General features: G+C 45.0%; 3 protein-coding genes and 2 long non-coding RNA genes across 9 annotated transcripts in view; 1 reads left to right on the top strand and 4 right to left on the bottom strand.

Annotated features, from left to right (window-relative positions):
• Positions 1 to 930, bottom strand: part of DNLZ (DNL-type zinc finger) — a 10,556-nt gene extending 9,626 nt beyond the window's left edge. The window contains exon 1 of the mRNA XM_080989996.1: positions 509 to 930. Coding sequence (XP_080846122.1) covers positions 509 to 757 — 249 coding nt within the window. The 5' untranslated portion in view covers positions 758 to 930. The remainder of the gene's footprint in view (positions 1 to 508) is intronic.
• A 5,045-nt stretch (positions 931 to 5,975) lies between these two features.
• On the bottom strand, positions 5,976 to 22,378 carry CARD9 (caspase recruitment domain family member 9). 3 transcript variants are annotated; one of them, XM_080989812.1, is made up of 13 exons: positions 22,255 to 22,368; positions 19,016 to 19,259; positions 17,584 to 17,721; positions 17,047 to 17,372; positions 15,470 to 15,649; positions 14,140 to 14,292; positions 13,138 to 13,263; positions 11,566 to 11,757; positions 11,075 to 11,113; positions 9,153 to 9,201; positions 8,449 to 8,498; positions 7,956 to 8,032; positions 5,976 to 6,766 (listed from the first exon to the last, which is right to left on the bottom strand). In XM_080989812.1, the coding sequence occupies exons 2-13, from the start codon at positions 19,200 to 19,202 to the stop codon at positions 6,670 to 6,672; spliced, it is 1,614 nt and encodes a 537-aa protein (XP_080845938.1). In that variant the 5' UTR covers positions 19,203 to 19,259; positions 22,255 to 22,368; the 3' UTR covers positions 5,976 to 6,669. The 3 variants fall into 3 exon arrangements, with proteins under 3 accessions (XP_080845938.1, XP_080845939.1, XP_080845940.1); XM_080989813.1 differs by lacking the exon at positions 13,138 to 13,263 and having other exon boundaries at positions 22,255 to 22,378; XM_080989814.1 differs by lacking the exon at positions 11,566 to 11,757 and having other exon boundaries at positions 22,255 to 22,371.
• Positions 22,379 to 24,343: 1,965 nt separating this feature from the next.
• SNAPC4 (small nuclear RNA activating complex polypeptide 4) lies at positions 24,344 to 56,792 on the bottom strand. Of its 3 annotated transcripts, none has more exons than XM_080989723.1 (24): positions 56,726 to 56,792; positions 54,222 to 54,363; positions 53,196 to 53,236; positions 51,240 to 51,407; positions 49,867 to 49,992; positions 48,211 to 48,289; positions 46,345 to 46,426; positions 45,354 to 45,458; positions 44,295 to 44,367; positions 43,961 to 44,125; positions 42,787 to 42,934; positions 42,167 to 42,273; positions 41,054 to 41,148; positions 40,781 to 40,875; positions 37,899 to 37,984; positions 35,918 to 36,349; positions 34,115 to 34,207; positions 32,746 to 32,974; positions 31,834 to 31,904; positions 30,233 to 30,340; positions 28,881 to 28,905; positions 26,203 to 27,797; positions 25,726 to 25,850; positions 24,344 to 24,842 (listed from the first exon to the last, which is right to left on the bottom strand). In XM_080989723.1, exons 2-23 carry the CDS (start codon positions 54,352 to 54,354, stop codon positions 25,758 to 25,760), a joined length of 4,149 nt encoding a protein of 1,382 aa, XP_080845849.1. In that variant the 5' UTR covers positions 54,355 to 54,363; positions 56,726 to 56,792; the 3' UTR covers positions 24,344 to 24,842; positions 25,726 to 25,757. The 3 variants fall into 3 exon arrangements, with proteins under 3 accessions (XP_080845849.1, XP_080845848.1, XP_080845847.1); XM_080989722.1 differs by lacking the exon at positions 56,726 to 56,792 and adding an exon at positions 56,225 to 56,566 and having other exon boundaries at positions 54,222 to 54,366; XM_080989721.1 differs by lacking the exon at positions 56,726 to 56,792 and adding an exon at positions 56,225 to 56,566.
• Positions 56,793 to 68,497: 11,705 nt separating this feature from the next.
• On the top strand, positions 68,498 to 77,971 carry LOC308468488. The gene is made up of 2 exons (XR_013981693.1): positions 68,498 to 69,043; positions 75,149 to 77,971. It is a non-coding gene; the product is annotated as an uncharacterized lncRNA (long non-coding RNA).
• An 856-nt stretch (positions 77,972 to 78,827) lies between these two features.
• Positions 78,828 to 85,225, bottom strand: LOC308468487. Its single transcript, XR_013981692.1, has 2 exons — positions 84,579 to 85,225; positions 78,828 to 79,633 (listed from the first exon to the last, which is right to left on the bottom strand). It is a non-coding gene; the product is annotated as an uncharacterized lncRNA (long non-coding RNA).
• Positions 85,226 to 106,298: the final 21,073 nt, after the last annotated feature.

Genomic DNA, 106,298 nt, shown 5'->3' with positions numbered 1-106,298 from the left:
GCTGTGTATACATTTTATCAAATAAATAAAATTAACATTCCTGCTTTGTTACCCCAGGCTCTCTCTCTTAACTATATGACCCTCTGGGCAGAGAAATCTTTCCCTGCTTTCCTTTCTACTCTTCTCCACCAGAGGACGCCCTCCTAAGTGCGACTTGGACTACTACTCCCATCAGCCTCATCACACAGGACTTGCTTGCTGGGACTGATGGACGTTGTAGTCCAAAGCGAATCTAGGCTGCTTCCTTCGTTTTGGGGAAGAGGCTTCTCTTTCGCCCGCTGCTCCAAGAGCCCCTGCGCCCCTCAGCCCTCTTAATCGGGTTTTAATTAAGATTCCCATCACTATGAAGCGCGGTAAAGAAAGGCCCGGCCAATTTTCCAGGAGCAAAGATGGCCGCTACGCCGTCGCCTCCCACACTGCGTTTCCATCCCTCGCAGCAGGTCCCAATCCGGCCTTTTCTCTTGCCTCACCAATCATTTCAAACATATAAGCACACAAACTCACGGACCTTACACGTGTACACGAGCCTGTACCCCGACGCGGCCTTCAAGGCCTGAGTGGCCTCCTCTTCCTGGCGCGCTCCACCGCTCAGGCTGCGCTGCTGGAGAGCCGTGGCGAAAAAAGAGGGCGGCGGTGGAGGGAAAGGGGCCGTTCGCCAAAGACCCCGACCGAGCTCCCGCGTTGTTCCGCGCCTGAGGCGCCCCGTGAGAGCGCCAAGGCGCCGCAAAAGCCCTGAACAAGCCGCCGTGGTCGCCATCTAAGCCCCGGGCAGCAAAAAAAAAAAAAAAAAAAAAAGATCACTAGGCAGCCGCGATCGCCATTTAAACTCCGGGCAGGAAAAGGCGGGAGGGAGTTTCCGGGCTTTTTACCTCAGAGCTCCTTTGAGAGGATTTTTAAAACCATGCTTAAACCACTGGCCCACCCGTATTGGCCACACGGGCTGAAAGCTGCAATAGCTGTCTTGGATTTCGGACTCCGGGGCCTTCCCCAGCCCTAGGTAGAGATGCTATTGCGGAATAAAGCAAGATTCTAGTCTTCATCGTTCTGAACAAAGGGCTCAGTTAAATAGGATCCACCTTTGAGCAAGTCAGACCGTTGATCTACCTAGCTCAGTATTGTCTACTCTGACTGGCAGCATCTCTTCAGGGTTTAAGATAAGGCTATTTTCCAGTTTTACTTGGAGATGCTGCCATACCCATCCACCCAAAATATAGCAAGAGCCTAGTCCTCACAGTTCTGTTCTGTTAAGGGCTGCAAAAAAGTAGGTACATAGGGACGGCCTTAGAGTGAGTCATACCCTTGGTTCAGCATTGCCTGTACTGACTGGCAAGGGCTGAACCTGGGACCTTCACTACTGCTAAGCTGTGGCACTTCATGAAAGAACAAACCAAGGATCTAGTCCTCATAGTGAATAAAGGGCTGAATTAAACATCAGCATAAGAAAATGCCTTCTACCTAGTCAGAATACTGGCCCCTCTAGTTTAATATTGCCCACACTGGTGATGATGATTTATTAAATGTATATGCTGCCCTATACCTGCAGGTATAGGCAGGAGCTGTCCAGGGTTTCAGGCAGAGGATTTATTCCCAGCTCCACCTGGTGATGCTGCTGGGGATTGAACCTGAGGGCCTTCTATGTGCAAAGCAGGTGCTCTCCCACTGAGCTACAGCTACAACCTCTTTTCCATTAAAAAAAAATGGTTCATTTGATTAGTGGGTGGCAGGGTACCGCCCTCTGCCTTGCTACAAAGCAGAAAATACAGAATTGCAGAGTTGGAAGGTACCCCAGAGGTTCATCTAGAGTCCAACCCCATGCAACACTCCAGTTCAGGCTCCTTTGAGTGCAAAGCTGCTTTTCTCCATGGTTCCCGCAACAAGAGCTCTCTCCCTCCTCTGAATTGGGGTCTCTTGTAAATCTGGGGCTCATACATATGAGTGCTGGTGTGCAGAGTAACGCCAAATCCTATACTTCTTGGTGGCCAAAGGAGCAAGTTGCTCGCCATAGGAGCCAACTCCTAGGGGCTGAGGACCGGGTCTGTGGCCTGCCCAAAAAAATATTTGAAGGGGCTAACCCCCCCCCCCAAGTTGATGGGCATTGCCATTCAAATGGTGTCCATGCAGCACATCATGTGTGCTCCCCCCAAAAAATTATTTTATTCAAGTTGGCACCCCTGTTGCTCACCATGCTGTCTGATTTTGAAATGAGCATAGGGATTTTGAAATAATGAGCATAGGGATTTTGAAATGAGCATAGGGATTTTGAAATGAGCATAGGGATTTCTACCTTTCTTGGTTTTGGCAGAGTTGCCCCATCAATAGGTGTGGTCATGCTCAGAATATAGGATATCTGTGGGCACACCAAGGATTAAGGCTTTCTGGGAGATGATTTATAATGAATTAAAAACGGTATTTAAATATACCTTCTTGAAGAAACCAGAGGCCTTTCTCCTGGGCATAGTCTGCCAATCGGTGTTAAAAAAGGATAGAACTTTCTTTATGTATGCTACAACAGCAGCAAGAATACTTATCACAAAGTATTGGAAGACACAAGAGTTACCCACACTGGAGGAATGGCAGATGAAAATGATGGACTACATGGAATTGGCGGAAATGACTGGCAGAATCCGTGACCAGGGAGAAGAGTCGGTGGAAGAAGATTGGAAGAAATTCAAAGATTATTTACAGAAACATTGCAAAATTAATGAATGTTAGAGTGATGTTGGATTGAAGTTAAGTGGCTTCTAGCTGTACAGGTTTTAAAGTTATAAATATATTAAGATTAGGGATTAGGATTAAAAAGGTTAAAAGAATGGAAAAATTGGTTTTAAATAGGTAAAAATTTAATGTCATAATATATTAAGATTAAGGATTGGGATTAAAAAGGAGGGAAAGAAATTGCTGGACTAACAAATTGAATTGGAATACAAAAGAGGGAGGTATGAGGAAGTCCGGGAAACAAGTAAATGTAAAAGAAGTCATGAAAAGACGGAATTGTTTTTAACTGTTTTTTCTTCTTTTTTATCTTTTTGTATTTTGTATTTTGTATTCTGTATTTTTCTTTTTTCTTCTTAAATTTTTCTTGTCTATTAATGTGACTTTATTTTTTTCTGAAATTTTAATAAATATTAATTAAAAAAAAAAAAGATATCTGTGGGCACAAACAAACCCTTGACCTTTCATCCCATGAAGCTGAACCTTGGAAGATTCAGAGCAGATTTTTAAAATAACCAGCCTTGTATAACCAAATGCTTAAGTCTACTTTGTGCATGAAGGAATTAATGCCATAGAATAAGCTGTCCTGCCAGGCTTAGCAAGGTCACTAGAGAGCCCTATCACTTGGTTGTAGCTCTGGAAATGGAGCTTATTCTTTTGGATTGCTATTGAGGACACTGAAGTGGCCAGCTAAGGTCATTAAGTTACAAAGAAACTTATCTGACAGTTCAGCAGCCTCCTGTATTAAATTCCAACTCTCACCATGCACGGAACCCAAAGAATTGGAAGGGGCCTCAGGGCTTCATCTAGACTGCCCCCTCAAACCCACAGTTTCATACTCGAAGCCACAATCCATATTTATACAGACAATAAGTAGAGTTTAACTGACAGTTTCCAAAGTCAAACAGAAAGGAAATGTTAAGTTCATTTTATTGTACTTATTTGACAAGATTGATCTGTATATCACTTAAAAAACCAAATTCTTCTGAATGGTTTGTGTATGGGAAGTTCCTTTACCTATAGGCAAGCTCCACGTACTATACTGATGTTATTAATTTGAACCTTTTCCAATGTAATCCTTCTGCATTGTCCTTCCTAGGGTGACTTTCAAAGAGTGACAATTATCCAAAGCAGTGAACTCAGCACAATTGAATGACAGCCATGAACCAACAGTACAGCAGGGCTAAAGCAGAAGAATGTGGCAAGCTTTGGTAGGGATTAGATTTAACCATATTTTACTATGATTGCTCCTGCCTTGGGCTATCTCTCCTGAAGGTTGTGATGCCTGGGTGAGCCTTCTGGTGCACAGTCCCTTTTGTGGTGTGCTGTCACCAAGTGTAGGCCCAACAATGCTGTCAGGCCATCATCATTTTCAGGTGAGTTTCAGGGTTTTTTACAAACTGTATTGAAAAATGTTAAAGCAATTACCAAGTCTTCCAGGACAAATGCATGTCCAGATGTTTGTTTTTTTAAAAAATAATCATTTTAAAAATTAATCTTTATTATATTTTATTTTTATTTTTTTTAATCATATTTATTAAAATTTCCAATAATAACAGAATAAAGAAGATAGAAAAGATAAAGAAAAAAAAGAAAGAAAAGAGACCAATTTTAAACCCTTATTTTCATAACCTTCTTTCTGGGACTCCCTCCTTCCCCTCCCGACTGTATTCCCCTTTCCCTACGTTGGTTCCACAAGTTCTCATTCCCAATTTAACCTAATATGTTATGCCTAATAGCCAATTTAAATTACAATCTTAACATCACTCCTCACCTTTAACAAAATAGAACAAAGATTTTTTTCCCCAAAATCTACCCCGTTTCCTTCCACGAATTCCCCCTTTTCTTTTTTTTTCCAAAACTTGTTAAATCAAAATACCAAAGTTATATATAAAAAAAAATTTAAAAGATAGAAAATAGAAGAAGGTTCCAGAAGTTGATTACATAGCCTTTGGATTCTAGAATTCCCCCTCCCTTCCCCGGTTTAGATTCCCTATGTCCATCAGTCTGTATGTTGTCGGCCTGGAGGTCTCAAGTCCACAGCCAAACTTTCTCAATTCATCTTGCCGGTTTTCTTTAAATTTACTTGTTTTGATAATGTTTAATTTCAAAAGTCCAGTCTAATCGAGGCCTTTAATTTCCCTTGATCATTGTTACTCCTCCCATTGTTCTTGCCGTGGCGTAGTTGGTCCTTTACTCTTTTGTTTCTTACTTTCTCAGGTTTCTGTCTTGTTCAGCTGCAAAACCATTCTTATTCTGAAATCTAGTATCTCTACAGAGGTTTGTTATTCAGGAGCTTACTTAAATAGAAAGATTCTATTGTGTTGTCACCTCTGTAGACAAAACAAATATTTCAGTTTTGCTACTTTCCCAGGAGCTAAGACCAGTAGTACACATCCCAGAGTAGTTTTCCATATACGCCGCTTGTAATGTCCCAAAGCCCCTCTAGAGGGATTGCAATAACTTTGTGTCCTCTCATCCAAAAGTCAAATTGTTGTTTCTTTTTCCACCCGACATTTTGTATCCATATTTATATCCAATTGTATCAAAATTAACCAGCAAAATACTTGTAGCAAAGTCCTCTTTATATTCTCAAGATTTGACAGCTACTTTGACAGCTGTCAAACTCTCCATCTCTCTCCGCCAGGTTCTCTGAATCGCCCCGGTTCCCGGGGGGGGGTTGCCTTTTCCCTCTCACCCTCGACTCTCCTCCAGCACAATTCTTGTAATGATTCCATCGTGGAATTTGGTATTTTTAGTCAGCAATAAACTTCTGAATTGATCTTGGTTTCTCAGTCCTTGTTTTAGCATGTTTACAATCAGGGAGGGGACTGACTTCCTTTTTAGATCCCCCCCGCTCGTGCCGAATCCGAAAAAAAAAAATCCTTTTTTTTTTTCCTCCTTTTGTACCCGGTTACCCAATTACTCACGGGTTTTTGTTAAATGTCCGAATTTCAAATGGAAGAAGCCAGCGCTCTCCGACGAATGGCATGCGGCTGCACTCGGCAGGGGAAGCGATAGACTCAAAGTACCACGCCACTCCCAGGCACCCGATCCGTAGCCTTTAAAAAGGCTCCTTCACGAGTCGGGAGGGCGCTGACGGTACCAGCCGAGTCGCCATGTCCACGGGCCCCGTGCCCGTGGTTTTTAAGGGTCCCCGCGTCGCCGGCGCGGTAGGACCCAGCCCCTGCCGAGCCGACTCCCTCCGGAGCTCGGAGGGAGTCCGCCATTCGGCGATGGCGCCAACCCAGAAGTGCTAATCTTTATTATATTTTAAAGCATGCACAGATGTTGTCTTGAATGCAGTAATTCACATGGCATTCAAGCAGACTTGTAAAATCTCTTACATTACAGGTTAAGTTCTCATCTAGAACATTTAGATAATTTCTCCATACTGGCTGCTGTGGGAAGGGATAATTTCTCCGTACTGGCAGAAGGGAAATCGCTGTACTGTTGTTAATAAAAGATTTAAATCAAGACCATACAAACCCATCTTCCTTTTTAATTCCTCTTATGACCCTCTGATGGTGAGTTGTGTTCCATAAGTGCTATATTCCACACATCTTGGGTCCAACTTTCTGTGGTGGGGTTTCAGTTATGTACCAGCAAATTCAGATGATGCAAATGAAAGCTGATTTGGAGCTCTTGCAGATCACACCCACTTCCCCCAAAAGACTGGACTTTTTGCTACAAGGAAAATGTAGTGTGTGGAAAGTGTGAGATGATCATTCTTGGCTTTGACACAACATCTAACCTCCCCACAAACAAATCAAAGTGAAAGCTCACTAAAGAGCCAGTGTCTAATCTTCCTACAAGTGAATCAGGTTAACAGCTTATAAAAAGTCACCTATAAATGCCCTGTGTCCCTTGGGAACTAGAAACCTTGTTGTTGACTGGGTTGTGTCCAAGACAGGCCCTCCAGGATCCACAATTTCTTTTTCTGCAGAGGACACACCCTCAGGAGCCTTCAGTGTCTGTGTTGTCACTGCCTGACGTGTTCTCCCAGTCCACGGTGTAGTACTTGCCCTTCTGGGCTCTCCTCAGGGCCCTCTTTCTGCAAAGTTAAGGTCCAAACTGGTTTAAAGTGTGGGGGATGGGGACTTGTTGCGCCTCAGATGTTGCTGAACTACAGTTCCCATCATCTCTGTGATGGCTGATGGGAGTTGGAACCCAACAAACCCTGAAGGGGGTGTGGTGTTCTAATCCACCTTTGGAGGCAGGAGTGCCCACAGTCCTTCAGTCTAAGGAAGGTGCTGGACTCACCTTAGTTGGAGGTTTTAAAGCAGAGGTTGGATAGCCATCTGCTAGGGATGCTTTAGTTGCAATTCCTGCATTGCATTGGGTTAGATTAAATGGTCCTGAGGTCCCTTCCAGCTCTATAGTTCTATTATTCCAGAACACCAGGGGAGCTGGGCTGAAGCTGGATCAAGTCACTTGCCCTTCTAGTCCAGCATCCTTTCCTCACAGTGGCCAACTGGTGCTTCAATGAGAAGCCTGGAAATAGGATCTAAGTGCAGCAACGTCTGGGATTCCCATGAATTTGGGGGTATTTAGAAGCATTACTGTCTCCATCAGTTGAGGTCAATAACCATTGGTAGCCTTATTCTCCATGAATTCATAGAAGCATAGAGTTGGAAGGGACCCCAAGGATCATATAGCCTAAGCCCCTGCAATTATAAATAGAAGTCCATAATTAATCACAGCAGCCTGATTATTACTAACCATTCCCAGAGGTTGGTGGTCACCTCTCATTTCTCACAAGTCTGCCAAATAGATTGAGGAAGACCAAAGAATAAGACTATCCATGGCAACGAGCCACAATTACTATGCTTTGCCTCCACTACTGGAGGCAGCAATGCCTCTGAATCCCAGTTGCTGGAAAACACAGGGCAGGGGGAGAGAATGCTCTTGTGAACACATCTGAAGGTCACCCTGTTTAGGGAAGTTTTTAATGTTTGATGTTTTATCGTGTTTTTAATATTCTGTTGGGAGCCACACAGAGTGCCTGGGGCAACCCACTCAGATGGGTAGCATACAAATAAAATCATCATCAACATCATCATCATCACCATCAAATCCTGCTTGCATGTTTCCTGTTGGGGCATCTGGTCAGCCATTGTGAGGACAGGATGCTGGATTAAATAGCCTGATTCACAGTCAGGCTCTTCTCCTTCCTGCACTTTGTAGCAGCAACATGGGGATGGGTCTGCATTAGGCAAGCATATGAGGCATGTGTGCTTTACCTCCGGTAATGCTCAAAACTGTCCTTCATTCGCCGGCGCCCCTTCTCTGCCACATCCCCATCGAGTGGACTGCTTTCCTGGAAACGCAAAGCAGAATTGGGGCCTGATTAATTTCAGTCATGCTACTCTGCTAATTTGCATGGAAGGCTCCTCCACAGCTAGAGCTGAACTCAAGGTAGGCTACAGTGAGGAGCATCAGGAAAGGTGATCTGTGTTAGATCCATGCCCAGAATTTGGCATCTTGGAATCCCTGATGGGTGTGCAGGTGGTAAATGCCTGGACCCCTGGAATTTTATATTGCTGTGGAGACTGGAGTGGCGTGTAATAGTGTCACTAAGGAAAATTAACAGCAATAATTTAAGACTTTTGAAAAGCTAAAACAGCAATAGTCTCAAAACAGATTAAAACTCACACAGTATATATTGTATGTGTAATTCTGTAAACAGCCTTATGTGGTATATAAATGTATTATATAAATAAAGATATAAAATACCCCTGGGGATGGAAGAAGCTGGATTTTGCTGAATTCCTGGTTGGACGATTCTGCAGAGAGATAGAGAAAGAGAGAGAGAAGGAAAAGGGTTAATTTTATTGACCAACTATTACCTACTGTTTAGAATTTAAGGCCTAGTGTACCAACGTGCATCCAGGGATTTCTGATGCAAGATAGGCATATGTAAAGCCATTGCATTGCCCACTTGTGAATATTAAGATCCTGGCTGCTAAACAGACCAGAGACTCATCCAGCCCAGCCTCTTTTACCCAGTAAACAACCAGATGCCCACCTCAAGCAAGACAGGAGTGTAGGAACAATGCAGTCATAAGAACAGAAGAAAAGCCTTGCTGGATCAGACCAAAGGGGATTCTTCTAGTCCAGCTTCCTGTTCTCACAGTGGCCAAGCAGATGCCCATTGTGGGAACCCAAGCAGAACCCTAGTGCAAAAGCAATTCTCCCCTCTTGTGGTTTCCAGCACCTGGTATTTAGAAGCATTGCTATGTGTCTCCAACTGTGGCAGAGATGGCTACAGAAAGAGGTATCCTTGGTTAAAACTGTCTGTTGAGTTGCAAATGCAGGCTGCTGGCACTGTAGGCCCAAATTATTTTTGCAAGCCCTGGCTGAGAAGCATTTCTGAAGTGGGATACCAGAAGCAACCTAAGCAGTAGAGAGCAAGACCAGCAGCCCCTGGAAGAACTTGCCTTTGTTTGCACCTTTGATGTCTTCATCTGGGTTTCCATGGGAAGGAAGCTTCATGCAAGGAATGGAGAAAGAGAGTTAACATAAGAGCCTGCTGGATCAGGTCACTGGCCCATCTAGCCCAGCATCCTGATGTCACAGTGGCCAATGAGATGCCAAAAAGAAACCAGCAACTAGGATTTGAGTAGAAGAGCTCTCTCCTCCTGTGGTTTTCAGCAATTGCTATTCAGAAGCATTACTGCCTCCAACCATGAAAGGCAAAGTACAGCCCTCTCCTCCATGAATTTGCACAATCCTCTTTTAAAGCCGTCCAAATTGGTGGCCATCCTTGCCTCCTGGGGAAGCGAGTTCCACAGTTTAACTAAGAGGGACTTTATTTTATCTGTCCTGAATCTTCCAATATTCAGCTTCTTTGGATGTCCCTGTGTTCTCTAAACTAAAAAGTCCTGAATGCTTCAACCTTTCTTGATAGACAAGTCATTCAATCCCTTGATTATTTTGGTTGTCATTCTGTGAACCTTTTCCAATTCTACAAAATCCTTTTCAAGAATGGGAAATAAGAGCCTCTGTTTGCAAATGATCAATACTGATTTATTCTTTACCCATGAAGGAAAACAGAAAACAAAAGCAATCAGAATCAGGCACATTTTCACAGAACTTCAGCACAAGGACCCCCAGCTAATCAGTGACATACATACAGAAAAAAATCCCTTGAAGAAGTCCTCGCTATTAATAATCCCATTGCAGCTCAGGACAACATTTTTTTGCCCAACAGCAACAAAACTGTAACCTTCAGAAGACTCTGACTGCTGGAGGAGGCCAAAGGGGGCCTATCTAATCCAGCATAATGGTCTCACATTGCCAAACAGACATCCCAAAGATGATGATGATAATAATAATAATAATAATAATAATAATTTATTTATGCCCCGCCCATCTGGCTGGGTTTCCCCAGCCACTCTGGGCGGCTTCCAACCGAATATTAAAAGCAATACAGCGTCAGACATTAAAAACTTCCCTAAACAGGGCCACCTTCAGTTGTCTTTTAAAAGTAAAATAGTTGTTTATTGCAACTATTCTAGGATATACTGACTGTCCATGGAAGCTCCATTTAGGAATCAGAGGAATCTAATACTACAACTGGCTCAGGCCAAAGGGGACTCCAGCCTTCTGTCCTCAAAGTGGCCAACCAGTAGCCCATTATGGAAAACCCCCAAGCAAGACACAAGTACAATAGCAACTCTCCCTCTTGTGATTCCCAGCAACTGGTATTCAGAACTAGATTTCCCCTGGGCACTTAAGTTCTGTGCTTACAAAAGACTTCCATGAGAAGGGCCCTGCAGCTGGATCACGGCAAAGGGGGCTCCATCTAGTCCAGTATTCTGTTCTCACAGTGGTCGGCCACGTGCCTCGTTAAGGGGGCTCCTAGTCTGGATTTTGTTGACAGAAAAGGGAACGAGCTTACCCTGTCTTTTGAATTTGGCACCACGTCCTCCACTTGATGTCAGGTGATGGACAAGTGGGCATAATTTCATTTATTGGTTTATATTTATTGATTGATAAAAAATATATACAGCTATTCAGAAAAAATGTACAGCATTTATACATAAAACCATGCATAAAATAGGTTAAAATCATAAAATAGGTTAAAATCAGAAAAAAGATGTATTCTTCATTCCCTGCATAAGCCTGATGGAATGCAAAAGTTTTCAGCAGGCGTTGGAAAGTTGAAACAGAAGGCATCTGCCCAAACCATTTTGTTGGCCAAATATTTAGGCTTGGTGGGCTGGATGTTTTCCACCTAAGTCAGTTAAAGGTTATATGCTAACCGAACCCCTGACCCTGACCCTCAGCCCCAAATGAAGCAGACAAATGACATCAGAACAGCAGAGGCACTGAGCCAAGAACGTTGATCACAACTCACTTCTTGGGAGCTCCTGGAGGATTCTTCGAAATCTGAAGTCTGGAATTGCAAGATCATTGTAAAAAGTTAGGAAGTGGAAAGAATTAAACTACACACATGTGTGCACATTTCCAGAGAAACTACAGCATGAACAAGTGTGACGCATCCCATTTGGCTGCCACACCACCAGCACCACTGCCACACCACTCACTTCCGCCAGCACTGCCACTGCACTACCCACTGCACTGTCTAGTGGCACTGGCATAGGCACCTCCTTAAGAAAAGCCTGTTGGATCAGGCCAGTGGGAGTACCTATTCCAGCATCCTGTCTTCACAGTAGCCAACCAGATGCCCATTATGGGAAAACTGCAAGCAGGATTTGAGCACAAGAACACTTTCTCCTCCACCTGCGGTTTCTAGCAACTGGTAAATTCAGAAGCATTTCTGCCTCCTCTTAACATGGTGGAAGGGAACAGGCCAACCAGAGGCAGCACCTGGAAGAGTTAGCCTACCAGTGCCGAAGGGTCGAGGTGCAACCTCTTCAACTTGGCTTCAGTGCTGAGCAGCTGCCCCTCTTTCTGGAAGAGCTGCAGCTGCAGCTCATCGCATCTTTCGCCCAGCTCCCGAATCTGCTTCCGGTAGAGATCCTTGTCCATCAGGCTCTTGGAGAACTGCTTGTGGAATCCCTCTTGGTTCAGGAGGGCCTAGCAAGGGGTGGGTGGGTGGGGAGAAGATTATGATTATAATTTTTTTTTATTGTTATGAGTTAGGAATGTGACTGCTCTGAACTCTCTCCATCTAAACCCAGGTTGTATATATGTATAAAAAAACTATATATCATAAAAACACCACAGTCTCCACTGTGCCTCACTGGCCAAAAGGAAAAGCAGACCCTGGTAAATGCACCTGGAACCCCTGAAATCTCATACCACTCAGAGATTGGGGTGGCATGAAACATTATTATTACGCCCTTCCTCAAAAAGGAGACCAGCTGAGTGAAAAATGCAGTAAAATATTCTTTCATTAATTTTTATTAACATTATTTTAATTGATTACCGTATTTTTCGCCCCATAGGATGCACTTTTTCCCCTCCAAAAATGAAGGGGAAATGTGTGTGTGTCCTGTGGGGCGAATGCAGGCTTTCGCTGAAGCCTGGAGAGTGAGGGGGGTCGGTGCGCACTGACTCCTCTCGCTCTCCAGGCTTTGCGCAGATCTCTGCAAGCCGTGGGAGCCCGCGCCGGGCTCCTGCGGCTTGCAGAGAGTTGCCTGCATGCCGAAGGCTGGGCACGCTGAGCTCAGCACGCCCAGACTTCGCGCGGCTCTCCGCAAGGCGCAGGAGCCCGGCACTGGGCTCCAGCGGCTTGCGGAGAGTTGCTTGGATGTCGAAGGCTGGGCACGCTGAGCTCAGCGCGCCCAGCCTTCACGCGGCTCTCCGCAAGGCGCGGGAGCCCAGCGCTGGGCTCCCGCAGCTTGCGGAGAGTTGCTTGGATGTCGAAGGCTCTTCATGCGGCTCTCCGCAAGGCGCAGGAGCCCAGCGCCGGGCTCCCATGGCTTGCGGAGTGTTGCCTGTTCTGGGGTCGGGGGAAGCTCGGGCTTCCCCCGCCCCAGCCCCGCGCTTGGGGGGGGGAAATAAAATTTTCCCCTTTATTTCCCCCCCAAAAAACTAGGTGCTCCTTATGGGACGGTGCGTCCTATAGGGCAAAAAATACGGTACCTGTCCTTACGCCTAAGGTCCCAAGGCGGGTTACAACCATCCAAAATACATCAAAAACAATGTTAAAAGACTTACAATTACTATTGTTCATTTGGGGGCAGAATACCAGTTGCTGGAAGCCACAGCAGGGGAGAGGGCTTTGTGCTTAGGTCCTACTTCTAGGGTTCCCTTTGGGGCATCTGGCTGGCACTGTGAGGACAGGAGGCTGAGATAGGTGAGCCCCTTTGGCCTGATCTAGCAGGCTCTGCTTACGTTCTTATGGAACCTCTAGGCCCAGAGGCAGTGTATAGTGATTCCTAGCTTCTTACGGGTACTTGGCCATTTTTTGAGTGGGGAGGTGCAAGGGGACATTGCCCTGGCAGCCCCTACCTGATCTCTTTCAGAAGCCACCTCCTCCATCTGTTTCAGGATGACCTCAATGCGGTCCTGGTATATCTGGGCATCATTTTGCAGGGATGCACACTTCAGATCCAGCATCTCCTTCTCTCCCACAAGCTGCCAACACAAGCACAGAAGGCATTGGAAGGCCAGCAATAGAGATTTCTCTTGTGCCACAGAGGTTGGATGGCAACCTGTCTTGGAGTCTTCAGTTGGAATCCCTGCATTGCAAAGGGTAGGACTAGATGACCCTGTGAAGTCCCTCTCAACTCTACAACTTTATGAATTTGCACACACACACCAGAATAATATGTGGATTGCGACATTAAATATCATTTGCCATTTGCACTTCCCCATATTCTGGAGCATTACTGGGGGTGGGGGAATGCACCAGAATGTGTTTTGAAATGCATATTTCAGGATAAAATCTGTCCATATATGTATTTAAATGCTGTTATTTATATGATGGAAATTGGTAAGAAGATATATTAAGTATATTTAATCCTCTGGCACCCCACATGTGTGGGTTAACATCAAAGGAAAATGGATGCAAGCCTATATTCCAAAGCATGGGGCAAGCATAGACTTTCTGATAGGAGAAAGCCCCCTAGCAGAATTTAATTCTCAGGCAGGCTAGTGAAGCATAGGAATGGGCTATTAAACCTCATTTATACAGTTCAGCATCATGAAGCAGCTGACCCCCTTTTATCCCTCCTGCAATGAAATAAATGCTTTACTTACTTATCTGAGGACACAGCCATGCATTATACTATGCAGCAACAATAAGAAATGCATGTAAAAATATTTTTGGGTAGAAATGCAGCAAGATAGCTTCTGACACATGTCTGAAGCTGCTACATTAAAGATGGCGTTCATGCAAATGTGGAACAGGTATTATGTGGCACCTGTAGTATCAAATCATGTGCTTCCTCATTCCTCTCCCCACACACATACCCCACACCCCCAGAAAGGGGCCCCCAGCCAGCCACCTACTTTATCCCACTTGTCCTCTGTCCGCCGCAGCATCTGGCGCAGGTCATAGATGGTGTTGACCAGCTTCTGGTGTTCCCCCAGCATCTGTGTTCGCTCTGCCTGCAGGGCCTGAATGGAGATGTCCTCCTCCTCAGAACCACCTGTCTTGGTGACCTTGGAGCAGAAAGAGAAAAATACGTGTGAGGCCCATCTTTCTCAGTAACAGAGTATTTGCCTGGCATGGAGAAGATGCCTAAATAGACTATGTGTGTGGCAGCTTTCTATATTTCTAATTCAGCCCTTTATTATGAATTGTGAGGACTAGAATCTTATTTTTTTAAGGGAAGGAACTGTAGCTCAGTGGAAGAGCATCTGCCTTGCATGCCGAATGTCGCAGGCTCAATACCCAGTGACATCCCTAAGCAGAGCTTGGAATATTCCTTACCTGAAACCCTGAAAAACTGCTGCCAGTCAATTTCCACAAATGTTCTGATGTAATATAAGGCAGCACCCCATGTTCCTGTTCAAGTCACTCCTTTATTATGAACCATGAGGACTGGAATCGTATCTCCTTGGCTGGAACCCTGGGGAACCCCTGCTGCCAGTCAGTGTCAACAATACTGAGCTAGATGGTCCAAAGGCACCATCAGAATAAGGCAGTTTCCTCCAAGTTGACTGCACCCTTTCCTGACCCTGTCTTGGTAACCTAGGGATGTGGGCAAACTGACTGCTGCAACTAGTTCTAGGTGGGGCTGCCCTTGAAGACTAGAGAAAGTTTTACCTCCCTTGTTAGAGGAGTATATGCCTCTGAATAACAGTTCCTGGGGATCCCATGTGGGGAGAGCAGTGCTGCTGTGCTCAGGTCCTGCTTGTAGGCTTCCATTGAGGTATTTTGGTGCCCACCTTCAAGACAGGATGCTGGGCTATGATGGTCTGGTGCAGCTGCTAGGTTCTTCTTAAGTTGGCCTGTTTTGATAGCAGAACCTTCATGCTCAGGAACACTCTACCTCTGAATACTGGATGATGGGGAACAACAGCCAGAAAGTTGCTGTTTCACTCAGCACCTGCTTGGGGGCTTCCCATTGGGGCATCTGGATGGCCCCTGTGAGGACTGGATGTTGGACTGGATGGGCGTCATTGGCCTGATCTGGCAGGGCTCTGCTTATGTTATTATAGAACCTCCAGATTCCCAGGTTCTCGGGGACATTTGGCCACTGTTAGAGCAGGACGATGGGCTATGATGAGCCCTCCTTGGTCTGATCTAGCCACCGCTGGGCTCTCCCTCCCTTTTCAAATGTCATTTTCATTCATTCATTCATTCATTTACCTACCTACCTGGCACTGTGCCTACCTGCAGGGTGCTCTCCAGCTCCTTGTTCTTAGCCAGGAGCAGTTCCTTCTCCCGCTGTATCTCCCACACCACCTCGTGGCTGGGACGCTGTTCAATGGCGTGCTTAAGCTTGAGGGTGTGCTTCCTCTCCAAGCGGCAGTCATCCTCTGCCTTCATCAGGCTGTGCCTCAGACAGTCAATCTGAGCAGAGGGAAGCAAAGCCCATGGAAGCAAAGACGAAAAGGAATAATAGAATTGTGGGGCTGGAATGGACCACCAAGAGTCATCTAGTCCAGCCTCCTGCCATACAGAAATCCTGGCTAAAGAATCCCAGACAGATGGTGGAATTGAGATGTTTTGGGAGTGGAATGAAACCTTGGATACAGAGATGTAAAGACATCCCTAGCTGGCAGTGATAGAGCTGAGAGGGAAAGGACTCTTGTGTACAACTTGGAGTAAATTCTGAGGGAAAAGCTATCAAACCTCTGGTTTTTTTATTGGGAAAAGAATGGAAGGGTCATTTTAAAATCATTATGGAAAACCCCAGCAAATATAACAGGAAATGAGAACGGAAGGTACAGAACTGGGTACGAATTAATGAATACCTAGCAAGGGAAGAACTACGGAATGCTATTTTAATATATGAACACAGCAGAGAGACTCTTGTGTGAACAAAGATGGAAAGACTTATTGTTTAATATGGAGGAATTGTTATTGAGGTTATTGGAGACAAAGTTGATATGTTTGAGTAGAGAAAAACCATTGACACTTATTAACAACAAAAATTAGAGAGCACCTTTTGGACTTTGCGTAAAAAGGAAAATAAATTAATTTGAGACATTTCAGTCAGAAGATTGGGAAAATATTGCTCAACAGAAAGTAGATCAGTTGGATGTCATTCTAGAGTGGATTTTTGAATAAATTCTTTTACATAACTGACAGAAAATTGGAAGTCCTTTTCAGTTTTCTTCTTCTTTTTCTTTCTTTCCTTTTTTCTACTTTTTTTTGTTTTCTTTGGTGTCCTCTGCTTTGAGCCGTTTTGGGGGTCCAAAGATTGCACACACATGTAGGTAATGGATGGTGAGAGGTAGGGAAGGGAAGACCTCCCAGAATAAGAGACTGGGAGCAGAAAGGAAAGCTCCCAGGTGAGTGCTGGGAGGTTTCGCCACTTTCTGTGTGAGGCAAGGGTTAAGAACTACTTTTGAAAGAGGACCCTGTGTTTCATTTTCTCTTTCTCTTTTTCTGTTTTTATTTCATTTATTTTATCTTTTTTATTATGAAAAAAATCTTTAATAAAATCTTATTTTGGAAAAAGCATGAATCCTGAACAGATGGCCATCTGATCTCTGTTTTAAAACTTCCCATCAAAGGCGAGTTGGCCACCTTTTGAGGTCACAGAATCATAGAACTGTCGAATTAGGAGGGACTCCTAAGGGTCACATAGCCTGGAAGAATCCCTGCAGATGCCCATTGATGCATTTCTTCTCCATCACCCCGAGCCACGTTTCAAGAACCAATCCTTTTCTCCCTGCTCTGCTTTAACTACTCCACCCTACTCCCACTCCTCAGCTGCCACAGATCGTAAGATGGTTACCAACCTCCAGTTGCAGGTCCCGGTTCTTCATGAGTGCCACATTCTTCTCCTCACTCTGCCGAGCATAGCGCATGGCCAGCTCGTAGTTCTCATCCTTGCAGCACTTGAGCTCCCGGCTCAGGCTGTCACGCTCCTCCTTCATCTTGTGGGCCCGCTCCTGGTGCTTGCGCAGGACGCTGTCCCGCACCCTCATCTCCCTGATGACATCCTCCTTGGCCCGGAGCAGGACACCCGTCTCCTGGAGCTTCCGCCGCTCCTCACGCACAACATTCTGGAGCTTGGAGATCTCGCTCATCAGCAGCTCTGTCAGGCTGGACTCCCCAGCCGTGTCTGTGGGGAGGAAATAGAATTGTAGAGTTGGAAAAGGCAGTCAAGGGTCATCTAGCCCAACCCTCTGCAAATCATGAGTAGCATTCAATCAACTCCATACTCTCAGCATGTCATTTTGGGGTTGCCAGGTTCAGCATCTCTCACTTATTAGGGGTCATGGATAGGCAAGGGAAGGGTGTTTAAACCCACCAGCAAAATTTACTATACTCACCTATAATCATTGAGAAAACCCGGGTGGGCTCGTTGCCTGTGATTTTCTTGTAGAGCTGAGGATAGTAGAGCTCCAGGCTCTCAAGAAAGGCCACGAAGCCCTTCTGACCTGTCCGCTGAAGAATATCAAGGAGTACCCCTGAAAAAAACACAGAAGAAAAGGGTATTTAGCCTAAGGTATCAGAAACTAGGTTAGAGGATGTGTGGGAGATACACAGTCAAATCTAACAATGCCTATTCTAGCTAGTTCACATGTGAATGAGTTAAGACCATGGGGCTATATTGGTGATAGGCAGACTCAGACCATAGAAATGTAATTGGTACATTTTCCCTCCTCTCCTGGGAGAGAAGAAGCAAAAAGTATTTGCTGCTCCTTCTCCCCCCGCCCCTTCAACCAGCCATAAAGGGGGATGTACCTCCACTTGCTCCAGCATCAGGCACATGCCTGAAGCTGTTTCTGCTGTAAACACAAGTATTTTACCTGCATGTACTTTTAATGCTGTTGCTACTAACAGCAAATGCTTAACTGCTAGTAAACTATATGTTTTAAGCTTAGTTTTCAATCTGTAACCTGTTTCTTTGATAAACAGGGTAACAAAGGGGAGATCAGCCTAATGACTAATTCCTGTGCTTTCAATTAAACTGCCTAAAATGAGATTTAAACCCTGCTCTGCCCTGCACTTTTAAACGTAAGCAGTAAACTGATCCCTTTGTCTGTTAATCCACACATGCGGGGGATAGAATACAGTATAGTAAAGTATATTCCCTCACCTACCTAATAAAATAAATCAGGATTGCTGTGAGTATCTCAGAACCCAAAAAAATTTCCTGACACTGGCCTGGTTTACTCATTTATTTATTTCATAAAATTTATACAGCACTTGTTGTAAAAACAATCAGACCTCAAAACAGTTTTCAAAAAGATAAAACAAGAAAATCAATAAAAATTTAAAACATACAAAAATATACTAAAATGGATTAAAAATTACACCCACTTTCTAAACATCTAGACCGACTCGTCTAAAAAAATGTTTTTAGCAAAAACAGAAATGAGTACAAAAAAGGTGCCTGCCTGGTATCAATAGGCAGGGAGTTGCAAAGTGCAGATGCTGCCACAGTAAATGACTGAGTTCTTACAAATGTGGAACAGGTAGTGCCAATTCTGCCGATCTGAGTGGTCAAGTGGGCACATGTGGGGTAAGGTGATCTTGAAGGTAAACTAGTCCCAAGTGGAATAAGCCTGGTCAGATCATGGTACGAGGGGCAGATCTGCACCATACCATTAAAGCACATGGCTTTCCCCAAAGAATCCAGGAAACAGTAGTCTAACAGCACTGAAAATAGTAGCTCTGTTTAAGGGGGAAACTACTGTGATATTTTTTTGTGGGAAGCTATGTGCAAGGCTAGTGGTGAGTGAGCTATTGAAAATTTACCTGCTTTCCTTTTCCTGATCACAAGGCTGGGGTCGTTAAGGATCTGTTCCTCATCATCGTGGTTGATGACTTTGCACTGGCGGAGGTAAGGGGTTATCCTGGATGGGTCAACCACTGAAATCAGCTTTACACGGTAGTTCTCCAGGTTATTCCAGCAGCTTTCATTGTCATCATCCGGCTCAGACATGGCAGAGGGCAAAATAAGGAGTGCCTTCTGCTCTTCAAAAAGTGCTGGAGATGTGCCCTGGAAGGTCAGCGAAATAAGGTTTCCATTCTGTACTTGTCACAAACGGTTCCATTTCTGTTCTGCTGCAATTCAGCTTCTGCTAAATCTACATGTAGTTTTTCACTATCTATTATGGCCAAAACTAACATATTGTTACAGTATACGCCACCCCAATTTCTGAGCAGTGTTGAGACTCCAAGGGTTCCAGGCACTCACCCAGGGTTCAGTTTCGTTGGAATGAAGGTCAGCAGAGACCAGAGGTGCCAAGTTCCATTTGGGGGTCCATTCGTCACAGTTTTGGAGCAAGCACGGAGCAAGCAGTGTCTCCAGCTTCCAATCTGCTTCCAGCTCAGTTCATAGACACCTGTCTGGCTCTTGTTCTCCTGCCTAGCAGCTATAGTAATATTTGGTATGTTTGTGGGTTTTATGCCAGTGTCACTTGAGTAGGTTCTCTATTTATTTTATATGTATAATGTCTCACATCAAATGTAAAAAAGGACTATATGACTTGAAAAAAGACAATGCACATTTTTGTGGACCATGAAAATCTTTAATAAAATTATTATTATTATTATTATTATTATTATTATTATTATTATTATATTATTATTATTATTATTATTATTATTATTATTATTATTATTTAAAAGCAAAACAAACACACAACTCCTAAAACAGAGAGAGGGCTTCCCTCTGCAGAGTGGGACACCCTCAGCCTGGCCCTTTTCTGCTTCAGCTTCCTTACCTGCAGATCAGGAACAACCATAAGATGTGTCACCCACACCCTGGTTTAGATTTGAGTGTTTGGAGAAAACAGCAGACAGAGAAAGAGCAAGCAGGAAACTTCCCCTAATTGCTTCTGACCTCAAAGGTGGCCTTATGACACAAAGAACATCCTTCTCCCTCTCCTGACTCAATATTTCTAAATCTGGCAATTTTAGCTTTTCCCACTTTCAGGTGTTTTCCTGACTTCCATTCTTCACATTTCCAGTTTGTTTTATTTTAAGTTTCTGTGAGAATTCACCAGCGTTTTAGTGCTGGAAGATTCAGGGGAGAAGAAAAGAAGGACTTCTTCATTCAGAGCATAAACTCTGGAACTCACTTGAAGGGCTTTAAAATAGAATTGAACAAATTCATGGAGGATGAGAAGGCTATCAAAGAACTACAAAATTGTAGAGTTGGAAGGACCTGAGGGTCATCTAGTCCAAATCTGTGCTGATGGCTACTAGCCGAAATGACTAAGCTCTGCCTCCACTGTCAGCGGCAGAAATGCCTCTGAATACCAGTTGCTGGAAGCTACAGGAAGGGAGAGTTGCTCTTGTACCCAGGTCCTGCTTGCCAGTTTCATTTTGGAGCATCTGGTTGGCCACTGTAAAGGCAGGGTGTTAGGCTACATAGGCCATTGGCCTGATCCAGCAGGCTCTTCCTATGTTCTTAGTGCAACTTTCTCTTAATATGCACATGCTTTGCAGGCAATTTGGCCTACCACACAAACATATTTGCAAAGCAATTTCCCCAAATATGACACATTTCTGTGCATCATTCTGTTTTTATGCATACTTATATGCATTTTTATGCACACTTTATCTTGATCTCTACCTTTTTGTATCTATTACTTGTCTGGTGAACTGCATTTCACGCTTCAGACAAGTGCTTTTTTTAATTGTTTCAGAATCAAATCCCCCATCCTCAGACCCCTACTCAGAATTCGCCACTACCCACCCCTTCCCATTATTAACTGAGCATTTCTAGGGTGAAATCTATTAAACTGTTCCATAAGGAAAAAAGCAAACAGAGATCACTTTTAGAGTTTGGTATCCCTGCTATGGTGATGAATGTAGAGGAAGATTCTTCTATTTTTTATTGTCATATTTAATGTCTATTGATGCAACACAAGAAGCTGCCTTATACTGAATCATACTCTCTAGTTTTTCAGGCGGAGGAGTCTTTCCCAGCTTGACCTGGATTGAGCCTAGGACTTTCTGCATGCAAAGCAGGTGTTCTGCCAGTGAGCTGTGGCTGCTTCTTTTAACACACAGTAAAATATTGGTCCTCATGGTTCTGAACAAAAGGCTAAATTAAATAGGAACATAGGAAGCCGCCTTACACAGACTGAATTGGTTCATCTATTTTAGTCCATCTGCACTGACTGGCATGCGTCTCTTGTTCTACATGCAAAGCAGGTGCTTTCCCACCTGAGTTGCAGTCTTTCCCCTAAAACCAACTTAAGATTCTAGTCCTCAGTTTTGAATAAAACAGGAATATAGGAAGCTACCACACTCAGAATTAGGCTCAGCCAGCTCTGTGCTTTCAACACTGGCTGACAGCAGCTCTCCATGGTTTCAATTAAGGAGTGTTTCCCAGCCCTACATTAAGATCCCATTGGGACTTTTTGCATGCAAAGCCAGTGCTTCACCACTGAGCTACAGCCTCCCTGCCTTCCAAATTTAATAAACAAGCCTTGCCAGCAACCCGAAGCCAAATTCAAAATACTACTCAAAAAGCAACACAATGCATACCCTCCAACATTTCTCTGATGAAAATAGGCACGTATTATTATTATTACTACTACTATTATTACTATTATTATTCATACCCCACCCATCTGACTGGATTGCCCCAGCCACTCTGGGTGGCTTTCAACATATATAAAAACATAATGAAACATTAAACATTTAAAAACTTCCCAATACAGGGCTGCCTTCAGATGCAGAAGGCTCCAAGTTCAATCCCCAGCAGCCTCTCCAAGTAGGGCTGGGAATGTGTCCTGCCTGAAACCCTGGAGAGCCACTGCCAATCAGTGTAGGCAACAAAGGTCTGACTCAGAACAAGGCAGCTTCCTATGTTCCTATATTCCCACACACCTGTCCTAATAGAAATCTCAGGAAGCCTTTGGCTACTAGCCATGTCCTCTCCTTTCCCCAGGCCAGCTCCACTCCAAAAAGATGTGTGAGAGAGGTTGTGGTTCCCCTTTTCCCTTTTCCCATGCTCAAAGCAATGAACTTCCACTCACCTCCTGAACAGAGGCTCCCCAAAAAACCCCTGGGAGTGGCCCAGCAGCCCCTCTGCCACGCTGAGACTCTTGTCTTGGGTAAAGGAAAGAAGGCCAGCTGGCAAGCAAGGCAGGGCACAAAAGGGGAACTGGCCAAGGCAGCAAGAAACAGAACACCCACCCACCCCTGGGGAAGAGGAAGTTGCAGGCCAGGACAGTGTGGGAATCAGAATTGCATTTCCGTGCTATCTGGAGACAAACCCGTGGCCTGGTGAGTTTCCAGTGTTTGTCTTGCATGTCTGTCAAAAGCTGTTGCAATGCAGGGGTTGAACTAGTTGTCCCTCTGTACAATTCAAAGTGTCCAGATTTGAGTGCAAACCATCTCAGCACACACATCATACATTTAACACACATGGCTAACCCCCCCCCCCTCAAGGATCCCGGGAATGAATAGTTTAAGGATGCTGGGAACTGTAGCTCTGGGGCAGGGGGTAAAGTATAGTTCCCAAGATTCTTGGATGAAGCTGCAGGGTTTCAATATAGTGCTACACGCCACCCCAATCTTTAAGTGGTGTGAGATTTCAGGAGTTCCAGGAGCTTTCCCAGGGTTCCTACAGAAATCAGGAACAGCCTTCCCCCCACCCCCCACCCCACATACTAATAAGAATATGTTGTGGATAGGATCTATGTTATCTTATGGTTGCTTTAAATATGCACACAATTTTTTCAGGGCAGAGGTAATTATAACATAACTATATAATAATTTCTTGTGTTGTATTATACATTAATATTATATATTTTAATATATTATTATAATAGTATATAATATCATCAAATTGTAGGGTTGGAAGGCTCATCTAGACCAAATTCCTGCAATGCAGGAGTCCCTGACAGGTGGCCATCCAAACTCAGTTTAAAAACCTCTTAGGAAGGAGAGTCCACCACCTTCCGAGGGAGTCAATTCCACTGTCAAATAGCTCTTACCAACAAAATGTTTTTCCTGATATTTAGTCAGAATCTCTTTTTGCTACTTGAAGCCCTCGGTTCAGGTCCTACCCTCCAGAGCAGGAGAAAACAAGCGTGCTCCATCTTCCATGGGACAGCCCTTGAGATATTTGAAAATGGTTATCGTATCTCCTCTCAATCTCTCTTATCCAGACTAAACATACCAACTGCCTCAACCATTCCTCATAAGGCTTTGTTTCCAGACCCTTTATCATCTTGGTCACCCTCCTCTGCCCGTTTCAGCTTCTCAATAACCTTCTTAAACTGGGGTGCCCAGAACTAGATAAATACCATATATTATAATATGTAAACTTTTACATTATTAAAGTATGTATTATATAATGTTCAGGCCCAGGAGTAGAGCTCTTGCCTGGGCTTCCTCCTCTACTTCCCTCTGCACATGTTCTCAGTTCAGCCTCACTGGCTTCTTGCCAGCCAGTGGAATTTGGATCATAAATCATTTTCAGATTTGGGGTCTGGCCAACAAGATGAGCTTTCGGTAGGTTTCAGAAACAATTATCATAGCTTAGTGGGCAGAGCAGCTGCTTTGCATGCCTAAGGTCCCAGGTTCAACCACCAACGGGATCTAGGTAGGATTAGTGAAGACTACTTCTCTGAAACTGCCAGTCATTGCAAAAAAACCCAAAACAACCCTGTGCTAAATGGACTCTGCAAGGCAGTTTCCTACGTAATCACTTTAAACAGCTCTTTATTCAGAACCATGAGGATTAGCATCTTAGCTTTTTCTGGAGGGATTGCCCCTTAACTCACAGGAAAGCTCTGTGGGCAGAGCAGCTCCTTTGCATGCAGAAGGCCCCAGGTTCAACCCCCAGGGGCAGCTCCAGTTCTAGAAGGTAGAGAATCACACCCTCCCCCCCCCAAAAAAACAACCCTAGACAGCCACTGAGAATCCGGGTAGAGGTTTTTTCTTTAGAAAAAAGGAGTAAGAACTTTTTGCACAAAGCATACAAACCTTCCTCGCTCCCCTCTTCTGTGGTCCAAATATCACAGAATCATAGAATTGTAGAGTTTTAAAGGTCCCCCAAAGGGTCATCTAGTCCAACCCCCTTCAATGCAGAAACCACAGCTAAATAATCACTGGAAGATTTATTTTTTATTTATTTTTAGTTCATAGAATTTATTGCTTGATTGTAAAAACAAAACAAAACAAAAAACCTCAAAGCAGTTTACAGGAAAACAACAAAATCAATTAAACATGTACAACAGTACAAATATACAAAACAAAACAAAATCCTCTGGTCTGGTATTTTTAAAGGGCATAACAATAGAGAACTATTTAAACCCCCACCACAGCCATCAAGAAATCTTATGACGTTGGGCTTTATGGCTAATACATCTGTGGCTACCCAAAACAAAGGGGGCTGCTCTCCCACAGTGAATGAAAACTCCATTAATCAGTTGGAAAAGGGAAATATACAGGATAGTTCATTCTCTCCCACACAGAGGACCACAGACACAAAATTATTACAAATAAGTGTAAGTCACTGTGTAAACCAAAAGAGTTCCAAACTGGCGTGCTGAAGTATTGCTAGTGGTAGGGCTGAGGTAGACCACCCTCTCTGTCTCTGAGGTGTTGGAGATGCCTAAACAAAAAGCAGAGACAAAGATTCACACTTGGAATTACGCTAGAAGAAAGGGTGATGGGAAGGGTCAAAGCACTTGTTACTGATGGAGAAACACTGGGAAGGGACATAGCTCAGTGGCCGGAGCAGTGGTACCCAAAGTGGGCAATAACACCCCCCTGGAGAGCAGGGTGCTGCTAAGAGGCAAGGGGAAGGCAGAGGGCACCAGAGCTGATGATTTAAGACTCCTGCTAAGTGACTTTAAATCAGGCAATGGGAAACTTCATCCAGCTTTAAGAATTTACTGAACAGTGAATTTGTTCCTAAGTGTGGTATCTAAGACTCCTAAGTGACTCTCGGACTTGAAAAGCTGGTATCACTGGATCAAGTTCATCAGTTTTGCTGAAGGTCTGATTTGATTCTGAATAAATGTACAATTAATTGTGACTGTTTTGAATCATGTAATTGTAGAATTAGAAGGGACCAAGGTCATTAGTCCAACCCCTGCAATGCAGGAATTGCAGCTAAACACCCCTGACAAATGGCCATCCCAACTTTATCTTCCTTAGTGGGTTGTGCAAACCATTATTCCAAATAATGCTTTTTACAAGGTAGGGGCGCTGGAGATGAGTTGATGGAAAGCAGAAGGCAGGAACCACTGGGTTAGAGCACCTGCTTTGCATGCAGAAGGTCCCAGGCTAAACCCCACCGGTAGTGTTTCCAGACAGGAAATGGGGAGAAAGACCCCTAGGCATGAAACCCTGAACTGCCAGAGCTGCCTGTCAGTACAGACCACACTGAGCTAGATAAACGCTAAATACGTTCCAGTGTGCTGGCTTCACTCTTTTGTAAGTACATGCTTTCTGGGTGGAAGTGAAAAAACTCAGCCAAAAAGAGAAGGTACCTTGATCCAAGGAGCTACTGAGCTGATTCCTCTCACCGCTGCCTTTGCTTTTTCTCTAGCCGGGAGCTTCTCCGAATCCCAGAGGAACTGAGCTGGTCCAACTCTGCACTGCCCATGCCTGCCTCCTGCAAGAGAGAAAGAGAGAGAGGTGCATGAGATAATAATATAATTCTATTAAAATTCTTAATGTGGTGGATGGGCTTGATGAAGTGACACTAATTTCCAAATTCCTGATTTAAAATCACTTAGCAGGAGTCTTAAATCACCACCTCCAACACCCCACCACCACCTCCTTTCCTTTTAGCATCTCCCACCCCAAAGTAATCTCACTAACTCCCAGGAGATAGTGCTACTCACTTTGGAAACCACTGATATAAAGCCTTGAATCCTAGAACTGTATGGTTGAAAGGGACCCCATGGATCATCTAGTCCAACCCCCCGCCTCAAGGATAAATTGTTTAAAATAAATAGGCTTACCTCCTGCTCCTCCGCTGCCTCCCAGGGCTCACCCGCTGCTGCTCCACAGGATCCTGCCCCAGTCTCACCACCTTCTTCTTCTTCTTCCTCGGACAGTGACAGTGACGCACATGAGTCTTCCTCCTGGCTGCTTTTGCCCCACTCATTGCCTGATAGGGTTGTCGTCACCCTGGAAGGAGCCAGTGCTGCAAGGGCAGCTGGGAAGGTGAAGGCGGCCAGGAAGCGGCTTCTCAGGAGCTGGTAGGCAGGGTTGTCCTGGAGGTTCTGCTGCACCATTGCCCGAAGCTGGGTGTTGCGATCTGGCTGGCCAGGCCCCTCCACCTCCTCTCCGGAGGCCACGAGAGAAACCACGCTGTGCTCCAGGGCCCCTTTGTTCAGCAGCAGCCTGGAGAGGGCTTTCAAGCTACACAGGAAAGCAGGCATGTAAGGCAGGCTAGGCTGCAGCATTGCTGGCCCTCCTTTGGCCCACTCCTTCGTCACCGCCGCTTCTTTGAGAGAGATGAAGCTGTAGTCAGGGGTGATCTTGTCCTGTTGCAGCGGGGCAGGGTGGGGTTGAACTACTGGGTCCTGGACGATTCCCAGGGTGGCAGGGTGGGAGCTGTCTCCGGAGACCTGGTTCTGGAGGGGTGCCGGCTTCACGTGAACAGGACAGGGCTGGGCATTGCCCAATGAAATGTCAGGCAAAGGGGGTGCCGTGGAGCACAAGGTGGCAGGCAGGAGAGGAGGCGACAGGCCACTCTGCTGAAAGCCCCTGTGGTTCTGTGGGCTGTCACAAGTGGCCACCGGGTGTGGCTTCTGTGGCACAAAGGCCGCTGGAGCCATGCCTGCAGCATTTGGAACCATGAGAGCAGAAGATGCCTTGGCCACTTGGCCCAGGTTTTTGGGTGGTTCTTTTGTGGGTGGCAGTTGGTTTCCCTGGTTGGGAATGCTGACAATGGTCATGGGGACAAGGCCCTGCGTGGTCAAGACCCAGGTGATGGGAAGGACCTGCTGCCCGGGGACTGCGCTGGCCCCAGGCTGGGAGACCACTCCTGGTGACGCCAGTGCTATAGGCACTGTGTTGGCTGGGCTCTGCTGCGAAACAACATGAGGCAGGCACAGAGCCCCCTGGATACCAGCAGGATTCAGAGAGGTGGGCAAATGGGTAGCTTGCCCTGCCGGTGCTGGGTGCGCCAAAGGTGCGGCAGTGCTTGTGCCGGTTGCAGCCTCCCTGCTGTCTTGATTGCCATTCCCAGGGGGATCCTCTCCCCTCCCTGTTTCCGGAGATTTCACTTGACTTCCCAGCGATGGGACTGAGCGCACTGGAGGGAGTGCTGGCAATGGTGACCCCCTGGTGTATGGCAGCTGGCTTGCCACCTGGGCACCGGCTGGAACCATTGGCTGCTGAATGATTACCGAGGGGTGCAAGAGAAGCTGTGGGACCTTCCGCTGCCTCTTCTCCCGCAGCAGTTCAGAGACAGTCTTGGGCTTGGAGATTGGGCAACACGGGGAAAGGGCCCTCTTCGAGGAAGCAGGAACCAGCCCCTCTTTGGCCTTCAGGGGGATGAGCTTCTTGCTTGGGTTTTGGACGGCCACCTGGACATTCCTGGACTGGGCTGGGCAAAGACAGAAGAATGTAAATCCAGCATCCTGTTCTCGCAGTGGCCAAATGCCCTAAAAACCTTGGGATCAAGGTAGCCTGCCTCTGGGCCTGGAGGCTCCATAAGAAGCTATGGAGAGCCTGGCTGCTGGATTAGGCCAAAGGGGGCACATATAGTCCAGCATCCTCTCCTCACAGGAGCAGGTGTCATGGACCGGAAATTGGCTTCACCCGCTGAGCAGCAGCCTGAAGAGGCAGGAGGCAAAGTGACTTCACCTGCTGCTGAACAGCCTTCTTGTTCCTGATGTGAACCAGCAGGCTCCAGCTTTCTTAAGCAGGATTTCCAGCCTCAGTCAGTTACTGGAAACAACATTTGTTGTCCCGGACAGACCTTGCTGCTTCTTGCTTTTCGTGACCTTGGACTCTCGCCTTTCTTGAACCCTGGACTATGTGAACTGAGATACTCCTGACCTTAGGACTAGACTGAACCTTGCATACGGACTCTGCCTCTAGGCAAATATCCCCCTGAGACTTGGCTGGTTGGCTGGCCTCTCCCGCTACTAAGCTCTGCCATGGCTGGGCCACACGGGACTATGGCAGCAACCAGGTGCCTCAACAGAAAGTCCACAAGCAGGACCAGAGCGCAACAGCAACTCTCCAGTTTTTGTTTGCCAGTCTAGGACCTGGGAGGCCCAAGTTAAAATCTCCCACATGGGCATGAAGTTCACTGGGTGTGACCTTGGGTCACAGTCACTGCCTCTCAGCCTAGCCTAACTCACAGGGTTATTGTGAGGGGGGTTAAATGGGATGAGAACTCTGCACACACCACCTTGAGCTTTTTGGAGGAAAGGTGGAATACAAATGAAATTCACAAAAGAGCAGCAAGGATGCTTCCGACGGCCGTGTTTTCCATGTGGAAAAAATGGCAGCCACTTTCTTCTCCCCTGATCAGGAAACAGGTTAATGGGCCACTCCAGGCCAGGCCAAAGCAAGGGGTTTGCAAAAGAGGAGATGGGCAGCTCTTCCTAACCCGAAACACCATTGTGTAGACTGGCTGGACTGTCGAGACTAGTTTGGAACAACAGAAAAGGACAAATACCTTTTGGATCTTGCGCAGAGGGGGCCTGCAAAAGAAGGGAACAATTAGTTGCTTTGGGTTGCAGGCGGCTTTGGCCCATGTCTACCTCCTTTCCAAGAATTTCTCCTGCCCAGTTACCAGTGAAATGGGTCTAGGGGCACTCCAGATGCTGGCCACTGAGGATGGAAGTTGGGAGTCCATCATCCTCAGCAAACAGAATGACCAATGGTCAGGGATGATGGGAGCTGTAGTGGTACTGATTTAAATAGGAAGGAGGCAGCTGTCTTATACCAAGTCAGATCCATTGCTCCATCCAGTTCAGTATTGTCTACACTGACTGGCAGGCAAGACTCTCTAGGATTTCAGGCCAGGGTCTCTTCCAGCCCTACCTGGAACTGCCATTGGGGAGCTTCGGCATGTGAAGCAGGTGAACCACCCACAGGTCTATGTATCTAAGCCATGACAGAGCTTCAAGCAATCAACCCAAAGTCTAGTTGATCTGGAAAACTCATGATATTAGCCGCCATGAAGAGTGCGGCAGTCCCTGCTCGACAACCCCCAAGCTGATTCCAGCAATCAATGTTGTTCAAACGTCCTACAAATCATAAAACTGTAGAGTTGGGACCACAAAGATTCATCCAGCACAACTCCCTGCAATGCAAGAATCACAGCTCAATAATCCCTGACCGATGGTCACCCAACCTCTGCTTTAAAACCTCCAGTGAAGCATACAGACACAGCAGAGCTTGGAAAAGGAGATGTGGCAGAGATCACATAAAGCTGCCCTTGGGTTTGGTTTGGAAGCTCCAGTTGATAAAAGAATGCTGTGGCCAGATGGCTGGTGAGAAGTTCTGGTCGAGAACAAGGGACCCCCTTGTTAAAACGGCTGCACCAGCTGCCCATTTCCCATTGAACCAGGTCCTTGTATTAATTTATAAAGCTCTGATCAGTTTAGGTCCTTTATACCTCACGGATTGCCTTAACCCTTATAATATCACAGCTTGATCTCTGAGATCATCTACAGGAGCATCGTCAGTCATTCCCTGAGTTGGTGAGGCTTACTTGACAGCAGCAACAACAAAGTGAAACTTGAGTGCCATTGGCCCAGTCCTGTGCAACTCTCTGCAACTAGAGATTCAGAAGGCACCTTCTGTGCCAGCTTTTAAATGCCTGCTGAAAACTTCACTATTCCTCCAGGCTTATGCAGGCAATTAGGAAGACATTCTTCCACACTGGTTAGGTGAGGTCTGTTTTTAACTTTTCAAAGCGTTTTTTTCTTGTGTGGTTTAATATCTGTTTGTTTGCTGTAAACAAACACTTTGATAGTTTTTTTTAATGGCACAAATATTTTTATGATTAAATAGAAATCATACCTGCTCAGTCTTCTCTGCCTCCCCAATGGCAGACTTCAGCAGCTCCCTCTGCCGCGTCTTCCTCCTGTGGATGACTTTCATGCAGCCATGGATGTCAATCTGGAGCAGCTGCAAGAGTCCCACAGGCAGAGTCAGACTAAGCAGAGAAAAGGCAGGCTCAAAAGAAAGCAAATAATCCAATGCAGCTTACGCTTGGTGATGGCAAGAACGTAAAAGCCCTGCAGCCAAGGGGACCCATCTAGTCCAGCAACCTGTTCTCACAGTGGTGAACCAGATTCCTCAATGGGAAGAAGCCCACAAGCAGGAACTGAGCATAACAGCAGCAATTCTCCCCACTCGTCATTCCCAGCAGCTGGCATTCAGAGACATGACCTGCCTTGAACACTGGAGTCAGTATATATAAAACCTAAGAAGAGTCTGGCTGTGAGATTAGGCCAAGGGTGATCTATCTGGTCCAGAACCGTCCTAAAAACTTAGGAATCAAAATAGACTGCCTCTGGACAGTCAGCGCATGGCTGCTGGATCAGCACAATTTAGTCCAGCATCCTATCCTCACAGGGGCCACCCAAAATATATTAAAATAATAATAATTGTCCAGTAGCACCTTAGAGACCAACTAAGTTTGTTCTGGGTATAAGCTTTTGTGTGCATGCACACTTCTTCAGATACACTGAAACAGAAGTCACCAGACCCTTATATATAGTGGGAGGGTGGGGTGGGGTTTTTCTCAGAAGGGTAGTAGGAGATGGGTGAGTGACTCAATGGGTAGGATAAACCTGTGACTGTTAATGATTGCAGTGAATCCTACAAGAAAAAGCAAGGGATAGTATGCAGATGATTAGCATATGTAATGAGACAGGAATCCAATACCCATTGAGTCAATGCATCTACTACCCTTCTGAGAAAAACCCCACCCTGCCCTCCCACTATATATGTTTGGTGACTTCTCTTTCACTGTATCTGAAGAAGTGTGCATGCACATGAAAACTTATACCCAGAACAAACTTAGTTGGTTGCTAGGGTGCTACTGGACATTTTTTTTTACTTTTTTAATATATTTTGACTGCATCAGACCAACACGGCTACCTACCTGAATCAGGGGCCGCCCAGACACCTCAAAGGGAAGCCCCCAAGCAGGACCCAAGGACAACAGCAATGCTCCCCACCTGCAATTCCCATAAAGTGGAATTCAGAAACATTTACTGCCTCCAGCAGTGGAGGTAATTCATTGTCATTGTGGCTAGTAGCCACTGTGAAGCAAATAGACTAAGGTTGAGCACCATCCAAGTTGGTAGAAATGACTACATCTTGTGGTGCAATGGGTTAGTGCACCTGCCTGTTAAACCAGAAGGCTGGTAAGTTCAAGCCCACCCAGGGTTGCACTGGGCAGGATTACTGCAATGCAGGGGGTTAAACTAGATGACCCTCCAGCCAACTCTACAATTCTATGATTCTAACTGTGCCCTGTCATTCCATAGTGGTCTTTCCTCTGAAGATTTCTAGAAAACACATCAAGGAGCCTTAGCTGATTACCAGACTCTCCACTAAACTAATTCTGGTGATACACACATCATTCCCACAGAACTCCCCCCCACACACACCTGGATGAAGAGGGTGAAGAGGGGTGTGCTTGTGAGGCAGGCAGCCTGCAGCCGCTTGGAGATTAATTCCACTGGAAAGAAAGAAAAAAGTGAGAGTCCATCAACAGGACCAGAACCTTGAGCCAAAAAGAAAAAGCACTTTGTATATTCTCCTCCTCTCTTCATGCCATGCTTCTCATTGCTCAAACTGAAATATTATGTCTGTAGGGATAAAAAAAAATTAAGAACATAAGAGCTTGCTGCACCTGGCCAGTGGCCCATCTAGTCCAGCCTGTTGTTCTCACAATGGCCACCCACACCGCCCTATGGGAAGTCCACAAGCAGGAGTTGAGCACAGGAGCCCTCCCCCCTCCTGTGGCTTCAAGCAACTGATATTCAAAGGCCCACTGTTCTGTCAGTGGAGGCAAAGAATAGCAACCCTGGCTAGTAGCCATCGAAAGCCCTCTCCCCCAAGAATCTGTCCAATCCTCCTTTAAAGCCATCCAGGTTGCCTCATCTGGGAGTAAACTCCACAGTTTAACTCTGCACTGCATGAAGAAGGACTTTATCTGTCTTCAATCTTCAAACATTCAGCTTCATTGGATGTCTGAGTGCTAGCACTGTGAGAGGGTGAATAACTTTTCTCTCTCCACTTTCTCCATGCTGTGCATCACTTTATAAACTTCTATCATGTTGCCTTGTATATACCTTTTCTCTTAAAAAAAACAACATCCAAATTATAGGGGAGTCACTCTGTCCCCTTGATCTGAAATGTTTTGCTATGTGCGTGAAGTTAAGCTTTCCCAAGAAAGGGCTTAACCATCATGTATTCAACATTCACTTGTGCACACACACACACACACACACACACACACACACTTCAGTCAAATACAGAAGAAGAAGAATCTGCTCAGAAGTTGCTGGTGGTCGGACCTTTAGACCTATGAGCAGCTTCTGTCTTGAGGCGCTGGGCCCAGTCCTGGACCAGGCTCCCAGCCCAGGGAATCACGGCCACCATCAGCCGTCGGAAAAGGGTGGTCTTCAACATCCCATCCTTCTGTCCCTTCTGGGGCTGGCCTCCTTCTCTGCTGGCTGGTGCCAAGGATTTTGCAAGACATGTTTGGGATGTGAAGGCAAAACGCTTCTTCCTGTTGATTTCTTGCTGTGGAAAGAGAGAGATAGAGAGGAGTAAATCCTGTCCTCTGCCCGAAGGATACTCAGGTCCACTAGGGCCACAACGGCTCATTTCTAGAGAGACCTGAAAGGAGCCAACACTTTTCAGCATTCAAAAGTTTGGGAAGTGGCTTTACTATAAAAGCTGATCAACAAACTACGCACTTCCAGGTCACCAAGTAAAAAGGATAAATTTGCAGAGAGGGGTCTGGTGTGATTACATATGCCAATAAGGAAAAACATGGACAGAAGTATGTTCAGTTTTCTAATTTTATTGTACCAGCCTGATGTGTGTTCCTCTTGCTGTTGCTTGCCCAATGAGGTGTTTTCTTTAAGCTGCTTTAATTGTAAATATTAAAAAGAAAAGAAAAGAGGGAGGCAGAACCATGTATGCCATTTTGAGTTCCTCAGGGAGAAACAGTAGGTTATAAATTTAACAAATAAACTCTGGAATACAGTATGTTTAAAACTGTTGAAAGCCGCCTTGAAAGCAAGAGGGTATCTTGGTAGAAAGAGAATGAAACAGACTCATCCAACTAAGCAGGCCTCATTAAAAGCCATTTGAACGTATTTTTAGAAACAACAACAGCAACACATTCACATGGGGGAAGGTACGAAGTCCACTGCCCCATCATGCTGGCTTAACTCTGACGCCCAACAGCCAATCTGAACTGAATGCCTCTAAATATCATCAGGCATATTGGCAAGAAAAGTGTGGGGATCTACCTATCTAATCTACTGTATTTATATCCCAACTTTTCCCCCAAGGAGCTCAAGGTGGCATACATGGTTCTGTCCTCCTCCTCCACAACAACTCTGTGAGGCAGGTTAGGCTGAAAGGCAGTGACTGTGACCCAGTCAGTGTCACAGCAGAGTGGAATTTGAACCTGGGTCTCTCCCAGGTCCTAGTCCTCTTTTAATCCCCACAACAACCTTGAGAGGTAGGTTGAGAGGCAATGACTGTGACCCAAGGTCACCTTGTGAGCTTCATGGCTGAATGGGGAGATTTGAACCCTTGTCCCTAGTCTGACACTCTAACCACTTCACTACACTGTCTCTCAAGGGAAGTTCCTTATCCTAAACGTAAGAGAGCCAGGAGGAGCTTCTGAACCATGGGAGGGAGACTTACGTTTCTCCGCTGCAACTCATAGCTGTTTCTCCTCAACACACATTTCACATAAGCCAAAGACACCCTCCAGGAGTCCTTCATCCTCCTGGGATTCTGCAAAGAAAACAGGAAGGAGAAACACCCATCAGCCAAACACAGATCCCAATCTATTTTCATTTAAGAGAAAGAAAGTCACAGGCAGAAAATCTTTATATTTTCAAAAGAATTGATGTTGGTTCAGGGACACGGGTGGCGCTGTGGGTAAAACCTCAGCGCCTAGGACTTGCCGATCACATGGTCGGCGGTTCGAATCCCCGCGGCGGGGTGCGCTCCCGTCGTTCGGTCCCAGCGCCTGCCAACCTAGCAGTTCGAAAGCACCCCCGGGTGCAAGTAGATAAATAGGGACCGCTTACCAGCGGGAAGGTAAATGGCGTTCCGTGTGCTGCGCTGGCTCGCCAGATGCAGCTTGTCACGCTGGCCACGTGACCCGGAAGTGTCTGCGGACAGCGCTGGCTCCCGGCCTATAGAGTGAGATGAGCGCACAACCCTAGAGTCTGGCAAGACTGCCCGTACGGGCAGGGGTACCTTTACCTTTATGATGTTGGTAGCTCAAATTGTCATTACAACTCAACAGAAAATAGCCCAAAATCTTACACGGGGTTCTTGGTACCACTCACTCTGGAATACAGTTATAACAGAGAATATAATAATACATAATTGGATATTTTAATGAGGACTAGAACCTCCAGGCACCTTTTATAGATATGGAATTCCTTTATGACCCTCATAACACTTAGCAATGCACCCTCTAAGCCACTGCAATCTGCCAAATCCAATAGCAGAACTCTTGGTAAAGGCAGAATTCTGTGGCTCTTTTCTCTTACAAGTCCCTTCACTGATTTCCTAGTATTGATAAAGAGTGACTCTCCATGAAGAAAAATCTTTTCATGAAAATCTGAGTGACAGCAGAGGCCTGTCACCTGACCTGCATTGGGAGCAAGGCAATATGGGAACTGGAGGGGCCACCTTCCCACTACAGGGTAAGTGCAGCTCAGAATCTGCATATTCCTACCTAGTGGAGTGAGTGGGAGGGACAAGATCCCCTCCTCTCTGTAGGAAAATAATAACATGAGCACAAAAACTGATCTTGTGGGCCTGGAAGAAATGGAGAAATGGACCAGCTGCAGAAAGCTTTTCCCTGCCTGATAGCAGAAAGGTCATTGGGATTTGCCACAGGAATGGAAGCCAGCTCATTTACAGGTCTGGGTTTGATTCCATACAGGACGAGGTACTGGAAAGAAGTTTCTCCCTCTGCCTTTTCTTGAGCAATGAACAGATGCAGAAGGAACTTTGCTTCATATACATACAAAGCTGGTCATTTCCCTTTAACATGAAGTAAGTTTCTAAACCTCGTGGCTCTGAGGAACAAAGGAAGCTGCTTTCTACGGAGTCAAACCCTGGAGTCTCTCTGGCTCAGCACTGTCTCTAAACTGACTAGCAGCGGCTCTCCAGGGTTACAGGCAGGGAGCATTCTCTAAGCACTGAAGTGCATCCCTTCCCCTCAGCATAAAGACTATAACAATCCTCAAGGTTCTGACGGAATATGTCCACCGAGATCAGTTTTTTCAACACTGACAAGCAGCAATTGCTCTCCAGGGCTTCAGGCAGGGGTTTCCCCCAGCCCTACCATTGGGTACTGAACACAAAGCAGACACCTACCAGATACAGCCTTTCCCCTAAAACTAAAGTAAGATCTTGGTTCTGAAGAAACAGAAACCTGGGCCAGATGCTCTGCCTCTGAGCCAGGGCCCCTTCCCCACGTACCTTGCTGCCTTCCTCCACCAAGCTCTCCTTTGCTTCAATCAGGGCAGGGGGCAAATCACTGGGAGGAGCAATGGCAGGGGGACAAGCCTCTGCCTTCTGGGGCTGTTCTTCCTCCTTCCCCGCCTTCAGGACCCTGGGGAACATCCCATGCTTCTGGTCTACATTGAAGCCCTTGGACAGCAGCGTGACAGAGGCCAGGTTCTCTGATGATATGCCCTTCCTGGTAGGTACCCAGAGGTCAATGCTGGGCACCTCCCAGTGCCCACCAGCCATGGCCTTGTGGGTCCTGGCTGCCTCCTCCTCCACACTCTCCTCCTCTTCCTCCTCCAGGGACAGCTCTAGGTCAGAATCTTCGCTGCTGGACAAGCAGAGGCTGGGCTGCCGGGGCTTTCGGTGGGTGAAGCCCTCCTGCTTCGGCTTCCGCCTCCTCTTCTGGAAACAAGAGACAGAAAAAAGAGCAACCTCAGATTAATCGCAAGAACAGCTGCAATGGCCAGTTCACATTTCAAGAGGCGTTGGTGGCATAGTGGTTAGAGCGACTGTTTCCACAGAGGGCAATGAGATACCATAGGGGGGAGCTAAGAGGCAAGGAGGTGTAGGGGGGCCCTGGAGGTGGAAATAATAGGTATCAGACTTTAAAAGCTGGCGCCCCTGGATCAAATTCATCAATTTTGCTGGAATAATTAAACAAGATGGGTTCAATCTGATTTTGAATAAACATGCAAACAACTGTGAAGGTTTTGATCTTATTGGGCGATTATCTTTCTTAATTGGCCGTGCAGCACACATGGCACACACAGCTTTAGATAAATTCATGGAGTAGAGTAGAGTCCCTCATACAGAGCACGGTTAACTAAACTCCAACAGGAGACAGTGATGGCTATGCTCTGCCGCTATGGTAATGCTTCTGAATACCATATTTTATTATTTCAGGGAAGGGCTAAAGCTCAGTGGTAGAGCATTTTATGTGCGGTAAGCCATCCAGAGTGGCTAAGAAAACCCAGCCAGATGGGTGGGGAATAAATATTTTTTTAAAAAATATATTTTTTAATCTCCTTTGCATGCAAAAGGTCCCAGGAAGGATTTCTATGACTGGAATCCTGGGGAGCCCCTGCTGCCAGTCAGCGTCAACAATACTGAGCTAGATGGTCCAAAGGCACCATCAAAATAAGGCAGTTTCCTCCAAGCTGACTGCACCCTTTCCCCACCCTGCCTTGGTAACCTAGGGATGTGGGTGAACAAACTGCTGAAATGAGCTCTATTGAAAACTGCAGAGAAAGTTTTACCTCCCTTGTTAGAGGAGTAAATGCCTCTGAATAACAGTTCCTGGGGATCCCATGTGGGGAGAGCAGTGCTGCTGTGCTCAGGTCCTGCTTGTGGGCTCCCATTGGGATATTTGGGTGGCCACCTTCAAGACAAGATGATGGGCTCTGATGGGCCCCCTTTGGCCTTATCCAGCAGCCAAGCTTTTCTTAAGGTGGCCTGTCATGACAGCAGAACCTTCATGCTCACGGACACTATACTGTGGTACCTTGGGTTACATACGCTTCAGGTTACATACGCTTCAGGTTACAGACTCTGCTAACCCTGAAATAGTACCTCGGGTTAAGAACTTTGCTTCAGGATGAGAACATAAATCGTGCTCAGGCGGCGCAGCAGCAGCGGGAGGCCCCATTAGCTAAAGTGGTGCTTCAGGTTAAGAACAGTTTCAGGTTAAGAACTGACCTCCGGAACGAATTAAGTACTTAACCCGAGGTACCACTGTACCTCTGAATACTGGACAATGGGAAACAACAGTCAGAGAGTTGCTATTTCACTCAGGTTCTGCTTGAGGGTTTCCCATTGGGGCATCTGGCTGGCCCCTGTGAGGACTGGATGCTGGATGACTGCTGTTGACCTTATGCAGATGGCTCTGCTTATATGTTTTTATATTTATGGGAGCACTTCTAAATCCCAAAAGGACCCTAGAAGTTGAACTTACCCGATAGCCCAGCAAAACTTTCCATTTGCTGAGGCACTGAGTCCCCGAGCGATGGGGCAACTCTGATGCTATCTTTGCCCAGCGACCTTTAGGAAGAAGAAGAAGCAGCAGGTCAGCTATTTCACCCACCATAAAACACCTGCACTGGGGTGTTGTTGGTGTTGCTGAACTACAACTCCTCTCCTCTTCCCTGGTCATAGGCCATGCTTGCTAGGACTGATGAGAGTTGTGGCCAAGCAACATCCAGAGGGCTAAAGGATCCCAGCACCTGGTATATCTTAGAATCTTAGAAGTATAGAGTTGGAAGGGTTCCCAAGGGTCCTCTAGTCCAACCCCCTGCAATGAAGAAATCACAACTAAAGCATCCCTGACAGATGGTCATCCAACCGATGCTTAAAAACCACCAATGAAGCAGGCTGAGGGGACATGTAGCATGACAATAGGGCAGCACAACTATTGTTACTATTATTCAGATGCATGACCTCAACAAGCCTAGGACAAACCCCCATGAACCTGCTAATGTGGGCAGCAGGAATACGAATAATGATAGGTCTGGGAAAGAGGAGGTACTGGCCTTTCTACAGGAGGAATCCCCAGTAAGAGACTCACTCAACCAAGAAATGCGTTTGCAGACCAAGGGACTGGATCCAACTATACGCCGAATCAACATGTATGACACTATAGATATTTCATCCTCACCTCTGTCCATAGAACAGACTTTGTCCACTGTTATGGAGGAGGAGCAAGCAAGATCAGAAACTACACAGATGTCTGGGGGATTGTCTGAACTCAATCAGGAGATGCACACTGGGAAGCCGGTCACCCCGAGCGCTGAGCTGCCCCCAGCCAAGGACTAACCAGAAACCTTCCCGATAGATAACATAATGCCAAACCTGCCGGATGTATCACAAACTGTTAAGCAACCTATTCTCCACCTGTGTGGGACTGCCTCAAAGCCCATCTGCAAGAAGTTAATATTTTAGTTCCTCAACCTTCATCTTGCCCTGCAAATGTTGACTTGGCTATGCTGGCACTAGAGGACACCTCAACAGAAGAAGAACTCCCGGGAACAATTTCTGGGACGGACATTCCCATTGATGCTCTGTCCTAGCGATCTTGCCCCCAAACTTGGCTACTTGACTTTGAACAAGGAGTTGACAGCAGCCAGTTCAAGAAGCGCCAACACCAGGGACCATGCTCTAACAACTGGCACCCCTGAGGAACTAGAGGAATTGCTACAGGTGCCGCCCGGGGCCCCTAGTGATAGTCAATCTAATGACACCCACTTGTGCCAAGGTAGGGAACCCAGTGCAACATTCTTCCCTGAAGTTGCAGTGGAACGTGGCAGGATGGTCCTCAAAGTTATGCTATCCTGACTTTGTTAAGTTAATAAGAGAGCACGATATAGTTTGTCTACAAGAAACTTGGTCAACACGGCACATTGACTTTGCCAGCTATAACGTCTTTGCAGTTCCAGCAGTCAAACTCCACAACAAAGGCAGGCTCTCGGTGGCTTGCTAACCCTGGTGGCCCCCCATATAAAATGTGAACACATTCTCTTGGCTATGCAAATTGCAAACTTTTAGCAACAAAGATAGAGCTGGAGAGCCAGGTCATGTTACTGGTCAATGTGTATATTCCTCCCACCTCTACTGCCATAGCCAAGAACCATCAATAGGATCTCCTTGCACACATGCTCAAGAATTTGGGCACCATTTGCCCTGATCTACCTATTGTCCTGACAGGGGATTTTAATGCCCACCTAGGCCAAGGGAGGGAAGTATATACAAAAGCTTGGGAGATCTTGGACTCTACGGCTCTTCCTGGCTTCTGCTTATGGGAACAAGAATCATGGGACTTAGAAATCAACCTGGCAGGCCTACGGCTCACCAAGCTGTCTACCACCAGAGCCTTGGTGTGGCTCAATGGGCTGCCAGATTGGGAAGGCTCTGAGAACTTTACCTTCCTCTCCCCACAAGGAAATAGTGTGGTAGACTATATTCTGGTCCCCACTAAATTGCTGCCCCATGTGATTTGAGTTCCACATAGGCGATCCTATGCTTAGTGATCATCTCTCCCTTCAATGTAAATTTGTCCTTCCATTGAGAGTGCCATAAAATTTAATCAATCCACTCCTCCAGGTACCATGTCCTCAGTACATAAGGATTCGAATTAACGAGCATACTCTATCGTCTTTCCAAATCTTGGTGTATTCTGATTGTGTGACTCACTTGATCTCAGTAGGGAGTAGTGAACTTTCTCCTGTAGCTAGAGTCGCTTGGTTTGAGGAGCTTATGGGCATCCTAATAACCGAACTGCCCCATTCTCACTTGCACAGGCCACCTAAGAAATCGAGGTTCGGCGAGTGGACTGATAACAAAATCAAAGGCCTTAAAGTAGAGGTTAGGAGAATTTACAGAGACAGAGGTTATAAACTTCTTATTACAGGGGAGAGACCAGGAGCTCACCAAGACAGTAGCTAAGTTCCTCTATTTGATTTTTTGTCGCTGAAGTACGCTACAAGATCCTGCACTTGCTGGAGACCCACAGAGATGAAAGAGATTGCTCACCTCTTCTTCCCTTTGGCAAATGACTGTACTGTTGAAATGGCGATGAGATCGCACTGGCCTATTTATTCTGAATGTATTCTGAATTTCCTATGTGATGCCAATAAAGTTTACATGACTTGTCTTGACTATTATTCAGACTGCACACTAGCCATGAAATCCCAGGAACTACAATTTCTGTGCCCCAAGTTTTAAAATTACCCAAGGAAAAAGAGTCTGCCACTTTCCAAGGTAATAGAATCATAGAATTGTGGAGCTGGAAGGTACACCTAAGGGTCATCTAGTCCAACTCCCTGCAAGGAAGAGCCGCCTTACCCACGCCATATTTCTCAGTCAGCTCGATGAGCTTCATTTCCTCCTCCTCACTCCATTTGCCCTTCTTGATGTCACAGTGCAGGGCATGCAAATACCTGCAGCAATTGGGGGGGGGGGGCAAGAAAAAAAAGATGTTGCAGAGTGTTACACTCTTTCTGTCCTCAGGCCACTGCACCTCAACTCAGTCAATCAATCTGTCAGTCTGAACGCTACCCTCTGGAGCAGCAGAAACAAGCTTGCTCCATCTTCCATGTGAGGGAAGGGGACACTGACCTGTCTCGGCACTGGATATCATTCCTGCCGGGCACCTCCATCCGAATCTTGTACCAGTCCTGTGCTCCGTATTTAGCAACAGCCTTCAGCAGCACCTACGGGAAGGGGACACACAAAAGCCGATTCTTCACATGACATTTATTATTATTTAAGCTTAGTGGTCACTTGCTACCTAAAAGGTATTTGAGCAACTTGCATTGAAAAACACAGAAATGCATTAGACATGCAGTCTAAATAAGCACTAATGTCTCTCTTCTATGCTGGAGAGAGGTAGTGGTGGTGTAGTGGTTAGAGCCACACTTCCTAATGTGAGTGGTGGGATGACCTAGAGCAAGGAGGCAGACAACAGCGCTGGAAGTGTCAATGCCTATCTGTGGAGAGTAAAGCTGCTCTTTCCATGCCTGGCAGGGCTCTAAGTCAGTCTACCTTTTTTAGGAAAGTGTTTCCCATATTGTTTCCAGTATCACCTGCTCTGTTATCACTGGACTTGAGCCCAAACAATAGTCTAAAATACAAAGACCTTGTACACTTTTTATTATCGATTAGTAGTAGCTCAGCAATGGAAACAACCTACTGAAATCCCGTAGTGATGCTAGATGATGTTGCTCGATCAGAAAGCCTTACCCACCCAATCTCGGTGAGACTAGGCTCCCTTTCTGAATGAGACAGAAAATGCTTTTGCTCCACCTTCCAAACAGGAATGCTTGTGGAGAGGATATTTAATTTAACATTTCTCCGATAAATTTGAAGGATATATAGTATTTGCTGTCTCTGAAGACCCATCAGTATATCTCTCTCATCCATCTCAGTATAAAGCACTTTCCCATATATTCCTATTTAATTCAGCCCTTTGTTCAGAACCTTGAGGACTAGTATCTAACTTTATGCTAAAGGGAAAGGGCTATAGTTCAGTGATAGAGCACCTGACTGGCATGCAGAAGGTCCCAGGTCCAATCTCCAAGTAGGGCTAGGAAGCAACTCCCTGACTGAACTATTAGGAGAGTTGTTGCTACTGCCAGTCAGTGTGGGCAATACTGAGCTATATGGACCAAATATCAGCTTATTAGGTTTACACTAATCCCCACCCCCAAAGGCAACAGGAAAGGGCCTTACAGCATCTTCCTCTGGAGTCCAGGCTCCTCGCTTCAAGTTGGGGTCCACTCTCTTGGTCCACCTATAGATCAGCTGGGCAGAGTCCCTGCCCTCCATATAATAGGCAACTGTAGATGGATAGAAGAGGGTGTCTCATTGGTTTCTCATTGTCATCAATCGAGCCTCATCAACTTGGGGAGCAGCCAACAATGCTCCAGTGGATCTCAGTGTTCAAACTGGGCTATCATAAGTGTTCAAGTGATCCCAGAGGTACACTGGACCTAAGCTGTTCAGGGTTTTGCAAAGTAATACAAGGTCATTTAACTTGGCTTGGTAGGAGATGGGCAGCCAATGCAGCTGTTTTAACAGGGGTGTTCCATGTTCTCAGCCAGAAGCTCCTGTCTTCAGTCTAGTCACAGCATTATGCCCCAGCTGGAACTTCCAAGCCAGAACCAAGGGCAGCCCCACACAGAATACACTGAAGTAGTCCTTCCTCAAGGTTACAAACGCATGGACTACAGCAATCAGGCTCTCCTCATCCAGGAACAGCTAGGCTACAGTCTTGACATGGAAAACTATGAAAGAAGGGGAGGTACTGGCATTGCGAGGAAGAGGGTCTTTCTCCCAGGGACACTACTTACTTTTCCGGTACGGAATGTGCTTCCCAACCCTCATTTCTTGGACCAGCTGCAGGAGTATCTGGTCCTCTTCTGGGCTCCACTCACTCTTCTTGAATTCCTTATTGGAGGCCTGGAACTTCTGCAGGCATTGGAAAGCTGTGCGCTGTGTCTGGAGAGTACAGGAAAGCAAAGAGGAGGGGTGAGGAGAGGAAGCAAAAGTGTGAGAGGGAAGAGGAGGCACAGGTGGAGCAGCTGTCCATGTTAAGAGTTCCCCAAGTTGGCCTTCTCAGGGAGAAAGCGTCTGGTGCAAAAAGCACATTAAGAGGGCACTGCAGGAAAACAGGCCAAGCATCAACATAGTACTAGGAGGGCTCTTCCACTTGTGGAATGCCTTCCCCTCACAAAACTGCCAGGCACCAACCTTAAAAAGGTTACTTAACCCAAACTTTTAGCAACTGCTAACCTCCCCACTTAATTTCTAAAGGCCATTGTTTATGTTCTAAGATTAGTTCTTTGTTCACTGATCTACTCCCTATCTGGATGCATTGCCTTAATGCTTTGGGGGCAGGGGGGAATAGGATTCCACAGGAGGGCACTAATAGGCAAGGGGACAGCAGGGTGTGCAAATAACAATCAGACTAGTATCACTGGTTCAACTGCATCAATTTTCTTGAATTAATTAAACTTAATAGCTTTAACTGGATTTTAAATGAATGTGCATTCAACTGGGACTGTTTTGAGCTTTATTGTGTATTATTCCTGGGTAGGCATAGCACAACACTATTCTGAATACAGTGGTACCTCAGGTTATAGACTCCGCTAACCCAGAAATAGTACCTTGGGTTAAGAACTTTGCTTCAGGATGAGAACAGAAATTGTGCTCCAGCAGCGGTGCGGCGGCAGCAGGAAGCCCCATTAACTAAAGTGGTACCTCAGGTTAAGAACAGTTTCAGGTTAAGAACGGACCTCCAGAATGAATTAAGTTCTTAACCCGAGGTACCACTGTAATGCTTTTTACAAGGGTAGGGTGGGGGGCACTGGGGATGTGTTTGTGGAACCAAGGGGATGGGGCCCTAAAATGTTTGGGAACCACTGCTCTAAATAAATAACAATGAATAATATTCGCACAGCAGCATCAGTGCCTTTCCCAGACTCCTTCCCACCCCTAGTCAAGAGCCCGATCCATGGGCCTCACCCCCAACTCCAGGGCGATGGCTTCCCAGTCCTGGCAGTTGTGCCTGGTGGCAATTTCCTTCATCTTTTCGACCTCCTCCTCATTCCACTCCCTCTTGCTGATGCTGGGGTGCTCGAAGTTCTGCCAGTACTTCCTCAACTCCTTCGCATTGCGGGTTCCTTCAAACTAGGGAGATGCGGGAGAGTAAAAGGGACCGCACAGCCTGCACCACGAATAAAAAGGCCACAGGCCACATGAAGCGCAAGGGGCCACCCTCCTTCCATAGCTGCCCCATCACAAACAATTTTTAAGCAATGAAGGGGAGCCCACCTCACCCCTGCCCACAACGACTCACATTTATGTTGGCGATCTTCTCCCAGTCGTGCTCATCCAACCTGTTCCCCAACAAAGATCCCTCCGGCAGTTGGCTAGACTCCGCAAGAGACAGAAGCGACATTTAGGGGAGAAACCAGCACCCAAGGCAGCAGGCTGAGCTGTGCTACCGCCCTCTTGCTCTCCCACCAAGCGCTGCAAGATGGGACCTTAACTCTCAGTTCTGGCACCCTCACAGGCCCAAATTCCCACTTGGTGGAGCCGCAGAAGAGGGCCGTACTGATGGCGGCTGTTCCCAGGCTTTGGAACTCCCTTCCTAGAGAAACTAGACAAGATCTGCAACCTAGCTAAATACAAAGGCAGAATTCTTACATAATAACAATGATATCTAGTTAGGTTTAGGGATGATCACGTGTGCTATAGTCACAACCAATCAGATGCCATGGTGAACTTTCTTGTAAGATGGTTGAAAAATTCTACTTGGTAATGGGAAATGTTTTATCACTCATTGGCATAAGTCTGGGGCACAGGTGATGGTGCTACTAAAGGTGTTGACTCATTAAAAGAATAATCCTTAACCCTTGTATATTTTGCCAATTTTTCTGCTTCAACAAACAACATGCTTAGGCACAGGGAATCATTTAGGGTCATTGCCATCTAGAGAATTTCAGCAGGCCTCATAAAATGGAAGGCAGGTAACATAAACAAATTTAATAATGTCCCTTGATAAATTTAATAATTTAATAATTTTGCTAGAGAAAATAGACAACATCCCTCCTTGTTGTTTTCCTGCTAGCAGGTGAAGATATTCTGACAGGCCTTTGCTAACTGACTGTTGGTTTTATTTAAAAAAATGGAAGGGCTTTTAAATAATGCTGTGCTATTTTTACTGTTTGTGTTTTAAGAAATTTGTTTTTTATATTGTTTTATTTCTATCTCAATTCAATTACATCTTGACAAATATATTTCATACGTTTTTCATTTTTAGTATTTTGCCTGTGTCATTTTAATTTATGTAAGCCGTCTGGGAAAAAGACAGGATATAAATAAGTATGAAAATAATCATTAGCAGGCTTCTTACTTGATATCTTCTATTTCCTGTGTTGTTTCCTGGATCTGCTTCCACAAAATCTGCCTCCCCATCTCATCCTCCAATTTATCCCGCTTCTCATTGAGATAGTCAAGCCTGGTCAGAAACATTTCCAAAACATTTAAGAGACATTCACATATGTGTAAAAAGAAGCATGCAACGAATGCACTGGGAACAATACTAGAAAATCTGGACACCAAACTGTGTATCTCTCAACCACGCCCTAAAACTCATGTCAAGTTCAATTTCAGTTCCTTTGCACACAGGTCAAAGCTAAGGAGTGTCTCAGATAAGGAAAATTCATTTTTAACCTAGAAACCTTGGGGTTTTGTGTTGCTACAAAGAAATGAGCATCAGCCTCAAAGTGCTGTGCATATTCACGAGGCAAATGCTATTTTTGTCAAAGACGAAAGCACAGCCCCACTGTGTCTGAACTATGAGGAACGGCAAGGTATAGATGACTCACAAATTAGCCACATTTAACCTGTGTGATTTCAACTTTATAAATCTAAAATTGCACAAATTAAATACACAGAAGGCAGAGAACTGAAAAGCTCTTTCCATGTCAGTTTTCCAGGTGCGGAAAGAACTCTTAAGCTCTCAGATTTGCTTGCCAGGCTCTGGGAAACTATTGAGGGATCTCGCAGGAACTCAGACAGCCAGAGCCCAGGAAGCAAGGTGGAGAGCTTAAAAGCAGTTAAGCGCTGTCCAATGTTTTAAAATGGCCATTTCCCGGTTTTCAAAGGGTTGTTTTGTGCTATATGGGATTCCACCTTCATGTGATATCCCCAGAACGTAACCCCTCCATAAGCCACAAGTCAACTATCCAAACGTTTTTGAACAAATAAAGACAACTAAGAAATAACAAGAATTGGAAAATCAAGACACTTCTGGGCTACATGGAGCAAAGGCCCTGATTCAGCACAGAATACTTTGCTCTCCCAGCCCCACTTCTTTGGGAAAGGGGGCCTTCTGTACTTACTTCAAGAGCTTGGGCTGAAGCAGGTGCTGCAACTGGTCACTCATGACAGACTGACGGAGCAGCAGCTTCTCTTGGCTTTTCCCTATGGAAGACCAAGGTGGGGGGGGAGGTGTTACAGAAGGTCACCAAGTAGCGGGAAGGAAGGCCAGGAGTCCAAGGGGAGGTGAAGCCATAGCCAACAAAAGGCAGAGTCTACTCTCTCTAGTCTGCCCCCATCTCTCTCTCAGTAGTAGCTGCGTTCCTCTTTGGGATTAGTGGGGTGGAAGACAGGGAGCCCAAGCCAATGAGAGTGGAACCTACTCAATCTAGCTTTGTCCCCATTCTCCTCCTCCCAGCTGAGGGGGCAACACTGGGGCTGAGAAGGGCAAGCTGGCAGGCGGGTCCATGATTGTAGGAGTATCTCCCCATTCTTATTCCATCCCTGAATTCATTTTGGGCAGCTAGAGCTTGACAGCCTGAAATCTGTGTGTGAGCTTTACTAAACCTTTCCTAATAGAACAGACACTCTTTTTAAGTAGAAATGTGCACACGACTGTTTCCTGTTACAGCTTATAGCACAACTGAAAGGAATGGAAGGTAAACAGATAAGATACAACAATAAGAGAACAAAATACTAGCAGATCAGCCAATCATAGTAGTTACACTAAGTCCTGGGTCAAGAAGAGAACAAAGATATCAACATAGATAACCAAAAGCAGTTTTTCATTTAAAACATGTATCTATCGGCGTTTCTTTGGGGAACGTGGGTTAGGGAGCACCCTTTACAAATTCCTCTAACATTCTGGTGTTAGCAATAGAATGAGAAGGTTGGGTTGCACTGCTCAGAACAGCCAAATAATCTCTGAGAGGTTTAATAATGATGCCAACATGTTGTAACTATTTAACTGTGAAGGGAAGAATTGCTGAAATTGTCTGATTGATTAAGTGGTCATCAGCTGTGTAGCTGGACACGTATAGAAGCATCCAAGGGCAGCCTCTTTCTGATTTATCAGAAGGCTAACCCTATGTATATTTGTATTAATAAGGCCTAATTTCTCACTTAAAGCCTGTGTCTACTGGCATTCCTTTGGGGAACTGTATATAAATTCTTCCAACATTCTGCTGCAAGTCACAGATGAGAAGGTTGGGGTGGGCAGGTGAAAAGAGCCAAAGGATCTATTGAGTGGTTTAAGAATGATGACAGTATGTTGGATGGAAAAAATTGTTGTAATCATTTGGTTATTTTGTAATTACATGTGTAGCTTAGCAGTGTACAATAGACTAGACTGGACTGGAAATCGCAGCCTGCTCCTAGTTTTTTCAGGAGACTGACTCCTACATACGTTTGGATCAATAAAGGCCTAATATTTATTTTTTTCACATTTAAAGTCTGTGTCTATTTGGTGTTCCTTTGGGAACCCCAACTGGGGCACACCCTTTATAAATTTATCCAACAACAGCACCCCACCCCAGACTGCTGTTATAAGGCAAGCTGGTGGGGGTTGACCAAGGACAGATTGAGGTTGGTGGGTCATTTGCCCCATTTCCCCAGTGGACTAGACGCCTTGCTGCTGATAGGAAAACTCCAACCATCGTCATTCGCTCCCTTGACTTCTATTTGTTGGAAACAGAGAAGGAAGGTGGTGGGCTCTCTCCTTTGCTGGAGTTTTGAAAAGCTGGTTGGTCACCTGTCACGGATTCTTGAGCTGCGATTCCGGCATTGCAGGGAATTGGGATAGATGACTCTTGGGGTGGGGGGTGGGGTGGCGGCCCTCTTTTAACTCTACAATTCCATGGTTCCAGAAACCAAGTCAGCTCATGCTGAAGGTTTCAATCAATTCAAACCTAAAATAAGTATGTTCTGGTAGCCCCCCAAATCCCTCTTACATTTGATAGTGAGCAGCTCCGCAAAAGACTTGATGCCTTGTTTTGCTTTTTCCCTGGCGTCACTGTTGGCAGGAGGGCCCTAAAGAGGGGGAGAGGGAGAGAGAAAGGGCACTACAGATGTCACAGAAAAATACCACTTTGGTCCTCAATCTCTGTTGTCAGACAAGCCCCACTGGTGGTTTTCAAAAGTGTGCATAATGTCAAAAGTATCTGCATGGGTCATGGGTTGCTCTGGATACGAACGGGATCCGTTCCGGAGCCCCGTTCGCATCCTGAAGTAAATGTAAGACGTGACTGCGCGTCTGCACGTGCCGCGTTTCGCCACTTCCATGCATGATGTCATTTTAGCGTCTGCGCATGTGCAAGCGGCAAAACTCGGAAGTAACGCGCTCCATTACTTCTGGGTCGCTGCAGAGCGCAACTCGAAAATATTCATCCCGAAGCTACTTCAATCCAAGGTATGACTGTATTTGTTTGTTTAAAAAAAGTGCTGCTTGAATGTAAACAAACAAACAAACCTCAAAGCAGTTTACAAAAAAAACAACCATTAAAATTATAAATAAGAAGAATTTAACACTTTCCAAAAGTTAAAACAGTGATAGATTAAAAACAGATTCAAACTTCCATCAGATTTCCAAAAATTTGGGTGGGCTTGCCTAAGCAAAAAAGTTTTTTAGTGGGCACTGAAAAGAGTACAGGGAAACACCTGTCTGATGTCAATGGGCAGGGAGTTCCCAAGTGTAGGCACCGTCACAGTAAAGGATGGATGTATTGCAGATATGGAACAGGGATTACAGGGTTACTGTAACAGGGCCAGCTCTCCTGATCAAAACAGTCAAGTGGGTGTATATGGGGGGAGCCTATCCTATTCTATGTGTTGCTGCTCTACAACTCCCATCAGCCCCTGCAGCTGGCATGGCCAGAGATCAGGGGCAATAAGGGGAAGTCCAGCAACAACTGGAAGGTCTCAAGTCAGTCCCCCTGCTATAAATGAGCTCATTGGTACCTGGTTAAAAACAAGTCCAGATTGCAAACAAAGAGCAGTATCAAGCATCAACCAGAATTTGGCCACTTCATCTTCCAAGATGCATGGTGGTTAGAGCATTGGGCTAGGACCTGGAAGACCAGGGTTGAAGTCCCCCACTCAGTCATGAAACAATAGGTGATGTTTGTCCACTCCTTCACTCAGTCTAGCCTAGTTTGAAGGGCTGTTGCGGGGATTAAATGAAGACTATGAACTGGGACAGAGCAGGGTTCAAATGGCCAATCTGTCATGAAGTTCACTGGATTTGACCTTGGACTAGTCACTGTCTCTCAGACTAACCTACCTCACAGGCTTGTTGTGGGAATTACATGAGGACTAGGACCTGGTAGAGAGCAGGGTTCAAATCCTCACTCGTCCTTGAATCACACTGGGTGTGGCCTGGGGACAAGGACTGCCTTGGCCTCACATACCTCACAGAGTTGTTGTGAGGATAAAATGGAGAGGGGCAAGAAATGCATATGCCACCTTGAGCTCTTTGGAGAAATGGTGGGATATGAACGTAATCAATCAGTCAATCTTGCCATAAGACAAGGGGGCTGGAAACTAGGGAAGGAGACAGGGTTGTCCACCTCTATCCCCAGGAGGAAGAGAGGCCAGCAATGGATACTTACGAACCCTGACGTCATGTCCTTGAAGTACGGCTTCATGAAATGGCCCAGAAACAAATTTGCTGGCAAGGATTTGCTGTCGCTTGACTTAGTGCCTCTTGTCCCAGCCAGCTCCCATGTCAGCTTTTCCTGCAAGGCATTGAAAAGAGAGACAGAGAAGAAGAATTGAATTGTAGGGTTGAAAGTGCACCAAGGGTCATCGAGTCCAACCCCCTGCAATGCAAGAAATTTAGGGAAGCGGTTCTGAAACCTTTTGGGGCCACTACCCCCTTGGTTCCATAAACTCAACCTCACTGCCTCCTACCCTATAAAAAGAATTATTTGGAAGAGCAGCTTGCATGACCCGCTAAGGAAGATAGCACAGTAAGATTCAAAACAGTAACAATTGCACAATCATTCAAAATCCAATCAAACTACTGAGTTTCATTAATTAACCCAAAAGATGAATGTGATTCAGTCATATTAGATATTCCATTAAAATATTTGTATACATTCCTACTAGTGAAAATGTAAGGGAATTGATAGCACAAAATACACACAGGTCTCGTTCACTGAACACAATGTGCTCCCTGGGTTTCCTGCAGGCATCTGGTTGGCCACAGTGAGATGAGGGTGCTTGCAGAGTTGGGCCATTGGCCTGATCCAGCAAGCTCTTAGGCACTTATTGTTTTGTTGTTTCTGTTTTAACTATTTATTAGTGCTTTTATCTAGGTTTTTTTTTTAATTGTGTGAGCTGCCCTGAGATATTTTGGTGAAGTGTGCATATAAATTTAATAAATAAATAATAAATAAATAAACTCAGAGGCACAGCTGTGATGGCAGAGCATAGCCACCATGGCTAGTAGCCACTGAGAGCGTTCTGCTCCTCCATTAATTTGTCCAGACCTGTTTTAAAGCCATCATTGTCTCCTGCTGGAGAAAATTTAACCCTGTGCTGCAGTGAAGAAGTCACTTCTGTTATATTTCCTGAACTTTCCAGCATTAAACTTCCTTGGATGTCAACAAATTCCAGTGTTATGAGAGAGGAGTAAAACTCTTCTCATCCACTTGCTCCATGCACTGCAAATTTTATAAACTTCTATCATGTCGCCTCTTCCTCACCTTTTTTCTAAACTAAAAGGTCCCAACCTTTGCTCATAAGGGTGTCGCTCCATTCCCCCTTGATCATTTGGGTCACAATTTTCTGAAGCTTTTCCAACTCTGCAATGTTCTTTTTGAGGTGACCAGCCTTTCAAATCTGGCTGCACCACAGATTTGTATTACAGCAATTTTATTTTCAATCTGCTTTGTTCAGGCTACAACACAACTCCACAAACCCCCAGAGAGAGCTGAAACATTCCAGAGTATTCTTAAAGCAGCCCCACCACAACACTGACCTGCTGCTCTCTGTTCTGGGCCAGCCAGAGGGTGATCTCCTCAATCTTCTCCTGAATCACCTCCTGGTAAACCATGTTCATGTGCAGGCAGGTCTCCAGGGACTGAGGGAGATGGATGTCCACTTCACTCCCCACTCCAGCACCTTTCTCCCCATCGAGGTCTACCTCCTGATCCAGAAGGAGAAAAGGAAGAGTTGATCAGATGGCTGGAAAAAACAGACTTTACAGAAGGTAGAGAGGCGGGCAATTAGATTTAGTTGGATGCATCAAGGGCATGCCCCTTGAAATTCCTACAGACAGTATCACCTTCCTATGCAAATGTCAACCATGTTTTCTCCCGAGGTTTCCGCAACCAGAGGGACCGCTTCTGCGCATACGCGCACGGCAAAACACTTCTGGGTTTTCCGCTTTCACAACCCGAAGCTTACGTTACCCGAGGGTAATGTACACCGGGGTGCTAGTGTATTGCTTAGTTACCAGAGGGGCTGCAATAAACTTGGTACATCTTATCACGTATAGTGGAAATATAAGTTGGTGCAAGATTTAGGGGATTTGATTTTCATGGAAATAAATATACCAAAGACACTATGGCTTGTTGTGCAAAATTAAATTTTGTGAATTCTTCTGATGATGCCAATGTAGATATATTGGCAAAAGGTCTTATATATGACCTTGCCAGCTCAAACTATCATGACAACTCTATGGAAAACAGCCCCAAATCTTACACTGGGAGCTCAATATCCCTGACTCTGGAAGATAGCTAGAATGAACAAAATTACGCCTAATCTGAGATACAGAACTAACTGCCAGACACTTTTTATATGATCTGGCATTCTTTTACGACATCTACACTTGCAAGACAACCTTCAATGAAAGCCTGGCAAATCTGGAACTAGATCTGATAATTTGATAACACAGATAGCCCTTTCTTGGATTTTTTTTATTTTATCCCATATGCAACTAGACTTGGTCTACATGCCAGTTTTATCATTTTGCTTTAATTGTCATCTGTTGTTATAATTGTTCTCGCTCTTTATATACACCTTAATAACTGTACCAAATAAAAATACTATTTTCTTGCAGCATAGAATCGTTGAATTAAAGTGTTGAAAGGGACCTTGAGGGTCATCTAGTCTAACCCCCTGCAATGCAACTCATTCATCTTTTTTTTTATTCCTGTGAAGCTTCTGCCAAAATGACTACACATACACACACACACAGAGGGATATATGCTGTCGTTTCTGCATTGCATAGAGCTGGACTAGATTACAGACACTCTGAATGTTTGACTGTTCCTCACAAATAAACCAGCAATAACAGCAACAGATGTATCCACACAACCCACCTCTGGATCTGAACTACAGCCAAGCATTTCTTCTAGCTATCAGTCAACCCTCCTGGTCCTTGTAACATCTGCAGTAGCATCCCGTGAGGGAGAGGAGGAAGACTAAGAGGAAGACTAAGAACTGCATTCACCCCTCAATGGTAATTGCAGTGAGTTTTTAAATAGTTTTTAAATGGTTTTCTAGGGGAAGTTCTGGATTTACGTAATTTTGTTTATAAGCATGAAGACTAAGAATGTAAAATAACATGCAAGTTACCTGTAAATAAATTATACGCAAGCCACTTTGGGAGCCTTTTTCACTGAAAGACCCAGTGCCCTGCTTATGTATTTATTAAATATCCAGTTAAATTTCTAGCCCACACTTTCCTTTCAAAAAGCCCAGAGCTTGAGACACATTTCATGTTTCTTCTCACAAGTGATCTCATGAGCAGAAAAGTGAACTGGAATTTAATAACAGCTTAGTGGGGCCTAGATGGAACTTCCACAAATGAGGGCAAAGTCCTTTATCCACATGGAGACTAACTTTTTAACAACAACAAAAAAGGATGTGATTGTGTATGTAACATATAAACCTCCAAAACAGGAAGATAATATTTGAACCAGGTACTTGCCATATTGTCATGAGTATCGGAATCATCATCATCAAGGTCATCTGACAGGGAATGAAAAGAAATATTAGACAGAATACAGGCAAAGAAAGCAAAAATTTCAAACAGTCGTGGCAGGAAGGCAGCCTAACTGTGACACTCTTGGTGTGTAGTGGTTAAGATAATGTAGTGGATAAGATAATGAAGTAGGTTCACATTGCAACTTGTGGATAGCGTTAGAAAAGCCATAATGTGCTACACAGGGAGACTAACAACAGCATATCCTACATGCTTGCTGTAAGGATTAATCAGATCATATTTGTCGGTAAGGCCCATGTTTAAAAACAAAGGTGAGTGCAAACTTAAGATGCATGTGAGAAGCACTCTGAGGGCTACTATCAGATAAACATTTATGATTGTAGGCAGTGGACATTCCCGGGCTCATGTGGGGATTGAACCTGAGGCCTTCTGCATGCATAGATAAATGGCATGATGAAGAATGACATGATGATGAACAACTGTGGTGGTATTCTGGATGTATTTGAACTAAAATCCCACAAACTCTAATCAAGTAACAATCCCACCTACTTCCAAGGTAGCCTCAAGGTCCTTGTATTAATTTACAAAGCTCTGAGTCACTTAGGTCCAAGGTACCTCAGGGATCATCCAAACCTTTATAATATCCCAGCTGAATCACAGAGATCACCCGCTACAGCTTTGTTGGTTGTTCCCTGAATTGGTGAGGCTCATTTGACAACAAGGAGTTTTGAGTGTCATCAATCGAGTCCTACAAAACTCTCTGCCACTAGAGATGTGGCAGCTGCTGAAAACTTTTCTATTCCACCAGGCCTACTAAACAGGCAATTAAGACAACATCCTTCTACAATGATTATCTGATGTGTATCATTAATCTTTTATGGGTTTAATGTATGTTTTTTTTGTTATAAACCACTTTAATATATTTAATATATTACACTGTGGTAATAGAAATACTTTTATAAATAAATGTGGATTGTAGAAGACATAAGAAACACTCAACAAGCATTGCACCTTCAGTGTCAGAGACCAACTCAGGACTAGAGCTTGAGACTTGGGACTCGATGCTTGCGACATTGGGGCCCAGGCTCCTTTCCAGCTCTTCAATCTCCCAACGGATTTTCTCTCTTTCTGCTTCTACATCCATCACTTATATCTGCTACCAAGAAGAGATAAAGACAAAAAAAGAACTATAAATAAAAGATCAGATTCAAAAGAAACATTCATTAGCAGCGATTCCTGTATTGCAGGGGGCTGGACTAGATGGCCGATGGGGGTCTCTCCTAACTCTGCAATTCTTTGGTTCTATGAATCTGTGCACACTTAGGTCCTCCTACACATTAAGCAGTACCAGAAGCACTAATCTGCAATAGGAACATGAGAAGCTGCTTTATGCACGTCGTGGGGGGGGGGGGGAATCAAGTTTCTGAAGGACTTGGCTTTCATTGTGGGCGGTACCCATAGCTCAGTGGTAGAGCACTCAGGTTCAATCCCAGGTATGGAAGGCTCTCCAGTAGCACAGCTGAGAAAAGACCACAGAGAAATGCTGTAAATCAGAACAAATGCTACATGAATGCATGATTGTTAAGACTCAGGTGTCAATATAACGTAACTTTCACTTAACACAGGATTGTCAGAAGCTGCCAATTAATTATTATTTGGTGATAATTTGAGTTAATGTTATTACTACTATATTCTACTGAATATTAATTTTATATGTTGTTTATTTTAAAATCACATTTTTATTATGACTTACTTGTATTGTGTAATATTGTGTGTAATTTTGTTGTATTTTTTTGTTCTTCCAACTTGTAAACTGCCTTGTGTATAGCAATACAGAAACGTGGTATACAAATTAAAAGTGGGGGGAAATGAAGTCAGACCACTAGCTCATCTATCCTAGTACTGACTACACTAACTGACAGCAGCTCTCTAGGTTTCAAACAGTTTTTTTGCAGCCCTACACAGAGATGACAGAAACTGAAGTCTTTTGCTAGTATGTGTTGTAAATTTCCACTTTAAAGATTTCAGTTGTTATGGTTTGAATTTAAACACCAGCCTAAGAAGTTGCTTTTTGCTGAATCAGATCCTTGGTTCCCCTAGCTGAGTGCTGCCTGCACTGACTGGCAGCATCTCTATGTCAAGCTGCACTGCAAGCCCCACGAAAACCTTCACGCTTTGCCCCTTTGCAATGGCAAGACATTGGCATCAGTCTGTCTCAAGAGAAAATAGATAGTGCCTCAAGGGATGAAGTCAAACTGCTGCATTAGAAAGTGATCTCCTGGGGCACAAGCTTGGGCAGTGTGTATGGAAGCCCTGGGCTGCCCACATGACATGACCCCACTCTCAGTCTCACTGCTGTGGTTCAAAAGAAAGCAGAGCAATACAGTTGGCACCAACTTGGCTGCAAGAGTTGCCCAAAGGAGGAGTACAAGGTGCAATACAACCGCCTTAGGGACTCCACTCCAAACTTGTGTACAGTTTACTCCTTAGCCTTTTATTCTCCCAAAAATATCCCACAAGACAGCAGAGGTTTAGGTTCAGTTTTTCTTCTCCTAGAGGGGCTACCTTCCCAGGGGCAGATGAGCATTGTCTGCCACTCACTCCCCTCTACAGCATGTGCAGGAAATTGTCTTCTTGTCCATTTGACCCAATATTGGTCTCTTCTGCTCAACCCATGGTAGCCTGTGTTCTCATGCAGAGGGTTTGAGTGCCATCGGCTACCCTAACCTGGTTTAGCACACCAGTCAAAGCCATTTATGGTGGGTAGCTACTGTTGTATGCTGCCAGCTTCTAAGAGCCACAGGAGAGGTGTGAGTGCAGGGTAGGGACCAAAGGTGGGCAAACCACCCCAGAAGGAGCATGATGTGTCTCCCACTAGATGCATACCCAGCACCCAATACACCACACAAGGACAAGAAAACCTGGATGATCAGAGGACGTCTTAGCTGCACCAGCTAGGAAGGGGACCCTCTGCCCACAGGCAGCTTGCACCTAGAGGCAAGCCCTCTACTCACCGCATTCTCACAAGCAGCATCTGCCCGGAGGGAGTAGCGAAAGACTGGGCTAGCAGGGCAGCAGGGGCGTCTGGGGGCCCCTTATGCTGAAGAGGGGAAGGACGCTAACCCAAGCCGAGACACTCTGTAACCATCTCTGCCAATGAAGCCAGACAAGGCACTAGTCCACAGGGAGGTATTTGTTCCCTCTCGTAACCAAAGTTGTTCGTCCTGATCGCCTAAGAGGAGTTCTGACTAGCCACAGGCTGGCTAGTAAGGCTGGTCGCAGAAGAGCCACAAAAGACAGCAGTGGGAAGACCAGCGTGCTTGCCACCAAGGACCTGCCTGAACCGGAAGCAAAACAGAACAACGCTCCTTCCGCTCTGCCGGCAAACCAATAGATGCCCGCTCGCGCATTGGCGCCGTAGCCAATGCCAGGGCAGCAAGGAACGTACCACGTGCTCGGTTCTGCCTAATGACCGTGTGGCCTACTGAGTTTGAAAAAGGAAAAGGAAAGAGTACCGTAGCTTGGCCTGCAGTGCGAAGTTTGGTTGATAGGAGGAGAAGCCAGGCAAGCGCCAGTATCACGTGTGAATACTACAGCCAATTAGGAGAGCAGGTCGCTCTGACCCCTCCCCTCCTTCAGTAAAAGGTGTGTCTAAGGCGCAGCAGCAGCAGATCCCGCCCCATTTTCTCCCGCATGCGCAGTGGCAGGAAGAAACGGGGGGGGCTCCAGGTGGGAAGGAAGCGACTGCGCAGACCGCCTTCTCCCCACAATTATCATTATCATTATTTCATTTCTATACAGCTTTATATTTTTAAGAAGGTTTACAAGCTACATTAAAACATCAACTAAAACAACCCAGAATAAAACATTACCTGAGAAAGTCAAATATAACGTATACATTCAAAGCAACATAATTAACAGGAAACTAAAATATAAAGATTTCAAAATAAAACATTACAACAAATGAGGTTCAGTACATAATGTACATGTAATTTGTGACTCTTCAAAATGTATTAAGAGGTTGAGTCCCTTTTTAATTGTTTCAATTGCTTTTTAATTGTTAATTATGCTATTTTAATTATTCCTTAATCAATAACCAACTAATTTATTAATATATAATTAGGCAGTACCCCACCCCACTGGTTTTCTTTTAACAATGATTTTTATTATTTCATTATTTAAAATATCACTGCTCATTTCAAGAAGTGAGGTTACAGGAACCAGGCAGAGGGCCTTGTTGGTGCTGGCGCCCACCTTATGGAATGTCCTCCCATCAGATGTCAAGGAAATAAACAACTCCCTGACTTTTAGAAGACATCTGAAAGCAGCCCTGTACGAGGTTTTTAATGTTTGTGGTTTTTTGTGTTTTAATATTCTGTTGGGAGCTGTCCAGAGTTGCTGGGGCAAACCAGTTAAATGAGTGGCATATAAATATTATTATTATTATTATTATTATTATTATTATACTATTATTACTATTGTTCTCCAAGGAGCCCAAGGTGATGCTGAAGTGGTGTCCCCACAGCCTTGTGAGGTAGGTCAGATTCAGAAAGTGAGGGAATGGTCCAGGGCTCAAGGAAGCTTCCTTGGAGTTGTGACGTGGGGTTTGTGATTTCAGCTCTCCTGATATAACATGCTGGAGACAGTCTCTAGTAACACTTCTTTATTAAAGCAACAAGACTCAAGACTGGGGAGAGGAAAGCTACATTTATAGGGACAGGGAACTAGCAAGAAAGGATACATTTTGGAGGGAACAATATCAGGCAATCACAGTCCTGCCTTTTGGAGGGAACCAATAAGACAGAGGATCCAAATACAGCAGCTTAAATGAACCAATAGTAGCTGTACCCTCTGGAACCAAAAGGCAGTTACTTTACCCTAATGCAAATACAGACAATAATAATACAGATATAAAATCCTTTGACTCAATACACAACACCCCTTCCCCCCTAGTGAGCACAGCAGACGTAATCTCTCAGGTACTGTGGGGGCCTACAACTTCTACTTGATCTCCTGACAACAGGTGTTGCAGGTTCTGGATTGGGTGTTACCTATGGTAGAGGGGCTGCTCTAGGGGTTTCGTCAGGAACAGATGGAGTCCCCGACATCTCAGGGTCCCCTATCTGTACCTCGTCATCGTGAGGACTAGCAGACCCTGGTTCATTTGTTAAAACCCCTGGTGATTGCACCTCTGGGCCATTTTCACTCTGGTCTTGCAGCTCTGCGTCGTTAGCCAGGGATGAATTATCTGGCTCCTCCCTGCTGAGCGCCCGGCGCCTCAGCTGATCTATATGTCTCTTCCACACTTGCCCATTTTCCAAGGTCACATAATAGGACACAGGTCCACTAGCCCGGGTGACCACACCAGCCACCCACCGCGAACCTCGTGAATAGTTCCTCACCCAGACCAGATCTTCAGGGGCGAGATACCTTGTTGTGTCAGTCTCAGCCTGGGGGGTTGCTCTTGAATTATGGTTTGGCATTTTATCCGGGTGGACATAATCCAGCACCGTTACCAGTCTCCTACCCAAGAGCAGCTCAGCTGGCGACTTGCCCGTTGCGGTACACGGCGTCGCATGCTGCAAAAATAACATTCGCGCGATGCGAGCTGACCAGTTACCCTCCATTAAGCGCGCAATGGATTCTTTGGCTGTTCTTACCATGCGCTCAGCCTGCCCATTGGAGGATGGGTGAAAGGGCGCGGATGTGACCCCTCTTATGAAGTTATCAGCCAAGAATGCCCTGAATTCTTGGGATACAAAAGCTGCCCCATTATCTGATACAATGGTCTCAGGTAACCTGTGGGTTGCAAACAGCTGCCTCAACACCTTGATGACGGCAGCTGATGCCATGCTAGGGACCATCGCCACTTCTAACCATTTGGAATATGCATCAATGATAACCAAAAAGACCTTTCCTTGGAATGGCCCAGCAAAATCTAAGTGCAGCCGGCTCCAGGGAGATCTGGACTGCTCCCACCAGTGGACTGGTGCTCTGGCCACTTCTGGCCGCACCTCTTGGCATGCCTTGCATGTTCGTACCCATTGTTCTATGTTCTGGTCCATTCCAGGCCACCACACATAACATCGGGCTAGCGACTTCATCCTGACCATTCCCGGGTGTCCCATGTGAAGCGTCTCAAGAACCCTGTTTCTCAGTGGTGCTGGGATGATCACCCTATCTCCCCACAGGAGACAACCCTTATGCATGGACAACTCGTGCTGCCTAGTCGCATAAGGCCTGAATTTGTCTTCATGCGGACCACCTGGCCACCCCCTCCCCACCCAAGTGAGCACACGGGAGAGAACAGCATCTTTCCTCGTTTTCTCAGCTATATCAGTAGCCGTTACAGGAGCCCCCAGGAGTGTTTCCAGCATCATTATGTGCTCCGCTGGAGTAGGATCCTCAGTGCTCCCGCCAGGAAGGGGCAATCGACTCAGCGCATCCGCGTGGCACAACCGTTTCCCCGGCACATGGGTCAAGGTGTAGTGGAACCCGTTCAGGAATATAGACCAACGTAACATTCTGGGGGAGAGAATTTGTGGCGTTTGTTTGTTCGGGTTGAACAACCCTAACAGTGGCTTGTGGTCCGTTTCAATGTAGAAATGGCGACCGTACACATAATCATGGAACTTTTTGATTCCTGCCACAATTGCAAGCGCCTCTTTGTCAATTTGAGCATAGTTGCGCTCCGTGGGCGACAACGTACGGGAATAGAAAGAGATGGGCTTTTCCGACCCATCCGGTTCCTTATGACTTAGCACCGCCCCCAGGCCGTATTGAGAGGCATCACATGCCAGGACCAGAGGCTTTGACTCGTCATAATGAGCAAGGACACTCCTGCTACTCAGCATTCCTCGCAAGGAGTCAAAAGCCTTCTGCTGCCCCTGCCCCCATCGCCACACAGTCTTTTTCTGCAACAGTCTATGTAATGGTTCAGCTACCGAAGCTTTCTGGGGTAAGAACGAATGATAAAAGTTAATAAGTCCCAGGAATGACTGCAACTCCGTCTTGTTCTGTGGTCGTGGCGCCTCGATGATGGCCTTAATCTTAGCATCTGTGGGGTGGATGCCTGATGCATCAATTTTAAACCCCAAGAAATCCACAGTTGGCACCCCAAAACTGCATTTTTCCTTTTTCAGTTGCAACCCCACCTCCTTGAACTTGAGCAACACTGCACGAACACACGCAACCAGTTCCTGTGGGTCTTTTCCAGCAATCAAAACGTCATCAAAAAATGGCAAGACCCCCGGCAGACCTCTTAACAGGTGTTCCATGAGCCCTTGAAAAATCCCTGGGGCCACACAAACTCCAAATTGTAATCTGTTAACTCTGAACGCCCCTTTATGTGTGACAATAGTCTGTGCTTCCGCTGATTGTGGGGTTACTGGCAGCTGTTGGTAAGCTTGTGCCAGGTCAATTTTGGCGAACACCTTGCCCCCAGCCAATTTAGCCAACAGATGTGATACGACTGGAATGGGGTATGAGTTTCCCCTGAGTGCCTTATTGATAGTACATTTGTAATCTGCACAGATCCTGACTTCCCCATTTGCTTTAAGGGGCGTGACGATTGGAGTCTCCCACTTAGCAGAGTCCACGGGTGAGAGAACTCCCTGCTTGACCAATTTATCCAGCTCTGCTTCGATCTTGGGTTGCAGTGCAAATGGCACTCGCCTTGGTTTGAGTCGGATTGGGGCCACCCCAGGGTCCAACTCGAAGTCAACTGGGGGCCCTTTATAACAACCCAGTTTTCCATTAAAGAGACCAGCAAATTCTTTGCATAATGCCTCGCTCATCTCAGGGCAGGTTTGGATTGAATTAAGCCCTGATATACTCAGTCCCAGGGCGGGGAACCAGTCAGTGCCCAGGAGACTGGGGCGACTGCCCTTCGCAATCACCAGTTTGAGTACAGCCTGTTTGTCCCGGAACTGTACTCTCACGGCACACATTCCCATAACATGGATGCGGCCCGCTGAGTATGACTGCAAGGTTGTCGGGAAGGGTTCCAGAGGGGGCAACTTACCCCTGGGGAAGAATGTCCTCGCGGTCTGGTCCGACACGATAGTGAATCCAGATCCGGAGTCCACCTCCATGTCGCACTGCTGACCCTCAATCTTCACCTTGACGTGTGCCTTGCCTTGTGCTGGGAACTGCACGACCCTCCCGTTGATCTCCGTAACGTAGTGGCAGTCCTTTAGAAAATGGGTTGCTGCGGGCGGTCTGCGATGCTCCGGTCTAGGTGCTCCTGTCGCTCCCAACGCCGCCGATCTACAGACCCTGGCGATGTGACCTGTCTTCCCGCACGTCTGGCACATAGCATCCCGGAAACGACAACTCTTCCGCTCATGGTTTCCGCCACAACCTGGGCACCTGCCTCGGTGATCTTTGTGCACTGTGCAGGCCTGACTCACTGACTCGACCCCACGGACTGGGCTCTGGCTCGGAGTAGCCTCTAGCTCGTCCATGGCATGCGCAACTTCTATCTGTGGCTTAGGGGCCTTGCGACTGGCATCAAGCTCCTCTCTTTCATAATTCTCCGTGGCGGTGGCCTCCTTCAAGGCTGAAGCAAGGGTAACCTCTTCTTTAGCCACGATGCGTCTTCTGGCCTTCTTGCTGCTCAGACCACCGATAAACCGATCCAGGAGAGTCTCTTCCAGATTTTGGAAGTCGCAGTGCTGAGCGAGCTTCCGCAGTTCAGCCAGAAATGCAGATACAGACTCCCCAGCATGCTGCTGCCTCTTATGAAACTCCATCCGCCGAGCCATCTTGGTCTCAGTAGGCGCCAAGTGGCTTGTTAGGCAGGCAAGAATATCTTTGAGAGATGTCTCACTTAGCTTCGCTGGAGCAAGCAATGCCTTGGCCAGCTTGAAGGTCTCAGGCCCACAGTAGCTCAGGAATGTGGCCCTTCTTTTGCTGGCATCGGTGATCCCTTGAGCCTCTGCGAAGAACTCGAAGCGCTCGACGTAGTCTTCCCACGTGTCGGGCTCTGATGGCTGGAAGGGCTCCAATACCCTTGGACTCTCCATTGTCCTGTGGCAGGGTCGTCTTCTCAGCTGGCCAGTGAGTCTTGCTCTTAGCTGCAATCCGGACTCTGAGGCAGGGCTGCGTTTAACCGCTCCTCAGCATTCCGGATCCCACCTTCGTCGCCAGTTGTTGTGACGTGGGGTTTGTGATTTCAGCTCTCCTGATATAACATGCTGGAGACAGTCTCTAGTAACACTTCTTTATTAAAGCAACAAGACTCAAGACTGGGGAGAGGAAAGCTACATTTATAGGGACAGGGAACTAGCAAGAAAGGATACATTTTGGAGGGAACAATATCAGGCAATCACAGTCCTGCCTTTTGGAGGGAACCAATAAGACAGAGGATCCAAATACAGCAGCTTAAATGAACCAATAGTAGCTGTACCCTCTGGAACCAAAAGGCAGTTACTTTACCCTAATGCAAATACAGACAATAATAATACAGATATAAAATCCTTTGACTCAATACACAACACCCGGCACGCTTTCTTTTTTGGCAAGGGGTGGTGGGAAGAATAATCTGACTCCTGGAGTCCTCAGGCTAATAGAGAAGGCTTCTGTGACGGTTGGTGTCAACAATATGCCACAGAGTGGTCAAGATCTCTGCTTATTTTATTATTTTTATCTCTTAGCCAGTCACCCTCTTTTAATAATTTTAAAGTGCATATACATAGCAGGCCACACTCAACAAAAAAGCAATCCTTCACCATTCAAAATTAGGAAATATTCTGTTAAAAAATACACACTTTATTTCATTACACAGAACAATCTCAAAGCTATCTTGGCTGCCTTAATTAATTCATAAGCAAAAGGTCCTAGTATGATAGGAATTTTGAGGTCTTGGATATATGGTAATGTTCATAACCACACGTACATAGATCAGCACAGGAAGACCGACCTGAAGCCATTTTGATTCCTAAACTGAGCAAATGTTTTCTCTGCAAGGTCAAAGTGGAAAAGCCTCCCCATTGTCTTTTCCTTCACAAATCCTGTCTTAAGGGTATGTCTGTGTTTGAATAGGGTGTGAGCCTGTGACTTGGCCCAGGAACTAAGTATTTATCACTACAAAAGAATGGCCAGGCGATCCAATCAAGTAACCTGCCAGACAGGAGATAAACACTTTTCTGTGATGTAGGTGTGATTTATCTGAGGGGAGGTCTTAGGTTACACCCATTCTGTGATGTATGTATGATGTTTCTGGGGGTGGTCTTGATCTACAGGATGGGAATTTCAAGTCTTTATAAGGCCTTGCATGCCATTTTTCTGGGTCCTTCCTCTCTCCTGCGGGTGAGGGGAGCACCCTGTTGCAACAGATCAATAAAGATCAAGCTTAATAGTTGCTTTGCTTCTCAATATTCTCAGGTTGGCCTCTGTTATTCTCTCCTACCAATAGGGAACCTATGTAACGACTCTATATAGGCTCTTGGATACCCCATAAGGGAAAAGGGCAATTTTTGTTTACAACACTAGGACAGGTGATGAATAATTTGATCCAAATCTAAAAAATGAATGAATATACTTTTCGGACAGGGTGGGGGAAGGGAACCAATATATAATCCAGGGCCAACTTTACGTAATTTATTTCTCCTTATTATCTTAAAATTGTAAAGCTGCTAGTGGGGGGGGGGGGCACACCAAACTTCACTAGGGCTATGCAATGTCTATTTTTCCATATTGTAGTATATTGTTGTTGTTTAGTCGTGTCCGACTCCAGTGAGCACTCAGGGCTGATTACCTTAAAAATGGATATATCACCAGCTAAACATCATAATAAACTGAAATAACACCTCTCCAGGGAACAAGCCTGGGCAATGTATATGGAGGTCCTGGACTGCCCCGACAACAAGACTCCCCTCTCAGCTGTGCTCCTAAGCAAAGCAGTGCTATACCTTTGGCACCAATTTGGAAACAGAAATTGCCCAAAGAGGTGTACAATGCACCATCCAGTGGACTTGTGTAGGGTTTGTTCCTGAGGAAACAAATCAGAAGCCCTTAAGAGACAGCAACCATTTCTCAGAACCAGCATTAGAAGAACCACTATTGAGCACAGAAGCTCAATACGGTACTACCTTTTCATAAAAGGAAGTCTTTGTGCAATTCTGGGGTTATACCACTAGAGGTGCATTGGGGAGTTTTCTTTAGGACTGAAATAGCATAGCATTACAGTGGTGCCCCGCAAGACGAATGCCTCGCAAGACGGAAAACCCGCTAGACGAAAGGGTTTTCCGTTTTTCAATGCGCTTCGCAGAACGAATTTCCCTATGGGCTTGCTTCGCAAGACGAAAATGTCTTGCGAGTCTTGAGATTTTTTTTCGCTCCCCCCCCCTTTTTCTAAGCCGCTAAGCCTTTAATAGCCTTTTAGCAGCTAAGCCGCTAAGCCTTTAATAGCCGCTAAACCGCTAATAGCGCTAATCCGCTAAGCCGCTAATGGGTTGCTTCGCAAGACGAAAAAACCGCTAGACGAAGATACTCGCGGAACGGATTAATTTTGTCTTGCGAGGCACCACTGTACGTAAAAATAAGAACAGGAGTAATGGATTGGAAACAACCTTAAATACATCAGAAGGAATATACCCTACAAGAAAAGCAGGTCCTACAGGCAATATATTACAATATATATTACAATGTATGGAACAACCGGAAGAAATATGGTCAGCATTGAGAAGGTACTTCTTCGACCTGGGGTGTTCAATATGAAAGACCTTCGAAGAAGCCGGCTGAAAGGGACTGAGAGAGATTTGAGAGCCTCGGACGTAAGGTCACCAGGCTAAAAAGATGGACTAATTGGACTTTGGTTTGGGATTGAAACCGGGAAGAGAAGGGTGGGGTTTAGAAGTCCAAAGGGGGCCTGATTTTTATTTTGCAGTGTAAAACTATATGTTTTTTATTATTATAAGAATGGGAAATCTGTGGATGGGAATTAGGGACAATCTTAGGGAAGGTATTTTCTTATTTGTTTTTATATCTTTTTTTTCTCTTTTTATGTATGATTAAGGTATATACTCTAAAAATTGCTAAACAAACTAAATTAATGGATAATAATGAATTAAGGTTTAAAATTATTATAAAGAATTACATTAACAAATTATGGTTAAGTAAATTAATAAATTATGATTAGGACACTAAGGATAAAAACTTGTTTGAATAAACAATCGGAGTTGGAATACAATAAGGGGAGGCGTGGGGAAGTCATGAAAAGAAGTTATTGAAAATGAGACTTAAAAGGGGGAATTTTTTATGTTGTGTTTTGTGTTATCTTTTGTGTTTCTGTTTTGTTTTTTGTAACCTTTTGAAATTTTAATAAAGATTATTTAAAAAAAAAAATACAATGTATGGAACAACCAATCTCAGTGATTACAGGTAGGAGGAGGAGTTATGCTAAGACCAGACCATCTCATTACCAAGGAAGCAGATTTAGTCGCTGTTTGAGAACTATCCCTGCCTCCGGGTCTGGTCTTGACTGGATGGATACTGGAATCAACAAGTGAGACCCACATGACCTGTAGGTGCTGCTGTGCAATGCCAGATCAATGATTCCTAAGACCACTGCCATCCATGACTTGATCATGGATGGAGGACTTGACCTGGTATGTGTAACAGAGACTTGGTTGGATGAAGCAGATGGGCCTGTTCTTGCCCCTGCTTGTCCACCAGGTTTCTCTTACGCACAGCAACTCAGGTCATGTGGGCAGGGAGGGGGAATTGCAGTGATTTTTAGGAAGTCATTAGCTTGCACCAGGCGTCCTATTGGGAAGACCCAGTTCTCTGAGTGCATCTTCTGGAAGTTGGGCAATAGGGGCTGTACAGGATTCCTTTTGGTGCACCGACCTCCCCACTGCACAAAGGATTCCCTGCCCAAGCTGCTTCGGGTTGTGGCAGATGTTCTCCTGGAGACACCTAGTTTGGTTGTCCTAGGGGATTTTGATATCCACACCAACACGACCTTACAAGGGGCTGCTCAGGACTTCGTGGAAAGCATAGTCTCCATGTGGCTGTCCGTGAATGAGTTTGGCCCAACTCATAGTCGTGGACATGCCTTAGACCTGGTGTTCACCTCTATGGATGTGGGTGATCTGACACTAAGTAAAAGCAGAACAAAAGAAGTGTCATGGTCAGATCACTTCCTGGTGCAACTGGACTTCTCCATGACCCTTCCCATCTGCAGGGAGGTGGGACTGATTCGGATGGTCCGCCTTCTCCCCTTAATGGAGCCAAATGGTTTCCAGAGAGCAGTAGGGGATGTTTTATCCCATGTTGATGGCCTTTCAGCTGATTCCCTGGTGCACCACTGGAATGTGGAGTTAACCAGGGCTATTGACTGTCTGGCTCTGAAGCACCCTCTCCAATTGCATGGAGCCCAGACAGCCCCGTGGTTTTCTTTTTCTTTTTTTAAAAAATAATATTTATTAAGATTTGAAAGGTTACAAAAAGTAAAAAAGGAAAAATAAAAAAACAGCGTATTAAGCAAAAACAGAACACCACATCACAACACGGAAAAGAAAAAGAAAAAGGAAAAAAAAATACAATGAATCTTCCCATAACTTATCTTTCATTTACTTATTTCCTTGACCTCCTCACACCTCCCTTTTTTGTATTCTAGTTCAGTTAGCTATTTCAGCAAATCCTTTCCATCTTTTCCAGTTTTTGTCCTATATTTTATCTTAGTATAATGTAACTTTACCTTCCCTCCTTTCACCATTTAACAATCTGTTTTTTCTTAATCCTTTATAGCATTTCTGCTAAAACCACATTACTTCATTCCAACATCCATCTAACATTCCTTAATTTTACAATGTTTCTGTAAATAAACTTTAAATTTCTTCCAAACTTCTTCCACCGACTCTTCTCCCTGGTCTTGGATTCTGCCAGTCATTTCCGCCAGTTCCATGTAGTCCATCACCTTCATCTGCCATTCTTCCCGGGTGGGTAGATCTTGTGTCTTCCAATACTTCGCGATGAGTATTCTTGCTGCTGTTGTGGCATACATAAAGAAAGTTCTATCTTGCCCTGCCAGACAAATCTAGAAATATCTCTCTGCCACTTCTTGAAGCAATCCATTTTATCCAAAATTTGCAATGTTTGAAACAAAAACAGCATCCTTGGCAGTACATTCATTTTTATCACAGCAATTCGGCCTAGCAATGATAACTTCAGATTTGACCATATTTCTAAATCCTTTTTCACTTCCATCCAGCATTTTTCATAGTTATCCTTAAATAAATTCACATTCCTGGCAGTCATATTGACCCCTAGGTATTTCACTTTCTTAACCAATGTTAATCCTGTCTCCTTCTGAAACCTCTCTCTTTCAGTCACTGTTAGATTTTTCTCTAAAACCTTAGTTTTCATCTTGTTCAGCTTAAAACCCGCTACCTGACCAAATTCTTGAATCAGTTCCAGTACTCTTTTGGTACTAGATTCTGGCTCCTGTAATGTCAATACCAAATCATCGGCAAATGCTTTCAATTTGTACTGCTTAGCTCCGACTTGTATACCTTTAACCATTTGGTCCCTCCTAATCATGTTTAAAAGAACCCCCAAAAACCTCCAAGCCCCGTGGTTTTCCCAGAGCTGAGGGCAATGAAACAATCTTTGAGATGGTTAGAGCGCCAGTGGCGGAAAACTCATTCTGAATCTGACTGAACATGGCTTAGAGCTCAACATCAAGCCTACCAAGTGGCGATAGCAACGGCGTAGAGGACCTTCTTCACTGGCTCTTTTGCATCTGCAGAAAACAGCAGCAGAAGACTCAGGTGGTTCGCAATTTAACAGAACCACCTTCACTAAAAGGGCCCCAATATCTCCTGCAATGATTTTGCTAAGTTTTTTACAGGTAAAATTGCTCAGATTCGGAAGGAGGTAGACACCACTGTGGGAACAGGGCTTGGGCGGGAGAGTGCTGGAGTCCTGTCTAGTCAAGTTGTGTGGGATCAATTCCAATCTGTTACCTCTGAGGATGTGGACAGAATGCTTGGACGAGTGAAACCGACCACCTGTCTCCTTGATCCTTGCCCATCCTGGCTCATAAAAGCGAGCTAGGAAGGGCTGGACGGTGGGCTCCGCAGGGTAGTGAATGCTTTTCTCTGTGAGGGAGCCTTCCCAGACCTACTGAAAGAGGCAGTTATTAAACTGCTTCTTAAAATAAACTTTTTTTAAAAAAATAACTTTTATTCAAAATTAAAACAAAACATATCCAGAACCATATCATCCTTATTTCCCCCCATTTTTCCTCCCTCCCCCACAGAACCCACCCCCGACTTCCCTCAGTTCCAGTCTTTGATTTCTCTAAAAATGCTGTTTTCTGCATGTTACACAGTTGTATAAATCCTCAAGCTATTTAACTGATTATTATCAATAAAAAGTTTGTGACTGTTTATTCAAAACCAGCCAAGGAGTCCAGTTCGCTTTGTTGTGTCTTCAAATACTTTGTAAAGGGTTCTCATTCATCTTTAAAGTCACAGTTATCCTTGTCCCGTAGCTTGTATGTTAGTTTTGCCAGTTCTGCATAGTCCATAAATTTTTCTTGCCATGATTATTTAGTTGGGGTTTCTTCAGTCTTCCATCCTTGTGCTACCAGAGCTCTCGCGCCCGTTGTCACATACATGAAGATGTTTTTCAGCTTTTTTGGCATATCTTTCCCTACAATCCCTAATAAAAATGCTTCAGGTTTTTTAACAAATGTTAAATGGAACATTTTCTTCAATTCGTTGTATATCATTTCCCAATTTTTTAAAATTACCTTACAATCCCACCACATATGATAAAATGTCCCCTCCTTTTCCTTACACTTCCAACATATATTTAAACTAGTTTTGTACATTTTCCCGGACTTCCGGGGGCGGCGCGAACGGCAATGGCGGTCCTCTTCTAACCGGGAGAGGAGGCTCCGCAGACACCGGGTCGTCCGCTACGGCGAAGCGGAGACCCACTCCGGAAAACCACAGGCGGCAAGAGCCTGTGGTCTCGAGGCTCGGTGGGCGCCTAAAGCGACCCTCCAAACGTCAAAGGAACCCCGTAAGGGGCTCCGGAGCGTGGAGGGGGGTTGCGGCGCTGTGAGCCGTTTCGCAATCTGCGGAGCGAAGCCGCGCTGCTGCTGCCGGTGAGCGCTGATCCCTTTTCCTGTGAAATTCGGATTCGGAACTAAAATCAACTTACTCGTGAGTAAAGACTGAATCACTTGAAATTAGAGGCTTTAAATTAAAAGATTTGAACTTGGCTGAGAGCGGAGAGACGTGGAAACAGGAAGTCCGTCTTCCGCTGCCATTGAACTTGAAAAAGCAAAGAGCTGGAGGAGTGGAGGCTGAAAAAAGAACCTTTAAACTTTACGGATCTAAGCATCCACTGAACCTGCAATCTAAAGTAAAGACTTTAAGTTAATGATTTGGAATTATCATTTGTATTTGACTTTCCTCCTTTTATTGGATTACAATTAAAAGGTGAAACCCAGGGTCCGGAGCTGCCTGAGCTTTGAGAGACTGAGCTGTCAGTACTGCAGATTTGGATACTGTATATTGGAACTTGCAACAATCTGAGGGTATTTAGACCTTCTAATTTGAAACATTTTTTTGGAGACAAGTAAGCACTGCTTGTAACAAAGTGATTATTAATATCAACTCTGCTAAATATTTGTACTTGAAGGTTCTTGGATATTAAATTAGACTCTGAAAGACATTTTAAGCTCCCTCTAGAGGATTGGATTAAAACAGTGACTTTACATTTACTTTCGATTCCCTGGCCGTTTGCTTTCTCTGGGCCTTTCTATTCCCATGGGAATAACTCAGTGTGACCTTGACTGATAGATAACGTTGGAATGAGTGGCACAAGAAGAAGAGGAAGAGTTAGACAAACAACTTTGACAACTCTAGCCTCAGCCTCACAGACACGCAGATCATCTGTACCTACTTTGCCTTCAGAAGTAGAAGTAGAAGAAGTTGCCTCGTCACAGGCAAAAGAGGGAGAGGGAGAAATAGAGCAGTTACAATTGGAAGATATGGCCTCAGGAGCATCTGCTTCTATTTTAGACAAAATTTTTGAAAAATTGGAAGCTTTGGACAAGAAAGCAGATGAGCAAACAGCAAAGATTGACCAAAATACAGAATGCCTAAATAAATTAACTGTACAAGTGGCACAGAACACACAGGCAATTGGACAGTTAACGGAGGCCACAGCAGAAAATCGGAAATTGGCTGAGGACACCAGACAAAAATTAGAAAATTTAGAACAAGAGGTAAGACCACTCACCAAACAAGTTGGGGAACATCAGATTTATCTTTCTATGATAGAACTGCGAAATCGTGAGAATAATTTGAGGATTAGGTCGCTACAAGAGGCAGAAGAAGGAAATCTAGCTGAGTTTTTAACCAAAGAATTCTCCAAGTTCTGGAATTTGGAGGAAAAGGACTTTAAAATTGTGTCAGCTTTCAGACTTGGAAGATTTATAAAGAAGGAGAGGCCCAGAGATTGTTTGATAACATTGAGATCAAAGGAGGAAAGGGACAAGATTTTGGGCCTACACTACGGAAAGTCACTGGATGTTCTGGACAGAAGAATTGAAATTTACAAAGATATTCCAAGACAACTGTTGGACCTTAGAGCCGCCTATTCTGAACTTGCCAAATTACTAAGGAGCAACGCAATTGCATTTAGGTGGGAATTCCCCCAAGGAATATCCTTTACCTTTAGAGGGAGAAAGGTCAAAATCAGAACATCGGAAGAGAGAGACAAATTTCTGTCTACATACGGAGAGGACCTTCAAAAAGGAATTGAACTACCTTCTGGGCCTGGGGCAACGCCAGTACCAACACCAGCACCTGGGGAACCTGAAGATTCTGTGAACAAGATACCACCCCTGGAAAAATAACCAGATTAATTCAGGATGTCTCTGCAACTGTTGAGCTGGAATATTAATGGCTGTAACATTCCGGAAAAAAGGAAGAAAATATTTCATATATTAAAAAAAGAACAATTGGACATTATTTGCCTACAGGAAACACATGTGACAAGGCTCCACAGAAAAGTGTTAATAAATAAAAGATTGGGCCAGGAATTTATATCGTCGGACAAAGTTAAGAAGAGAGGTGTGGTGATATATGCGAAAGAGAGCCTGTCACCTAAATTCTTATTTAAAGATGAACATGGAAGAATTTTGGCAATTGAGATACAACATCAAGGAGAGAAATTGTTGATATTAGGAATCTATGCACCTAATGAAGGGAAATTGGAATTTTACAAGAAGCTGCAGGAGACAATGCTGGATTATCTGGACTACAACAACATCATAATGATGGGAGATATGAATGGGGTCGTATCAACTAACATGGACAAGTCACAAAGTCAAAATGTTACAAAAGACGGCAGACTACCTAAAACCTTTTTTGAAATGACAGACAATATGGATTTGATTGACATCTGGAGGACAAAGAACCCACTAGGAAGAGAGGGAACATTCTTTTCTGAAGCCCAACTGACCTGGACAAGAATCGACCAAATATGGATATCTAGAGGCCTGGCACCTAAGGTCAGAAAAGTGGAAATCTGCCCAAAGACCTGCTCCGACCATAATGCAGTAAAGATGGATATGACACTACTACCAACCGGATCCTTTAGATGGAAGATGAATGACAATTTGTTTAGAGATCAGGAAATTACCAAGAAGGCCCAAAAAGTTTTGAAGGATTACTTTGAGATAAATATGAATACTACGGTGGAAAAAAGAATCGTCTGGGACGCAAGTAAAGCCGTAATGAGGGGATTATTGATACAACAGAATGCCGTAAAGAAAAGGACACAAAATGAGAAAAAAGATAAGATTTTGGATAAAATAAAAGAATTAGAGAAGAAGTTAAGAGTGAATCCGAAGTCACAGCCAACTCTGAGAGAAATTAAACTTTATCAAACACAATATTCTAAATTGATAAATCAAGAAATTGAATGGAAGGTTAAACTAATGAAACAAAAAACGTTTGAGTCGGCGAATAAATGTGGAAAACTGCTAGCTTGGCAGTTGAAGAGAAGACAAAGATTAAATACGGTTACAAACTTAGAGGTTGAAGGAAAAAACATTCAGAATCCTGTGGACATTAGAAAGTGTTTCCAGAGATACTTCAAAAAACTATACACCCAAGGGCCGCAAGACGAAGTTGAGATTAAACAATTTTTGGCAAAAAATGGACTATCCAAATTGTCACAAGAAAATAGGACAATCCTGAATTCCAAAATAACACGACAGGAGATTGAACAAGCCATTCAGAACACACAACTGGGCAAATCTCCAGGGCCAGATGGGCTGACCTCCAAGTACTATAAGACATCAAAAGACTATTTGATACAACCTTTGATGGAGGTCAGCAATGAAATTATGGAGGGGAAGAGGGCACCGGAGTCGTGGAAGGAAGCGTTTATCACATTAATACCAAAGTCGGAAGCTGAAAAGACACAACTTAAGAACTACCGTCCCATCTCCCTTTTAAATGTGGATTACAAAATATTTGCAGACATTTTGGCAAGTAGATTTAAAAAAGTTTTAAATGAAGTAATCCATAAGGACCAGGCAGGCTTTCTCCCAGGTAGACATTTGTTTGCTAATACAAGGAACATTATTGACATCTTGGAACTTTTGCAAACAGATATAAACACAAAAGCAGTTTTAATCTTTATAGATGCGGAGAAGGCCTTTGACAACATCTCCTGGAAATTTATGATGGGAAATTTAAAAGAGATGGGAGTGGGACAGGGTTTTGAGAATGGGATTGAGGCGATATATTCAGAACAGAAAGCTAAACTGATAGTTAATAATGTGGTTACAGAAGAGTTTAAAATTGAAAAAGGAACACGACAAGGTTGCCCTATTTCCCCTTTGTTATTCATATCGGTTCTGGAAGTGCTATTGAACATGATTAGAGGGGATCGGTTGGTGGAAGGAATTCAGGTCGGACAGAAACAATATAAATTAAAAGCTTTTGCAGATGACCTGGTTTTGACCCTGCAGAAGCCAGAGTCTAGCACGAAAAGAGTATTACAACTGATTAATGACTTTGGTCGGGTGGCTGGATTTAAATTAAATAAACAGAAAACTAAGGTTTTGGGGGAAAATTTGACAGATACAGAGTCAGAACGGTTTCAGAAAGAGACAGAACTTAATGTGGTTAAAAAAGTAAAATACCTAGGGGTAAACATAACAGCAAAAAATCTAAGTCTATTTAAGGATAACTATGAAAAATGCTGGGCAGAAATTAAGAGAGACTTAGATAGTTGGTCAAAATTGAAACTTTCTTTGTTAGGCCGAATTGCTGCTATCAAGATGAATGTATTGCCAAGGATGTTGTTTTTATTTCAAACACTTCAGGTTTTGGACAAGACGGAGTGCTTTCAGAAGTGGCAGAGAGATATTTCTAAGTTTGTCTGGCAGGGCAAAAAGCCCAGAATTAAGTTTAAGATATTAACTGATGCGAAACAAAGAGGGGGCTTTGCCCTGCCAGATCTAAAGTTGTATTATGAAGCCGCAGCGTTCTGCTGGCTAAAAGACTGGCTACTTCTTGAAGACACTGATGTGTTGGATTTGGAAGGGTTTAACAATGCTTTTGGATGGCATGCATATTTATGGTATGACAAGGTTAAAGCAAATAAGGCCCTTAAGAACCATATTGTCAGAAAATCACTGTTTAATGTCTGGACAAAATATAAAGACTTGCTGGAAAATAAAACCCCAAGGTGGCTTTCACCTTTGGAAGCTAAGGCCCGAAAAAGACCCAATATGGAGGCCAAATGGCCAAAATATTGGGAAATACTAGAAAAAGATGGAGACAACTGGAAATTGCAGAGTTTGGAGAAAATGAAGGATAAAGTGCGAGACTGGTTACATTACGCTCAGATTAAAGAAGTTTTTAAAAATGACAAGAAATTAGGGTTCCAGGTGGAGAAATCGAAACTAGAAACAGAATTGTTAGAACCAAAGACTAAGGTACTTTCAAGGATGTATAACTTGCTGTTAAAATGGAACACACAAGATGAAATGGTTAAATCGGCTATGATAAGGTGGGCACAGGACATTGGGTATAATATTATGTTTGAGGACTGGGAAAGGTTGTGGAGTACTGGATTGAAATTTACTGCATGCAATGCTTTGAAAGAAAATGTAATGAAAATGATATATAGATGGTATATGACCCCAGTCAAACTTGCAAAAATTTACCACCTGTCTGATAATAAGTGTTGGAAATGTAAAGAGTGTGAAGGAACATTTTTCCACCTCTGGTGGACTTGCCCTAAAGTGAAGGCGTTCTGGGAAATGATTTATAATGAACTGAAAAAGGTATTTAAATATACCTTCACTAAGAAACCAGAGGCCTTTCTTTTGGGTATTGTCGGCCAAGGGGTGGTAAAGAAGGACCAGACATTTTTTATGTATGCAACAACAGCAGCAAGGATACTACTCGCAAAGCATTGGAAAGCTCAAGATCTACCCACACTGGAAGAATGGCAGATGCAACTGATAGACTACATGGAACTGGCTGAGATGACCGGCAGAATTCGCGACCTGGGAGAAGAGAGGACTGAGGAGGATTGGAAGAAATTTAAGAATTATTTACAAAAACATTGCAACTTGAGTGAATGCTAAACAAGATGCTAGATCAAAATAACTGAGCACCACTAATTTAGATGATTTTAAGAAAATAAGTGAGATTGAGAAAATATAACTCTTTTTGAGAACTAGAAGATTATGAAATTTAGAAGGGATATAAGAATGCAAATAAGATAATAAATTGCTGACAAAATGTTATAACGATGAAAGTGGGAGCGGGAGATGTGAGGAAGTCCAAAGAAAATGTGAAATTATGTTAAGATATATGTTACATTGTTTATTATGTTTATTTCAATTGTAAAACCCAATAAATATTTTTTTAAAAAAAAAAAAGTTTTGTACATTTTCCCTAACTGCACTGGTGTTGTGTACCATCTGTACATCATCTTCATATAATTTTCCTTCAATAGGGAACAATCTGTAAATTTTAAGTCAGTTTTCCATAATTTTTCCCAATCTTCCATCATAATGTTGTGACCTACATCTTGTGCCCATTTAATCATAACTGATTTTACCTCTTCATCTTTTGTCGCCCATTCTAATAGTATGCTGTATGCATACTATAGTTTCACTTTCCCTTCAATCACTTCCGTTTGAAACCTAGATCTCAGATAACTAAATCCTTTATTGCTGTCTTCTTTATGTGTTTCATATAGTTGTCGATAATGCAACCAACTCTGAAAGTGGTCTTTGATCTCATCATAATCTCTTAATTTCCATCTTCCATCATGTTCCTTTAATAAATCAACATATGTGAGCCATTTTCCTTTCTTTCCAAGTGGTTTGAGCAGTAATGCTTCATGTGGTGAAAGCCACCACAGGGTCTTTCGTTCCAATAAGTCTTTGTATCTCTCCTATACTCTCATTAGTGATTTCTTGATTGTTGTTGTTTAGTCATTTAGTCATGTCCGACTCTTCGTGACCCCATGGACCAGAGCACGCCAGGCACTTCCGTCTTCCACTGCCTCTTGCAGTTTAGTCAAACTCATGCTGGTAGCTTCGAGAACCATCTCATCCTCTGTCATCCCCTTCTCCTTGTGCCCTCCATCTTTCCCAACATCAGGGTCTTTTCCAGGGAGTCTTCTCTTCTCATGAGGTGGCCAAAGTATTGCCTCAGCTTCAGGATCTGTCCTTCTAGTGAGAGCTCTGGCCTGATTTCCTTAAGAATGGATAGGTTTGATCTTCTTGCAGTCCATGGGACTCTCAAGAGTCTCCTCCAGCACCATAATTCAAAAGCATCAATTCTTTGGCGATCAGCCTTCTTTATGGTCCAGCTCTCACTTCCATACATCACAACTGGGAAAACCATAGCTTTAACTATACGGACCTTTGTTGGCAACTGGAAAAGCATAGCATTATGTAAAAATGAGAAAAGGAATAACGGACAGGAAACAGCACTAAGTCCCTACAGGCAATGCATTATATGAAATATGAGGTTCGGCTACTTGAAAAGGCATGGAGATTGACCACTGAAATGAGCATCCTAAATAAACATAGGTCAAAAATGAAAAGGGCTGCAACTAGAGCTGTGCTATGTTTGATCTTCTTGCAGTCCATGGGGCTCTCAAGAGTCTCCTCCAGCACCATAATTCAAAAGCATCAATTCTTCAGCAAATATGGTTGTAAAAACTTCTACGAACCTTCCCTCTCCCGTACCATAAGTATGCGTGCCAACCAAATCTGTTGTCATGTCCTTCTAGTTCTAATGCCTCTTGCTTATCCAATCTCATCCAGTCCTGATCCATACCAAACAAGCAGATTCATAATACAATTTAAGGTCTGGGAGGGCAAACCCGCCTCTATCTTTTACATCTGTAAGTATTTTATGTTTTATGTTTTTATAAATCTTGAAATCTCTTTCTGCCATTTTTTAAAGCATTCATCTTTCAGGATGACTGGTATTGATTGAAAAAGAAATATTATTTTTGGCAACACATTCATTTTAATCGCTGATATTTTTCCTAACATTGAGAGATTCATTCTGCTCCATATTTCTAAATTTTTTTTTACCTCAAGCCAAAGTTTTTCATAGTTATTTTTAAATAGGTTTATATTTCTTGATGTTAACCAAATCCCTAAATATTTAACCTTTTTATGGACTTCAATCTCAATGTTTTGTTCTAATTTGGTTCTTTCTTCTTCCTTCATGTTTTTAACTAATTTAGTTTTATTCCTATTTAGCTTAAATCCTGCCACTTCCCCAAAATTCTGATTTTTTTCCTATTACTTTAGGGAGTGAAGTTTTAGGTTCTTCCACTGTTATCACTAGGTCATCTGCATACGCTTTTAACTTGAATTCACTTTCCCCAGTTTTTACACCTGTAATCTCTTTATTTGCTCTTATGTTTTTGGCAAGTACTTCCAAGACCAGAATAAACAATAATGGTGATAATGGGCATCCTTGTCTTGTTCCTTTTTGGATCTTACAATCATCCATTATCACCCGATTTATAATTAATTTGGCTTTTTGTTCTGCTTTAAATAAACTTTAGACCCGGCCAATATGGCCAACTATTGCCCAGTCTGAAATCTTCCATTCTTGAGCTAGGTGATTGAGCGGGTGGTTGCTGAACAAGTCCAGGCACGCCTGGCAGATTCAGACCATTTGTATCCCTTCCAGTCGGAATTCGGGTCTCATCATGGGACTGAAACTTCCTTGGTCACGCTGGTTGATGATCTCCAATGGGCTAGAGACAAAGGTGAAAGCTGTTTCCTAGTTCTGCTGGATCTCTCAGTAGCCTTTGATACCATTTACCACCACATCCTGCTGGACTGTCTAGAGGGGCTGGGAGCTGGGGGCACTGTTATACAGTGATTCCACTCCTTCCTCCTGGGCCATGTTCAGAAATTGGTGTTGGGGGATGAGTGTTCAGACCCCTGGGCTCTCACTTGTAGGGTGCCTCAGGGTTCTGTCCTCTCCCCCATGCTTTTTAACATGTACATGAAGCCGCTTACATCAGGCGGTTTGGGCTGGGTGTTCATCAGTATGCAGATGATACCTAGCTCTACCTCTCTTGAAGGTCCTGGGGTATTACCCCATGGCCTGGACCCCACCTCACTAGCCTGGGGCAATGATCCAACAGCACACAGAATAAGATTTATAAAAAAATGATTTCTTCTCATCTCTGTTCTTGCTCAAAGACTGTTGCAGCAAAAAGCAAGTGAACAGACTGTTTTTAAAAAATCATGCAAGTAATAGGACATCAGCTTCCCCCCCCCTTACTCGTGCCAGCCGCTCGAAGTAGCTTCAGAGCGCTTATCTCTTGGCTGCTATCTCAGAAGGACACTGCTGCATTCTCGCCAGCCAGCTACTCTGACCTGCTACTGCCTGGAGCCAATTAGGATTTACAGTCAAGTGACATAAACCCAGAAGGCCAAGGGTTACCCAGTACTGACCTGGAAAGTGACTTTCTTAAGAAGCAAGTGAATGCTTTCTGTGAACTTTGTCAAAAGTTTTTCTTTTTAGGTGCTATTGAAGATGTGCAGCATAGGAATTTGAAACTTTGGCAGGGCACGGGAACACCATGTCTCTCCTGCTTAGAACTAGCAATCACTTGGCAGGTGAGCTGAAAATTACACGCAAAAGCTCTGAAAAAGCAGAATGCAGGAAAAATACTTTTAAAAATCTCAGCTGGCAAAACTTAACCCAAGAAAAAGGACTGTCAAATTAGGTTGCCATATTAACTTCTTGCCCAGTTCCACGTGCGAAGTCTTCCTGCCACATTCCCTAGACCTATACCTTGTGTGAAAATGATATGTTCTGTGCAGTCGCTGCCGTCTTTGTTTTCTCTTCTCTTAACAGGTGGACTTTTGCCAGAACGCCCTATCAACCGGGTGAGGAGGTGATTGGACCCAGACGCCTCTCCAGCCTTGTTGGAAGGGACCCAAGATGCCCGATGCCCACCAGATGACCCGACACCCATGAAACTACTGCCCTGCTGACGTCACTCCTGGACACTGACGTTTTGCACGGCTCAAGAATCCAGCATGGATTGAAAGAGGACATTTTCTCATTTTCTTTTCTTTCCCTTTGCATATACAGTTTTTATAGAAGGTTGCTGGGCCCCTGGATAGCCTTACACCACCCCTGCAGAGGAGGGTGTTTTTGTGGGACGTTCAATCAGGGAAATTACGCCCCAGCCCCTTTCATTATCTTGCCACCTGGCAGAGCTCCACCCAGAGCCTCCAGAACTTAACTGAAGCCCCCCTTGGCCCACAGCACTGACTTGGTAATAGATAACTGGATCGCTGTGCACAAATGGCATGGGTAAGGCTGTGGGTACCCATGATGGTATTTTTGCAAATGGCAGAAATGGTGGCTTATTCTGCAAATCAAACCAATTGCACCGTCTGCACTCTGGCACCTACAGATGCTCTGGGGGGACTGCCCCTCCTTCCTGTTCCTTGGAATGAGTCCTTAGTTACAGCTCCGATTCTTGCCTTCCACCCTCTTGGCAACCATTTTTTTTAATGGAATCATTCCATCCCTTTTCCAGGTTCACCGAATTACTGGCTAGCTTTGTGTCAAAATAAATCAAAGAGTGCCAGTAACAATCTGACATGTGTAGAGACCTCCAGCTGCAATCGTACCTTCCCAGCCCAAACCGTTACGCCTGAGTCCACGCCAGGAACTCTTTCTGGCTTGGTGTGGGCTTCAGAAGGGAGAGGTAGTGTATCTGCTCAAGAACGAGAACATGTGGCAAGCATGGAGTTTGCTTCCTGACCCGATAAACTCTGCACCCCGTCGAAGGAGGCGTTCAGCTGACCTAGCAACAATTGCAGGAGGCAGCTCCCAAAAATTGGGGCAAGCATCAGTGGCCTTGAAATATACTCAGAGTCGCAAAGTGATTTCATGCTCTTTATTCAGCTCATAGTGGTGAGGAGGAATGAATAAATGTCCCCTCACAGTATCTGCTTTATATACATTATTTACACAATGGGCTGCACATGATTGGCTAATTCTGGAATTCTACTGTAAGCCAATCAGGTTGTGGATTCACTTCTATCAGGATTGGGTGGTTCCTGCCAACCAATCATACTGCTGCATTGTTCTAGGACCAATCAGACTGCTGCATTCTGAATCCTATTGTTCTAGGACCAATCAGACTGCTGCCTTTTGGATCCTATTGTTCTAGGACCAATCAGACTGCTACAGTTTGGATCCTATTCAACTCAGTACATAACACCCCTCCCCTCTAAGTTCCAGTCCTGCCCGGGAGGTCGCATTCATAGTCCTCAAGGTATGCCGGCGGCCTACGTGTGCGTTGTGGCCTGGGGTGTTCCCTGGTCCGGGCTCCGGGTTCTGGCTCGTGTTCCAAGGATGCTGGCTGTGATGCGGCTGTTTGGTCTGGTGCAACCGGCTCGCTCAGTCGTGGTTCTGGTTCCGGTGTCCTTTCGGCCTCACGGGTCCTCTCTGTATTTACTGATTCTGCCTCTCCTGCTGGCCCCTCCTGCTCTATGGGCCTCACTGCCCCGCTGTTCCCTTGGGACTCCTCTGACCTGTCCTCCTCCTGGTTTTCTCCCGGGAATCGTCGCCGTATCTGGTCGCAGTGGCGGCGCCAGCATTGCCCCCCATCCGTTAGCACCTCGTACGACACGGGGCCAGTGACCCTGGTGATTGTGGCGGGTACCCATGCTGGGCCTGCCCCAAAATTCTTTGCGTACACTGGGTCCTGGGCCTCGAAGGTCCGGGGGTTCCTGCCTTCCCCCACCACTACCTCATCCTGAGCTCTATCGGGGTGAAGGCGGTCCAATCTGATTGCAAGGCGCCGACCCATTAGTAGTTCAGCGGGGCTCCGGCCAGTCGTTGAGCTGGGGGTGCTGTGCTGTGCTAGAAGGAATGTGGCAAGGCGGTACTCCCAGTCCCCTTGCGTCATGCGGCGAAGGGTGTCCTTGGTGGTCCGCACCATGCGTTCTGCTTGGCCATTGGTGGCAGGGTGGAACGGCGCCGAACGGATGTGGCGGATGGCGTTCTGCGCTGTGAAGGTTTGGAATTCTCCTGACGTAAATGCAGTCCCGTTGTCTGAGACGAGAGTGTCAGGGAGCCCGTGGGTTGCAAACAGCCTGCGTAGTACCCGGATGGCTGCGGACGTGGAAGTGGACGGTACCAGTGCGACTTCCAGCCATTTGGTGTAGGAGTCCACCACTATGAAGAATGTTTTCCCCTGAAAGGGGCCAGCGAAATCCACATGCAGGCGTGACCATGGTGCTCGGGCGGACTCCCAGGACTGGACTGGGGCCCTTGGGGGATCTGGGCGGGATTCTTGGCAGGCCTGGCAGTGTTTGACCCAGGCCTCTATCTCTCCATCGATCCCCGGCCACCACACATAACTCCTGGCAAGGGCCTTCATTCTTACTACCCCTGGATGTGTCTCGTGTAGGGCTGTGAGGACCCTTTTGCAGAGGGGCTGGGGAACAACGACTCTGCTTCCCCATAACAGGCACCCCTTGTGGGCCGACAGTTCATGTTTGCGGGTTGTGTAGCCGGCGAATTCTGGCCCGGGGCTGCTGCTGGGCCATCCCCTCCACACCCAGTCCAGGACCCGGGAGATGACCCTATCTTTCTTGGAATGGTGTGCAACTTCTTGTGCCTGAATGGGGCGGTCGGGAAGCAGCTCCAGGCTCATAACCTCTTGTGCAGGTGCTGGGTCAGGGCCTGTTTCCGGTAGTGGTAGCCTGCTGAGGGCGTCCGCATGGCCCATCGCCTTCCCAGGTCGGTGAATCAGTGCATACTGGTAGCTGGCAAGGAAAATTGACCACCTGAGGACGCGAGGAGACAGCACTTGGGGGGTCTGCTTTTCGGGGGCAAACAAGCCAAGCAACGGCTTGTGGTCAGTCACCACGGTGAAGGGCCGCCCGTACAAGAAATCATGGAATTTTTTTACTCCCTTTACGATTGCCAGACCCTCCTTGTCGATTTGCGAGTAGTTCCGCTCGGTTGTGTTGAGTGTCTGGGAAAAGTACGCCACCGGTACCTCTCTTCCATCCGGGAGTTGGTGCCCCAGGACAGCTCCAATGCCATAGGGTGAGGCGTCGCATGCTAGCACCACCGGCAGCCTCTCGTCGAAGTGTGCCAAGACCGAGTTTGAGACAAGCAAGTCCTTGACTGCCTGGAATGCGGCCTCCTGGCGCTGGCCCCACACCCAAGGGGCCCGCTTGTCCAGGAGTCTGTGTAGGGGCTCCGCTACCGCCGCCTTGTGGGGAAGGAAGGAATGGTAAAAGTTCAATAGTCCCAAGAAGGCCTGAAGTTCAGTCTTGCTCTTGGGCGCTGGGGCATCACAAATGGCCCGTACCTTGTCCCCAGTCGGGTGGACCCCTTCTGCGTCCACCATAAATCCCAGAAAGTCCACCTGAGGCACTCCTAGTAGACATTTTTCCCGCTTCACCTTGAGACCCGCCGTCTGGAAACGGTGCAGAACGGTGCGGAGGCGGTCCTCAAACTCCTCTGGTGTGGGGCCGGCAATCAACACATCATCGAAGAAGGGGGTGACGCCAGGAATCCCTTTAAGGAGAGAGTCCATTATATTCTGGAATATGCCTGGTGCCACGCTGACACCGAATTGCAGCCGCTTTACCCTGAACGCTCCTCTGTGCGTCACAATCGTCTGTGCCTCTGCTGTGGCCTCATCTACTGGCAGCTGTTGATATGCTTGGGCCAAGTCCAGCTTGCCAAAAATTTTCGACCCAGCCAGGGTGGCAAGGACATGGCTGACCACTGGCACTGGGTATGCGTGGGCCGTGAGGGCCTTGTTTATGGTACATTTGTAGTCTGCGCAGATGCGGACCGAACCATTAGGCTTGACGGGTGTGACGATTGGGGTTTCCCAGGGAGCATTAGGCACCGGCTCCAGCACTCCTTGCTCTACGAGTCGGTCCAATTCCTCGTCTATACGGGGTTTCAAGGCGAACGGGACCCGGCGGGCCTTGAGCCTGACCGGTCGTACTGCGGGGTCAAGCTGTAGCGCAATGGGGGGGCCCGTATACTGTCCCAATTTCCCATCGAAAACCCCTGGAAATTCCTTGCATATGGCGTCCACGTCCACTTGTAAGCTAGTGTGGTTCACCCCGGTGACAGCTAGCCCCAGTGGTCCAAACCATGCCAATCCCAGTAAGCTAATGTAGGGGCCCTTGACCACAAGCAAGTCCAGTTGCCGCGTCCGCCCTCGGTATTGCACCCTGAAGGTCCCCACCCCCATTGTGGGGACCTTACGTTTCTGGAAGTCCCGGAGGGTGAATGGGGCCGGCCTGAGTTTGGGACCCCCAGTGGGACACAGTTTCCTTAAGGTCCTTGCCGAGATTATGGATAGAGTTGAACCCGTGTCAAGCTCCATGCGGCATGGGGCCCCCTCTATCTGTACCTCTACATAAATTTTCTCTACGTTGGGGTGGGGCAACTGGTATACCTGGAAGTCCGTGAGCTCCGTCGAGTTGCCTTGGTGCGTTGGGCCCCGGGACCTGGGGCTCTTGGATTGGTCATCTGATGCCTGGTGTCGGGTGGGCCGAGCCCGACACACCCGGGCGATGTGTCCCGATTTTCTGCACTGCCTGCACTCTGCGTTGCGGAAACGGCAGGTCCTCCTCTCGTGACTCTCCCCGCAGCTTGCGCAGTTCCCTCCTTCTCGTCGAGGCAGCTGTGGTCTGTGCGCTGCTTGAGTGCGCTGCTGTACTCGGTGCACCTCCTCCCTGTCGGATCCTGAGTCGTCGGTGAGGTCTTCATGGTGGACCCTCGGTTGGGATGGCAGGCTCGGCCGTGCCTCTTGGGTCGACCTCTCGGCAGCTTCTGTTGCCAGGGCCTCCTCCAGAGCGACCTGGAACGTTAGGTCCTTCTTAGCGTAGAGGCGCCGTTGCAGCTTCTCATCCTTCAGGCCACCGACGAGGCGGTCACGAAGCATGTTCTCCAGCTCTGAGAAGTTGCAGAACCGGGCGGCTTGGCGGAGAGAGGTCACAAACCCAGTTATGGTTTCCCCAGGGGCTTGCCGCTTTGCGTAGAAGGCATTTCGACGAGCCACCACTGAGGGCTGCGGCGAAAAGTGCCCCTTCAGCTGTTCCATTATTGTTTTGTATGGAACAGTAGCGACGTCTTCAGGCGCAAGGAGAGCCCGGGCGATTTCAAACGTCTCCTCTCCGCAGACGCTGAAGAATATCGCCCTCTTCTTGGCGTCTTCTTCGTCGGTGACCCCTTTGGCTTCTAGGAGGAAGGTGAAACGGGAGGCGTACGCTTCCCAGTCTCCAGATGCTGGGTTGAATGGCGAGAAGCTGCTGTTGGCTGCCATTCTGAGTTCCTAGTGCCCCGGAGCTGAAGCCTGGATACACGGTGCGAGGCAGCGGTGCGGCAGTTGGCGGTGCTGCGGTGCTGTGTGTGGCAGTCAGCTCAGCGGGATCCCACCTTCGTCGCCAGTGAAATATACTCAGAGTCGCAAAGTGATTTCATGCTCTTTATTCAGCTCATAGTGGTGAGGAGGAATGAATAAATGTCCCCTCACAGTATCTGCTTTATATACATTATTTACACAATGGGCTGCACATGATTGGCTAATTCTGGAATTCTACTGTAAGCCAATCAGGTTGTGGATTCACTTCTATCAGGATTGGGTGGTTCCTGCCAACCAATCATACTGCTGCATTGTTCTAGGACCAATCAGACTGCTGCATTCTGAATCCTATTGTTCTAGGACCAATCAGACTGCTGCCTTTTGGATCCTATTGTTCTAGGACCAATCAGACTGCTACAGTTTGGATCCTATTCAACTCAGTACATAACAGGCCTCAAGAAAGGATAGTGGCCCATTTGGGACGAGCCTGGAAAGGCTGTCCAAAAATTAAGAGGGGGGAATGAAGGAGGTGAGGACAGGTGACCCCACCTAGGCCCAAAGTCACACCCTCCCAACCAGGCCTCAAAACTGTCCAAAATTCCTTTCTCTCTTCTAAAAATCCACAGCTAAAGTTTTCCTCTGCTTTTCTCACAAGATGCTGTGCATAGGCAAACCGTTACTTTTATCAGTACGAGAAGGCTTCAAAAAGCTAATGAATAGACTCTGTCAGAGCAAGCCTGAGAACTGACTTTTATCTCATTCAGTTGCAACATCTTGGACATGCTGAACCGCAAGGTTCCTCGACCCCCTTGGCTTCTCACCCCCTTTCCTAGGAAGAGTCCAAAAGAGTCCCAAGACAGGAGCTTTCTGTTCATGCTCAGGAAACACATGGGGCAGGACTCTTGAAGAGGAGGAGAAAGGGGAGGGAACTGGAAGGGGAATATATGCTCTGTGCAAATGACTGTGAACTTGTGCTTGTTTTGTGAATCTATCACACTTGCTCCTTCTGCCCCCCCCCCGGGAATGGCAGAATAAAGCTCTTTCTCTGTATTTAACCCCCTTGGTGTCGTTTGACTCTTTTCATCTCTCTCCAGGGACAACGCTTTCCTACCCATGGTTAAAAGGCCCTAGAAAGGCTACACTGGATGATGGATGGCAGCTAACAGTTTGAGGTTGAATCCTGACAAGATAGAAGTACTGTTTTGGGGAGACAGGGAAAGGTTGGGTGTGGAGGACTCCCTGGTCCTGAATGGGGTAATTGTGCCCCTGAAGGAGCAGGTAAGCAGCCTGGGAGTCATTTTGGACTCACAGCTGTCCATGGAGGCACAGGTCAATTCTGCATCCAGAGCAGCAGTCTACCAGTTCCATCTGGTATGCAGGGAAAAATCCGGCCAGATGGGTGGGGTATAAATAAAACATTATTACTATTATTAAATCATATGTGAGTTTCTACTATATCAAAAGGCATGGGAATTGAAAGACTGAAATGAACACCCTAGGTCAGAAATTAAACATATGTTTAATTTTAATTTTAGTTTAATTTCAGAAATGAAAAGGGCTGCAAGTAAAGTTGGGCTACATCTGATTTTAAAGATTGTGATGTTTCACCAGCTAAATATCGTAGTATACCGGAATAATATTATATCTAAAATAATGACAAAACTATGTAGAGGCTAATTGAGGTAATGTCCTGCCAACTGCTGTTGCTTAGGTGTTTAAAACAGATAAATTTTTGCTTACTTTAACGTATTGTTACAACTGTGACTCTAAGATACAGAAAACCTTTAAGTTAGCACATTTTTTTTAAAGCTGTGGAAGTAATTAATAGCATAAATATCAAAGGTAACGTGAGATTTTGTGCCCACAAATTTAACTATTACTAAATATTAAAAAATCCAATTCTGTGACATGAGGGAGACGCAGAAACACAGAGAAATGCACACACACAAACACACAGTAGGAGAGAAGGGAGCTATGAGGCTTAAACAACAGGGCAAGATTTATTTGCATTTTTTAAACTAAGTAAATAACCCCAGTTTATTTTTCCACAGGTCAAGCTGCTACATTTGCATAAGGTTTACCAGGCTTTGGGAAGGCGGTGTCAGGGCTTTGGCAGCATCCCAGAGCCCTTCCCTCCTTCCCAAAATTGCGCAAGCACTTACTAGACTTCCTGCTTTGGGTGGTGGCAGAGCTCTAGCGCATCCCAGAGCCCTCATGCTGCACTCCAAAAGCCACACAAAATGGACGGACTTTGCAATCTTTCCTGAAATGGCACCCTCTGTGGAAACCTATGTTTGGCGCCCTCAAGTGGATCTTTTTAATTGTGCACCACCTCAGCTAAGAGGCGCCCTGTGCAGAGAAACTGACAGCACCTCTCAAATATTGCTGGCATCACTGTCAATCCAGCCCTGCCACTACAGCTGAGCTTCTGGGAAGGAAATTATCGGGCTCTGGCAGGGTTCTAGAGCCATTCTTGTCCTTCCGAAAGGTGGGCAAGCGCGGTTCTGGTTGTTTATGGTTTTACACCTCTGTTCCCACCCCCAAAAGGATTCTCCTCCACAATCAGCTGAGCGGGTCAGATTTTGCCACCAGGCACAAGAAACATCCACCATTAATGTTGGTTCCGCTTCATTAGCAGCACTGAAGTGAACTCTCTGGAGCACAAATCAAGTCAGTCCGTCTTCACAAATCCCCTCTACATGAGAGGAGAGACAGTTGTCCTTTCAAGTGAGATAAGGGGATGGCTCTCCTGAGGTAATAAAACAGAAGCCCTTAAAAGCCGAAAACTGAAGGGCAACTGCTTTTCTTGGAAACCATCATTAGAAGAAACACAATTATGCACAGTGGTTCAGTTGTATCTTTTTGTACAAGGAAGTGTCTATGCAATTCTGGTGTTCCACCACTAGAGGTGTATTCAGATTTTTTTATGGTCTGAAATAGCATAGCTCTATGTAAATACGAAAAAGGAAAAATGGACGGAAATGGTAATAAGTACCTCAGGAGAAGGTTCCACAAGAAAAGCAGGTTCTACAAGCAATGTATTGTGCCATATATGAGGTTCCGCTTGAAAAGGAACGGAGAGTAAAATTAACCTCCTTCATAAACATACTCAGAAATGAAAAGGACTGCAACCAGGGCTAGGCTCTGTCTGCTTTTCAGCATCGTGATATTTCACCAGCTAAACATCGCGGTGTACCAAGATAACACGATGTATGAAATAAGGACGGAACTGTGTAGAGATGAACGAGGTAGTGTCCTGCCAACTGCTACTGCTTAAGGATAAAAAATTAACACATTTTTACTTATCTTTAACATATTGTTACAGCTGTGATTTTATAATACAGATAATTTTTAAATTAGCACATTTTCTCTAAATTAAAAGGTGTAAACCTAATTCGCAGTATAGCTATCAAATATAAGGTGAGAGATTGTTCCCTAAAAATTTAATTCTATTACTAAACATGAAAAATATTCTATGATATGAAGGAGACACAGAAACACACAGAAACATGCACATAAAAAGGGGGGAAAGGGAAGAAAGACACTTAAAGAACAGGACAAGGTTGGTTTTCCCCCCCAGTTCTGAAGTAAATGAGCCCAGTTGATTTTTCCATGGACTTGGAGCGGCTGAAAGGGTTCCAGCTTTCGGAAGGGGGGACAGGGCTCTGACCATCCCAGAGCCTTCGCGCCGTGCTCCAAAAGCCACACAAAATGGATGGAGATTGCAATCTTTCATAAAATGGCGCCTGTGAGAAGCCTGTATGAGCGCCCTCAAGTGGATCTTCTTAATTGTGCATCCCTCAGCTCAGCAGCGCCCTGTGTGGAGAAACTGCAATCACCACTGTCAATTCAGAACTGCCACTGCAGCTGAGCTAGGCACCTGGCTCTGGGAAGGACGCTCCCAGGCTCTAGTAGAGAGAGCCCTTCTGTCCTTCCAAAAGGTGTGCAAGCACAGTTTTGGAGGTTTCTGGAATTATGCTTCTGCCCTCCCTCCCAGCACCCGCATTCAGGATCCTCCTCCACATTGAGCTGAGTGGGTCAGATTTCCCCCCCAGGCACAAGATAGACCTACCCTTAATGTTGGTTCTGCTGCTCCATCTTCAAAAAGAACCTCTACACTGTAGGGTTGCCACCTGTCTCGTATAATACAGGATTGTCCTGTATTTCAATGTAAAATGCTATGTCCTGTTTGATACAGTTTTGCCCTGTATTTCAGGTCTCCTCTCTTTCTCCCTTCCCACCCTCTCTCTGCCAAGTTATGGATCCTCTCTAAATGCATGTGTTTGAAAGGGTGTGCAAAAGATCATGTATCATAGCTCTGGGTAGCCAACACAGACTGATTTACAAATTCGTGTGTGTGTGTGTGCAGCAAATTCCCGAGGGCTGGTCCTGTTAGGCTGCAATAAATTGTAATTGCTTACTTTGAAGTCACTTCAGCACTAGATGAAAAAACAAATCACCACCCACCCTGCCCTGTATTTTGACAGAACAAAGGCGGCAACCCTAATGAGAGGAAAGACCGTTGTCACTTAACATGAGATAAGGGCTGTCTCTGCTGAGGTAAGAAAAACAGAAGTCCTTAAAAGCCAAAAGCTGAAGGGCAACTTCATTTCTCGGAAATCATCTTTAGAAGAACCAAAATTAAATACATTGCTTCAAATATATATTTTTGTACAAGGAAGTCTCTATGCAATTCTGGCATTCCACCACTAGAGGTGCACCTCAGATTTTTAAAAGATTGAAACACCACATACAATGTAAAAATGAGAACAGGAGTAATGGGGTGGAAACAGCCTACAGTTTTATTTCACCCAGAACAAAGACCCAGTTTGGCACCCATATGCGCATTTCCATACACACACACACAGAGGCTGGGAGCCTCAATGGCGTCAATCTGGAAGCTCAACTTGTGCAGAAAACCTAGATGGCTCCCCTCCCCAAGCCACGGCTCTGATATGCCGTACAAAAAAACCAGGTCCTACAAGCAACGTATTATATAATATAGGAAATTCTGCTACTTGAAAAATCATTGAAATAGTGAAATAAGCCTCCTCATAAACATAGGTCAGAAATGAAAAAGGCTGAAACTAAGGTTGGGCTATGTCTGCTTTTAAACATCGTGATATTTCACTAGCTAAACATTGCGGTGTACCGAGATAACTTGATGTCTGAAATAAGGACAGAACTGTGTAGCGGCAAACAAGAATGTCCTGCCAACTGCTACTGCTTAGGGGTGTAAAATGGATAAATTTTTACTTACCTTTAACATAGTTGTTACAACTAAGATTCTATAGAACAGATGATTTTTAACTTAGCACATTTTCTCTAAAATTAAAGCTGTAGATGTAATTAGCAAATGTTAAGGTGAGAGATGGCTCTCACGTATCCAACTATATTACTCAATGCAATAAAAGACAATTCCATGATATGAGGATGACACAGAAAGACACAGAGAGAGAGAGAGAGAGAGAGAGAGAGAGAGAGAGAGAGAGATGGAAAGAGAAGGAAGTAACAAGGCTTAAACAGCAGGGCTAAATTTATTTGTATTTTTCAAAACGGAGAAGTAAATGACCCAGTTTATTTTTCCTCGGGATTAGCAGCAGCTTCTAAGCCGAAAATATGCTTTTGCATTAAGTTTACTTATCAGGGCTCTGGCGGCACCCCAGAGCCTTCCCTCCTCCTCCTCAAAGCTGGGCACAAACTTTCGGCTTTCAGAAGTGGGGGCAAGGCTCTGACCATCCCAGAGCACTCGCACCCTGCTCCAAAAGCCACACAAAATGGACGGGCTTTGTAATGTTTCATAAAATGGCACCCTGTGAGAAGCCTATTGGTGCCCTCAAGTGGATCTTCTTCCTCAGGTCCGCCCACTCTCTGCAAAGCAAGTGTTGTCACCGCTCTAAAATGCTGCACTGCGGCAGACCAAGGCGCCTGGCTTTCTGAAGCTTACCATGCCTTGGGAAGGAAATCGGAGGGCTCTGGGATGCAGCCAGAGCTCTCATGCCATTGCCTTCCCAAAGTCAGGTAAACTTTCTTCCACCCTTCTGGGGGGCCCTGGTTTTGGTTTTATGTGTTTTCCCCCTATATAAGATACTCCTCCACATTCAGCTAGGAGTAGCCTCAGTCCCCCCCCCCCCCCCAGCATCCTGCCCTGACAAAACCAATGACCTACAAATCCTTGCAGCATAATAAAGAATGGAGCCACAGTTAATAAGTGAAGCTGTCTACACCTCCCCCCTGCCACTTGCTTCTGTTCTTGTCACACTTCCTAGCAGATGGGTAATAAGGCTGAGGCAAAGGGATATGCACTACGAAGACCCACCTTTAATGTTGGTTCTGCTGCAATAGCAGCACTGAAGTGACTTCTCTAGTGCACAAGCCTGGGCAGTTTGTTAGAAAGTCCTGGGCTGTCCAGACAAGAGCCCCCTCTCAGCCACGCTGATGTGGTTCAAAGGAAAGCAGTGCTATCTATACCTTTGGCACCAGCCTGGTTGCAGGAGATGCCCAAAGGAGGCATCCAAAGTGCCATCCAACCACCTTAGGGACTCTATTCCGGACTTGTGCAGGGTTTACTCCTTAGCCGTTTATTCTCCAGAAGATATTCCACAAGGCAGCAGGTACGGATTGTCGTCGACAGCTGAAGGGCAACTTCATTTCTCAGAAACCTTCATTAGAAGAAACACAATTAAGCGCAGAGATTCAATTGTACCTTTTTGTAAAAGGAATTCTCTTTGCAATTCCGGTGTTCCACCATCAAAGGTCCATTTGGGATTTTTTTTAGGGCTGGGAAAGCATAGCACTATGTAAAAATGAGAAAAGGAATAACGGACAGGAAACAGCACTAAGTCCCTACAGGCAATGTATTATATGATATATGAGGTTCGGCTACTTGAAAAGGCATGGAGATTGACCAGCTGAAATGAGCATCCTACATAAACATAGGTCAAAAATGAAAAGGGCTGCAACTAGGGCTGTGTTATGTCTGGTTTTCAACTTTGTGATATTGCAGTATACCAAGATAAGGCCATGTCTGAAATAATGATGGAACTATGTAGAGGTAAACAGGATGTTGTTCTGTCAACCGCTACTGCTTAGGGGTCTAAAATGGACAAAGTTTTGCATACCTTTAACATATTGTTACAACTGTGATTGTATAGTACAGATAATTTTTAAATCAGCATGTTTTCACTGTCATTAAAGTTGTAGAAGTAATCAGTAGCATAGATTTCAGAAGTAAGGTGAGACATTGTTCTTATAAATTTAACTAGATTACTAAACATGAAAGAAGCCAATTCTGTGACAGGAGGGAGACAAAGAAACTCTCACAAACACACAGTAGAGGAAAAGTAAGGAATGAGGCTTAAACCAGGAAAAGGTTCTTTTCTATTTTTTCAACTCTGAAGTAAATGACCCCATTTTATTTTTCCATGGAACTAGATGCAAAGAGCTGCATTTGCATGGTGTTTATCAGGCTTCTAGATGGCTATGTCAGGGCGGTGGAATCATCCCAGAGCCCTTCCCTTATTCCCAAAGCTGGGCACTTACTAGGCTTCCAGCTTTTGGGAGGGTGAGCGCAGGGCTCTGGCAGCATCCCTTCTTCACAAAACCCCTCCACATGAGAGACAGTGGTCAGTTGTCAGTGAGGGAGAAAAACAGAAGCCCTAAAAATCAAAATATGAAGAGCAACTTTATTTTGCAGAAACCATATTTAAAAGAACCACTATAAGGACAGAGGTTCAATTCAACCTTTTTGTACAAGACAGTCTCTTTGCAATTCTGGGGTTCTATGACTAAAGCTGCATTCAGGGTTGTTTTTAGGTCTGCAGAAGCTTAGCACTATGTAAAAATGAGAACAGGAATAATGGGCAATAAATAGTACCTCAAAAGGGATACATGACAAATCTGAAGAAACATGAATTGTGTAGGCTGTTTATGTTGGCCAGATTCAACATGTTTCCCTCGGTGGTAGTGAGAGGAAGATACTTAGCTATCCCAGAATCAGAGCGTCTCTGCAAATGCAGAAAACAGGAACCCAATACTCTAGAGCATATATTCTTTTCCTGTGATTTTGGTAGTTATGCCAGAAAACAATTATTTGAGGCCCTAAAAGTTAATAGACAGATTTTTACTCAATCAACTGTTCAGGACCTGCTGGCGGACAGCGATGATCAAACCACTATAATAGTGGCTGAATTTTTAAGTGCTGTCCATGAAGAAAGAATGGGCCATGATAAAGAGACTTAGTGGTTTTTAATGGTAGGTGATGTTGCTGTGTTGTTGTATTATATTATCTATGTACATCGATTTATTTCTTGGAGTTAAGAATAGGACTGGGATAAATTGTGTTCGCTGAGCCCGTATTTTATACAGTCTGTATATGATGTTTGTTTGTTACTCTGTGGTGTGCTATGCCTAATAAAGGATTTAAAAGTAAAGTAAAAGTAGTACCTCAGGAGGAACAGACTCTATAAGAAAAGAAGTCCTAGAAGCCACGTATTAGATCGCACATGTAGTTCTGTTATTTGAAAAGGCATGGAGATTGACTGGCTGAAATGATCATCTTATATAAACGTAGGTCAGGCATGAATAGGGCTGCAGCTAGGGCTGGGCTCTGTCTGCTTTTCAGCATTGTGATATTTCACCAGCTAAATACTGTGGTATAGCAATATAACACCATGTCTAAAATAAAAGACACAGAAGCATACAGAAAAACAAACAATCACATTAAGAAGGGGGGACAAGAAGAGAGACGATTAAACAGGGCTATGTAGATAGATAGATATTTAATACAGTGAAGTAAATGATTCCTTTTTATTTTTGCATGGGTCTAGGAGCAGCTTGCAAGCCATCCTAGAAACCTTCCCTCCTTCCCAAAGCTGGGCAAGTTTCAGAAGCTGTGGAGCAGGGTTCTTGAGCATCTCAAAGCCCTTGAGCAGTGCTCCAAAAGCCACACAAAATGGACAGACTTTGTAATTTTCCATAATACATGTATGGTGCCCTATGTGAAACCTATATTGGTGCCCACAAATGAATCTTCTTAATTTTGCACTATGTCAGCTCATCAGCTCAGTGCCCTGTGCATGGAAACTGCCAGCGTAGACACTGCTCTCAATGAGAGCAAGGAGGCAAAGCAAGGCACCTGCCTCTGGGAAGGACATTCCCAGGTTCTGGCAGGGTCCTAGAGCCCTTCTGTCCTTCCCAAAGCTGCACAAGCACTTGCCATGCTTTAGGAAGGAGATGGGAGGGTTCTGCATGATGTGTGAAATAAGGATGTAACTATGTAGAGGCAAGGGGGCTTTAATGTCCTGAACACTGTTGCTGCTTAGGGGTCTAAAATGGATAATTTTTTATTAACTTTAACATATTGTTACAACTGTAATTCTATAGTACACTTCACTTTTATAATACCACGTTTTCTCTACGATTCAAGCTGTGGAAGTAATTAGTATCCTAAATATAAAAGGTTATGTGAGAGATTGTTGCCTAAAACATTATTTCTATGATTAAACATGAAAAAAATCCAATTCTGTGACAGGAGGGAGACTCAGAAATACACACACACACACACACACACACACACACACAAAGAAACAAAGTCAAAGAAGAGGAGAAGGGAGGAAAGAGATTCACACCTGAGGGCAAGGTTTATTTTTATTTATTTTTCAACTCTGAAGTAAACTGACCCCAGATTATTACTAAAGAACTAGAAGAGGCTTACAAACTGAAAAGCTGTTATTGCATAAGGTCAGCTTTCAAAGGACTTTGGCAGGATCCCAGAGTCCCTCCCTCCTTCCCAAAGCTCTGGTTTCTGGAAGCCTCCCCCCCCCCTTCCAGAGCCCTTGCACTGCACTCCAAAAGCCACACAAAGTGGACAGATTATGTAATATTTCATGAAATGGTGCCCTTGGAGAAGTCTGCATTGGTGCTCTCAAGCGGATCTCCTTAATTGTGCACCACCTCAGAGTGACGCCCTGTGCAAAGAAACTGCCCTCACCACTTGATCTCAAATACCTTACTGCGGCAGAGCAGGGCACCTGGGTAAGCAGTCCTCCTCCTGACTGAGGCCCCTTCTGGAGGGTTTTGGTTTCCCCACATACATGATCCTCTTCCACATTGAGCTGAGAGGGGCCTTAGATTTTGCTCCCCAGCATCCTGCTCTGATAAAATCCAGGATGTACAAGATATTTGCAGCAAAATAAAGGGTGAAGCAACGTTTCATAAGTGAAACGGCATACACCTCCCCCCTGCCATTTGCTTCTGTTTTTGTCAAACTAGCTAGCAAATGGTTGAAAAGGCTGAGGCAAAAGCATATGCACAAGAAAGACCCACCCTTAATGTTGGTTTTGGTGCATTAACAGCATCAAAGTGACCTCTCTGGGGCACAAGCCAGGGCAGTGTGTACCAAGGTTCCGGGTTGCCCCCCTGCCGTCGCCGCCACTGCTGCGCTGATGCAGTCCAATGAAAAGCAGAGCTTTGCGGGACTTGTGTACGGTTTACTCCTTAGTCTTTGCTTCTTCTGAAGATATTCCACTAGGCAGCAGGAATGAGCGGGGGCAGGGGGGCAGCTTCCCTATTAAATCAGGCAAATTAAAAAAATGTTTTAACAAACTAACCAGCCATGTTACTGTTAGCATGGTTCAAGCTTCTCCAACAATAATCCTGCCCCCCCCAACAGAAATCCTAGCTACGACATGGCAGCCAATGCAAATTGTTCAGAAACCATAATTAGAAGAACTACAATTAAGCGCAGAGGTTCAATAGTACCTTTAAGTATGCAGAAGACTCTGTGCAGTTCTGGGGTTCCACCACCAGAGGTGCATTTGGGATTTTTTTAGGACTGGAAAAGCATAGCACTATATAAAAATGAGAAAAGGAAAAATGGACAAGAAAGATGACAAGACCCCCGTTTTTGCCACACTGATGTGGTCCAAAAGAAAGCCAAGCTGTATGTTTGGCACCAACTTGACTGCAGGATGTGCTGGAATAAGCTCTTTTAAAAGCTGAAAGCTGAAGGGCAACTTAATTTCTTAAGAACCATCATTAGAAGAAACACAATTAAGAGCAGAGGTTAAATCATACATTTTGTACAAAGAAGGTGCTATGCAATTCTGGGGTTCCACAACTAGGAATGCATGAAGGATTTTTTTTAGGTCTGAAAAAGCATAGCACTATGTAAAAATTAAAACAGGAAAAATGAACTGGAAACAGCATGAAGTACCTCAGTAAAAATAAACCTAACAAGAAAAGTAGGTTCTATGACTTTTTGCCACTTCAAAAGGCATGGAGTTTGACAGAAATGAGCATCCTACAAAAACAAAGACCAGAAATGAAGAGGGCTGCAACTACGACCGAGCTCTGTCTCCTTCTCATCATCGTGATATTTCACCAGCTAAACATCGTGGAATACCGAGATAAGACGATGTCTGAAATAAGGAGGGAAGTATGTAGAGGCAAACAAGGTATTGTACCACCAACCACTACTGCTTAGTAGTGACTTAGTTTATGACTTAACTTTAGCATATTATTACAGCTGTGATTCTACAATACAGGTTATTTATTTATAAATTTTTATTATTTATTTATTTATGAATTAGCACATTTTCTATAACATTAAAGCTGTAGAAGTAATTAGTAGCATAGATATCAAAGGTAAGGTAAGAGATTGTTCCCAGAAATCTAATTCTGTAATTAAGCATGAAAAAGGCAATTCTGTGACATGAGGGAAACACAGACGCACAGACAAATATACACACAAACAAACACAAAAACCACAGGTCAAGGTTTATTTTTATTTTGTTCGACTCTGAAGAAAATAAACCTATGTTATTTTTCCACGGGACTCAATGCGGCTTCCAAGCCAAAAAGCTGCCTTTGCAGAAAGCTTACATGTTGGAGCTCTGGTATCAACCCAGAGCCCCCCTCTTCTTCCCAAAGCTTCCCGGCTTCCAGAAGGAGAGGCAGGGCTCTGGCGGCAGCCCAGAGCTCTCATGCTGCCCTCCAAAAGCCACACAAAATGGAAGGACTTTGTAATGTTACATAAAATGGCGCCTTTGTAATGTTACATAAAATGTGAGAACCCGTGTTGGCGCCCTCAAGTGGATCTTCTTAATTGTGCGCCACTTCAGCTCAGAGGTGACTTATGCAGAAAAAATGCTGGCGCAGTGCAAGGCACCAGGCTTTGGGAACCTTACTGTGCTTTGAGAAGGAGATGGGAGGGCTCATGCCACTGCCTTCCCAGTGTCAGGTAAGCAGTCCTGCACCATCCTGGGGTCCCCTGTTCTGGAGGTATTTGGTTTTGCGCCTTTTTTCTCCTATACAGGATCCTCCTCCACATTCAACTGACAGGGGCCTCAGATTTTGCCCCCAGCATCATGCCCTGTCAAAACCAATAACTTAAATATCATTGTAGCAAATAAAGAGTGGACAAACATTTCCTAAGTGAAACTACATATACCTTTGCCATGCCACTTCCATTTGTTCTTGTCACACTAGCTAGCGGATGGGTAATAAGGCTGAGGCAAAGGAATATGCACAACAAAGACCCATCCTTAATGTTGGTTCTGTTGCATTAGTAGCACTGAAAGGACCTCTGGGGCACAAACCTAGGCAATTTGTGCAGAGCTCCTGGGCTGCCCAGATGACAAGACTGGCTGCCCAGTTCGTCTCGCAACAGTGGTCCAAAGGAAAGCAGAAGGAGGTCTACAAAATGCCAGAACCACCTTGTGTAGGGTTTTCTGCTTTGCCTTTTCTTCTCTCAAAGGTAGCCCACAAGGCATCTGGCATGGGCGCAGCCAAGGCGGTGCAGGGGACCAGCTGCCCTCCTCTAAATCAAGAAAAAGCTTAATAACAGAAACAACTGTGTTGTCCACATCAATCCTGATACCCTAAAATAAACCCTGCCTATGCCCATGCCAGCAGGTAAGGATTATTCTATCTTCACAAGGGCTCCATGTAGGGCTGGGCCATGGCTGGAAGCTATGGAAGCAATCAGTAGCATAGATATCAAAGGTAAGGTGAGAAATTGTTCCCTAAAAAATTAATCCTATTACTAAATATGAAAAAAGCCAATTCTGTGACAGGAAGGAGACACAGAAACACTCCCACACACACAAATAAGGGGAGAAGGGAAAATATAGGCTCAGAGAAAAGAGGAAGGTTTATTTTTATTTTTTTCCAACTCTGAATAAAATTACCCATTTATTTTTCCATGAGACTCATTGCGGCTTCCAAGCCAAAAAGCTGCCTTTGCATAAGGCTTACGTGTCAGGACTCTGGTAGCACTTACTAAGCACTTAGTAAGGTTCTGGCTTACAGAAGGGAAGGCAGGGCTCTGGTGCCATCCCAGAGCCCTCCCACTGTGCTCCAAAAGCCACACAAAATGGAAGGACTTTGTAATGTTACATAAAATGGTGCCTTTGTAATGTTACATAAAATGTGAGAACCCGTGTTGGCGCCCTCAAGTGGATTTTCTTAATTGTGCACTACCTCAGGTCCGCCCTCCCCGTGCAGAGAAAGTGCTGTCACAGCTCTCAAATACCGCACTGCGGCAGAGCAAGAAGCCTAGATCTGGGAAGTTTACCTTGCTTTGGGAATGAGATTGTCACTGCTTTCCCAAAGTCAGGTAAGCAGTCCACCACCTTGCTGCGGCTCCTGGTTCTGGACGTTTCTGGTTTCATGTGTGTGTTCCCCCCAACAGGATCTCGGTCCACATTCAGCTTAGAGAGGCCTCGGAATTTGTCGTCCCCCCAACATCAAGCCCTGACAAAATCAATGGCATACGTATCCTTGCAGCAAAATAAAGATTGCAGTCACTCTTTAATAATAATAAGTGAAGCTTAATAATACCTCCCTCCGCCACTTGCTTCTGTTCTTGTCACGCTAGCTAGCAGATGCATAATAAGGTTGAGGCAAAAGGATATGCACAATAATGAACGACATTTAATAATGCTGATTCTGTTGAATTGGAAGCACTGAAGCTCTGGGGCACAAGCCTGGACAATCCTGGGCTGCCTTAATGACAAGACCCACCCTACTGGCTGCACTGATTTGCTCCCAAGGAAAGGGTTTGGCACCAATCTGGATGCAGGAGTTGCCTGAAGGAGAGGTGCAATATGCCTTAGGGACTACACTCTTTTTGTGTGTAGGGTTCACTCCTTAGCTTTTTCTTCCCCAGAAGCAATCCCACAAGGCAGCGAGAATGGACATATCAAGGGGGTGCTGGAGGCAGTTGCCCCCAATCAAGCAAATTTAAAAAAAAATACTTAACTAACTGACCAATCGTGTCACAGATAGTTCAGTTCTGCCACCACCACCACCCCACAACAAAAATCCTGTCCACCTGAAATAAATCCTGGCTGTGCCCATGGCAGTAGGTAAGGATTGTTCTGTCTTCACAAACCCCCTCTAAATGAGAGACATGTTGGTTAAAGAGAGATAATGGGATGGCTCTCCTGAGGTGACAAAATAGAATTCCTTAAAGCAGACAGCTAAAGGGCAACTTCATTTCGCATAAATTGGAAGAACCACAATTAAGCACAGAGGTTCAATTCTACCTTTTTACAAGGAAAGCTCTATATGGAATTCTAGGGTTGTACCATTTTTTAGAACTGCTTTTTTTAGTATAGCACTGTGAGAACAGGCATAATGGAAATGAAACAGTATTAAGTAGCTCAGTAAGAGATTGCTCAAAAGAAAAGCTGGTCCTATAGGCAATGTATTATATCAAATATGGAGTTCAGCTACTCAAAAAGGCACTGAGATTGACAGACTGAGATGAACATCCTTCATAAACATAGGTCATAAAAGAAAAGAACTTCAACTAGGGTTGGGCTCTGTCTGGATTATAACATTCTGATATTTCACCAGCTGAACATTGTTGTATACCAAGATAAGACCATGTCTGAAATAAGAATGGAAGTATGTAAAGCAAACAGGGTATTGTCTTGCCAACTGCTCCTGCTTAGGGTAGGGTTGCCATATTTCAAACAGTGAACATCTGGACAGAAAATGTATAGGAAATTATGGACATATGGCAGCCCTTCTTCCATGAAAATAGTGATTTTGCGCAGAAAAGCTCAACAACTTTTCTATCCAGATTTTCACTGTTTGAAATATGGCAACACTAAGCAATGGTTGTTGGTTAAACTAAGATGAGGGAATGGGTCTCTTGAGGTAAGGAAATAGAAGCTCTTTATAGTCAACAACAGAAGAGCAAATTCATTTCTCAGAAACCATCATTAGAAGAACCACAATTAAGCACAGAGGTTGCATCATACCCTTTTGTACTAGGCTAATTGCAATTCTGGGTCCACCACTAGAGATGCAGTTGTGCTTTTTAAAGGACCGAAATAGCATAGCGCTATTAAAACTGAGAGCAGAAATAATGGACAAGTAAAAGCCTTAAGTACCTCAGGACGAATAATACCTAGCAACGGCAGCAGCTCCTACAGGAAATGTATTATTTCATATATTATGTTTTCTGCTGCTTGAAAAGGCATGGAGATTGACCGCCTGAAATGAGCATCCTACATAAACATGTAGGTCGGAAATAAAAGGGCTGCAAGTAGGTTTGGGCCATGTGGGGCATCCAACATCATTATATAGTATTTCACCAGCAAACCATTGCTGTATAATGATATAACACAGTATTTGGAATAAGGAAGGAAGTATATAGAGGTGAAAGGGGTGAAGTTCTGCCAATTACTACTGCTTAGGGGTCTAAAACAGTTAATAATTGACTTACCTTTAACACATATGCAAACAAACAAACAATCAATCACAAAGAAGGGAAGAAAGTGGCTTAAACAAAAGGGGAAGACATTTATTTCCCCTGAAGTAAATGACCCTGGTTTCCTTTCAACAGAACTGGGAGCAGCTTCCAAAGCAAAAAGCTGCCTTTGCATAAGGTTCAAGTGTCAGGGCAGAGCCGTTCTCTCCTTCCCAAAGCTGAGCAAGAACTTACTAGGCTTTCAGCTTTCAGAAGGCAGCTGCGCTCCAAAAGTCACACAAAATAGAGGGACCTTGTATGTTTTTATGTTTCATAAAACGGATCCCTGTGAGAAGCCTATACAGACACCCTGAAGTGTATCTTCTTAACTGTGTGTCATTTCAACTTGGCAGTGACTTGTGCAGAGAAACTGTCGGCACAGTGCGGAAAAGGAAGGCGCCAGGCTTTGGGAAGCCTACCGTGTTTTCGGAAGGAGATGGGAGGGCTCTGGCTTCCCACCGCCTTCCCTAAATCTGGTATGAAGACCTCCACCTTCCTGGGGCCCCCTGTTCTGGTGGTTTGACCCCCCCCCCATACAGGATCTTTGTCCACATTCAGCTGACAGGAGCCTCAGATTCTGCCCCCCCCCCCAGCATCCTGCCCTGACACAACCAATGACTCACATATGTTTGCAGCAAAGTAAAGGATGGAGTCTAGGTTCATTAGTGATGCTGCAGACACCTCCCCCCCCCCTTTGCCACTCGTTTCTGTTCTTGTTGTGCTGGCTAACAGATGCACAATAAAACTAAGGAATATGAACAACAAAGACCCACACTTAATGCTGGTTCTGTTGCATTAGCAGCACTAAAGTGATCTGGACAGTTCTGGGCTGCCCACACTTTTGGTTCTGCTGATGTGGTCCAAATGATAGCAGAGCTATATGTTTGGCACCAATTTTGCTGCAGATGTTGTGCTAAGTAGGCCTGAAGGAGATAATTTTTAAATAAAAACTTATCTTTCAGATTAGTTTTAAATTAGCACATTTCCTCTATAATTAAACCTATGTAAGTAGTTAGTAGTATAGATATCAAAGGTAAGGTGACAAATTGTTCCCTAAAAAATTCAATCCATTACTCAAATTGATAAAAGCCAACTCTGTGATATGGGGAAAACAACGAGGCAAGGTTTATTGTTATTTTTTTCCAACCCTGAAGTAAATGATCCCAGTTTATTCTGGAAGCGGCTTCCAAGTCAAAAAACTGCCTTTACATAAGGTTTATGGGTCAGGGGTCTGGCAGCATACCAGAACCTCTCCCTCCCAAAGCTAGGCAAGACCTTACTAAGCTTTCGGAATACTGAAGGGGGGAAAGGGGTCTAGCAGCATCCAAAAGCCACACAAAATGGAGGGACTTCGTAATTTTTCATAACATGGAGCCTTATGAGAAGCTTGTATTGGCGCCCTCAAGTGTCTCTTCTTAACTGTGCACCACCTCAGGTCCGCCCTCCCCGTGCAGAGAAAGTGCGGTCACAGCTCTGAAATACCGCACTGCGGCAAAGCAAGCAAGGCGCCTGGCTCTCAGAAGCTGACCATGCTTTGGAAAGGAAATGGGAAGGTATTTGGAGGAGGGCTCTGGCAGTATCCTAGAACCCTTCTCCAACCACCTACCCAAAGTCGGGAAGGCAGTCCTCCACCTTGCTTGGGCCCCTGGTTCTGGAGGTATCTTATTTTACACCTTTCCCCCCAATACTGGATCCTCTTCCACATTCAGCTGAGAGGGGCCTTAGATTTTGTCCCCGAACATCCTCCCTGGGAAAACCAATGAGGGATATATCTTTGCAGCAAATTAAAGAATGGAGCGACAATTCAAAAGTGAAGTTATAAACACCTCCCCACTGCCATTTGCCTCTATTCTGGTCACAGCAACTAGCACATGCTTAATAAGGCTGAGGCAAAAGATTATGCACAAAAAGACCCACCCTTAATGTTGATTCTGCTGCATTAGCAGCACTGAAGGGTCTTCTCTGGGGCACAAGCCGGGGCAGTCCTGGGCTGCCCAGATGACAATACCCCGCCCCTGGCTGTGCTGATGTAGTCCAAAGAAAGCGAACTATATGTTTGGCACAACATGCCAGCCAACCGCCTTAAGGACTCCACTACAGACTTGTTTAGAGTTTACACCTTAGCCTTTTCTTCTCCAGAACATATCCCACAAACAGCTGGCATGGGCATATCTGGTGGAGGGGCAGTGCCCTCCCTGAAATAAAGCAAAAAAACAACATGAGCACTTAACTAACTGACCAATTGTGTCACAAATATCTCAGTTCTTCTCTCCCAACATCAATCCTGCCCCCTTAAAATAAATTTTGACTACACCTATGGTAGCTGGTAAGGATTGTTCCATCTTCAAATACCTCCTCTACATAATACACAGTTGTCGGTTAAATTCAGATAAGGCTCTCCTGAGGTAACAAAACAGAAGCACTTTAAAGCCAAAAGTTGAAGGGCAACTTCATGTCTCAGAAACCACCATTAGAAGAAACACAATTAAGTGCAAAGGTTCAATTCTATCGTTTTGTACAAGGAAGTCTTTGGGCAATTCTGGGGTCCCACCACTAGAAGGATATTTGGGTTTCTTTTAAGACTGAAGAAGCTTTGCACTATGTAAAAATGAAAACAGCATAAATTGGACTGGACTGTTAAGTACCTCAGGAGGAATATATCCTATAAAAAAAGTAGGCCCAACAGACAATGTATTATATAATATATGAGGTTCAAATACTTCAAAAGGCATGGAGAGTGACAGTCTAAAATGAACATTCTACATAAACATAGGTTAGAAATGAAAAGGGCTGCAACTATGGTGTGGCCATGTCTGGTTTTCAACAACGTCATATGTCACCAGCTAAAACTTGTGGTTTACTGAGATAATATGATGTGTGAAATAATGATTGAAGTATGTAGAGAGGAACGAGGTAATGGTCCTGCCAACTGCAACTGCTTAGGGGTCTAAAAGGAATACATTTTAATTTATCTTTAGCATATTGAGAAAACTGTGATTCTATACTGCACATTTTTTAAAATTAGCACATTTAAAGCACATTTAGTAGCCGAGATATCAAAGGTAAGCTGAGATATTATTCCCTAAAAAATTAACTCTATTACTAAAAATGAAAAAAGCCAATTCTGTGATGAGGGAAACATAGAAACAAACAGAAACACACACACACACAGAGAGAGAGAGAGAGAGAGAGAGAGAGAGAGAGAGAGAGAGAGAGAAGGGATGAAGGGAAGAAAGAGGCTTACACAACAGGACAAGGCTTATTTCTATTTTTTTGAACTCTAAAGTAAACTGACCCCAGCTTATTTTTCCATGGGTCTCAAAGCGTAAAAGCTGCCTTTGCGTAAGGTTTACAAGCTTCCGGCTTTCCGGGGGGGGGGGGCATTGCTATGGCAGCAGCCCATCGCTCTTGCGTCAGTGCTCCAAAAGCCACACAAAATGGAGGGACCTTACATAAAATTGCGCCCTGTGAGAAGCCTGTATTGGCGCCCTCAAGTGGATCTTCTTAATTGTGCACTACATCAGGTCCGCCCACTCTCTACAAAGAAAATGTTGTCACCGCTCTAAAATGCTGCACTGCGGCAGAGCAAGGCGCCTGGCTTTCTGAAGCTTACCATGCCTTGGAAAGGAAATCGGAGGGCTCTGGGATGCTGCCAGAGCCCTCACACAACCGCCTTCCCAAAGTCGGGTAAGCAGTTCTCTACTTTGCTGGGTCCCCTGTTCTTGAGATTCTTGTTTTTTCCCTTTTTTCCCCTGTACAGGATCCTCCTCCACATTCTGCTGAGAGAGGCCTCAGATTTTGTGCCACAGCATCCTGCCCTGACAAAACCAATAACCTACATATCCTTGTAGAAAAATAAAGATTGGAGCTGTAGTTCATAAGTGAACATCTCTCCCCTACCATTTGTTTATGTTCATGTCACACTAGCTAGCAGGTGGGTAATAAGGCTGAGGCAAAAGTTTATGCACAAGAAGGAGCCATCCACTCTCAGCAGCCAGAAGCATCATAGCCAGACACTGGAGAGACCTGTCAGGAGTAAGCATAGACCCATGGTATCAAATAGTATGGGAAACAGCCTTATTAGAAAAACTAACCAACAAATTGAAACTGACACAGGGACAAATAGAAGAAGACGCTTTCACCCCGGTATGGTTACCTTTTATCACATACACAGTCCAACAAGAACCCACCAAAAGCATACAAATCAATCTGGCTAACATGATCCAAAAACACACACACGAAAACAAGTTTCACTACAGCCAAATAAAGACAACCAACCACACCTTAGGCCACACCAAACCTCTCTCACCACCAAAGAAATACAAGCGAATAGTAAAGAGAACCCACAAAAGTGACCCTGACACAAAACCCCACCTATACACTAAGTAGAATAGAAGCATTGCCACCCAAACCCACCCCACTCACCATTCCCCCCTCCACCTCTCTCCCTTCTTTTCTTCCTGTTGTAACACTAATGTCTCAATAAATGAAACTGATCTGTAGAAAATGTAACTTGAAAAAAGAGACATTGCGCATTCTTTTGTAAACCAAGAAAACTTTAATAAAAACATGTTTTAAAAAAAGGAGGAGCTACCCTTAATGTTGGTTCTGTTGCATTAGCAGCACAGAAGGGATCTCTTTGTGGCACAAGCCTGGCCAATCCTGGGCTGCCCATATGACAAGACCCCACCTCTGGCTGCACTGATGTAGCCCAAAGAATGCAGAGCTATATGTTTGGCACCAACTTGTCTGCAGGCGTTGCCTGAACTAGGCATTTGTTGTTGTTGTTGTTTAGTCATTTAGTTGTGGCCGACTCTTCATGACCCCATGGACCAGAGCACTCCAGGCACTCCTGTCTTCCACTGCCTCCCACAGTTTGGTCAAACTCATGCTGGTAGCTTTGAGAACACTATCCAACCATCTCGTCCTCTGTCATCCCCTTCTCCTTGTGCCCTCCATCTTTCCCAACATCAGGGTCTTTTCCAGGGAGTCTTCTCTTCTCATGAGGTGGCCAAAATATTGGAGTCTCAGCTTCAGGATCTGTCCTTCCAGTGAGCACTCAGGGCTGATTTCCTTCAGAATGGAGAGGTTTGATCTTCTTGCAGTCCATGGGACTCTCAAGAGTCTCCTCCAGCACCATAACTCAAAAGCATCAATTCTTCAGCGATCAGCCTTCTGTATGGTCCAGCTCTCACTTCCATAGATCACTACTGGGAAAACCATAGCTTTAACTATACGGGCCTTTATTGGCAAGGTGATGCATACAAGGCTCAATACAACTACCTTAGGACTCCACTCTGGACTTGTGTAGGGTTTACTCCTTAGCCTTTTCTTCTCCTTAAGATATACCACAAGGCAGTGGGTCCATATTGTTCTGTCTTCTGCACAAATCCCCTCTACATGATAAACAATAGGGTTGCCATAAGTCCAGTTTTTCCGGATGGTGAAGGGCAATTTCATTTCTCATAAACCATCATTAGAAGAACCACATTTAAGCACAGAGATTGCATCATACGCTTTTGTACTAGGTTCTATGCAATTATGGGTTCCACCTCTAGAGATGCAGCTGGGATATTTTAAAGTCTGAAATAGCATAGTACTATTAATACTGAGAACAGAAATAATGGACAACAAACAGCCATAAGTACCTCAGGGGGAATATGCCTTCAATGGAAGCACGTCCCACAGGCAATTGATATCATATATGAGATTTTCTGCTACTGGAAAAGGCATGGAGATTGACTGGCTGAAGTGAGGATCCTACATAAACATAGGTTAGAAATAAAATGGCTGCAAGTAGGGCTGCGCCATGTCTGGCATCCAACATCATGATAGATTATGTCATCAGCAAAACATCGCTGTAAGCTGATATAGTATAACAGGCTATCTGAAATATGGATGGAAGTATATAGAGGTGAAGTGGGTGGATTTCTCCTAACTACTATTGTTTCGAGGACCAAAACATAAAATTATTGACTTATGTTTAACGTCTTGTTAAAACTGTGATTCTGAAGTACAGATAATTTTTAAATTAGCACATTTTCTCTAAAATTCAAGCTGTAGAATTAATTAGTACCACAGATATCAAAGGAAAGGTGAGATGGTTCCCACAAATTTAATTCTATTACTAAACATGAAAAAAACCAATTCTGTGACATGAGAGAAAAACAAGCAAACACAAAGAAAGAAAGAAACACAAAGAGTGGAAGAAAGAGGCTTAAACAAAAAAAGGAAGCCTTGTTTCTTTTCTTTCAGCTCTGAAGTAAATGACCCAGGTTTCTTTTCAAAAGAACTAGGAGCAGCTTCCAAGGCAAAAAGCTGCCTTTGCATAAGGTTTAAGTGTCAGGGCTCTGGCAGCATTCCAGAGCCCTTCCCTCCTTCCCAATGCTGAACAATAACTTACTAGGCTT

This window comes from Podarcis pityusensis, assembly GCF_964106645.2.
Source record: "Podarcis pityusensis genome assembly, chromosome: Z".
NCBI lineage: Eukaryota > Metazoa > Chordata > Lepidosauria > Squamata > Lacertidae > Podarcis > Podarcis pityusensis.
Note: the sequence above shows the minus strand (reverse complement) of the source record. Positions and strands in the feature narration are given on the sequence as shown.

Bases quoted from the DNA above. Each gene is read 5' to 3' on its own strand.
- CARD9 (XM_080989812.1), bottom strand. From the start codon at position 19,202: ATGTCTGAGCCGGATGATGACAATGAAAGCTGCTGGAATAACCTGGAG. The intron at 13,264-14,139 runs GTAGGTGGCTGG...TTGTGTTGGCAG, and splicing joins CAGAGGACAAGTGGGATAAA to CTTGTGGGAGAGAAGGAGAT. The intron at 8,499-9,152 runs GCAAGTTCTTCC...ATCTCTCTGCAG, and splicing joins CATCAAAGGTGCAAACAAAG to AATCGTCCAACCAGGAATTC.
- SNAPC4 (XM_080989723.1), bottom strand. From the start codon at position 54,354: ATGGATGTAGAAGCAGAAAGAGAGAAAATCCGTTGGGAGATTGAAGAG. The intron at 42,935-43,960 runs GTGAGGCCCATG...TGTACTCTCCAG, and splicing joins CCATCGCCCTGGAGTTGGGG to ACACAGCGCACAGCTTTCCA. The intron at 31,905-32,745 runs GTCCGACCACCA...CTTTCTTTCCAG, and splicing joins AGCTGCTCATAGGTCTAAAG to TGGAATTAATCTCCAAGCGG.